Source organism: Oncorhynchus kisutch, linkage group LG19 (genome assembly GCF_002021735.2).
Source record: "Oncorhynchus kisutch isolate 150728-3 linkage group LG19, Okis_V2, whole genome shotgun sequence".
In the NCBI taxonomy this organism is placed as follows: domain Eukaryota; kingdom Metazoa; phylum Chordata; class Actinopteri; order Salmoniformes; family Salmonidae; genus Oncorhynchus; species Oncorhynchus kisutch.
Genome location: NC_034192.2, coordinates 3,726,852 through 3,841,490, shown reverse-complemented (window position 1 = coordinate 3,841,490; position 114,639 = coordinate 3,726,852). Strand labels below are relative to the sequence as shown.

General features: G+C 44.1%; 3 protein-coding genes across 5 annotated transcripts; 1 reads left to right on the top strand and 2 right to left on the bottom strand.

Annotated features, from left to right (window-relative positions):
• The first annotated feature begins 3,118 nt into the window (after positions 1-3,118).
• Positions 3,119-13,364, top strand: LOC109879467 (platelet glycoprotein 4). The gene is made up of 12 exons (XM_020471635.2): positions 3,119-3,360; positions 3,653-3,813; positions 4,151-4,298; positions 6,539-6,685; positions 8,322-8,413; positions 9,188-9,237; positions 9,425-9,494; positions 10,022-10,206; positions 10,848-10,966; positions 11,232-11,305; positions 11,404-11,458; positions 12,090-13,364. The coding sequence occupies exons 1-12, from the start codon at positions 3,238-3,240 to the stop codon at positions 12,255-12,257; spliced, it is 1,392 nt and encodes a 463-aa protein (XP_020327224.2). The 5' UTR covers positions 3,119-3,237; the 3' UTR covers positions 12,258-13,364.
• A 696-nt stretch (positions 13,365-14,060) lies between these two features.
• Positions 14,061-70,297, bottom strand: LOC109879462 (semaphorin-3C-like). Its single transcript, XM_020471632.2, has 18 exons — positions 70,092-70,297; positions 65,398-65,570; positions 46,232-46,392; positions 44,106-44,168; positions 40,338-40,457; positions 39,125-39,215; positions 37,771-37,890; positions 37,396-37,538; positions 37,180-37,294; positions 36,589-36,658; positions 23,291-23,435; positions 22,790-23,012; positions 21,626-21,714; positions 20,928-20,969; positions 20,540-20,697; positions 18,807-18,874; positions 17,736-17,866; positions 14,061-16,567 (listed from the first exon to the last, which is right to left on the bottom strand). Exons 2-18 carry the CDS (start codon positions 65,531-65,533, stop codon positions 16,133-16,135), a joined length of 2,310 nt encoding a protein of 769 aa, XP_020327221.1. The 5' UTR covers positions 65,534-65,570; positions 70,092-70,297; the 3' UTR covers positions 14,061-16,132.
• A 26,912-nt stretch (positions 70,298-97,209) lies between these two features.
• LOC109879465 (protein FAM180A-like) lies at positions 97,210-109,882 on the bottom strand. Of its 3 annotated transcripts, XM_031798637.1 has the most exons (9): positions 109,533-109,882; positions 104,899-104,996; positions 100,054-101,845; positions 99,779-99,837; positions 99,475-99,665; positions 98,548-99,323; positions 98,367-98,447; positions 98,030-98,145; positions 97,210-97,865 (listed from the first exon to the last, which is right to left on the bottom strand). In XM_031798637.1, the coding sequence occupies exons 1-3, from the start codon at positions 109,609-109,611 to the stop codon at positions 101,495-101,497; spliced, it is 528 nt and encodes a 175-aa protein (XP_031654497.1). In that variant the 5' UTR covers positions 109,612-109,882; the 3' UTR covers positions 97,210-97,865; positions 98,030-98,145; positions 98,367-98,447; positions 98,548-99,323; positions 99,475-99,665; positions 99,779-99,837; positions 100,054-101,494. The 3 variants fall into 3 exon arrangements, with proteins under 3 accessions (XP_031654497.1, XP_031654495.1, XP_031654496.1); XM_031798635.1 differs by having other exon boundaries at positions 98,367-99,323; XM_031798636.1 differs by lacking the exon at positions 99,779-99,837 and having other exon boundaries at positions 98,367-99,323.
• Between the last annotated feature and the right edge of the window lie 4,757 nt (positions 109,883-114,639).

Sequence of the window (114,639 nt, the reverse complement as noted above, 5' to 3'; positions counted from 1 at the left end):
CATTGAGGACCCAGATGTGGGCATGGACATTGAGAGGATGGTGAAACAGGAGCTGAGACCTGATGGACAGTGACTCTATAGGCTGCTCCTGTAACCTCTAACCTGGGCAACAGTCTATTTAGCTATAGTGTCCTTCACCTGAGTTGTGATTCTGTGAATGAACATTTTAACCTACTTCCTACAGTAGGGGGCCATCTTCACAAACCAACACTCGACCCCAAGCAGTAAGCTAACCAACAGAATATGCTTAAATCCTCAGCAAGATCCAAAGTAAAAAATCTTGTGATTGTAATGAACACAAGGGGAGACAGAGAGCTGGTTTCAAGCGCAGCAGATTGTAACGGCATTCTTCCTCCTCTTCTGAGGAGGGAGTAGCGAGAAGGATCGGAGGACCAAAGCGCAGCGTGGTAAGTGTTCATGATGATTTATTCAAAACGACCTGTGCACTGAAATACAAAACAATAAACGATGTGAACAAAACGAAAACCGAAACAGTACCGTGTGGTCCATACTAAATAAAGACAAAACAATGGAAATAAAGGTCAGAACGTGACACAGGTGTTTATTGCAAAGAACAACAGGAGGAGAAAAAAAAACTGCACTCTGAAAGACGTGTCACAAATCAAACAATACCTCACAGTGATGGGTTGCAAAGAACTGAACTAAATAGTGTGTGATAATGCCATACAGGTGATTAGAATTCAGGTGATTGGGATCTGGAGAGTGAGCTGTGTTCAGGGGATCTAGATGTTTGAGGGTGTGAGCTGGAAAGTGAGCTGTGTTCAGGGGATCTAGGTGTTTGAGAGTGTGAGCTGGAAAGTGAGCTGTGTTCAGGGGGATCTACGTGTTTGAGGGTGTGAGTTGGAAAGTGAGCTGTGTTCAGGGGATCTAGATGTTTGAGAGTGTGAGCTGGAAAGTGAGCTGTGTTCAGGGGATCTAGGTGTTTGAGAGTGTGAGCTGGAAAGTGAGCTGCGTTCAGGGGATCTAGATGTTTGAGAGTGTGAGCTGGAAAGTGAGCTGCGTTCAGGGGATCTAGATGTTTGAGAGTGTGAGCTGGAAAGTGAGCTGCGTTCAGGGGATCTAGATGTTTGAGAGTGTGAGCTGGAAAGTGAGCTGCGTTCAGGGGATCTAGATGTTTGAGAGTGTGAGCTGGAAAGTGAGCTGCGTTCAGGGGATCTAGATGTTTGAGAGTGTGAGCTGGAAAGTGAGCTACGTTCAGGGGATCTGCGTGTTTGAGAGTGTGAGGTGGAAAGTGAGCTACGTTCAGGGGATCTACGTGTTTGAGGGTGTGAGTTGGAAGCATATGTTACAGTGATATCAATTTAAAAAATGAAACTTGGCCATGAACAGGATCCATTTCACTTACTAATACACTGGAGCCTTCAGTGGCCTCTCATTTAAACTGCACAGGATCATGCTGGTGGCCATCTGGTGGAGAATACAAGTGAAGAGAACATAGTGATGAATACTCATTTGAAGCTCTGAACCCCTGAGTTCTTAGATAGCTCAACAGGTTAGTGCTGGAGATCAAGCCAACTCCAACACAGGTTTGAATGCTGTTAGATCACCGCCAAGTCAAAAAAACACTCAGACATTTTTCCAGCCAAAGATAGGAGTCACAAAAAGGAAGCCAAGCTCTGTAGACGAAGGATCCAACAGGTGGACTGTAGTGTAATAACACACAATTACACATAGCTGTGGTAGGCTGTTGTGGTGATGGTGTCATTCTGAAGTATCTCAATGTGTGAAAGACAGTCATTTCAACCAACATTTTACTGACAGTAGTTTTGTTGTTGTTGACAATTTACATTTGCTTGACCAGCCTCTTTCAGATAGCAGTTTATTATGTAGAATGCACATGCTGCTTTGGTCTTTGAACAAGGAATCACACATAAGCTTTATTTATGTTTGGCCCTGGTTTGTGCACCTGTTTTAGGGATTCTTCAGGTGGAGTTTGATGCCCCCCTGTGAATTAAATGCATTTAAATAAAAATGTACAATTTAGCAGACGCTCTTATACAGAGTGACTTACAGGAGCGATTAGGGTTTAGTGCCTTGCTCAAGGGTACATCAACAGATTTTGAATTTAGTCAGCTCAGGGATTCAAACCAGAAACCTTTTGGTTACTGGCCCAACTCACTTAACCACTAGGCTACCTGGTGCCTGTAAAGGGGAAGAGCAGGGTGTGGCAGGTCAGGAGGGCAGAGGAGGCTGGTGGGAGGCGTCATAGGAGGATGGACTAATTGTAATGGCTGGAATGGAATATATGGAACAGTATCAAACATATGGAAACCACACTTTTGAATGCGTTCCATTAATTCCAATCCAGCCATTACAATGAGCCCATCCTCCTATATGTCCTCCCACCAGCTTCCTCTGGGTCAGGGTGGTTAGTAAAGTAGAGATATGGATGTGGGACTGAGGGTCACCTGGAGGGAAGAGGAGGAACCTATTAACTATAAGATAACAACACCTGAATAACGCATGTCAGTACGGTACTGCAATAATAAATACACCTGTTCAACAAAAGATGTAGGTCTGTATTTGTAACACCAGGGGGCATATTTGTGACACAGAATCTCCCACATACTGAATGACATGACATTTGACCAGAACCGAGGGAGAAGATAACTCCAATATCACTCAAATTTATGGCTGTCATAAACATGGTTTGCCATAATCATATAATCAAGATTAAGCTTCTCCTTCTTCGTTATCAGCATGGGATTAATAAAGCTCTGCAAATTCCATTGAAAACATAGAGTTGTGGATATATTCTCTGAAAAGTACCCAATTTGTCTCCTCCGACCCACCTCCAACAGTGACCATCTCAACTCTTCCTCTAAGCAGGGAGAGGGTATAAAGCAACCCACATCCCACCAGGAAATAACATTAGAATAGAATATCCAGTTAACATGATATATAGAGACCTGCTCTGTATTTAAAGGTACAGAAATCACAGTTCCTCTCAGAGCATCTCCTTCCTTCTTGACTCCTCCTCAGTTAAGCAGAGCTCTAATCAGCTGCCATATAGTGTAGTGATATCTGTAGGTCAGGAGTCATCATCACCCAACCTTCAACCCCCAACATTATTATATACCTCTTATCAGTAGGTGGCCTGGTTTAGGACCAGCTACATCTGTCTGTACTTGTCCTTCAGTCTCAGTCTCTCGGTCTCTCCACTGGCACGGCTGCTGCTGGGACCTACATACACCACAGACAGAAACACACACCACCATGGGTTGCTGGAACAAGCTGTGTGGGCTAAAGGCTGGAATTGGGGCTGGAATTGCGGTGGCCATACTAGGTATAATCCTTATCCCCGTGGGGAACAATATCATCCGTGAGACTGTTACAAAGGTGAGTGTCAGCTGGCTTGAGCTGTAACCATTGTGAATTTCTAAAAGGTCCATTTCGGGAAAAGGGGTTTGCTGCTAGTGAGAAAGGGACATGAGAGTAGATTTCTAAATAGTAAGTGAAAGAAACATCTTCATTTGTTCAATCTCTTACATTGCTATGTCCCAGGTCATATTTTCCAAATGCATCTAAAATGTTGACAGCCACTTTGGTCATAACTTAAATAAATGAGTGCTGCTTTACTTAAAACCAGGGCACTGTGTAGAAAGTGTTTCTGTCTGTCTGGTGAATGCAGGAATCGGTCATCGAGCCTGGAACCACAGCCTGGGACAACTGGGTGTCTGCAGACGCACCTGTGTACAGACAGTTCTGGCTCTTTGACGTGCAGAACCCACAGGACGTGGTGGAGAATGGGTCAAAGCCCAAATTGGTGGAGAAAGGGCCCTACACATACAAGTAGGTCCCTACTCACTCAGATGCCTCTAAAAGATCAACAAAATTATGTATATAAGATAGGGGATTTCAATGCTGTATAGAGGAAGAAAACCTATGGTGTTCATCACTTGGTGTTCATCACGTATTCTAAATAGAATTGGATGACTTTGAATGATAAATTGCTCTTTAATATCTACAATTAATATAGATGAAGAGAAAACACCTATAGTTTAATAAATCTAATCTAGAATCCAATTTAATATGATATAATGTACGAGAGATGAAAAGTCACTGGGTGAGAAAGCAAGAGACGAAAGGGTGGGTGACACTCTTTCGTGTGTCTCGCTCTACCCATCAGGACGCGGTACCTGCCCAAAGAGAACATCACGGCCAACCCAGAGGACTACACCATCTCCTTCCTGCTCCCTGCGGGGGCCATATTTGAGCCCTCCATGTCTGTGGGGTCTGAGGAGGACAGTGTCACCTCCCTCAACCTAGCTGTGGCTGTAAGTGGGTGACAGCTCATACCTTGTGAAGGCTCTCTACCTGTCTGTGGATGTTGTGTATTCCACCTCTGGCAGAGGTTACTTTGTCTGGAGTAGAGAAAAAGGACAATAAGGAGAGCTGGGGTTGAAGGGAACCAAGTGTCTGGATTATATGAGCACAACATAAGTTATGGGGCCCTAGCTTTCACTGTTTTTACAAACCACAATTTATTTAGTTGTGAGACTGGCTGTGGTGGTCTCACAACACTCCAGTGTTATTGTGAATGTTTGGTTTGAAGTGCACATGTACAGTGCCTTCACAAATTATTCAGACCCCTTGACTTTTTCCACATTTTGTTACTTTTGTTACTTTACTTTGTTACATATTATTCTAATATGGATTCAATCATTTTCCCCTCATCAATCTACACACAATACCCCATAATGACAAAGCAAAAAAAAAGTTTGGGGTCACTTTGATATGTCTTTGTTTTTGAAATGTTTTTTTTTTTTGTCCATTAAAATAACATCAAATTGATCAGAAATTTGATGGATAATGTTGTAAATGACTATTGTAGCTGGAAACAGCAGATTTTTTAAATGAAATTTCTACACAGGCATACAGAGGCCCATTATCAGCAACCATCACTTCTGTTCCAATGGCACGTTGTGTTAGCTAATCCAAGTTGATCATTTTTTAAAACATGTATCCAATTGGTAGTTACAGTCTTGTCTCATTGCTGCAACTCCCGTACGGACTCAGGACAGGCGAAGGTCAAAAGCCATGCATCCTCCGAAACACAACCCAACAAAGCTGCACTGCTTCTTGACACAATGCACATCCAACCCGGAAGCCAGCCGCACCAATGTGTAGGAGGAAACACCTGGTCAGCATGCACTGCGCCCGGCCCGCCACAGGAGTCGCTAGTGCGCGATGAGACAAGGATATCCCTGCCAGCTAAACCCTCCCTAACCCGGACAACGCTGGGCTGATTGTGTGCCACCCCATGGGCCTCCCGGTCACGGCCGGCTGCGACAGAGCCTGGGCTCTAACCCAGAATCTCTGGTGGCACAGCTAGCACTGCAATGCCGTGCCTTAGACCACTGCGCCACCCGGGAGGCCCAAGTTTATAATTTTCAAAGGCTAATTGATCATTAGAAAACCCTTTTGCAAATATGTTACCACAGCAGAAAACTGTTGTCCTGATTAAAGAAGCAATACAACTGGCCTTCTTTAGACTAGTTGAGTATCTGGAGCATCAACACTTGCGGGTTCGATTATAGGCTCAAAATGGCCAGAAATAAAAATCTTTCTTCTGAAACTCGTCAGTTTATTCTTGTTCTGAGAAATGAAATCTATGCCATGCGATAAATTGCCAAGAAACTGAAGATCTCGTACAACGCTGTGTACTGCTCCCTTCACAGAACAGCGCAAACTGGCTCTAACCAGAATAGAAAGAGGAGTGGGAGGCCCCAGTGCACAACTGAGCAAGAGGGACAAGTACATTAGAGTGTCTAGTTTGAGGAACAGACGCCTCACAAGTCCTCAACTGGCAGCTTCCTTAAATAGTACCCACAAAACACCAGTCTCTACGTCAACAGTGAAGAGGCCACTCCGGGATGCTGGACTTGATTGGGGGAGTGTGGCAGAGATGGTTGTTTTTCTACAAAGTCTCATCCCCACAGAGGAACTCTAGAGCTCTGTCAGAGTGACCATCGAAAATCTCTGTCAGAGTGACCATCGGAGAAAAAAAGGATGATCAATGGAAACATGATGCACCTGATCTCAGTTTTGAGTCTCAGCAAAGGGTCTGAATACTTATGTAAATAATGTATTTCTGTTTTTTTATATGCAATACATTTGCAAATTAAAACCTGTTTTTGCTTTGTCATTATGAGGTATCGTGTGTAGATTGCTGAGGATTTTCTTTATTTAATCCATTTTAGAATAAGGCTGTAACCTAACAAAATGTGAAAAAAGTCAAGTGGTCTGACTCCTTTCCCGGAGGCACTGTAGATAACAAATTGGGACTTTTGTATCCTATATGTTCAAGGATCTATAAGGTTAGAGGCAATGAATCCAACCGTTTGTAGGACACAGCCCTCTCTCGCACGTCACCTTATCAGTCATACAACGTTGCTGTTGTAATCTTCTAGCTATGAGCCAGGGAAGCAGTAATATGCAGGTGTGCTGACATTATGTACTGTACTCGTTTTGAATAATGGAAATGCAACTTCCTTTTTCTTCTCCTTCCTTTCAGGGTGGGTACAAGTTGTTTCCCCCATGGGTACTGGAAGCTGCAATCAAGTTAAACAATGTCTCCCTCTTCCAGCGAAGGACAGTGAGGGAAATACTCTGGGGTTACAAAGACCCCATTCTGAAAGGGACACTGGGCCTCTTTTTTCCTGTAAGCTCACCAGCATATCAGTTTCAACTCCTTCCCTATATAGAATAATACAAATCCTTTATTTTCACACACCTTCCCTATATAGAATAATACAAATCCTTTATTTTCACACACCTTCCCTATATAGAATAATACAAATCCTGTATTTTCACACACCTTCCCTATATAGAATAATACAAATCCTTTATTTTCACACACCTTCCCTATATAGAATAATACAAATCCTGTATTTTCACACACCTTCCCTATATAGAATAATACAAATCCTTTATTTTCATACACCTTCCCTATACAGAATAATACAAATCCTTTATTTTCACACACCTTCCCTATATAGAATAATACAAATCCTTTATTTTCATACACCTTCCCTATATAGAATAATACAAATCCTGTATTTTCATACACCTTCCCTATATAGAATAATACAAATCCTTTATTTTCATACACCTTCCCTATATAGAATAATACAAATCCTGTATTTTCATACACCTTCCCTATATAGAATAATACAAATCCTGTATTTTCATACACCTTCCCTATATAGAATAATACATATCCTGTATTTTCATACACCTTCCCTATATAGAATAATACAAATCCTGTATTTTCATACACCTTCCCTATATAGAATAATACAAATCCTGTATTTTCATACACCTTCCCTATATAGAATAATACAAATCCTTTATTTTCACACACCTTCCCTATATAGAATAATACAAATCCTTTATTTTCATACACCTTCCCTATATAGAATAATACAAATCCTGTATTTTCATACACCTTCCCTATATAGAATAATACAAATCCTTTATTTTCATACACCTTCCCTATATAGAATAATACAAATCCTTTATTTTCATACACCTTCCCTATATAGAATAATACAAATCCTTTATTTTCATACACCTTCCCTATATAGAATAATACAAATCCTTTATTTTCATACACCTTCCCTATATAGAATAATACAAATCCTGTATTTTCATACACCTTCCCTATATAGAATAATACAAATCCTGTATTTTCATACACCTTCCCTATATAGAATAATACAAATCCTGTATTTTCATACACCTTCCCTATATAGAATAATACAAATCCTGTATTTTCATACACCTTCCCTATATAGAATAATACAAATCCTGTATTTTCATACACCTTCCCTATATAGAATAATACAAATCCTGTATTTTCATACACCTTCCCTATATAGAATAATACAAATCCTGTATTTTCATACACCTTCCCTATATAGAATAATACAAATCCTGTATTTTCATACACCTTCCCTATATAGAATAATACAAATCCTGTATTTTCATACACCTTCCCTATATAGAATAATACAAATCCTGTATTTTCATACACCTTCCCTATATAGAATAATACAAATCCTGTATTTTCATACACCTTCCCTATATAGAATAATACAAATCCTGTATTTTCATACACCTTCCCTATATAGAATAATACAAATCCTTTATTTCATTTTATATGTACATTATTTAAAAAAAAATACCAATTTAGATCATTTATGTAGACATTCACTGAAAATGTAAGAATAACTTAATGAAATGTAATGTTGTGTAGCTACCTAACTGTACTATGGTGTGATGTGCTCTCTCCTCAGTACAACGGCACCTATGATGGGCCATACAGTGTCTTCACAGGCAAGGATGACATCTCTAAAGTGTCTATCATTGACAGCTGGCAGGGGGAAAAGTGAGTCTATCCTGAGCCTCCACACACTGAAGTTGATGGAGAGTTGTTGTGAGGGTTGAATCCAAATAGTGCAATGAGTACACACTAACCTTCCCCCCCATATCATAACAGGGACCCAGGATGTAATTCTCTTACCGTTTTTCCGTTACCAGATGTAAATCCACTTCACCTACTGTAATATCAATAAACAAAATAAAAAATAAATATACCGTAATTCTGTTAGAAAAATTTGCATCTGCACAGTTCTAGTAAATTGTTCAAAGTAGTCCTTGTGCATTGAGTTTGTTATTAAACTTTGAAATCAATGCTTTTTTTTGGCGTACATTTTAAAGTGAAACATCTGAGTCTGTTACCGTTACTGTAGGGTCCATATTGTCAATTCAATCTAATGACATCATGGATTTACAGCATCATCTGTAGAATTCTCCTTGCAAACCACGTAAAACCACAGGTCTTTGGTGATTGTAGGCAAGCGCGGACTGGCTATCTGGTATTTTGGGCAAATGCCAGATGGGCTGGTCCATTTGTAGCCCAGTGGGCTTGTCTAACTAGTTTTTTTGTTGCCCCAAATAATTATCTGGCTAATAATGGGGGCCTCAAAGAAACAAAATAGGCCTGTGTGGGGGCCTCAAGGGGAAAAAAATAGGCTGGTGTGTTTGAAATGCCAGGGCCAATTTATTGTCGCAGTCCGCCCCTGAATGTAGGTCGTTTTTGTCTGGGTCCTATTACCCAATAACTGATGGTTTTACTGATGAGTCCATTTCTCTCTAATAGGAAGGTGTCTTTCTGGAACAACACATACTGCGACATGATCAACGGCACAGGTACAGTCACCCAAACACCCAGGCAGCAGACAACTTGCATTGCATCCCTGTCTTGTTGAATGACATTTTACTCATCACACAACCAAAACATTTCAAATGTGTAAAAAATGAATTAAGAACACTGGAGAATCATTACTAAGTCATCTTATACTCCCATGGTTAATATATTCAATTCTATTTTCATCAGATGGCTCGTCATTCTCTCCCTTCCTGGACAAGAAGAAGCCTCTGTACTTCTTCTCCCCTGACATCAGCAGGTGGAGTGATCTGTTCTTCATTTACCTATTGGGGTGGATAGTAATGTGCAGATCTCATGTAGACTGTGGTGTTATGGTAAACAAAGACAAGGAGATGATAAATGATTAAGGTTTTGCAGTGGCCCCAATCAGATTTAATCCTGTTCACTGCCGTCATACAGCCAATAGAAATGTACTACTTGTTTATCATACCCCTTAAAGTCTGGAAGGAACTCTTCACTATGTCCATTGGCCTAATATTCACAGACACTGTAGTCAGATCTGGGGCCATATGCAATGAGCATCTCAGAGTACTGCTGATCTAGGATCCCCCCTCCATGCAATCTTATTCATTCATCTAAAAGGCTGAACTGATCCTCAATCAGCACTCCTACTCTGAGGAGCTTTATACATACATTAGGGCCCCTGATCTTTTATTCCCATCCTCACTTTTGAGGATGCCTTTCTAATCATGACCACAAGAGGTCAGGCCCCAGCAAAAACAAAGAGCCTTGTCTCCTAAAAGCACTGTTCTTCAATGTCTTCAGGTCTGTGTCAGCTGAGTATGAGAGGAGCCTGGACCTGAAGGGGATCGAGGTGTACCGGTTCAAACTGCCCACGCTCACCCTAGCCTCCCCTGCAGTCAACCCAGACAACCAGTGCTTCTGCACGGACTACGTGGTCACTAAGAACTGCACATTGGCCGGAGTCCTGGACATCAGCTCATCTCGTGGTGAGGGACACGGGCAACAGTCACTAACTGGTTCCTGCACTGCTGGACATCAGCAGATAAAAATCATATTATGATCTAATGATCTATTAGCACAGTATGAATGGCACAGAAGTCTAATAAATTCATATTTTTGTCATGTTAGCAGACGCTCTTATCCAGAGAGACTTACAGGAGCAATAAAGGGTTAATAGCAACTAGCATTTACTGCAGTTCCGTTGGACTACAAGCAGGTCCCAGAGTTTTTCCTGGTCAGGGAAAACTGTGGGTTCTACACAGACTTGTTGCACCCTCGACAACTACTGTGATTATTATTATTTGACCATGCTGGTCATTTATGAACATTTGAACATCTTGGCCATGTTCTGTTATAATCTCCACCCGGCACAGCCAGAAGAGGACTGGCCACCCCTCATAGCCTGGTTCCTCTCTAGGTTTCTTCCTAGGTTTTGGTCTTTCTAGGGAGTTTTTCCTAGCCACCGTGCTTCTACACCTGCATTTCTTGCTGTTTGGGGTTTTAGGCTGGGTTTCTGTACAGCACTTTGAGATATCAGCTATATAAATACATTTGATTTGATACTGTATGCATGTCCTGTGTACAGTAACAGGTGATCAACGTGTTCATCTTTGATATTCTCAACCAGGACAACCAGTCTACATCTCCCTGCCTCACTTCCTGCATGGTAGTCCATACCTGGTTGAAGATGTGGAGGGCCTTGGTCCTAGTGAGGAGCATCACGTCACATTCCTGGATGTGGAACCGGTGAGAGCCCTGCGTCCATTTACCTTTCACCTCTGACCTCTAGGATATGTCAAAGGACCTTCCCAACTATGCAGTCATCTGTGAATACGCTCCCCAAAAAGTCTTAGCACACATCTTGTGCTGTTCTCTCAATAAGCGACATCCTTTTGCTCTCGCATCTATTTAGATTTTGACAGCTCCTGATTGTCTGTTGCCGGCGTGTACAGTACAGTAGGCCTAACTGCTGTGGGAATACATGTGTTTGGTGTTTGTTTGTTTCTGTCAGACAACAGGGTTCAGTCTGAGGTTCGCTAAGAGACTGCAGGTGAACATGATGTACGGCCCGTCCAAGATCATCACGTAGGTTTAATATCTTGGTCTATTATTTTCCCGTACTTTACTATTGTATGTACAGCCACTCATCCAAGGACATCTCTCTCTCATTACATATTCTCCAGGGTGTTAAAGAAAGTGAAGGACTACACCATACTCCCTATAGTTTGGCTAAACGAGGTAAGTCATTTGAGCTGTACTTTAAAAAAAAAAATATATATATTTCATCTTTATTTAACCAGTAGGCTAGTTGAGAACAAGTTCTCATTTGCAACTGCGACCTGGCCAAGATAAAGCAAAGCAGTTCGACACATACAACAACACAGAGTTACACATGGGATAAACAAAACATAGTCAATAATACAGTAGAACAAAAGAAAACAACAAGTCTATATACACTGAGTGCAAATGAGGTAAGATAAGGGAGTTAAGGCAATGAATAGGCAATGGTGGCGAAGTAATTACAGTATAGCAATTAAACACTGGAATGGTAGATGTGCAGAAGATGAATGTGCAAGTAGAGATACTGGGGTGCAAAGGAACAAGATAAATAAATAAATACAGTATGGGGATGAGGTAGGTAGATAGATGGGCTGTTTACAGATGGGCTATGTACAGGTGCAGTGATCTGTGAGCTGCTCTGACAGCTGGTGCTTAACGCTGGTGAGGGAGATGTGAGTCTTACTGCTGCCAGGTCTTACTTCTAAAGCTTTAACTTGCCTTTGTTATTGCATATTTCCAAAGTATTTCCTGAGTATATAACCTTTCGTTTCTGTACGTGCTACACCTCAATGACTGTCTGTTTCTACAGACGGCATCCCTGGATGACGAGACAGCGGACAGGTTTAAGAAGGAGCTGTTATCTCGTGTTGACATGCTGGAGACGGTGCAGTTCACGCTGATAGGCTTAGGGTCAGCAGCCTTGGTACTCTGCACAGTGGCACATTGTTTGGTAAGCAGAAACAACAAGCTTGTGTGAGACGGACAATGCTGCTGTGCAACAGAGGAACAGCGGGGGTACAAGGACATCAGTGTGCTGTAACTTGTCACTTTTAATATCACGCACGTTCTTAATTTCAGTGTTATTTACGATGTGAACATTCTTGCTCTTTTACATAGCGAGGATATATTGTAGACATTGTGTGAGTTAGAAAGTACTTTTTTTTGTACAAATTCTTATAAAATGGTTCTTTCATGTTGTTGTAATTTGATTCGCACACACCTCCCTGCTAGATTTTGGTCAGGGATCTTGAAAGCTAGAATATAAAGCAGGTTGAAATTGCTATGACATTAATGTAGCGAACATTCATGACTCCAATAAAAAGAAATCAAGCTGATTCAAATGTATTCAACTTAATCTCGGCTCCCACTGAAGTTGAGCCATGAATATCAATGGAGGCAGGAATGGGGAGGAAGTGAAGTTATTTTATGATACCCTGCTTCTCAAGGGGTCTTAAGTAGGGTTATGACACGGCATGAGTCTAGCAAAACTGTCCCACATCCCCATGGGAAGTAACCAGCTTAGGTTCTCTCATTGCTGGAACAAACCGCTCTATTGTACAATTGAAGCCAATTTATTTAGTTTCCCTTTCACCTCATGTGGCCCGTAAATCAAAGTGAGAGTGAAAACACCCCCATATAGATTTTTATTCTGTGGTTTCTGCATGGCACTCGGGTTTGTTTGGTGAGAAAGCACTGTTTTTGCCCTGCAGGTAACCTCTCTTACTTTTAGGGGGTTTTAAATGACCATTTGCCAATTCCCGGGGCTCTTTGATACTTCTGTCTACTCTAGAGAGTACAGTAACAGTGGAAAGTGACATTGAAGGAGACATGTCTCGCCTTCTCTGCACCAGTTCACTCTGTAAGGAAGCCATTTTCTATCTAAGCCATATTTTCTAAGATGTGTGACTGTTTGTAAATGAATATTAAATATTGAGTATGAATCTACAAATGGACACTAACCAATATTCCATGCTAGTTCTAACAACAGCTACTGATATCTTCATTGAAATATTCTGAAGGAAAGTAGGCCAATTTGTAAAATGTTTAAACTTGTGGGTACCTAATAAATAACATTGTAAGTCTAGTCAGCTATCACTTGGAGTCATTACATTGTTTCCCAGAATTCTTACCCATTTTCCATATCCACCCCATTTGCATGGGCAGCTTCTTCCTACCCATAATTCCTCAGAAGTGACCCCTGACCTTTTTCTCAGTATTAATGCCGTGTTCACGTGCTAGTCGGAACTAGGAAACTTACATTTTCGACTTGCTAAATGGTTGTAGTTATTATACACGTGCCGCGTTCAACCAGTTAGCAAGATGGACATTTCAGAGTTCCGACTAGCACATGAACATGGCAAATATCTAGCCAATAGAACAGTAATGTGATTGTTTTCAGTCATCATACAATTTCATATGTGGAGGCTGCTGTGGGAAGGACGGCTTATAATAATGGCTGGAATGGAGTCAATGAAATGGCATCAGACACATGGAAACCATGTGTTTTCTGTATTTGATACCATTCCACCTATTCTGCTCCAGCCGTTACCACGAGACTGTTCTCCCCAATTAAAGTGCCACCAACCTCATATGAATTTCATACATTCAATAAATCAATGTAATTCCTAAGCATGACTGTAAACAGTGAAAGTGTATCATATCTGAAGAGATAAGTGAAATATGGGGACTTCCTGCTCCTTCCTGTCAGATTGATCCTGTTGTTCCTCTCCTGTCAGATTCATCTCTGACTACTTACAACCTAAATGTAGGACAGTCAAAGTAGTTTCTAAATGCATTTATTCAGGCTGTCATTACATTAATAAATAGAAATACACCACTTTTATGATAACATGGAAATGACATTGAACATTCACCATGGCGACACTTCTTTGTTAAAAGTTTGAATCGATCTCAAAACTTAAACGAGTCGTCAGTCTAGAGATTTATGTTATTTTGTCAAAATGAAAATAGTATCTCTACGATTTGCAGATACGGTCGAGAATATCTGATGAAATATGTTAAATAATATACACTAGGGTCACATTCAAAAGCGCAGATCCACAAAAACTGGACACAATGACATAAGTTATAATTATGAAAATATAGAATGAAAAACACTCTGTACACATAACAACCATGAATACATCTACACAGACTATACTTCTGAGACAAACAGGAAAGAGCTATTCACACTATATAAACAGAGTGTACCAATCTGACCATCTCACAAACTGTGAATTAAATGCATTGTTCAAAAATGATTAGAATGATATTCAAGTTAAATGGTCATCATGGTTATTTTTGATCGTTCATGTCTGTCTTGCTGTACGTGACATTAAAACTCGGTAAGGAGATGAAATATATCTCATCAAATCATGGATCAAAATGCAAACCCCAAAATCAGGAGTGTACATGTACCTGAATACAAAAGCTAGGATGTGCATCACTGCTATACTCCATCAGTATAAAACCAATCCAGCGATGTATTGCAAATAGCCACAAAGTTTAGATGGATTTGATATACATGAACATGCTTATGTGCTGACAACACAGCATCATACACTATCAAAGAGATCATGGAGAGATGCTTGTGCAGTATGGCACAATGTCCCGTACCATTTAAGAACATAAATGTTCCAAGTAACGTGAATAAATACAGGAAAGAAGACAGAATGTAAGGATGCTGTGACCTAACATTTTACATGACCTTTGACCTATTCAACGTGATGTTTAGAAAATGACTGAGTAAAGGATTGTGAACATTTCGGGTTCACTGTTATAAATTGTGCAGAATTCCTCCCAACAAAGGTTCTTTGCTCACACAGCGCTACGTGTTCTAGTGTAACAGTACTGTCCATATGGGTGGCAGCTGAGCTGGAGGTGTACTTTGGCCTAGCCACTATGTTTTCATTTCCAAGGCTGGGATATTTTTATTGGGACCACTTACTATGGACAATATGCCCTTTGTATAGACAGTGCTGCCATTTTATCTGGTGTTAGGAGGGATAGAGTTCCTCCATAGAGACAAAGCTACAATGATGGATTTGTTTTGATCTCGATGATAACCCTGTCGTTTTGTCAAATGTGAAACTGTAATAGGTGGTAGTTGTAAACAGTGTTCATGTGGAGGAATATGATATGAATATGAGTCAAGGTTCAGTTGCAGAGCAGAGTGTAAACAGCTAGGGTGCTCCCTATAAAACATCCCTCTTGGATATGCAATGATAATACGCCAATGATTTCCCTACTCAAATCACAATCTTCACCATCTGTAACCCCAGGTTTGTTCTCCTTGGACCAGACATCCATTCATATTAAGCCATTACATGCTGCCTGATAAAGTTCCCCATTCTGTAAATGTCTATACTGCAATATACTACATTACTGCTATCAGACCATTGCCTACTGTATAGCGTGACTACAGTATACATGTGTGTCAAGTATTATCATACAACTACGTGAGCAACAGTGAATGCAGTAAGTCATCCTGTGTATGTAGCCTATGACACCTGAACCCAATGCCTAAATCCACACATCTCTATGTGTCCTGATCCAGGGTCAGGATTTACACCTCTGTCTAAATGGCGAGTGTGACAGGGTGTGAGGTGTGTATGTATATCACAGTAATCTGGTCAGCGTACCTCATGCATATAAGACTACAGACAGCCCCAGGCAGGGTGAGTCCCACTTCCTCCTTGTAAACCTATAGTAGCTAGAGCTGGGGAAGTGTTCAGTTCAGGTCCATTGCCTCTGGGCAGGGCGGGAGCTCGGGGGTTGTGTGTGTGTGGCCAGGTGTGTGTGTTCATGTATACCCCCCTCTCCACAGCCCTGTTAACCCCTTGTCTCCCCCAGTCAGACATCATCAGGCAGTTCCAGGTGGTTTCTGCGGTTGCGGCTCTTCCTGAGGTCTAGCAGGGGCTTGAGCTTGGCCATGTCTCCCCGGAGAGGAGGCCCTCCCCTCGGCCCCTTCTGCTGCCTGGCCCCTTGCAAGCTCTGAAGCTGCTTCCTCTCCTTACAGTACTGCTGTACGGCCAGGCTCTCTGCAGGGCTGAAGGCTGAGAGCAGGGCCTTGGGGTGCAGGGTGCTGGCCCAGGCCCAGGGAGACTGCTGCTTGTCCGTCAGCACTGACACCATGGCCTCACTCAGGACACGCAGGCGGAGCTTGGCTACGGTGCGCTTGAAGGTGTTCTCCGTGGCCAGGCAATAGTACAGGCCCTGGTCTGACAGCTGGACGGAGCGGATGAGCAGGCCGTGGTCAGTGGCGACCACACGGTCACCCAGCTTCACCTGGAAGGGATGAAAGAGAGGTGTTAATAGAATGGTCTTAATTGTCCTATAGCATAACACATTATCCCACAGCATGATCTGTAGTCAAGTAAATCAAGCAAAGACAAGTCAACTTCAAGTGGCACTCCAGTCTCCTTTTCACTTCATTTAACACTGGATTTACTTAACGTAAGGCACATCTCAATAGGTGGTCCTGGTATGTCATGACATAGCACAAGGAAAGGGGAGGACTTTCCTCTTTTATTCTCTATTGTTCCTCAAGCAAGGGGGGAGACCCATGACATCGCGACTTCCCATCAGCCATTAATGTCCTGCTCCTTGAAATTTGCAGTTGTGTCTAAAAAACACAATTTTGCTGAAAACAAACATTTTTTTACCCTCTAGTGTGTCCTTTACTGTATGAATACTGGGGATATCGCTTTTCAACTGTAAAAATCACTGGAGGACGTCTTTAAACAGTTCACCTGGAATACTCATTCTCATAGAATCTCTGATATAAGTATTATTCATGAGCTACAAACAATGAAATCTGTAAAAGATGTGAATCCTTATAAGAGCAGGTTCTCTTTGCACAGCCCCGTATCATTTCTCATGGCCTGATGGGCAGCAGGAAGTCTTAGAGGGTGTCAGTAATGTGAAATGTTTCCCCCGTTGAGAATAGACTCATTAGTTAGGTCCCATATCACATGTGATCTACAGAATATCACTACTCATTATCTTGTTACACAGCCAATAAATACTTTACAACGTCATCCCCGAGGCATGACATGATAGTGGTCTGATATTACTTCAAACACGTCATCACAATCAAAGGATTGTGTTCAAATGCTTTGTTCTAGTTCCAACTAGATCAAGGCATTCGACACAATTATTCGACACAATCATTCGATTGTAACGACGTGTTTGATAATGTAATCGACCACCAACAGCCTTTGTACTCAGTCTGTCCCGTGTGTTACTGACTGAGGAAAAAACGATACCCCCTCAAGCCTCCTTCACGTCATGGGATTCCATATTTGCTTAAAAAGTCATTGATTTGCAAGAAACTGGAGTCGGAATTGAGCCAATTGAGCCAGCTCTGACGTTGAACCCATAGAATGAATCATTCCATTCCTGTGGTTCAACCCAGCTTCTCAATGAACTTTGACTCGGGAAGTTGTTGTCTGACCTCTTTCCTCCTGTCATTGTCTCTGTGGATGAGCCAGCGGACGGAGGCCTGAGGGGACTTAGGAAGACACTCTAGGAAGGTGGTGTTGTTCTTCACTCCATACTGGGTCATCTCCACCGCGTTCCTGTACGCTGAAAGAAGAGCGTTTCACACACATCAACTCAATGAGACATAAACCATACAGTTGTATGAAGTAGGGTTAGTGACACCTGCAGTACAACCAAACCCTCCCTCCTCTCAATCCTAACTTCCACTGAAGTCTAATTTTCACGTAGTCTCCCATTGGCTTCAATGTACTAAAGAAATTTGAAGTTAAGATTATCCCCCAAGTATGCTTGTTTGTCAGATTGCATCCAACACTGAGAGGCACTTCATATCTGTATAGTAGAACAAGCTTGGTTGACCTGGTCTTTAACTGACAGCATTGTCATCTGATGTGTCCCAGCCAACTAGCTCATCCCCATGCTGGATGGATGACAGGGTATAGACTAATTAGCACCAGTGACCATATGGTTTAGTCCCATGACATATGTTCATTTACACAGACTTATACTGGAATGTATCACTATGGGGACTGTAGCGCCTCCCCTTGTTAGACAGCTTGCCGACAGCTGATTGACTGAATCATCTCTGTATAGTCTGTTTGCTTACTCACACACGCACACACACACACACACACACACACACACACACACACACACACACACACACACACACACACACACACACACACACACACACACACACACACACACACACACACACACACACACACACACACACACACACACACACACACACACACAGTCTCAAGGGGACAATACAGTATAACACTATGCACCTGCTGCTGAACCACGAAAGGGCCTGAACTCAAATGACCCAGATACCAACAGAATCTATGTTAGACCCTTTTAGAGTAAAATGAGTACAGCTGGGATAGACCAGCCACAGAGCAAATGAGTCGAAGAAATCAGATAAATTTATTAGCATACCAATGCCCTCTGTTGGCCAATTCAACAGAGCTGTGGGTTTCTCAGGCATTGGGCACACGTTGGCTGGATGTTGTCATACCTTTCAGGTTGAATCCTCTGCACTGAGTCAGTGGGTTGCCATGGATGATGTCCTGTCTTCTGCTCCTTCTGTGTAGAAACCATAACCATCCAGAAATATTTCCAATGCCACAATACAGTCCTGTATATATGTTACGTACTGTGAAATGGCATAAACGTTGAATCCTGTCAAATATATTGTATATCTAGTTTAATTGCCTACACAAACTAGCTGGAGAATACATACATTTCACAAAGCCCAGTAGCTTAGAAACACGGTTATACCAACCCTCCAGCCCATTATGAAAATCTCTAAAATCCCATAATATCAACAGTGAGGAAGGACCACTGAGCCAGACACAGCGGTGTGAGGAACATTTGACAATGTTATTCCACTGTATGGTTCAGTCGCTTCCCATCCAACAGCTACAGGGAGAGAGAGCTTAAACAGCAGGCACATTTCCAGCAGGTTTTCTGAGGAGTAAAGTGGCAGAGCTTCTGTTCCCTAACCAAGCTAAACTTGAACTGCGGGTGACTGCAATGGCAGCTGAACAGCCGGTGAGGAGGGAAACCAGAGGGGGGACTGTTCAAAGTAGAACAGTATCACTCACTCCTACAGCTGTGTTATGGCTATGGTTGGATCAATTCAATAATACATGGTGTATACCAAACATTATGAACACCTTCCTAATATTGAGCTGGATGAGCTGGATGTCCTTTGGGTGGTGGACCATTCTTGTAAGAACCAACGCTGATGATGAGAAGCAGGTACGGAGAGTGAACGTTTAATCAAGCACAGACGAGGAGCAGGACAGGAACAGCGTCAGAACAGGGGGAACAAAACGACATGACGACAATAATGCTGAAGCAGGGAACAACCTGGGAACAGACAGATATAGGGGATGAAATGAAAGCAGATGATTGAGTCCAGGTGAGTCCAATGAATCACTGATGCACGCGATGAGGGAAAGGAGTGTGTAGTGCTGGGCAGCCTGGCGCCCTCGAGCGCCAGAGAGGGAGAGCGGGAGCAGGCTTGACAATTATTTTCACACAGGAAACTGTTGAGCGTGAAAACCCCATTTGTGTTGACGCTTTTGATACAAACCGGTGCTCCTGACACCTACTACCATACCCCGTTCAAAGGCACTTAATTATGTTGTCTTGCACATTCACCCTCTGAATAGCACACATACACAATCCACGTCTCAATTGCCTCAAGGCTTAAATATCCTTCTTGAACCTGTCTCCTCCCCTTCATCTACACTGATTGAAGTGGATTTAACAAGTGACATCAATAATGGATCATAGCTTTCACCTGGATTCACCATGTCAGTCGGTCATGTATGTTTTCTATAGTGTATGTTATCATTATGACCTGCAGATATATTGTATAACCAGCCTAATACATTGCCTTATACCAGTGGAATAACCTAGCTATGTAATTACAGTAACATCAGTGTATCGTTAGCTCAAACCTTTTGGTATTTTGGGGAAAACCAAACAAACAACTAAGAGCTGTATAATGACTCATTCCCCATGAATAACACCTAAGCTATGTGAAGTGTTGCCCTATACTGTAACCCTTAACAACCTGGGTCCTCAGCACCAATGTTTTACGGGTAAAAGCAGACTGCACCATAGAGTGGAATAACACTGTAAAATGTTAATTGTGCCGCTCGGTTTGCTTCAGAGCGCTCCTTTCTCACAGCTGGTATTGTACTGTCTGATGTTGACCCAGAGTCTGTAGTACCGTACCTCTTGCCAGTGGGGTAGAAGCGGGAGCAGCTCAGGCCGTCCCAGGCACAGTAGGGGTCTCTGGCCAGGCAGCAGTCGGCGCAGGCTGAGCCGTAGGCATGGCAACGGTGCAGAGACACTTGGGACACGCCGTGCTCTGAACTTACGTACAGCTGTTGCTGCAAGGCAAAACAGTTCAAATGTCAACCACACTGTTTGTTTTAATAAGTGGAAGCGTGACTTAACTAAGTTAAGATCACAGACAATTATGGCTTATTATTTGGCTTTCCGGCTGAGTCACAATTTTAATGCAGAAAATAAACTATTGCACTAGGCGATAGCAATGAGCTAATCAGAAGCATTTTGAAACAATATTGAGATACATTAAGCACTTCTTGCAAATACTTACTTTTTTGGAAGATATTCTCAAGTTTGTCACTGGAGCTTGGTTCTGGGAAGAGAGAAACATGCCACAATGTCAATAATATTATGTAACAAATGTTGTGACCCTATGTCATAAAAGTAATGGACCACAATAACTTTCTTATCTTATCATATTACATAAGACTGTAGGTGTGTTTGAGCTAGTCCTTGTTGCACACCGTGAATCTTAGGAAATTCATTTGGTCCTTTACATTCTGTGGAGGGATCTTTTAATCAACGCTCTCACTCGTTCATCACACACTCAGGTTATCTTGCATCCTATTGAATACCATGTAACCTTCCACCGCGAGGCACTAGTAGGAACACAATGTGAGATCTCCATGACACAACGAACCACACTAGTGGGAGACTGGGAGACCGGTGTAGTCCAGGTGCAGAGAGAGATTAGCTTGGTTGGGCCTTGATCACATGGATGACTTGCTTTGTTTATCAGGCTGAGATAAAACAGAGCGTGTGAGGGTTGGTATGGGTGACTGGCATCGCCCTCTAATGTCAGTATGCTTCCCATCAGTCTTGTGTGGTGGTCTAGAGGCCGGGTTATCACTCTCCTGAATGCCCCTCCCTTAGGAGTACAGTCTGCAACCCCTTGTGAAGAAGCCAAGAGCTCCTATTCTGTCTGCCTTTGATGTCTGTCTGTCTGTGTTTGAGAGAGAGAATTCAAACCTTAAACACTTCCAGCTCTTCCAGTATCAAATCCTGGTCCAGGGAGCGGTTTGTGGGGAGAGCGATGACCTTTTGCACTGTCCCTTTGTCTGAGGACACACACACACACACACATTTTGATTAGATTTTTTAGACAAAAGACTTTACAATTGAAATACATTTAAAAACATGAACATATAGTGTGTGTGTGCATCTATCGGTTCCATATACATGTCAGAGAATGGAGACAGTTTGCGAGCAGAGGGAGGAGAGAGGAGAGTTACAGCAAGATCTCCTGGAAATCCCTGAAAAAAACTCTCCACATCCCTGAAACAAAGCCTCCACCTCTCCGCCCTGCAGTCTGACATTACTGGCATGTGTTCAGGAATCTTGGAGGATTGGAAGACTGATAAACATAAACAGCTGTGAGTGAGAGAAAGGAGAGAGGCTCCCTGGGATGCAAGACGTACAGCCAGCTCCACACTCCCCTCTGTGTTGCTCAGACCTTTCCTCTTCCTTTTCCTCCTCTTCCTCCACCCAGTGGGCTGCATCGCCCTCCTAAACTTCTGTTTGTCTCTGTTGCAGCTCATTATAGTGCAGTTATTGTTCTATTCACTGAAGAGTGAGACAGACTACTTATCTTGAGTTCATATCCCCTCTGTAATCATTTGCCTATGAAATGCCTGTGTTATGGCATTAGAGAGCAGAGATAGATTATTACAATATAGAATATAATGGAATTAAGTGGGTTATGTATAATGAGGGCATTGTGGTGGCGCCACCCCCTGGTGACAGAGAGAACAGGTCATTTAGGCTGTCATGCTGGGGCCTGGAGATCTGTTAGCATCCGTAGCCAACATGGATGCTCCATCATGGACGATGTCACACTCTTTACGAAGCATCCCACTCATGTAACCCACCGCGTTAGTCAGAGCTCTTTAAAGTGTAACTCTGATGGTTATTGAACACAAGTGGCGAGACGAGGAATATGAGAATGTTAGTCTGAAGGAGAGATCCTGAACAGGCATCCTGAACAGGCATCCTGAACAGGCATCCTGAACAGCTACTTAGGTGCTGATGTAGGCGATGTACAGGCCCTGTGCTGCTCCCAGCCTGTGGTGTGTGTATGTTGTGGGTGCTAGTTGTCTCTAACAGATCAATAAGGATGTACCGTTCAGTACAAACCTGTGCCCAGGAAGAGGACCTGGTAGTGCCCGTCTGCGGCGGTCACCTGGTCCACAGCGATGGAGGTGTACTTGTAGTCAGCTTGCGTTCTGACCACCAGGGGCCTCCTGCCCACGGGGTAGATAGAATTGAACATGACCGGGTGGTTCCTGACAAACGTCACCACGTCGTCAGGGAACTCCTTGGTGCTCTGAATGTGAGGGGTGAAGGCTCCGCCTGGACACTGGAGGGAGGGAGAAAGAGGAGAGATGCTATAGAGGTGAATAAATCCCTACCACTCAGCTCTGTGACAAAGGTACATTAAGGAAAAGCCTACCCCTGAACTCGGCTGTCCTCATGCACATTGCATAGTGTTTCTCTGACATGGTTTCCTCAACCACATTGATAGACACAGTAGATACAAAGTAGATACTGAGTAGGAGAACAACAAGGAACTGTACATTTGCATTGGAGCTCTTGTCTTATTTTGAGTTCAATACAGATATAAGATCCTAAACTCACTGTTCCAGGCCGGGGGTAGGGGATCCGTCCCTGGTACGCCACCCACTGAAAGTTCGGCCCATCCCTATGCGCGAACGGCCCGTTGAAGACTGTCAAGATGTCTGCCATGTTGTAGACACACACGGCCGAGCCCTTAAACACTGAGCTGTGGGAAACGACACAGTGTGATGTGAACTGACATCCCAGAAGCTCCCAGATCCACCCAGTTAAAACATCACAGTCCTTTAAACCCTGCTGTTCATAGGATATCCAAGCCATCAAATCCAGGTGAAGCTTACTGCCACACCACTCCGCTCTACCCAACTTGCCCCTCTTCCCCCATTCTTGCGCCATTCCCAGAAGGTTATGAGGATATGATGTGGTTTGGACCGGAACCTAAAAACCACATGACCATCAGTAATACAGAGAGAGCCTTTGTTCAGCGAGCGAAACAGAGGAGAAAGTCTGAAGGAGCAAGAGGAAGAAACACATTGTGCTGATAGGAATGACAAAGTTGCCTGCAGACCTGGAGACTACAGACTGTGTTGACTATAGAGAGAGAGAGAGAGAGAGAGAGAGAGAGAGAGAGAGAGAGAGAGAGAGAGAGAGATATGACAACATTGCATAGAGACTACAGACTGTGTTGGCTAGAGAGAGAGAGAGAGAGAGATATGAATGACAACATTGCATAGAGACTACAGACTGTGTTGGCTAGAGAGAGAGATATGAATAACAATATTGCATAGAGACTACAGACTGTGTTACTAAAGAGAGAGAGAGATATGAATGACAACATTGCATAGAGACTACAGACTGTGTTGGCTAGAGAGAGCGATTTGAATGACAACATTGCATAGAGACTACCGACTGTGTTGGCTAGAGAGAGATATGAATGACAACATTGCATAGAGACTACAGACTGTGTTGGCTATAGAGAGTGAGAGAGATATGAATGACAACATTGCATAGAGACTACAGACTGTGTTGGCTAGAGAGAGAGAGAGAGATATGAATGACAACATTGCATAGAGACTACAGACAGTGTTGGCTAGATATAGAAGAAAAAATACTTTTTCCCAAACACAATGTGTCTAAACTCTGGTGTCCAAACACCCAGCGTGCCCTAGACCTTCTGTCTGAGGCCAAACTAGGCTCACCCAGCCACATAATAATACACACAGGCACAAACGACCTGAGAGCACAGCAGGAAAGAGTGGCCACAGCACTGAAGGGAGTGATTGAAAAGGCTTCTTCTACTTTCCCCAACGCACAAGTGGTTATCTCCACCCTGCTACCACAAAAAGACTTCCACCCCGCCACAATACAGCGGGTAAATGCAAGTATTTCCCGTGACTGTGCCTCAAAACCAAACGTTTTCCTGGCCCACCACTCCACCCTGGACATGAACAGCCTCTATGACCAGGTCCACCTCTACAAGGCAGCAGTGCCCACCTTTGCCCGGACTTTAAAGGACATCGCTCTCAAACGTATCCCCAACACTCCACACAGGAGCAACAGATCAATAGACACCCCACCCAGACCAGCGAGACACCCTCCCAGATCTGCAGGACCTCCCCCTGGACCTACACATAGAGGACCCACGCCAAGAGGAATTACATCCAGACCACAGTACGCCCAGACACATCCACACCCCCACCCCAAACAATCAACACCCCCCCACGTCAACCATGCCCACACTCCATTTAGGCCCCCTCAGATCAGACCTATGCCACTCCTGCCCACCCCATGCACCCCACCCCCGCAAAGAGGGCCTCAACATGGAAGCCACACATTTGCCCAGGTAGTGAGCGGGCAAACAGTCCCAACCCCCACTCTCACACTCGCCCAAGCCAATGGCATTGTCACGAACCCCGCTTCCTGAGTCTGTGTTTGCCTGTGTTTCTGTCCTGGAGTGTGTTTCCGGTGTCCTGGAACGCACCCTGTCTGGTTGCCGGGCAGATTAGCTTGTTGGGAGATCGATGTTCACCCGCACCTGTATCCCATCAGTAATCTGCACACCTGTCCTGATCATCACCTCTCCCCTTCAAAAGCTCTGACCTGACATCCTTTCCCTGCCGGATCGTTAGCCATGAACAGTATGTTGTGCCATAGTATCAGCCTCAAGTTGGATAGAATTTGTTTTGTTGTTTTGTACGTCTTGCTTGCCTTCAACTTACCTCCGTTTGTTCTGTCTTCAGTTACTCACCCGGATCATTTACCCCATTCCCGTCTGTTCATCGGAGGATTCCGCTTCCCCATTGGATCCACCTATTTACTCCCATCAACTCACCACCGCTGCCCGCTACGCCACCTGGATGTATCTACCCACTCACATTCACTTGTAAATAAATACTCACCTTCTTCCTACTCTCCTTGTCCTGGTCTGCTTCTGGGTTCGATTTTGAAGAAACGTGACAGAACGATCCGGCCAAGGATGAACCCAGCGGACCTGGATTCCGTTTGCCATGCCATTACCCAGCAGGGGAAGACACTGGGACAACACAAGACGACGCTACAGGAGATAGCGGGTGCAATCCAGAATTTATCTGCTAGCTTGACACAAATCCAGGATCAGCTCAGTTTGCCGGCGATTCATTCACCACCTGTTTCACCCATCTCACCTGCCGTGTCTGATGCGGTTTCCTTCCGTGAACCCAAGGTACCGACGCCTGATAAATATGAAGGGGATTTGGGAAGATGCCGTTCGTTTCTTATGCAGTGTGGGTTAGTGTTTGATCTGCAGCCCCATTCTTACGCCACTGACAAGGCTAGGATAGCCTTTGTTATTGAACTGCTGCGTGGAAGAGCTCTGGAATGGGCTTCAGCCGTTTGGGAACGACAGGAGACCTGCATGGCTTCATACCAGGAATTCACGGGAGAGATGAGAAGGCTTTTTGACCATCCAGTCCGAGGTAAGGACGCAGCTAAACGTTTGTTCACTCTTCGCCAAGGAGCTTGCAGTGTGGCAGACTTTGTGATAGAATTCAGGACATTGGCTGTGGAGAGTGGTTGGAATGAGGAATCACTACAAGCGTTTTTTTACCAGGGGTTGTCGGAGCAACTCAAGGACGAGCTGATCTCCTATCCAGAGCCTAGTGACCTAGATAGTTTGGTTACCTTAGCTATTCGGGTAGATAATAGAGTCCGAGAGAGAAGGAGGGAGAAGCAGTGGTGTCCATCTAATCAATCTGAGACTCGGTTACCATTCGGGTCAGGAAGTGGTAGCTCGGGACATTACATCTCCGTTTGTCCTCAGCGCCCGTTAAACTGCTCGGCTCGTTAAGTTTGGGAGGTTTGTTAGCGAGCCAGTTTCAACCTCTCAAGAGCCCTGTCAGACCTCGTTTTCCTGCTACCCTCATAAATAAGAATCAGAGTTTAGCGATTAACGCTTTCATCGATTCAGGTGCCGATGACAGCTTCATTGATGCCGACTTAGTGGAACAGCTGGGGCTTTCCAAGGAGCAACTACCGGAAGCCATTGAAGCAACCACTCTGAACGGCAGTAGTCTGGCACGGATCACTATGAGGACCGAACCGGTTAAGATGTTGTTGTCGGGGAATCATTTAGAGGTTATTTCTTTTTTCATTTTGCCTTCCCCCCATGTTCCTCTGGTTCTTGGATACCCCTGGCTAAGAGAACACAATCCTTCGTTCGATTGGGTGACTGGTAAGGTGACTAGTTGGAGCATTGAGTGCCATGCTAACTGCCTCAGGACTGCCTGTGCTCATGCTGTCCCCAGTCGGGTCAGTGAGTCTGCTCCTCCTGATTTGTCCCTGGTTCCTGAAACATATCATGAGTTGGGTGAGGTGTTCAGTAAGCAGAAAGCTCAGTCACTTCCTCCCCACCAACCTTATGAATGTACAATTAAGCTGTTCCCTGGAGCTGCCTTTCCCAAGGGACGGTTATACAGTATTTCTCGACCTGAGCGGGAAGCCCTGGAGACCTACATAAAGGAGTCTCTTGCTGCAGGTCTCATTCGTCCCTCATCATCACCCCTGGGAGCCGGATTTTTTTTTGTGAGTAAGAAGGATGGCTCTCTTCGACCGTGTATTGATTATCGGGGGTTGAATGATATTACGGTCAAAAACAAGTACCCCTTGCCCTTGATGAGCTCCGCTTTCGATTCTTTACAGGGTGCTACTGTGTTTACGAAGCTTGATCTACGCAATGCGTATCATCTGGTTCGGATCAAAGAGGGGGACGAGTGGTTGACTGGATTCAATACACCTATGGGACATTTCGAGTACCAGGTGATGCCGTTTGGACTTTCCAACGCTCCAGCAGTGTTCCAAGGTTTGGTGAATGACGTGCTGAGGGATATGATCGGTCTGTTTGTGTTCGTTTACCTGGATGACATCCTGATTTTCTCCAAGGAGCTTTCCAGCCACATCCAGCATGTTAAACAGGTTCTGCAGCGGTTATTGGAGAACCGTCTGTTTGTGAAGGCAGAGAAGTGTGATTTTCACGCCCACACTACATCCTTCCTCGGGTACATCGTCTCCAGGGGTGAGATCAAGATGGACCAAGAGAAGGTTCGGGCGGTTCGGGATTGGGCCCGGCCCGGTACGAGATTGCAGCTCCAGAGATTCCTGGGATTTGCGAACTTCTATCGGAGGTTTATCCGTGATTACAGCCGGGTGGCCGCCCCTTTAACTGCTCTGACGTCGTGCACCAGAATATTCTGTTGGACTCCTGAGGCAGACCGAGCATTTCTGAACTTGAAGAGACGATTCACCAACGCGCCGATTCTATCTCAACCTGACACTTCCCGTCAGTTTGTTGTTGAGGTGGACGCGTCTGATGTGGGGGTGGGCGCCATCCTGTCCCAGCGTAGCTCCACTGACGGTAAACTCCATCCCTGCGCCTTCTACTCTTGTCGTCTTTCACCAGCTGAGAGAAACTACGATGTGGGTCCGGGAGCTTCTCGCTGTGAAGCTTGCCTTGGAGGAGTGGCGTCACTGGTTGGAGGGAGCGGAGCAACCGTTTGTGGTCTGGACTGACCACAAGAATCTGGCTTACGTGCAATCGGCTAAACGTCTCAACTCCCGTCAGGCCAGGTGGGCTTTGTTTTTTGGACGCTTCAATTTTTCCCTGACGTTCCGACCTGGGTCGAAGAACGGCAAAGCGGACGCCTTGTCCCGGATGTTCTCCAAGACGGATGAGAGTGGGGCCAAGACTGAGACGATTCTTCCCCAGAACCTTGTCGTGGGAGCCGTTACATGGAAGATTGAGGAGGATGTGATGGCGGCCCTTCGGACGCAGCCCGGCCCCGGTAACGGTCCACCCGGTCGGTTGTTCGTGCCTGAGTCGGTCCGTTCTGCTGTTCTTCAGTGGTCCCACGCCAGCAAGATAGCTTGTCACCCTGGCGTTGCTCGGACTATGGCGCTACTGCGCAGACGATTTTGGTGGCCTGCCATGGGAGAAGATACCCGGAGGTTTGTTGCCGCATGTCCTGTTTGTGCTCAGAACAAAAGTACCAATCGGCCCAGCTCTGGGCTTCTTCACCCCCTACCTATTCCTCGGCGACCTTGGTCGCATCTGGCCCTGGATTTTGTCACGGGATTGCCCCCTTCTGTTGGGAACACGGTCATTCTGACCATTGTGGACAGATTCAGCAAGTTTGCTCATTTTGTCCCTCTCTCCAAGCTTCCATCTGCCACGGAGACGTCCGAGATCCTTGTTAGGGAGGTTTTCAGGGTCCACGGATTGCCCAGTGACATTGTTTCTGACCGTGGTCCTCAATTTACCTCTGCTGTCTGGAAATCCTTCTGTTTGGCCATTGGAGCCACAGTCAGTCTCACTTCTGGATTTCACCCACAATCTAATGGTCAGGCGGAGAGAGCCAACCAGAAGATGGAGTCCACGCTGCGTTGTCTTGTCTCCTCTGATCCCACCTCTTGGTCATCTCAATTACCCTGGGTCGAGTATGCCCATAATACCCTTCCTTCATCTGCCACTGGGATGTCCCCCTTCCAATGCCTGTACGGATACCAACCTCCCTTGTTTCCTTCTCAGGAGAGGGATCTTTCGGTTCCTTCTGTCCAGGCCCACATTCGTCGTTGCCACCGGACCTGGCATCGGGCCAGGAAGGTTCTCCTTAGAGTTTCTGACCGGTATCAGATCCAGGCGAATCGTCGCCGTATTCCTGCTCCCGCTTACACCATCGGAGATAAGGTTTGGTTGGCTACACGGGATCTTCCTCTACGGACTGAGTCGAGGAAACTGTCACCGAAGTTCATTGGTCCGTTTGTGGTGGAGAGAATCATTAACCCTGTTGTGGTCCGACTCAAATTGCCGGCAACGCTTCGAGTACACCCCACTTTTCATGTCTCCTGCCTCAAGCCGGTTCTCATCAGTCCTCTGTTGCCCCCTCCTCCTCGTCCTCCTCCTCCTCCTCGGATGATCGGAGGTGGTCCTGCCTACACGGTGCGCCGCATAATGGATTCCAGACGGCGGGGTCGAGGTTTCCAATATCTCGTGGATTGGGAAGGATATGGTCCAGAGGAGAGGAGTTGGATCCCTCGGCGTCAGATCCTTGATGACGACCTGCTTCGTGACTTCTACCGCCTCCACCCTGGTGCTCTAGGTAGTCCGCCCGGTGGCATTCGTCGGAGGGGGGGTACTGTCACGAACCCCACTTCCTGAGTCTGTGTTTGCCTGTGTTTCTGTCCTGGAGTGTGTTTCCGGTGTCCTGGAACGCACCCTGTCTGGTTGCCGGGCAGATTAGCTTGTTGGGAGATCGATGTTCACCCGCACCTGTATCCCATCAGTAATCTGCACACCTGTCCTGATCATCACCTCTCCCCTTCAAAAGCTCTGACCTGACATCCTTTCCCTGCCGGATCGTTAGCCATGAACAGTATGTTGTGCCATAGTATCAGCCTCAAGTTGGATAGAATTTGTTTTGTACGTCTTGCTTGCCTTCAACTTACCTCCGTTTGTTCTGTCTTCAGTTACTCACCCGGATCATTTACCCCATTCCCGTCTGGTCATCGGAGGATTCCGCTTCCCCATTGGATCCACCTATTTACTCCCATCAACTCACCACCGCTGCCTGCTACGCCACCTGGATGTATCTACCCACTCACATTCACTTGTAAATAAATACTCACCTTCTTCCTACTCTCCTTGTCCTGGTCTGCTTCTGGGTTCGATTTTGAAGAAACGTGACAGGCATGTACCAGATGCTCAGCAGGCTCTGCTCACACTTACTGGCCTGAGGCTAAACCACGACCAACAACATTGGACACTCTATGGAACAAAAAGCCTTCACTATATTATCCTGGAATATCCAAGGCATGAGGTCATCTGCCTTTGGCCTAAAGAGCAGAAACCCGGACTTCACCAAAGAAATTGGTAATACAGACATTGTCATCCTGCAAGAAACCTGGTATAGAGGAGAAGGACCCACTGGTTGCCCTCTAGGTTACAGAGAGCTGGTAGTCCCATCCACCAAACTACCAGGTGTGAAACAGGGAAGGGACTCAGGGGATATGCTAATTTGGTATAGAGCAGACCTAACTCACTCCATTAAATTAATCAAAACAGGAACATTCTACATTTGGCTAGAAATTCAAAAATAAATTATCCTAACAGAGAAAAATGTCCTCCTGTGTGCTACCTATATCCCCCCACTAGAATCCCCATATTTGAATGAAGACAGCTTCTCCATCCTGGAGGGGGAAATCAATCATTTCCAGGCCCAGGGACATGTACATGTCTGTGGCGACCTAAATGCCAGAACCGGACAAGAACCTGACACCCTCAGCACACAGGGGGACAAACACCTGCCTGGAGGTGACAGCATTCCCTCCCCCATATGCCCCCCTAGGCACAACTATGACAACATAACCAACAAAAACGGGTCACAACTCCTGCAGCTCTGTCGCACGCTGGGTATGTACATAGTCAACGGTAGGCTTCGAGGGGACTCCTATGGTAGGTACACCTATAGCTCATCTCTTGGCAGTAGTACTGTAGACTACTTTATCACTGACCTCAACCCAGAGTCTCTCAGAGTGTTCACAGTCAGCCCACTGACACCCCTATCAGACCACAGCAAAATCACAGTCTACTTAAACAGAGCAATACTCAATCATGAGGCATCAAAGCCAAAGGAACTGAGTAACATTAAGAAATGCTATAGATGGAAGGAATGCAGTTTGGAAACCAACCAAAAAACAATTAGGCAACAACAAATTCAATCCCTCTTAGACAATTTCCTGGGTAAAACGTTCCACTGTAATAGTGAAGGTGTAAACTTGGCAGTAGAAAATCTTAACAGTATATTTGACCTCTCAGCTTCCCTATCAAATCTAAAAATCTCAAATAGAAAACCGAAGAAAATTAACAATAATGACAAATGGTTTGATGAAGAATGCAAAAATCTAAGAAAGAAATTGAGAAACCTGTCCAACCAAAAACATAGAGACCCGGAAAACCTGAGTCTACGCCTTCACTATGGTGAATCACTAAAACAATACAGAAATACACTACGGAAAAAGAAGGAACAGCACGTCAGAAATCAGCTCAATGCAATTGAAGAATCCATAGACTCTAACCACTTCTGGGAAAATTGGAAAACACTAAACAAACAACAACACGAAGAATTATCTATCCAAAATGGAGATGTATGGGTAAACCACTTCTCCAATCTTTTTGGCTCTATAACAAAGAATAAAGAGCAAAAACATATACATGATCAAACACAGATCTTAGAATCAACTATTAAAGACTACCAGAACCCACTGGATTCTCCAATTACATTGAAAGAGTTACAGGACAAAATAGGCCTGTGGTGTTGATGGTATCCTCAATGAAATGATCAAATATACAGACAACAAATTCCAATTGGCTATACTAAAACTCTTTAACATCATACTTAGCTCTGGCATCTTCCCCAATATTTGGAACCAAGGACTGATCACCCCAATCCACAAAAGTGGAGACAAATTTGACCCCAATAACTACCGTGGAATATGTATCAACAGTAACCTTGGGAAAATCCTCTGCATTATTATTAACAGCAGACTCGTACATTTCCTCAATGAAAACAATGTACTGAGCAAATGTCAAATTGGCTTTTTACCAAATTACCGTACAACAGACCATGTATTCACCCTGCACACCCTAATTGACAATCAAACAAACCAAAACAAAGGCAAAGTCTTCTCATGCTTTGTTGATTTCAAAAAAGCCTTCGACTCAATCTGGCATGAGGGTCTGCTATACAAACTGATGGAAAGTGGTGTTGGGGGTAAAACATACGACATTATAAAATCCATGTACACAAACAACAAGTGTGCGGTTAAAATTGGCAAAAAACACACACATTTCTTCACACAGGGTCGTGGGGTTAGACAGGGATGCAGCTTAAGCCCCACCCTCTTCAACATATATATCAACGAATTGGCGAGGGCACTAGAAAAGTCTGCAGCACCCGGCCTCCCCCTGCTAGAATCCGAAGTCAAATGTCTGCTGTTTGCTGATGATCTGGTGCTTCTGTCACCAACCAAGGAGGGCCTACAGCAGCACCTAGATCTTATGCACAGATTCTGTCAGACCTGGGCCCTGACAGTAAATCTCAGTAAGACCAAAATAATGGTGTTCCAAAAAAGGTCCAGTCACCAGGACCACAAATACAAATTCCATCTAGACACTGTTGCCCTAGAGCACACAAAAAAATATACATACCTTGGCCTAAACATCAGCACCACAGGTAACTTCCACAAAGCTGTGAACGATCTGAGAGACAAGGCAAGAAGGGCATTCTATGCCATCAAAAGAAACATAAATTTCAACATACCAATTAGGATTTGGCTAAAAATACTTGAATCAGTCATAGAGCCCATTGCCCTTTATGGTTGTGAGGTCTGGGGTCCGCTCACCAACCAAGACTTCACAAAATGGGACAAACACCAAATTGAGACTCTGCATGCAGAATTCTGCAAAAATATCCTCCGTGTACAACGTAGAACACCAAATAATGCATGCAGAGCAGAATTAGGCCGATACCCACTAATTATCAAAATCCAGAAAAGAGCTGTTCAATTCTACAACCACCTAAAAGGAAGCGATTCACAAACCTTCCATAACAAAGCCATCACCTACGGAGAGATGAACCTGGAGAAGAGTCTCCTAAGCAAGCTGGTCCTGGGGCTCTGTTCACAAACACAAACACACACTACAGAGCCCCAGGACAGCAGCACAATTAGACCCAACCAAATCATGAGAAAACAAAAAGATAACTACTTAACACATTGGAAAGAATTAACAAAAAAACAGAGCAAACTAGAATGCTATTTGGCCCTACACAGAGAGTACACAGCGGCAGAATACCTGACCACTGTGACTGACCCAAAATTAAGGAAAGCCTTGACTATGTACAGACTCAGTGAGCATAGCCTTGCTATTGAGAAAGGCCGCCGTAGGCAGACATGGCTCTCAAGAGAAGACAGGCTATGTGCTCACTGCCCACAAAATGAGGTGGAAACTGAGCTGCACTTCCTAACCTCCTGCCCAATGTATGACCATATTAGAGAGACATATTTCCCTCAGATTACACAGATCCACAAAGAATTCGAAAACAAATCCAATTTTGAAAAACTCCCATATCTACTGGGTGAAATTCCACAGTGTGCCATCACAGCAGCAAGATTTGTGACCTGTTGCCACGAGAAAAGGGCAACCAGTGAAGAACAAACACCATTGTAAATACAACCCATATTTATGCTTATTTATTTTATCTTGTGTCCTTTAGCCATTTGTACATTGTTAGAACACTGTATATATATATAATATGACATTTGTAATGTCTTTACTGTTTTGAAACTTCTGTATGTGTAATGTTTACTGTTAATTTTTGTTGTTTTTCACTTTATATATTCACTTTGTATGTTGTCTACCTCACTTGCTTTGGCAATGTTAACACATGTTTCCCATGCCAATAAAGCCCTTGAATTGAATTGAATTGAGAGAGATATGAATGACAATGTTGAATAGAGTCTACAGACTGTGTTGCTAGAGAGAGAGAGAGATATGAATGAAACATTGCATAGAGACTACAGACTGTGTTGGCTAGAGAGATGGCTAGAGAGAGAGAGATATGAATGACAACATTGCATAGATACTACAGACTGTGTTGGCTATATATAGAGAGAGAGAGATATGAATGACACCGTTGCATAGAGACTACAGACTGTGTTGGCTAGAGAGCGAGAGAGAGATATGAATGACAACATTGCATAGAGACTACAGACAGTGTTGGCTAGAGAGAGAGAGAGAGAGAGAGAGAGAGAGAGAGAGAGAGAGAGATATGAATGACAACGTTGAATAGAGTCTACAGACTGTGTTGCTAGAGAGAGAGAGAGATATGAATGAAACATTGCATAGAGACTACAGACTGTGTTGGCTGTTGAGAGAGAGATATGAATGACAACATTGCATAGATACTACAGACTGTGTTGGCTATAGAGAGAGAGAGATATGAATGACACCATTGCATAGAGACTACAGACTGTGCTGGCTAGAGAGAAAGATATGAATGACAACATTGCATAGAGACTACAGACTGTTTGTGTTGGTGTTACGTTCCCCAGTTTATGTGTTCTGGTTTTGTTTGTATGTGTGTGTTTCAGGATGGCTTCCGGAAATTCCCCCAAGCAGCTGATTGGTCGGCCCCCATTGCTAATTGGAGCTGACCCCGCCCTCTCGCCAGAGGATACAGTTGTATGCCATTAGACTCCTTCTCCAGCTATATAAGCCAGTGTTCTGTTGCTCAGAAGAGAGATGATTAGTGTGTCCTGTGTTGGTTGTTGTTAAGAGCGACGATGGTGATGTCCTGTGTTGGTTGTTCCTCAGAGACAGGTTTTTGTTAGGTATTTTTGTAACCGCTGATCTGAGGTATGTGTGTGTAGAGGGGGGCTTTGACATTTTACTTTCTTTGCTCTGGTTCCGTTCAGCCCCTTTTCCCCCAAATTTACCGTGTGAAGGAATAAATTCCCAGTAAACAGTAAATTCTCTGCCTTTGTCATCCTTACTTGCACTTACAGTCCCATACCTCTTTCACTCCACGGGGAATTGAGTTGTAACAGGGTGTTGCGTTCCCTCTCTAAGAGGCATACGCAACAGTTGGCTAGAGAGCAGGAGTGAGAGATGGGTATGACAATGCTGCCTGGAGACTACAGACTGTTTGTGTTGGCTAGAGAGATAGGAATGACAATGTTGCCTGGAGACTACAGACTGTTTGTGTTGGCTAGAGAGATAGGAATGACAATGCTGCCTGGAGACTACAGACTGTTTGTGTTGGCTAGAGAGATAGGAATGACAATGTTGCCTGGAGACTGGACTGTGTTGGCTAGAGAGAGAGATATAGGAATGACAACATTGCCTGGAGACTAGACTGTAGAGAGAGAGATAAGAATGACAATGTTGCATATAGACTACAGACTGTGGTCTATGGAGAGCGAGAGATACGAATGGCAACTTTGCCTGGAGACGACAGACTGTTTGTGTTGGCTATAGAGAGAGGATGAGTCTCAAATGGCACACTCCTGCCTATATAGTGCACTACAGAGCCCTATGGGCAGGGTCAAAAGATACAAGCGTTGCCTTAGGATTTATGGAAGGGTCACGGATCTAGATACTGCCCAATTACCCTTGATGATTAAAGAAACCAGGGTTGTATTCATTAGTGCACACCAAAGCAAAATGTTTTGCAATGTAAAAAATAAAATGTGTTTCTTATTGATAGTTCCCTTCCCGTTTCTGCGCATTTGCTTCTGTTCAGTTCCTAGTAAATACAACCCAGTGAGTACACGTAACAGGCATGCATGGCCATCCTGCAAAAGACCTTGAGAATAAATAAAGTAATTGAACACATATAGTGTCTGAGTTACCACATACACTAACAGTAGATCTCAGGAAACACCAGGAGTACTACATGGTGATACTCATGCATAATGAACTTGCTGTCAACAGTGCAAGAGGTCTCACTGCAGTACCTGGTTTGAATCCAGGCTGCACCACATCTGGCCATGATTGGGAGTCCCATAGGGCGGCGCACAATGAGCCCATCCACCTGGTGTAGGCCGTCATTGTAAATAAGAATTTGTTTTTAACTGACTTGCCTAGTTAAATAAAGGTTACATTAAAAAAAAAGTTTAAATGCTATGCTGACTGGCATGTCCAGTGAAAGGTGATACTGGGGGTCTCTATCCAGGAGCTCCTGTCATGTCTTCTTCATTCCTGGTGATATCCGGTGCTGCCATGCCAGTCAGCACAGCCACTAAGGCTCGAGCAATATTACCGTTGGCCTCACCTTGTGGATGTGAAGACGCCGAACACCAGGAGGCTCTTGGGGTGATCGGTTTCCAGAGAAAACACACTCTCTGGAAGGGAAAACACAACGTTGTGTTATGGAGTCAGCGTTCATCATGCACCTTATCGTTTAATACTCCTGGAACGGAAGAGTCTGAAGTGGAGATGAATTGAATTGCATCTGTTTAGGCTCACAGAGGACTAAAAGAATACTAAGGGATGAATTGGGTCACTGTTTGGATAGTCCGGATTGTCATAATATCAACACACGATCTGTTAGATTTAGGTTTAGAATAAAGGTTAGGGTAAGGGTTAGGTTGGGGTTAGAGCTAGGGTTAGTAGATAGTCTACATGTTACTAATAGTCTGTAGATAGTCTGTAGAGCATCGACAGGTGGACTAGCCAACTAAAGTGCAACAGATGTAAAAACCCTTATAATCCAAAACACCTGAGAATCTGAGATCCATTGGTATTTGTTAAGACTGGCCAGGGAGATGTTGAGTTGTAGGTAAACAGGAGAAGTGGTTTGGGTTGGAACAGAATGTTCCAGGCCTTGGTAAACACAGTAGGTAGGTGTTGGCGTATTCCTCACCGAGCTCATCAAAGTGTGTCTCGGTGCCGTCCTCCTCCAGAACTGAACACACCATCCGGGCCTTCAGGAACGTGGTCCACTTGTTCACCAGGCTACGCTGGCCACCTATGTCATTCTGTAGACGTTGAAAGAGATGCATGTTAATGTCTCAAGCATGCAAACATATGCAATGCACACACACGCACACGCACGCACACTTCCTGAACACACACTTACAGGACACACTCTAGCGACCATGGTGTGGATGTTCTTGGTATTCCCACTGTTGTCCGTCAGTCTCTCCCGGAGGAAGAAATACAGTTTAGCATCGTTGGGATCCGATCCGTCTGGGATTAACTGGGCATCTATGAAGATGGGTTCTATGGAGAAAAAAATAAACAGTGTCAAAGGTTATAGTATAACGTTCTGTCCACTGTCTCCAGTGTCACAGTCTAGTTGAAGTACTTTTGATGTACTAAATGTGGATCTCCAACTCCAGATGTGTTAGTGCAGGGATGGAACAAACGCCTGCCCAACCTCTAGCATTTCAGGGTCACAGTTGGAGACTTCTGGTGCACATGTGCTTCATATGTTTCTGCTGTACGTGCTCACCACTCAGCCACTTGGAGTTGTGCTGGTCTGTCCTCACTGCGTTCCTCCTGGTGAGGCTCCTGAAGATGGCAGCGTCCGTCCCCATGAAGTCTATGTACATGCCTGAGAACAGCTCCTGGTCTGGAACACAGAGACACATACAGGGCTGTGTTCATTAAGGCACAACATGGAAGAAAACAGAGTGTAACAGGGAGGTACTACCGGAACTTGTACTACCTGAACTTGTCCACTAAGAAAAGCTTGTTTTAATTTTCCTTTGCAAAAAGTGTTGCCATATAGTGTGCCCTAATGAACACACCCCTGTCTCATAGCTGAACCATCTTACTCCCATCTGACCAAACAGAACACCCCCTCCCTCCCAAGCCCCTGACCCTGGAGACTTGGCAACACAAGATCAATCACTGACTATTAACGGTCAACGGAACAAAGATGTGCCTGTGTCGACGGACATTCTGGGTTCATATTCAATGGTGAATTCAATGGTGATGGAGTAAACACAACTATCTAATAATATTTAATCTTTATTTAACTAGGCAAGTCAGTTAAGAACAAATTCTTATTTACAATGACAGCCTTTATTTACAGAGACAGTACATCACTGTGGACAGGGAATGGTGACAGTAAACAGTACTGGAGCCAACAGCCATAGTGTTTGATCTCCCTGTACTCTGCTAATGACCCTGGCTGTGAGCCCGCACTCTCTCTCTTTCTTTCCTCTCCCCACACCCGCTGTGCATTTCATCATTCCATTACTCTGCCACTTCATCATTCCATCAGCCCCAGCCCAGCATGCAGCAGCCTGTACTCTGGCGGTATGGCTCAGGTCCAAGTGTGAGTGTTTGTATGTGGTTGGCTGCTCTGAGGGGAGCAGTGGTGTCAACATCCCCCAGACAGCAAAGGCTCATGTGAGGGGTTCAGTATGGAGATAGAGCCTTTTTATCTAGCCCAGACACAGGCCAGATTGTCCACTAGTCTGACTCAGAGGCCTTCTGTCTGCCACCACTACCCCTCCGCTCTGCCAACCCTCGCCTTGTGACCGGACGGCCCGGGCTTGAGGGGCTGATGATGGGTAGGGCTGCTGACCCCACGGGGCTCGGGTGTCAGAAAGGCGAGCTGTGCGTGCGACAGGGTGACTCTGGCTATTTCGTCAGCAACTTGACACCCGGCAACCAATCAGAGACCATAGGACGACACAGAGTGACGAGGGTGTGCGGCCCGACCTACGGCAGGGTCACCGATAAGGGGGATGGGGAGTGGGGTTAACCATAGGGTGTTGAAGTATAGCGGTTTGTGTTTTTGGATGACACGTGCTACAGAGACATAAATATAGCCAATAGAGGGACAGAGAACTTACTAAGCATGACGGAGACAGTGTTGACTCTAGGACTGAAGGAGCACCTTCCCTTCCCAGATTCCGACCTGGAGTCAATGTGGAACACTTGCTCCTACAGGAAAAGAAAATGTAAATAACAGATTTTAGAATGGGAATTGGGCAGAATTCTACGTTGTACGGGACATTAAAAGAACATGTCCTCTGATGGGCTGAGATGCTGTGGTTCCATCTCAGACCTGGCCCTCTGCCACCCCTCACAGTGAAATGGATCATCTGAATTTACAATCTTGGCGGTCAGCGTAAAATCCCCCTGTCCCATCCCCCCGATTTGGTCCTACCCAAACTTCAACAGTTCTGACTGGGGGAATGAAGGGGAAGGTGGTGTCGTCAGCTCAGGGACGTTCTCCAGAAAAGCGCGACTGCTCTCCACTGCGTGAAGATTCCCCATGGCTCTGGCGGTGAACCGTGGTCATTCATCACAGGGTCTGTACGGCGACACCCTCAAACAAAAGGTGACTTGTCTGTGACACTGAAATCCTCCTCACTAGGCACCCATACAACAATGTGACACAAGTTTAGGGGTCAAAGAGCCCAGGGAGTTATGCGTCAAAGTCCCACACTAGCAGCTTGTTACTGTTAGCAAACCCAGTCTGAGACATGATACTGACCCATCCAAGCATTGGCTGATGGGAAAAACAGAGCAAAGCAGCTTTTCAAACTAAATCCTAAATGACAGAAGACGCCATACTGCAGAAAGAGCCTGGTTTCGAACTCTGTGCCGATTAGCATTTGGCAGGCGCTGCAGACTGCTGTAACAATGAGTGAGTTCAGTGAGTGCTTTTCTCCTGGAGGGGTTTCTCAGTCTCGTTTCCAGGGCCGGGTGACCAGAGACCGGGTCGCAGAGACCGGGTCAGACAGCTCCTCCATCCTTCTCTTCTTGGTCTCAGAGAGACTGACACACATGACTAAACTCAAATGGCTGCTTTCCTGAGGATGTCTCGGATTAAGACAGACTTCCTCCTGCCACAGATGAAACATAAAAAATCCCATAGTTTGGTTTCAGAAGCAGACGCCCAGCTGTAAACCTACGAAGCTTTCGTTTCAGCAAAATCCACATCACATAGCCACAGGAATTTCCTTCTATTTGTATGATAATATGGTGGTGGAGACTGTAATGTAGGTCAAGTATAGCATAGCTGTCATGGTCTGACTATAGGTCAAGGAGCATACTAACCTCTGGTCTCCTGCCCCTGTTGATGAAGGCACAGACAGGACTGTAGGCACCACTCCCACAGATGAACAGATGGGTTCTGTTGAACGGCTGGACCACCCGGATGAAGTTCCCACATCCATGCTGCAGAGAGATGGGGAGGAAATTTGTCAGTACATGTATGAAATAACCAAAGTATCCACACATCAATCAATCAATCAATCTATCAACAGCAAAATCCTTCCAGACTGCAATTGTTGAGAAGGTCATAAAAGCTAACAGTGGCCAAGTTGTGATTGGTCAGGGACTATGAAAAACAATTACACAGTTCCAAATGGTTAGCTACCAATGTTACTCCAACTTTCCTCACTTGCTACTTACAGCTGAAGTCGGACGTTTACATACCCCTTAGCCAAATACATTTAAACTCAGTTTACACAATTCCTGACATATAATCCGAGTAAAAATTCCCTGTCTTAAGTCAGTTAGGATCACCACTTTATTTTAAGAATGTGTAATGTCAGAATAATAGAAGGGAGAATGATTTATTTGAGCTTTTATTTCTTTCATCACATTCCCAGTGGGTCAGAAGTTTACATACACTCAGTTAATATTTGGCAGCATTGCCTTTAAATTGTTTAACTTGGGTCAAACGTTTCAGGTAGTCTTCCACAAGCTTCCCACAATAAGTTGGGTGAATTTTGGCCCATTCCTCCTTACAGACCTGGTGTAACTGAGTCAGGTGTGGAGGCCTCCTCGCACATGCTTTTTCAGTTCGGCCCACAAATTTTCACTAGGATTGAGGTCAGGGCTTTGTGATACCTTGACTTTGTTGTCCTTGAGCCAATTTGCCACAACTTTGGAAGTATACTTGGGGGGTCATTGTCCATTTGGAAGACCCATTTGCGACCAAGCTTTAACTTCCTGACTGATGTATTGAGATGTTGCTTCAAAATATCCACATAATTTTCCTCCCTCATGATGCCATCTATTTTGTGCACCGGTCCCTCCTGCAGCAAAGCACCCCCACAACATGATGCTGCCACCCCCGTGTTTCACGGTTGGGATGGTGTTCATCAGCTTGCAAGCCTCTCCCTTTTTCCTGCAAACATAACAATGGTCATTGTGGCCAAACAGTTCTATTTTTGTTTCATCCGACCAGAGGACATTTCTCCAAAAAGTACGATCTTTGTCCCCATGTGCAGTTGCAAACCGTAGTCTGGCTTTTTTATGGCAGTTTTGGAGCAGTGGCTTCTTCCTTGCTGAGCGGTCTTTCAGTTTATGTCGATATAGGACTCTTTTTACTGTGGATATAGATACTTCTGTACCCGTTTCCTCCAGCATCTTCACAAGGTCCTTTGCTGTTGTTCTGGGATTGATTTGCACTTTTCGCACCAAAGTAGCTTCATCTCTAGGAGACAGAATGCTTCTCCTTCCTGAGCGGTATGACAGCTGCGTGGTCCCATGGTGTTTATACTTGCGTACTATTGTTTGTACAGATGAATGTGGTTCCTTCTGGCATTTTGAAATTGCTCCCAAGGATGAACCAGACCAGAGGTCTACAATTCGATTATATATTTCTTTTAGGTCTTGTCTGATTTATTTAGTTTTTTCCCATGATGTCAAGCATAGAGGCACTGAGTTTGAAGGTAGGCCTTGAAATACATCCACAGGTACACCTCCAATTGACTCTAATTATGTCAATGAACCTATCAGAAGCTTCTAAAGCCTCTATTTTCCAGAATTTTCCAAGCTATTTAAAGGCAGTCAACTTACTGTATGCAAACTTCTGACCCACTGGAATTGTGATACAGTGAATTATAAGTGAAATAATTTGTCTATAAACAATTATTGGAAAAATTACTTGTGTCATGCACAAAGTAGATGTCCTAACCGACTTGCAAAAACTATAGTTTGTTAACAAGAAATTTGTGGAGTGGTTAGAAAACAAGTTTTAATGACTCCAACCTTAGTGTATGTAAACATCTGATCAACTGTATATACTGTCATGAAGTACAATCATCATAGCTATTTCCAGTTTTCTCCCTGGCACTGGTAGAGTGGAAAAAAGCGTGTCAACAGTGAAATTGATATTTTGTCAAAGCTCCGTCTCCAGTGCTGAGTAAATACAGCCCTGTGATCTGATTACAGATCCAATTGAGATCTTCCCCTCTTCAGCACAAGGTGGGAGTGGCCGGAGCACTGGGCTTTGTGCATAATAAAAATTCAGACCGCGGAGCGAGCCAGCGGAGGAGAGGAGCACCCAGGGAGCCATTAGGAACTTGGCCATCGCCACGGAAACGGAGCAGCTGCGTCCGCTCACACTCCGCACACCAACTCTACCGAGAAAAACAATGATATGTCCAACATCACACACCCTTCATTCCCTCTCTCGCTTTTTCACTTTCTCTTTCATTCCCTCTCCTCCTAGCAGATAAACACCCTTCAGACAACACCCTCTATCAACTCTACGCCCCCCCACTGTCTGCTCAAATCCAAAAGCAAATTTACATATTAACTAATATAATGTCCCAGAGCTTGCTTGTGTTAACTATCCAGTCACAGGTCCCCTTCAGAGACAAGCCAGAGCAACTGTAGTAGGGGATTTAAAACCAGGCTGATGGCCTTTACAGTGAGGGAACTTTTAAACATGGATTTAATCAATCTCATCCTTTTATACATACAATAAAGGAATATTTCTCCCCAAATGCCATGTGTGGTCGTAGTCTGGAGGCCCGGTGACCCCAGATTCTATCGTAAAGGAAGAATTGAATATATACACATCAGGAGGGTAACCATAACAAACTGACAAGGGCTGCGATTCAGGAAGACAAATAAAATGTCCGGGAGAAACTGCATTATAAAAACAGAGTTTAAACAGAGCGAGAGAAAGAAAGAGTGAGTGAGGGGTAGAGCGAGACAGTAAGAGTAAAGCGAGAGAGAGAGGGGAGAGGCCGAGAATGCAAGAGAGAGAGACCAGGCAGGACTGTGAAAGAGAGGGATGGCAGAGTAGAGGCGGAGGAGGGAGGTAAGCCGACCACGAGTCTTCTCCACACAAATATTTGTGCGAGGCTGTCCACAGAGCTGGAGCCGTGACTATAGGCAGCACTAATCACCCTCCACTGACTGGAAACAGCTTCTTCTCTACTCCTACAGTACAAGTCTATGGTCCTACACTGTAGTACTGTACAAGACCACAGCTCTCTGCCATGGTGGCTGTTGTTACTAACTACGACTACTAGCTTCGAAACAGTACACCACATGCATGCCTTTGAAGTCACAGTCCAAATAAAAACAGGCCAACACAGTCCAATAAAAACAATGGAACAAAAACAGAACTTTTGTCCTAACATGCAAAACAGCCTAATTAGTTTCAGAAAACTGAATCACCAGCTGCTGTTTTGAGATTGCCAATGTTGTATATGCTAATACAGAGAAGCAGTGCAGTAAGGGTTCAGGCCAGGTTATGAGATCTGCTGTCAGTCACAGTGGTTAACGTACTGCTTTTATGCTCGTTTGTTTTCTCTGGGTGGATTTGAGCACTCCTACGCCTCATTCTTCTATCGACTAACATAAGGAATGCCAGGAGGAGTCAATGACTCTCCTCAGCATCTGCAGCCCCACGTGTTTGGAACCCAGAATGCTAACATGCTAATACATGCTAATGGAAAAGGACCAGAGACATCCTCAGTATAGTGTGTTCATTCATCTAGTTAGCGGTTAGCATCACACATGACTTTCAGTGGATTTAGTTAGCGGTTAGTGCTACATATTGAGTGTTGGTGTTCTTACCGTGGGGTCCTTGCCAGCCATTTGGCATTCCTCAATCTTGCTAACAGATGCAGGCCAAAACACCTGGTGAGAAACACAGAAAACAGCTTCATTAGGGACCATTGCACATCCTGGTCTTCTTGGAAACCTGGGAATTTTTTAAAAACTAGAAACAATGGACAGTTTGTGAGAGCGGAAGGAAGGAAGAGAAGAGAACATATTGAACAGAAATAAACAGATTCTGAGGCAAACGGACAAACTTCACTTACTGGGATGCTCTACACTGTAGTGACTTCCTAATAGGGATGCTCTACACTGTAGTGACTTCCTAATAGGGATGCTCTACACTGTAGTGACTTCCTAATAGGGATGCTCTACACTGTAGTGACTTCCTAATAGGGATGCTCTACACTGTAGTGACTTCCTAATAGGGATGCTCTACACTGTAGTGACTTCCTAATAGGGATGCCCTACACTGTAGTGACTTCTTAATAGGGATGCCCTACAGTGTAGTGACTTCCTAATAGGGATGCTCTACACTGTAGTGACTTCCTAATAGGGATGCTCTACACTGTAGTGACTTCCTAATAGGGATGCTCTACACTGTAGTGACTTCCTAATAGGGATGCTCTACACTGTAGTGACTTCCTAATAGGGATGCTCTACACTGTAGTGACTTCCTAATAGGGATGCCCTACACTGTAGTGACTTCTTAATAGGGATGCCCTACAGTGTAGTGACTTCCTAATAGGGATGCTCTACACTGTAGTGACTTCCTAATCGGGATGCTCTACACTGTAGTGACTTCCTAATAGGGATGCTCTACACTGTAGTGACTTCCTAATAGGGATGCTCTACACTGTAGTGACTTCCTAATAGGGATGTTCTACACTGTAGTGACTTCCTAATAGGGATGCTCTACACTGTAGTGACTTCCTAATAGGGATGCTCTACACTGTAGTGACTTCCTAATAGGGATGCTCTACACCGTAGTGACTTCCTAATAGGGATGCTCTACACCGTAGTGACTTCCTAATAGGGATGCTCTATACTGTAGTTACTTCCTAATAGGGATGCTCTACACTCTAGTGACTTCCTAATAGGGATGCTCTACACTGTAGTGACTTCCTAATAGGGATGCTCTACACCGTAGTGACTTCCTAATAGGGATGCTCCACACCGTAGTGACTTCCTAATAGAGATGCTCTACACTGTAGTGACTTCCTAATAGAGATGCTCTACACTGTAGTGACTTCCTAATAGGGATGCTCTACACCATAGTGACTTCCTAATAGAGATGCTCTACACTGTAGTGACTTCCTAATAGGGATGCTCTACACTGTAGTGACTTCCTAATAGAGATGCTCTACACTGTAGTGACTTCCTAATAGAGATGCTCTACACTGTAGTGACTTCCTAATAGAGATGCTCTACACTGTAGTGACTTCCTAATAGGGATGCACTACACTTTAGTGAACTTCCCAATCATGATGATAACTTGTCTACAGTAAATGCTATATTTCCAATCCCGTGAGGAGCTTGAAGGATCTAATGCTGGGAACGTATCAGGCAATTACTTTGCAAATGGATGTGCTACAGCTCTCTCTGGGGTAAACTATATGCATTCCCATCTGTTCTGCTCTTCACGCCTGTCAATTATAGATAGGGCGGCTCCCTCACTGCACACAGAGATACAATTAGCAGGGAACTTCTGTTACAGAATCACAGAACTGCATCAAGCACCACTAATATATGTCATATATTTTGCTCCATGAAATGGGTGTGATCTAGCATATAAAATGTACTATATTATAATTTAATTACCACCATTACTGTTCTTGTATAACTAGCATCATGTATTCAGCCATGATCTGCCGCATGCAAGGAAAGCTAAATGAGATCAACATAATTTTGTCTCCTTGATAAATAGGATGGAAAGTAATGGAAGTAATGTAGGCAACGGACAGGGAGTTATGAGTCAACACACCATCATACTATAATTTTGTAAGGCAGATGAAGTCAGTATCCTGCTATATCCATTCTCTACTTACAATACTATCACAACGAACAATGATCAACTAAACATTTCCCTGATCCTGCAAGGAAAATCCTCTTAGCACTTTAAAGGACTGCTCAGAGGAACTCACCTTGAGTGTCCCATGGGTGATGTTGTTGATGTCCATAGACAGGACATGGTCCTTACAGCCTACATACATCCTGTCCTGGTCCTCATCCATCAACAGGATCCTGTAGTCCATGGCTTTGTCTGACAGACTGTAGTACTCCACCGTCTGGGAGGCCTGCAGGTCTGTGGGATACAAACAGACAATGTTATGGTGGGAAATAATGAGGGATCTGTTGCGTTTACAGCAGGACTGTACCAAGTCAGCCAACACTGACTAAACTAGTGCATAAGAAGTGATTGCATCTGTTTTGCAACACATGCAGTAGATTCCACACAACAACTTTCCATCCACTTAATGAACACTGGACAGTCATGGTGAGCAAAAGAGATCTGTGGAAAAACCATTGACTTGGTTGTCTCTCTGACCGACCAGCTACTGTAAAAGCCCTTATTGTCCTAAAGCTAGAAGGAAGAAGTAAACATCCTCTGTCTCTAAGCGTCCAGAGACGGAGAGCTCTCCATCCAAACCATCAAAGGCCTTCACTGTCTATGCCAAACTCATGCATATTCATCACTATTGACAGGGGGCAGGAGTGGAGGAGTTGAGAGCAAGTTGATCCTTCTTCCTTTGTCTTCTCTCTCTAATCAACAAACAGGCTGGCTGTGCTCTCCTTCAGGCCTCCAGGCTAAAGTCACTTTTCATTATTCTATTCAATAGTATTGCACATTGCTTTTGAGGTCGAGGCCCTTTTATCCTGAATGAAAGCCGTTTTCCAGTGCCTCCCCTCCCCCTCTCTTTTTGATCATGGATGTGTGTTTAGTGCTGTTGCCATATGGAATAAAGCTAGAGTTGTTTACATGAATAAGTACCGTTTCCCACGCCTCTTCACTCTATTGATCTTGACATACCTCTATAAGCATCCTCACATCCTACGCCCCAATCACATGTAGAGAAATCAACTTAAGCCATATTGTTTAAAAAGCATACATTTGTCGGTTGGTGTATCATGTATAATTTTAGGCATGAGCAGTCTCACAGTGTGGAAGGAAGAACACACACCACACACACACAAAATATGTTTTGTTTCCACCAGACTCAAATCTAATACGAAGGCCCGTGTCAAACTCCAACAAGCCAATGTGTATTTAATAAAGGGAACCTCTGGAAAAAGGAGAAGATCCACATCTCAAAAGCTTTACAGCTTAGGAGATAGTGTTGCATTGGGCTCAGGGAGATATTGGGTTAGCTCAAGCCTTCGGCTCATCAGGCTAAAGATGTTCAACAGCAGCTCTGCCAGAGATCAGGGAAGCCAGGCGTGCCACCAGGGGTGAAGAGGTAACTATAAGAACTAATTAAAACCATGCTTCACTCCAAACCACTCTTACCTACATCCCTCCAGAATAACAGGCAGGGGAGAGATTTAAAGACCTTCTTGGAAAGGGTTTGATTTTATATTTTTCTTATGCTTGGAGTGTTCAGTTTACGAGCCTGCGGCCTCCTGCTTCTGTTTTTCCTGGAGCAAAAGGTGTTGACTCTCACTTAATGATTCCTGTTTACAGAATGTTTTATTGTAGCCCTGTCAATGTGGATCTGGAATCCCCCCTAAAGTCAATGCTCTTGGTACAGTCTGATTCTATCCATATTCTCCCTCTGGAACATTCCACAAGGGGAACAAAGTGTTCAGAGGGGTGTGGGGTGAGGTGGCCCGGGTGAAATAACTGTTATTATTATCATTAACTCTGTATTGTTTTCTCAGTGGAGGAATTGGACACTTTCATGTTTCCTCCCGTGGGTGGAAGCCCTAACTAAGTCCAGTGTTTTGGGGGGAAACGCGGCAGGCGTGCGTCACATGACCCCGCCACCCAACTGATCCACAGTGAGGCGAGCATTGCCTCTGGTGCATACCATGGGATCCAGTGTCTGTCTGCTCATCATGACCCCAGCAGGAAACACATGATTCATGCCTGGGCAAGCATTACAGCCTTCTATCAAAATGTCACAATAGCCGTTAGTATAGTGCACCTGCACTCTCTAAAGAAAACAACAAGACTCACTTCAAGTGCTTTCTCCATCATTTTCTGCCTAAGATACATGGGATTGCACAATTTAACATGGGTCTAATTTATAATGAGATAGGCTTACAAAGAGAGATGGTGGCAGGCAGGTTTGTGGATGTTTATTCTACTACCTATTAACCTTTGACCTGATGGGATCGGAGGTCATCCTTGTGGGTCGAGTTAAGATTTTGACGCCATAACATTAATACGTGGCTGTGGAAATGTAATCTAAACTTAAACTATATAATGGCTGTCATAGATCAGTAATAATGAGTCCCAGAAGTATCACTTAAAGCATTTGAGGACAGTGGCTGATACATGTACAGTACTGTCTGTTGCCATATAAATCATTGGGTTGACAATCAAACCCATGCTCTTACGATGAGCTCGGGCCTGTTTATTGAAAACCAAATGATCAAATGGGAGCTCCCATATGCTCTCATCACAATGAATTATAAATCCATCAGGTTGTAGTAATATTTATTAGTCATGGGCTTAGCCTGCATTCCACTATGATGACATCACCAGCAGAGACCCTGAGTATGTCATAAGTGTTTGTGGATATAATTGGCTATATTATCCTCGTCTGTCCAGTCTGCTATGGCTGGTGCTGTTTATGTAGACTGGATTCACTCAGATGTGGCTTGAGGATAAACTGGCTCTAAATGTTAAGCATAATGAATAAGAATGTTGGTCATTGTTATTGGCTCGGTTGAAGTATTCAGGGGGTCGTAAAATGGGAAGACATCACCCTTGACAGAAAGACGTTGGGGAGGTCTGGTATGTACTGTAGGTTGAGCTGCTGTGGTGTTGACTGTGAGGATGAAATGGCGTGTCCCTTGTTGTTTAGGCATAATGGACAGGATACAAAAACATTTCTGGCCTCGTTATAGAACACGCCCGCAGTAGGAGAACACAGAGCAGTGTTGAGGACTGAGTAGAGGATTGTGGGTAGTCTATTATTTATGTGGGCAGGTGGGCCGCACCTTCCCCCGTGTGCCTCCTGGTAGGACTCCAGAGTTCACTTTGACTGTGAGCGTTCACCCATGGGGGCTCCCGCTGTGCAGGAATAGCGTTCTGACCAGGCGCGGTCATCCATGTAGTGGACTGCGGGTTGCAGAGCAGCCGACCGCTGCAGGTGACCGCACAGTAATACCTCTAGTCCCTTTGAAGAGTGGTTCATTTGTGAGAGCTTGGTCAAGCGGAAGCGGCACAAAAACCTTCTGTAGGGGCCAAGAGACCACAATGGTCATTCAATATTTAAGAGTGGTGGTGGGTTGCGGGCTTCGCATCGTCGTACACTGCCGCAGAGCAACTGCAGATGTTATCTAGTCTGAGTGAAGTAGTCTACACATTTCGCATGCAAGACTAAAACCCAGATATAAATCCATACTAGCGGTCACCCAAGACATCAGGTCAGAGATCCTCGATGGTGATAATGTAACTAATGAGCCTAATGGATACACATTCACCTTGACATTACAGGAGGATCTCAGATGATCTATATTTCATCAGCTTATTAACACACTTTTGATTCACATTTGCATTGATCCCCAGTCCAGTGAACCTTATGCACGGAGGGCAAATCTGTTTTAGACAGCAGGCTTTTAATCCAGTCTAAAACCCACCAGGAACGTCTAGTGACATGACAAGACTACAAGCTTTGATCATCATTCCCTAGAAACGAGTCCTCTGTAAACTAAGGGAGGATAGCAGAGAAAGGCAACAACCGTCCTGCATGCCACAAGGAACAAAACAGTTGTGATGTCAGTCTGTAGAATCTAAGTGAAAGGATTTTGGGCAGCAGCAGGGACTTGTCCTTCCGCCCATAATGGTTTTACTGTAATTACAATCGGAAGAGATTGCAGTGCTCAAGAGATTGCAGTGCTCATAGATGGGACAGGCCTTTTCTTGTTTCACAGTGCTGTGATTACATTGAGAGGGGGGGGGGGGTGGTGCCACCACAGAGAATAAGGAGTTTCTCTCCGGCGAAGTGAAAACCCATTACACGGAATGACAGACTAACTCTCCCATTTGTTAGGCTGATCAAAGTAGCGGGCCTCCACCATGATTCCCACCAGTAAACAAGCCAGTGGTGTTTTAGGTTTGGCTCGCCATACAAGGAACAGTTTATCACATTGCAGAATCGTAAAAATAGATATTCAGCGCCGCTGGAAAGTACGCCGTCTGGCTTTTACAAGAGCGATGACTTTGTGGGTCCCCCCAAGACCGGGTTTAAGGACATGGAGCCAGCAGTCTGTGCTGGTCGGCCCACTGAGCCACCCTGACAGACTCATTCTACTCTCCCTTTCTCTATGTGGGGGGCACCAGCTGGGGACTGACACTCTCAGGCTGTACTGAACCATGACACCTGTAGTCCAGCTGTGTCCAGGCAGGGTCAGGTGCACAAGGAGGCAGGAGAGGTATCAAATGTTCAGGATTACGGCATCGTGTGAACTGACAACTTCCTAATATGGATGCCGTACACGGTGCAGCATGGTTCGAGCCAAGGCTTTATCTGGGGATGAAGTTTAGGAGAACCAAGTCTACACAACCAAGATTTAATCCACTCTACTCATAGGAGTACTGGAAAGCTAGACTAGGTTAAATGGTTAACTAGGCCTGTGGAGTGTGAGTTATTGCTGGATGTTGGCTACCTTGGTGTCTGAGAGCCAAAGGCCCAGAGGTCTTCAGACCCCATTAACACCACAGAGCTGGGCAGGCGGCCAATCACAAAACTCCCTTTGTGTCTCAGATTCAATGCAGTCCTTTTCAAATGGACCGCACCCTTGAAGGCCATCATGAATTCATTAACCACATGCAAATGAGGCATCATCTATTTTCAACGAATAGGACCTGTGTTCCACTGTTTTCAGGGGGAGGAGTAGGCGGATCCCAATCACTCGCCTTGATAAATATTGAAGCATGGGCTTAGTACACCCCCGCCCCCTGATTCATGTACCCACTGAAGATGGAGTGGGTTTCTTTATAAACGTCTGACTTTAGACCTCTTGCCAAGTGTCGGTGCTCTTTGTGAGGACAATGCCACATCTCCTTGGGTTCAGTTCTGCATGGCTACACTCCTCTAATACAATGTTGGTACATTCACACATACTGCGCCACTCACAACCTTTATCCTAGCAACTCAAAGCTTCGGTCTGGCTTTGGAGACACTGACCCGCACGATGACATTTCTTCCATCACCATGGGGATATAGGCCTAGCCTACAGTAACTCTACAGTATACAGTGTTTTGGCAGGTGGTATATAGGCAGGTAAAGCAGAGGGGGTGGTTTGGGTATCGTGCCAGAGTATGGTCTCCTCCTTGTCCCTCCTCGTAAAGAGGGACCACCCAGAGTGGCCAGTGCAGGGCGACAGAGTCGTCTGACATTCTCCACATTCTCGGCCAGGCAAGAGGAGCAGGAGCACACAAACTCACCGCTCAAGCATCAACACACTCATCTCCATAGACATACAGGGAGAGGGACAACCGCTTGGCTGACTAACTCTCATCCCATCCAATATCATCATCCTCTTCCCACCATTTTCTGCAAGTTACTGCATTATCTAGCAGTTTCCAGACATAATGTCAGGGGAATCTCATGGTCATATGTAGGATGACTATTCTCCTTTTACCCTTTGGTATAACCTCCCTATCATTGATGTCTCACTCCATCTTCACTACGTAGGACACAAGGGTAGGACAAGATGGAACGAGAGTCTCAGAGTGTGGCTCTCTGAGACTCTGCAGGGTGAGGTTACTCAGCACCAGTATCAGAGCAGTCTTCGTTACACGGATGACCTGAGATGCGGCGGCGTTGGATAATATTCCCTTCAGGAGTCTGAAACCGGAGACGCAAATCAACCTGTCCATCACGCTAGCTAGCGTTAGCCTTAATTAGCACCTGGCCTCTTCACCTGCCACAGAATCCCACCAACCCCATATAGGGCCTCTCACAACCTTTCACCTAACCAGTCCTCCGGTTACACCTTCACCCCGCCCGCAGATACCAAATCAAATGTATTTTTACTGTCAGTTAAGCTACAGACTATGGGCCCCATGAGACCAGAGGGAGAGTCAATATTGGACTATAAAATGTTCCTTCCTGTATTATACTTATGCTAAAATGTTTTCTTCTATTCTACTACCATTTACTTTATGTACGTATTCTTAACTTCTATATCTGTTGAGAAGGAACCTGCAAGTAAGCATTTGATTGGACGGTGTACACATGACTAATAAAACTTGAAACTGTCAGGTTCAGAGGAGGTTTAATAGACAGTATTGGGCCATGAGATTCTCTGATTTAGTAGTGATGGAGGTGGAAGTGAAGCAAAGGCTGAGTAAAGTTTAGGCGAATGGGGCAGAGAATACATGTTGAGATCGTGGTTTTGATGGATTACAACGTTAATATTTCCTGGCTGACATCATGCAGGTCAAATGGTCATCTCAGTGCTGTTGAATGATGGTGAGGGTCAATGGTGTAAAGTACTTGACTATTTTTGACGACTTTTACTTCGCTACAATGATTTCCACTGCTATAATGCTATAATGCTATAATGAGTGTAGATCTATGAGATAAAAAAATAAAATCCTTGTTACAATAAGGCTGTAACATAACAAAATGTGGTTAAAGGGAAGGGGTCTGAATACTTTCCCAATGCACTGTATGTAATAGTCTAGCTGTGTTAGTTGAACCTTTTCCCTTTTATTATGTAGATAACCTTCGCCTTTTTCTATGGAAACTCACTTAAGCTCATAGCCAGTATGAGAATAGTTTTGTGTGCAAAATAAAATATTTAATGATACATCTGTAAAAAAGACAGAAAAACAACATTGAGAATACATTTCACAGAATCAATAGCCTAAATTCTCAAAGACCAACCGTCACCATTTTCATTTAACCTTGTGTATCTTCCAGAAAGATACTGTCTCTTCCATATTGATGGCCATTGATTACCTTTCAACATGGTGCACGGGATGAACACTAAAACATTCATCTGGGGCGGCAAGGTCAAAGACAGGAATGTCAAAACAGCGAGACAGGAAGAGAAAGGAGGAGAAAGGAGAGAAAAAATATGACTGACAGAAGGCTTGTCAAACCCTGCCTGCAAACACAGCAGCCGTAGGCTTTGCTGCAGCCTGTACCCGCTAACCTTCACTGGAGAATGTCCTGTTTCTAACTCAATCAATTAGCTCGGCTAGCAACGGGACACATGTCTGGAGACACAAACAACAACCACACAAAAAAAGGACCCATGTCAGCCTGGTTATTTGTATGTCTAAACATCTCTCTGTCGACAGTATTGACAGGTCACCGGTTTGTATAGCCTTGAACTCCTTGGAGCATACCATCACGGATTTGGGACTTCACTTCAAAGGCAAATTATGTTGCAAATTAAGTTTAGATGCAAGCTGGGAAAAATAGTGTAAAGCAGATATGGGATGCTGTGTGAAATTATAAGCATTTTACTTTACTTCCATGCCCCTGAGCACTAATGCAGACACACTGGTCCACTTTTGCCCCTCGTCAGCCCTGCCTATAACCTTTGACGACCTTCGACTTCCTATTGGCCCTGCTGACGACCATGCAGGCAGCAGTCTGTTTGACCTATCCAGGCCCCATAATTGCGGAGGGGTCAGGGATAGAAGACAAAAGGGCAAACCCACAGAGAACACATTATCATGAGATCTGGGGCAAGTTAGGCGATTTATGGTCAGGTTTAAAGGTTTAGGTTCGGCAAGGATAAAACCCTGAACATCAAACCACTGGCTCAGACCTTCCCATTAGATTTAAAGTTTGAGACATTATCTTACAGGAGGTGAATGTTACATTGGCAAGGTTCTGCTGTTTATCTTCCAAATGATTCCTTCACGTAGGAATTCAGAAAATGTTTTTACTTTGGCTGTGTTTCAGTTTCACTGAATGCACCTCTTGATTTCCCTCAGTAAAACGCAAACGTTTTTCAGGATAGGTATTGAGGTATTCCAAATATTCACTTAACAGCTCACAGCCTCAATTTGTTTTATAAAGAGGGAAGAAAAAAACCCTGGTCAGTTTCCATGGTGATTCAGCGGAAAGGTATACCATCAGAAAGTAATCAAATGTGAAGAATTTGCATGCGCACACACCATCCCACAATTAAATAAACATACTTCACAGTTGGACGAGCACCCGATTGTCATCCTTTATAAGTAATGAGGGCTAGGAGGAGATTCTAATGACGCATGATAAAAGAAGGAACTGATCTGAGGAAGCTGGGGAAACAGAGCATCCGTTCTATGGTGAGAGGCTGTGAGACAGACGGCTGTGTGTGTGAGACGTCTGGTTCCGCTCAGGGTTTGGCTGAGAACATGAGTAGCTCCCAGAGAGAGGGAACATTCATTACAAGAACACCATCTTAATCAATCTCCCACACATCTCTAACTGTAGCTAAGCGACCAAGGCTCTCTACCAAGGACTAGACAGGAGGATTCAAATCGACACCTGCTAAACACACACACATACACTTAACTTTTTTTCCCCCAACGTAATTTCCATAGTGACACCCTGACCACCAGCAGTGTTTTCCCAGGATAGAAGGACATTAATGACATCTTAAACAAAGACCACCACCCACTCTGAGCCACACGCACCCTGTCAGCGGTGACAGTGACCATGACTCTCAACACCCACTGTGTTAGTGTACAATCCTCTTCACAATCACCCAGAGAGAAACAAAACCAAAATCATCCTACCAGACCATATACAGAAAGCCTTAGATGTGCAATAAATCTTCTTAGGGTTAGGCCCCTTTTTTTCTAAATTTCCACCTGAATGACGTGCCCAAAGTAAACTGCCTGTTGCTCAGGCCCTGAAGCCAGGATATGCATATAATTGGTACCACTGGAAAGACAACACTTTGAATTTTGTAGAAATGTTAAAATAATGTAGGAGAATATAACACAATAGGTATGGTAGGAGAAAATCCAAAGAAAAACCAACCGGAATATTTTTATTTGAGAGAGACCATGCTCTTACAGTGGAAAGTATGAGAGCATACTGGAAATTAGCTTCCTGGATGCAATTCCTATGGCTTCCACTGGGTGTCAGCAGTCTATGTTCAAGGTTTCAGGCTTGTAACTTCAAAAACGAAGAAGAAATATCAGTTTTAGTACAGGGACCCAGTCTTGGAAATTCGTGTTTGCTCTCGCCATGACAGAACACACCGGCTAAAATTGGTTTCCTATTGAACATACTTCTTTCCGTAAGAAATAATAGAGTATCTGAGGAGTAAGTAGAAACATATTTTGACTTGTTGAAACAAAGTTTAGGGGTAGATTTTCAGATTCTCTGTATGTTGAACGAGTGGATTACTCAAATCGATGGTGCCAATTAAATGGACTTTTTGGGATATAAAGAAGGATTTTATCTAACAAAACAACACTATGTTATAGCTGGGACCCTTTTATTGACAAATCAGAGTAAGATTTTCAAAAGGCAAGTGAATATTTAATCGCTATTAGTGAATTTATGAAACCTGTGCTGGTGGAAAAATATTTTGATATGGGGCGCCGTCCTCAAACAATCACATGGCATGTTTTCACTGTAATAGTTACTGTAAATTGGACAGTGCAGTAAGAATTTAAGCTTTCAACCGATATAAGACACTTTTATATGTACCTAAATGTTTAATATTCATACCTTTTATGATTATTTATTTGAATAGCGCACCCTCCAGTTTCCCCGGAAGTTGCCCCGCTAGCGGGATGCCTAGGCTTAAGAAGAAGTTGTCCCGCTAGCAGGATGCCTAGGCTTAAGAAGAAGTTGCCATAGCCCTGGGCTCGCAACTCGTTAATATGGACTCCTAACTTTTTATTTATTTATTTTATTTATTTCACCTTTATTTAACCAGGTAGGCAAGTTGAGAACAAGTTCTCATTTACAATTGCGACCTGGCCAAGATAAAGCAAAGCAGTTCGACACATACAACGACACAGAGTTACACATGGAGTAAAACAAACATACAGTCAATAATACAGTATAAACAAGTCTATATACGATGTGAGCAAATGAGGTGAGAAGGGAGGTAAAAGGCAAAAAAAAGGCCATGGTGGCAAAGTAAATACAATATAGCAAGTAAAACACTGGAATGGTAGATTTGCAATGGAAGAATGTGCAAAGTAGAAATAAAAATAATGGGGTGCAAATGGGGTGCAAATAAATAAATTAAATACAGTAGGGAAAGAGGTAGTTGTTTGGGCTAAATTATAGGTGGGCTATGTACAGGTGCAGTAATCTGTGAGCTGCTCTGACAGTTGGTGCTTAACTTCTTGGATATAGGGGGCGCTCTTTTAATTTATGGATAAAAAAATGCCCGTTTTAAGTGCAATATTTTGTCACGAAAAGATGCTCGACTATGCATATAATTGACAGCTTTGGAAAGAAACCACTCTGATGTTTCCAAAACTGCAAAGATATTATCTGTGAGTGCCACAGAACTCATGCTACAGGCGAAACCAAGATGAAACTTCAAACAGGAAATTAGCAGAATTTTTGACGTTCTGTTTTCCATTGTCTCCTTATATGGCTGTGAATGTGCCATGAACGAGCCTAAGCTTTCTGCCGTTTGCCCAAGGTGTCTGCAGCATTGTGACGTATTTGTAGGCATATCATTGGAAGATTAGCCATAAGAGACTACATTTACCAGGGGTCCGCCCGGTGTCCTTTGTCTAAATTGGTGCGTAATCTTCAGCTGCAGGCATTTTCCCATGGGATTCAGAGGAGAAAGCACACTTCCACGAACGATATATCATCGAAGAGATATGTGAAAAACACCTTGAGGATTGATTCTAAACAACGTTTACCATATTTCAGTCGATATTATGGAGTTAATTTGGAAAAAAGTTCGGCGTTTTGATGACTGAATTTTCGGGTTTTTTTGGTAGCCAAACGTGATGTACAAAATGGAGCGATTTCTCCTACACAAAGAATATTTTTGGACAAACTGAACATTTGCTATCTAACTGAGAGTCTCCTCATTGAAAACATCCGAAGTTCTTCAAATGTAAATGATTTTATTTGAATGCTTTTCTTGTTTTTGTGAAAATGTTGCCCGCTCAATGCTAACGCTAAACGCTACGCTAGCTATCAATACTGTTACACAAATGCTTGTTTTGCTATGGTTGAAAAGCATATTTTGAAAATCTGAGATGACAGTGTTGTTAACAAAAGTCTAAGCTTGAGAGCTAGCATATTTATTTCATTTCATTTGCGATTTTCATGAATAGTTAACGTTGTGTTATGCTAATGAGCTGCGGGGATAATTACACTCCTGGATACAGGTTTTTTTCGTAGCTAAACGTGATGAACAAAACGGAGCGATTTGTCCTAAACAAATAATCTTTTTGGAAAAACTGAACATTTGCTATCTAACTGAGAGTCTCCTCATTGAAAACATCTGAAGTTCTTCAAAGGTAAATGATTTTATTTGAATGCTTTTCTTGTTTTTGTGAAAATGTTGCATGCTGAATGCTATGCTAAATGCTACGCTAGCTATCAATAATCTTACACAAATGCTTGTTTTGCTATGGTTGAAAAGCATATTTTGAAAATCTGAGATGACAGTGTTGTTAACAAAAGGCTAAGCTTGAGAGCTAGCATATTTATTTCATTTCATTTGCGATTTTCATGAATAGTTAACGTTGCGTTATGGTAATGAGCTTGAGGCTGTATTCACGATCCCGGATGGCTAGAATCAAGAGGTTAAAGCTAGTGAGGGAGATAAGTGTTTCCAGTTTCAGAGATTTTTGTAGTTCGTTCCAGTCATTGGCAGCAGAGAACTGGAAGGAGAGGCGGCCAAAGAAAGAATTGGTTTTGGGGGTGACTAGAGAGATATACCTGCTGGAGCGTGTGCTACAGGTGGGAGATGCTATGGTGACCAGCGAGCTGAGATAAGGGGGGACTTTACCTAGCAGGGTCTTGTAGATGACATGGAGCCAGTGGGTTTGGCGACGAGTATGAAGCGAGGGCCAGCCAACGAGAGCGTACAGGTCGCAATGGTGGGTAGTATATGGGGCTTTGGTGACAAAACGGATTGCACTGTGATAGACTGCATCCAATTTGTTGAGTGGGGTATTGGAGGCTATTTTGTAAATGACATCGCCAAAGTCGAGGATTGGTAGGATGGTCAGTTTTACAAGGGTATGTTTGGGAGTATGAGTGAAGGATGCTTTGTTGCGAAATAGGAAGCCAATTCTAGATTTAACTTTGGATTGGAGATGTTTGATATGGGTCTGGAAGGAGAGTTTACAGTCTAACCAGACACCTAAGTATTTGTAGTTGTCCACGTATTCTAAGTCAGAGCCGTCCAGAGTAGTGATGTTGGACAGGTGTGTAGGTGCAGGTAGCGATCGGTTGAAGAGCATGCATTTAGTTTTACTTGTATTTAAGAGCAATTGGAGGCCACGGAAGGAGAGTTGTATGGCATTGAAGCTTGCCTGGAGGGTTGTTAACACAGTGTCCAAAGAAGGGCCAGAAGTATACAGAATGGTGTCGTCTGCGTAGAGGTGGATCAGAGACTCACCAGCAGCAAGAGCGACCTCATTGATGTATACAGAGAAGAGAGTCGGTCCAAGAATTGAACCCTGTGGCACCCCCATAGAGACTGCCAGATGTCCGGAGAGCAGACCCTCCGATTTGACACACTGAACTCTATCAGAGAAGTAGTTGGTGAACCAGGCGAGGCAATCATTTGAGAAACCAAGGCTGTCGAGTCTGCCGATGAGGATGTGGTGATTGACAGAGTCGAAAGCCTTGGCCAGATCAATGAATACAGCTGCACAGTAATGTTTCTTATCGATGGCGGTTAAGATATATCGTTTAGGACCTTGAGCGTGGCTGAGGTGCACCCATGACCAGCTCTGAAACCAGATTGCATAGCAGAGAAGGTATGGTGAGATTCGAAATGGTCGGTAACAATTACAATTAGATGAGGGCTAAAACATTGTCTTCCTGGCATGTAAACTCACTGGCAGGTGCAGAATGCAGCCTAACAAAGGTTGTGAAATGTTTCACCTGGGTCAAACAACAGAAAGTATCAACATGACATGAGCCAGGGCCTTTCTGACCAAGAAACTGATGATCAAACCTTTTCTTCTATGCTCAGCAATTTGGCTAAATAAACTGAGATGACTTCCAGGTACTGCATGTTTGAAAGTCTTTTTTTTTGCGGGGTAAAAAGCCAAGAGAGAGAAGTTCATTCGGTTTCTGATTAAAAGCGTATCACCTATGTCACGGAATCCATTTGAGAAAGGACAATGCTATATGACCAATGGACTAGATCCAGATACATTTTCCACCTTAGTTGAAATGGAAACAAATCTCCATATAATCTATAGCAGGGATTTAAATAAACACAGATTATCAACATCGCAGTGCACTTGACTTGTGGACCATGACAGAGGTGGTAGTAGTAGCCATCAAATCACCACGCCAAGGGCTCCAAATCACAAAGCTTTCTCTGAGCAGGTGAAGTGTGAATCTGAATGGACTAGGTAATCCTAGCCCAGGATTCAGCCAAATATTTTATTACATTTTCTCTGCTTTTGTTTGGATCCTGGCCTAGGATTAGACCTAGCCCAGTCTAATCTACACCTCACCTGCTCAGAGAAAGCTATAGGAAACCTCACTGTTAGTGGTTTATTATTCAGTCCTTAGTCCTGGGCTTTGTACCATTCTCACATTTTAATGATTCATGGGAAAATATGGCCCTTATCTTCTTTTATTCATGGTTGACAAAACACAGATTTCGGAACACTTTGTTATTCATTATTTTAACTTTCACTGAGACAACAGATGGAGTCTGTGTTTTGGAATATATGAAATGAAAGGAGACGTGAGACTAAATATTGGAGAAAATAAAAGTGATTGAAAACAAAAGTTTAAAAACAAATCCCTTATCATGCTAGTAAATCCATAATGATTTTTGCAAAGAATTGAAGCCCCTCGTTTATTTTCCAGCTTTACTAAAACGTATGGCTGTATTTGACTGTTTATTATATAGGACTGCGTTCTGGGGCCTGCGTTTCTCACTGTTTATTATATAGGACTGCGTTCTGGGGCCTGCGTTTCTCACTGTTTATTATATAGGACTGCGTTCTGGGGCCTGCGTTTCTCACTGTTTATTATATAGGACTGCGTTCTGGGGCCTGCGTTTCTCACTGTTTATTATATAGGACTGCGTTCTGGGGCCTGCGTTTCTCACTGTTTATTATATAGGACTGCGTTCTGGGGCCTGCGTTTCTCACTGTTTATTATATAGGACTGCGTTCTGGGGCCTGCGTTTCTCACTGTTTATTATATAGGACTGCGTTCTGGGGCCTGCGTTTCTCACTGTTTATTATATAGGACTGCGTTCTGGGGCCTGCGTTTCTCACTGTTTATTATATAGGACTGCGTTCTGGGGCCTGCATTTCTCACTGTTTATTATATAGGACTGCGTTCTGGGGCCTGCGTTTCTCACTGTTTATTATATAGGACTGCGTTCTGGGGCCTGCGTTTCTCACTGTTTATTATATAGGACTGCGTTCTGGGGCCTGCGTTTCTCACTGTTTATTATATAGGACTGCGTTCTGGGGCCTGCGTTTCTCACTGTTTATTATATAGGACTGTGTTCTGGGGCCTGCGTTTCTCACTGTTTATTATATAGGACTGCGTTCTGGGGCCTGCGTTTCTCACTGTTTATTATATAGGACTGCGTTCTGGGGCCTGCGTTTCTCACTGTTTATTATATAGGACTGCGTTCTGGGGCCTGCGTTTCTCACTGTTTATTATATAGGACTGCGTTCTGGGGCCTGCGTTTCTCACTGTTTATTATATAGGACTGCGTTCTGGGGCCTGCGTTTCTCACTGTTTATTATATAGGACTGCGTTCTGGGGCCTGCGTTTCTCACTGTTTATTATATAGGACTGCGTTCTGGGGCCTGCGTTTCTCACTGTTTATTATATAGGACTGCGTTCTGGGGCCTGCGTTTCTCACTGTTTATTATATAGGACTGCGTTCTGGGGCCTGCGTTTCTCACTGTTTATTATATAGGACTGCGTTCTGGGGCCTGCGTTTCTCACTGTTTATTATATAGGACTGCGTTCTGGGGCCTGCGTTTCTCACTGTTTATTATATAGGACTGCGTTCTGGGGCCTGCGTTTCTCACTGTTTATTATATAGGACTGCGTTCTGGGGCCTGCGTTTCTCACTGTTTATTATATAGGACTGCGTTCTGGGGCCTGCGTTTCTCACTGTTTATTATTGTGTTTTGGCTGTTGTCCCGTTGCGTTGCGTTTGCCTCTCCGAGACAAGATTAAGCAGTGTGAGGGAGCAGGAATGTCAGTGACGGCAACCTCTCCTGGAGACGCAAGCTGACTCACTCAGCCACGTGAACCTGCCTTACCCTCGGCTAGAGTTTCAGGAGAGAGGGAAGAAAAGATGGGTAGCTAGAGGGAGAGAGAGAGAGAGAGAGAGAGAGAGAGAGAGAGAGAGAGAGAGAGAGTGAGATACTGTGTACTGACACAAGTCTCCTCCCAGAGTTTGTTTTCTCTTATTTTGGTTTAGTCAGTTTAGGCTGTAGTAATAAAGAGTGTTTACTCCAGGGAACTACAGTATACCTCACCTCCAGTGCAGAACCTTTAACACACACCCTTACACTTGCTGCTGACTGGACCCCCCACCTGTTACCCTCTCTGGGCCCTGCACCTCTCTTCTCCCCACCCTGGTACTGGAGAGAGCCCATGTACCCCAAATACTTCCCTCAGTGGGGAAATCCACACTGGAGTTTATTGGAGAGAAGAGCCCTCTCCCTGGGTCAGAGGAGTATAAACTCCCTACATCTGGATCTCTCCCAGGCAGAAGCTCCACTGAAGGCAGGATGAAATATGGAGCCTGTCCGCCCCAACGGCAAATAATTTCCATCTCCACCAACAAAGATCAGTTCAGCTCAACTCCCCTGTGCTTAACATCTCGGATAGAATAGCTCTAAAATCACAGCATGGAAGCTAACCAACACCTGAAATCTTTGCTCCCAATCACATCTCCATTCCTTTCTTTAAAACGTCCTTCTAGTCACTGCCAAATCCCCTCCCCTTCTGTTTTCACACTAATTCAATCCAATGAGTCCCATGAGAACGAAACACAGCGAAGCACCTACATAGATCATCCTAAGTGACAGACACACATCTGACTTTAAAAAAAGAAAAGCTTCTACCGGTCCACCACAAAACCAGAGCTAACCAACCAAGAACCACTTTAGAACATATTTGACTGATAATAGCTCCCTTTGACGTTTCACTAAGATACAGTAGAACTGCACTAAAGCAAGGAATGGGGACAAATCAAATCCACACATGGAAAAGGGATTGACCAATCCCATGATCAGCAGCAGGGATAGATTCATTCCCAGTATGTTGATGGTGAAACCTGGAGGATAGACATTTTAACAGGGCAGGAGTGAATAGGCCTACTGTGGTTGTATGTAAAAGCCACAGAGGTATTTGAGTGGTTTGGTCTGTTTGCAGTGAGTTAGCAGGCTTTTTCCAAGCCACCAGTAATGCTCCACACATCCCCTAGACAAGAGTATACAGCCTGGGTCCTGTCTGTGAGCAGCTCTGCTGAGTTGGGCGTTTCACTGCCTGTCTCTGGGCTACAGCACTGGGCTACAGCACTCAAGACAATCACAGAGAAACACAGAGAGAAGAAGAGAGGGAGAGGAGAGAGAAAGTCAATGAAAGGAGAAAGGAGAGACAGTAGGAGAAAAGGGGCAGAGAGAGGATGAGAGCCAGTGAGAGGAAGAGAAAGGTGCCTGGAGTCAAGGAAAAAGATGACCACAGTACATCACAGCCTTTCCAAAAACAATACACAACACCTCTTAACACTGTCTGAGCACTCAGACGCCGCACAGACACATGTGCAACACAGACATAAACTCAGCAAAAAAGGAAACACCCCTTTTTCAGGACCCTGTCTTTCAAAGGTAATTCGTAAAAATCCAAATAATGTCACAGATCTTCATTGTAAAGGGTTTAAACACTGTTTCTTATGCTTGTTCAATGAACCATAAACAATTCATGAACATGCACCTGTGGAACAGTCGTTAAGACACTAACAGCTTACAGACAGTAGGCAATTAAGGTCACAGTTATGAAAACTTAGGACACTAAAGAGGCCTTTCTAGTGACTCTGAAGAACACCAAAAGAAAGATTCCTAGGGTCCCTGCTCATCTGCGTGAACATGCCTTTGGCATGCTGCAAGGAGGCATGAGGACTGCAGATGTGGCCAGGGCAAGAAATTGCAATGTCCGTACTGTGAGATGCCCAAGACAGCGCTACAGGGAGACAGGGCGTACAGCTGATCGTCCTCGCAGTGGCAGACCACGTGTAACAACACCTGCACAGGATCGGTACATCCGAAAATCACACCTGCGGGCCAGGTACAGGATGGCAACAACTACTGCCCGAGTTACACCAGGAACGCACAACCCCTCTGTCAGTGCTCAGACTGAAGCGGGATCGATTTGGAAGTGGAGGGTCCGTCACGGTCTGGGCCGGTGTGTCACAGCATCATCGGACTGAGCTTGTTGTCATTGCAGGCAATCTCAATGCTGTGCGTTACAGGGAAGACATCCTCCTCCCTAATGTGGTACCCTTCCTGCAGGCTCATCCTGACATGACCCTCCAGCATGACAATGCCACCAGCCATACTGCTCGTTCTGTGCGTGGTTTCCTGCAAGACAGGAATGTCAGTGTTCTGCCATGGCCAGCAAAGAGCCTGGATCTCAATCCCATTGAGCACGTCTGGGACCTGTTCGATCGGAGGGTGAGTGCTAGGGCCATTCACACGAGAAATGTCCGGGAACTTGCAGGTGCTTTGGTGGAAGAGTGGGGTAACATCTCACAGCAAGAACTGGCAAATCTGGTGCAGTCCACGAGGAGGAGATGCACTGCAGTACTTAATGCAGCTGGTGGCCACACAAGATATTGACTATTTCTTTTGATTTTGACCCCCCCTTTGTTCAGAGACACATTATTCCATTTCTGTTAGTCACATGTCTGCGGAACTCGTTCAGTTTATGTCTCAGTTGTTGAATCTTGTTGTGTAAATATTTGTATGAACATATGTTAAGTTTGCTGAAAATAAAAGCTGTTGACAGTGAGAGGACATTTCTTTTTTTGCTGAGTTTAGCACAGCCACACAGTCTCTCCTGCACTGGGCCTGAAGGTACTGAAAGATGATCAAACATACCCATCAGTTTCTGTACAACATCAACACCAGTGTACAGTTACACCACTTATGAGGAGGGATAGCTGGTTCCTGAAAGCATGAGAAACAAGAAACAACCCCTCCTCCCCCGCAAACTCCTTCCTAGTTCAGAGGGTTAATAATTCATCCAATTATCTGTGTCATGGAAATTAAATAGAAGAGGAACCAAGAGTCAGACCAAGAGTCTGTAACAACACTCACAGGGATGGGAAACTGTGCCTCCACCAACTGTGTGTGTTTAACGTTAACCAGGACCAGGCTGAGCCAGGGCAGTCAGTCATTCATGACACAGTACAGTACAATCTCACAGAGGTACGGCTCTGGCTCGCCTCAATGACATGGAACAGAACAAAGAAATGGAACCATGATTTCAGGGTCTCACAGGCCGAAACCAAGAACATGTCGATGTTAAGGCCCACAGGGACTAAGCAGCATGGGTACTTTAAAGGTTAGAGCCGGCCTCCCACTATCTGGTGGAGAACACTGATTAAATGTCAATCAAACGCAAACATCTAAGGGAACATTCAACGATCTCATCTCAGACATTGCAGAGAAGGTAATTACAGAGTATTTTCTCATTAGTTCAAAATGACAAAGATGATTGTACATCCTCTGGTTGGGCATCAATCTGTTATTGACCATATGTGACCCATTAACACTATAAACTAATAGCTTCATTGTGTTTTGTAAGCTCATCACAGCTGTGGTAAAACACAGCAGACCAGGATGAGACTAAGCCTGAGGTAATGCTTTACGGATGTTCTGTGGAAGGTTAGATGGAGGGCATGTCTGTCCGATGCTTAGGAATTCACTGTTGGAGTAAACAGGACATTTCTTTACCTTCGAAGGAGAGGAAGACTCTTGGCAGTGGCTGGAGGAAGCTGGATACACAAGTGAGGAGGAGAGAGAGAGCCAGGAGGGTGGATCTGGCTCCTATCCAGGGCGGGGTCTTCACGACCCCCTCCGGCCACCTCATGACAGCAGGGCCTCACACCACACCTAGTCCAAATAACCTGAGGGAGGAAGAGAGAGGGACATCACTGGTCAGACTACAGTACCACAGATACGGCAGGGATGTTCAAATCCAGTCCACGAGGGCTACAGCACTGCTGATTTTATTCTCTTCCTGGTAGTTAATAGATCCCAGTAATTGATTGATTCACTCATCTCGTTTCCCAGGTCTGAAACAATTCCTGATTAGAATGGTAGAATGAAAACTAGCAGTGATGCGGCCCTCCATGATCTATTCCAGTCCTATGGTGTCTACTTCCTGTTCTATGGAAACTACTTCCTGTTCTAATAATAACACTAAATAAGGAGGATCCGTTTTAAAGGAGAGAGATCAGAGCGTCACATGACAGTTAAATCCATCAGTTACCACATCATTTAACATGGCTCACTGTTAAATATGGATGAGATTCCTCTACACAAAAGAGCTGGGGGAGAATCTCCTGTCCTGCCTTCACTCTGCTTCCATTATTGGAAAAGAGGAGCTCCATTATTGATGAAGACAGGTATTACCAGGGGATCTTCTCCTGTAGAGAGATTCTCTTACTGCTAACCAAAAAATGTGCAGGCTCTTCTGCCCAAGGCCATGGCACTCAATGTGTTGTACGCAAAGTATCCATATTGGTTTAATAAAAAAATGTGGGAGACAATAAAATGCACCCAAACAACGGCAGATAGATATATAGATGAGGGTGGGATATCTATGAAACTTTCAATTTGGGATGCAGCTGATGGAAAAGTTGAGGCACTGGGATCAGATGAACCATATATCACCCAGCTGAAATGTAACCTGCATGACGGGCTCGGGTCGTCGTTTGAGGGGCCGCGTGTGAAGAATTAGAACGCATATGGAAAAGTGCAGAAGGGTTAAGATCTCTTTGGCAGCATGGCTTCCTAAACCGGCCCTAGCCCTCCCTATCCCAGCCCACCCTAGCTGGAGTGAATTCACGGAGAGAGAAGCCCTTGCGCTGGACTGGAGATGTCAGCCTCACAGCTGCTTAAGCCATCGCTGGAGACCGGAGCCTCTACTGCTGCTGAGTGCCAGGAGTCATTACAGTGAGAGAAGACACAGGCCTGCCATGACACACCACCTCAGCAGGATTAGACACATACAACTGAAACTTCTCTCCTGCTTTAAATCTACCACGGTCATACTGTATAACCTGTCAGGTGATATCATGGAGATCCCTACATATATGACTGGCACCTAGCTAGTACAACTGACCTGCCGAACCTCCTAAAGTATGTCTGGCAGCCCGGTAGTGCTCTATGTACACAACCAAACTCCACATTGATGTACATAACAGCCTTATAAGGAGCAATGCTCCACATTCTGGTGTACAAAGCCATGTGGATAGCCATAAACATTCATTTGTCTGGCGAGACTGTAGTCAGTCCAGAAATACTGCTGCTTGCTGAAGCCTTGCCAGGAATCCTGGCGATGACAATTAAATCGGTCTCCACAAAGGAGGTGGACTTGAATAAATACAGCAATACATTACCGAAGGGGTATAAGAATAATTGGGTTTATTGTGTGTTGTTTGGCCCTTTGCCTAAGGAATGTTCCATCTGACCACTTCAGAGGGAGTCTCTCTTTTCAAAAACGACCAGTCGATGAATGTATGATGACATTTTGTTTTTCCTAGATGCTGAACAGGAGATCTGATCATCTGGCTCTGCCTTAATGTCCTTATTGAATGAGAGAAATTCCTCTGTCTGTCTTTTGTAATGGACTATTCATATTTCACACAATTGAGCACGTTTACAGTGCATTCGGAAGGAATTCAGACCTCTTGACACATTTAGTTTTGTTGCAGACTTATTCTAAAATGTATTAAATTAATGTTTTTTTTCTCAATCTACACACAGTAACAAAGCGAAGCGAAAACAGGTTTTTACATTATTTACATTCAGTATTCAGACCCTTTGCTATGAGACTCGGCATTGAGCTCAGGTGCATCCTGTTTCCATTGATCATCCTTGAGATGTTTCTACAAATTGGTTGGAGTCCACCTGTGGTAAATTCAATTGATTGGACATGATTTGGAAAGGCACACAGCTGTCAGAGCAAAAACCAAGCCATGAGGTTGAAGGAATTGTCCGTAGAGCTCATGTCTTGGTTTTTGCTCTGACACAGGATTGTGTTGAGGCACAGATCTGGGAAGGGTACCAAAAAATGTCTGCAGCACTGAAGGTCCCCAAGAACACTCCATTATTCTTTAATGGAACAAATTTGGAACCCCTAAGACTCTTCCTAGAGCTGGCCGCTCGGCCAAACTGAGCAATCGGGGGAGAAGGGCCTTGGTCAGGGAGGTGACCAAGAACCAGATGGTCACTTCTACAGATCTCCAGAGCTACTCTGGGGAGATGGGAGAACCATCCAGAAGGACAACCATCTCTGCAACACTCCACCAATCAGGCCTTTATGGTAGAGTGGCCAGACGGAAGCCACTCTTCAGTAAAACACACATGGCAGCCCAAAAGGCACCTAAAGACTCTCAGACCACGGGAAACAAGATTGTCTTGTCTGATGAAACCAAGATTGATCTCTTTGGCCTGAAGGCCAAGTGTCACATCTGGAGGAAACCTGGCACAATCCCTACGGTGAAGCATGGTGGTGGCAGCATCATGCTGTGGGGATGTTTTTCAGTGGCAGGGACTGGGAGACTAGTCAGGATCGAGGGAAAGATGAACAGAGCAAAGTATAGAGAGATCCTTGATGAAAACCTGCTCCGAAGCACTCAGGACCTCAGACTGGGGCAAAGGTTCACCTTCCAACAGGACAACGACCCTAAGCACACAGCCAAGACAACGCAGGAGTGGCTTTGGGACAAGTCTCTGAATGCCCTCAAGTGGCCCAACCAGAGCCCGGACTTGAACCCGAACGAACATCTCTGGAGAGACCAGAAAATAGCTGTGCAGCGACACTCCCCATCCAACCTGAGAGAGCTTGAGAGGATCTTCAGAGAAGAATGGGAGAATCTCCCCAAATGCAGGTGAGTCAAGCTTGTAGAGTCATACACAAGAAGTCTCAAGGCTGTAATCGCTGCCAAAGGTGCTTCAACAAAGTACTGAGTAAAGGGTCTGAATATAAAAAAAAATATTTCCGTTTTTTTAATACATTTGCAAGCTGCAGTATTTCTGGACAGAGTACAGTCTTGCCAGACAAATTAACGTGAATATTTATGGCTCTCCATATGGCTTTGTACACTAGAACGTGATCGTTATGCGGTATTGTGTGTAGACTGATGAGGGGGAAAAAACAATTTTATACATTTTAGAATAAGGCTGTACCGTAACAAAATGTGGAAAAAGTCAAGGGGTCTGAATACTTTCCAAATGCACTGTACATGGAACGTAATGAGGAAAAAGCAGTCTCATCTGGGTTACGACTTGATAAATGGCTTGTTTTGGTCTAGACTCGCTCTTCTTCCTGGTCCTATTTGTACAAAGATTCCTACTTTAGATAGAAATAACCACACTGTAATTACAACACATAAATTAGACAAGAGACTGTGTCTCTCTCTCTAGTCATGACAGAGATGCTATTTAGACCTTGAGCATGTAAATAATAGCAGATGGTAAATTATAATAATAGTAATAATAATATATTGAGAGTATAGAGTTAATCTGTGTGAATTGTCTGTATCGGAGTGATCCCTCTGCCTACAGGATCTACCAGAGGGCCTCCGAGTGTTCACACCACGCCTTGTCACTCACAAGTTAATGGCTCGGGTACATGGACATGTTGCCAAGCACACGTTTGACTAGGGAGAGCGAAGGAAAACGGAGTGATTGTGTTCCCGAAAACAGAGGATTCAGGGCTCTATAGTAACCAGTTGAATAGAATTGAATAATACTTTTTTAACAATATCTTTGGTTCATCGTCAATCATCTCAGACTCAGAATCTTCTATTTTTACTCATATAGTTAATGTCAGACAACGTGACAATCTCAGTCCCAGAGCAAAGGCACACTTGTGATCACGCTGATATATTTGTAATAGTACGTCCTATAACAATTATACTTCTTTCTACTCAATGTAAATGTTAATATAACATGTATCCCATCATAAATACAGTATGGTGTGCAAACATCAGTGATGAAGAACAATCAAAAACACGTTCAATGATCAGCATTACTTTTCAGACGCCTCACAGCACCTCATTTCAGACATATTGTGACAAAACTCAACACAGAAAACTCCTTATCCATCATTATAGAAAGAAGAAAATAAACCACCAAACTGCAAACGGGTATCTAAATTAACAAGACACAAATGCTACATTTGGATGAAGTATTTTGGAGATTTTCTTAATACTTGTCTAAATGTGTTCCCTTTCAGCCGTTCTTATTCCCTTTCCGTCTGTCTACCAGTGGGACCCTGCACCTGTTAGCCCGAGTCCACGCAGCCCTCTCCCACTACCGCCTCTCTTTCACGGCCCCGGTGAGTGATCTCTCTGTCACAAAGATTGACTGTCCATACACCCCTGTCCCAGCCTAGGACAGCCCAGCCTAGGACCCACCTTATAAGGCTTCCTCTCCTGCTCTGTCTCTGTCCCGATCCCAAAGCCCTGGTTCCCTGTTTGTTCTTGTGTTGACCCAGTCCTTATCCTCTTCAATCACTTTAGACGGTTCCCTGGTGACTCTCCCAGAAAGAAGGCAGAGAAGAGAGCGCTGCTGCTATTCCATCCAACCGCCTGCAGGACTGACTTGATGAGTGAAAGAGAAAGAGATGATAGAGGGAAGGGGAGAGAGAGGAGGAGAGAGAGAAAGGGCTGGCTTCCTATTACATACTCTACTGAAGTCCCCCCCCCCCCGTTTCTCTTTCTCTCTCCCCCTCCGTCAGCTAACGAGACAGCGAACTGATCACCCAATCCCTCCCAGTATTAACATTTATCTGGTGTCACACAGACAGACACAGGACTCCTACCTCACACAGGGAGACAGAGGACTCCTACCTCATACAGACTCAGACAGACAGAGGACTCCTACCTAATACAGACTCAGACAGACAGAGGACTCCTACCTCATACAGACTCAGACAGACAGAGGACTCCTACCTCATACAGACTCAGACAGACAGAGGACTCCTACCTCACACAGACACAGATAGACAGAGGACTCCTACCTCATTCAAACACAGACAGACAGAGGACTCCTACCTCACACAAACACAGACAGACAGAGGACTCCTACCTCACACAAACACAGACAGACAGAGGACTCCTACCTCACACAAACACACAGACAGACAAAGGACTCCTGCATCACACAAACACAGGCAAACAGAGGACTCCTACCTCACACAAACACAGGCAAACAGAGGACTCCTACATCACACAAACAGGAAAACAGGGGACTCCTACATCACACAAACACAGGCAAACAGAGGACTCCTACCTCACACAAACAGGAAAACAGAGGACTCCTACCTCACGCAGACAGACAGAGGCAACCAGGGAGAAAGCAGGAGAATATGAGAGCGACTGAGCCAGTACCAATTAGTTATGTCCAGCAGAGCCCTGGACAGTTTATCTATGGACACTACCCAAACACATTCAGTCATATTGCCCTTCAGCAGTAGATGAAATTAAAACACAGACTCTTCCTTCTTCACTATCTACACTACACACCAACACAATATGAAATATTATTCCTGTTGAATGTATCCAAATAATACAAATCACAACTAACATGGGCTGGAGACAGTTTCAAAAACAACACATTCATTATTTCATAGTAGTGTTGTAAAATGTTACAGCCCAGATTTTGAGTTAGTCGGGGGACATATTTTCTTTATGCTGAGACGTTATATGAATTCTGATGATAATTTGATATCCTTAGGAAGTTACTATGGCATTCACACAAATATTCCTAAACTATTCATTTCCTCCACTTTTGTTCTTATGTAGCCTGGCTCTCCATTCTAATATACAGTATATATATACACAGCTGAAGTCGGAAGTTTACATACACCTTAGCCAAGTACAATTAAACTCAGTTTTCACAATTCCTGACATTTAGTCCTAGTAAAAATTCCCTATCATAGGTCAGTTAGGATCACCACTTTATTTTAAGAATGTGACATTTTTGAATAATAGTAGAGTGATTTATTTCAGCTTTAATTTCTTTCATCACATTCCCAGTGGGTCAGAAGTTAACATACACTCAATTAGTACTTGGTAGCATTGCCTTTAAATTGTTTAACTTGGGTCAAACGTTTTGGCAGCCTTCCACAAGTTTCCCACAATAAGTTGGGTGAATTTTGGCCCATTCCTCCTGACAGAGCTGGTGTAACTGAGTCAGGTTTGTAGGCCTCCTTGCTCGCACACACTTTTTCAGTTCTGCCCACAAATTGTGTATAGGATTGAGGTCAAGGCTTTGTGGTGGCCACTCCAATACCTTCACTTTGTTGTCCTTAAGCCATTTTGCCACAACTTTGGAAGTATGCTTTGGGTCATTATCAATTTGGAAAACACAAATGCGACCAAGCTTTAACTGATGTCTTGAGATGTTGCTTCAACATATTCACATAATTTTTCTCCCTTATGATGCAATCTATTTTGTGAAGTGCACCAGTCTCTCTTGCAGCAAAGCACCCCCACAACATGATGCTGCCACCCCCATGCTTCACGGTTGGGATGGTGGTCTTCGGCTTGCAAGACTCCCCCTTTTTCCTCCAAACATAAATATATTTATATTTTTGTTTCATCAGACCGGAGGACATTTCTCCAAAAAGTATGATCTTTGTGCAGTTGCAAACCATAATCTGACTTTTTTATGGCGGTTTTGGAGCAGTGGCTTCTTCCTTGCTGAGCGGCCTTTCAGGTTATGTCGATATAGGACTTGTTTTTACTGTGGATATAGATACTTTTGTACCTGTTTCCTCCAGCATCTTCACAAGGTCCTTGCTGTTATTCTGGGATTGATTTGCACTTTTCGCACCAAAGTACGTTCATCTCTAGGAGACAGAACACGTCTCCTTCCTGAGCGGTATGACGGCTGCGTGGTCCCATGGTGTTTATACTTGCGTACTATTGTTTGTACAGATGAACGTGGTACCTTCAGGTGTTCGGAAATTGCTCCCAAGGATAAACCAGACTTGTGGAGGTCTTTTTTCTGAGGTCTTGGCTGATTTCTTTTGATTTTCCCATGATGTCAAGCAAAGAGGCACTGAGTTTGAAGGTAGGCCTTGAAATACATCCACAGGTACTCCTCCAATTGACTCAAATGATGTCAATTAACCTATCAGAAGCTTCTAAAGCCATATCATCATTTTCTGGAATTTTCCAAGTTGTTTAAAGCCACAGTCAACTTAGTGTATGTAAACTTCTGACCCATTGGAATTGTGATGAACAGGTAATTATAACTGAAATAATCTGTCTGTAAACAATTGTTGGAAAAATGACTTGTGTCATGCACAAAGTAGATGTCCTAACCGACTTGCCAAAACTATAGTTTGTTAATAAGAAATGTGTGGAGTGGTTGAAAAACAAGTTTTAATGACTCCAACCTAGTGTATGTAAACTTCCGATTTCAACTGTATATACACACTTTATTATTCCATTGCCTTTACTAAGGTATAGCCTAAAGCCTACATTCTAAGTCACAGGGTAGGTTAGTGCATCCCTGAGAGATCCACTATAGTTGGGTTGCCTCTGGGAGCATATGGCTTATCATCTGAGTGGTATGCCCTCTCTCAGACCAGACGCATGCAACAATACCATGCAGAGACCATATCACTTTCAGAGTCACCTCAAAACACACCCACCAAACACACTTTAAAGGGGTCATTGGAGTCCTGGGTCATGTTCCTGGGTCATGTTTAAACGTTTTGCAACAGTTACATTTCTCATTAAACAAGTTTAGGTAATCTCTCCTTGTTTCAGTACATTTTATTCAATTTGGTGCCTAATGAACACAACCCTGTTGTGCTGAGTCAGCTTTGGGGGGTTACAATTAAGGGGGTCCTGAAAAGAGGGAGCATTTACTTGTATTTTCCACCAGTGAGTTGAGTAGGAACCTCAGGATGAGATATGTAATGGTATCTCCTCGTTTGTACCTCTACTGCCCAGCAAATTGTGCCAAAACAAAACCACATTGTTCAAAGGCCTGACATACCTAAATACATGAATGAGATGTGTTACCACACATAGTAGCCACATGCCAATGTGTGCTATATTTCCAGAGTGTACTCCAGAGAGCTGTGAGGTATTGTACATTCTACCCAGGTTGTGTTTCCATGAATGCGTACATTTGTGTTGCTCTTGGAATGACTTGAAAGACTCCTGTCAGTTTATGGGTAAAGGCAAGCAGGATTTACACTTTTCCATTTTCCACTTTGAGGTTGAGTTTTCACAGAGTTTGAGAGCTTGGTGCAAACCAATGTATTATGGTTTCAATACATTTTCAATATACAATCAACTCGAAAAATGCATTCCTAATGTGTTTTATGAAACTAAGTCAGAGAACATTTGTTAAAAATACATTGCAACACAATATTAAGACAAATTCATTAATTTAGTGTGTGTGAGCGAGTGTGTGTGTATTTACTACTACTATGTGTGGGTGTGCTCCTACATGTCTATTTAAGGGAGGAAGAGAGGGCAGTTAAGCTAGAAGCAGAGACAGGGAAATAATTACCCCTCTCTCTGACAGATGGGCTGATTTATGCCTCTCCAATTAAACTGTCAGGATATGGAGCAGCAGAGCGGGAGAGACCATTTCATAGGGCCGTAAAGCCTCTTCTCTTCACCCAGAGAGAATTGAGGCAGAAGGGGTCTCCTCTTTATCCAGCCCCTCTACAGATGAGAGGAGGGAGGAGCAGTACATTACTAATGGCTGTGATGAAGCTGAGAGCACGTCAGCCTCAGACAGAAAGGATGGGCTGCAACTATCTTCATGACATTACATACAAAAATGAGAGACATTATTATAGAGGACGAGAGGAGGGAAACCTTTCTGAATAACAGCCCTCTCTGACACTGTAAACGATGTAGGTAGCTGCAACTCTCTCACACTGAGAACAGGATGCATTCTCTGTGGTGTCATGTAAAACATGTCCGCTCTGTGTAGAGAGGCCAGAGATGATAAAACATTGGTATGCTTCATTTGGAGTTTTCCAAAAACGTCTTGTTGGGAGGATAAATACATTTTCAGTTTAGAGAATTTATCAGGCAATCTGAACTGTCCACCTGTACTTATGACTGTGTCTTTGTTTCACAAGCAGACCGCGCACACACACGCGCATGTGTTTTTTGTTTGCCACACCTAAGTTAAATACATTGAGCGATGGCTAGGGTTACGGGTGATTCCACTAAGCCAAAATGTTCCGTCACACACATCTGCTTTCATGGTATGTGATTCTATACCAGAGAGTTCATAGTGTAATACAACAAAAACTCAGAGACTACATGGACAACCTATCAGGCTGAGCATGGAATATTCCTCCCGTCAAGTTAGGTCTTATTCTTAACACAAATCAAGATTTCTCTGCACTCATTTTTCTTTGGACATTTGCCTTCAGCTTCGCATCATTTAACAGATGTTTCTGGCAAAAGTGACTAAGAGAGCTGTATTCGGTGGCCTGTGCGGGAATTGAACCCACAACCCTGGTGTTGCCAGCATCATGCTCTAACCCACTGAGCTAATGAAACCTCCAATTGGTTCCTACTGTGTGAGTACTGCCTGGTGAAACAGTACAGTTGGGAAGTCATTATCATAGCTACAGGCTCTAACTAATTAGCTCCAATAAACAACTAATTGGAGATGATAAAAGATGTGAGGCAGAGAGCTGACCTTGTCTTGCTCCCTCAGTGTGCATCCAACATTGATATGGTATTGAACCCCCACCAGCTTGAGTACAAGCACTCCATAGCGCTCTGGTCAAAAGTAGTGCAAGTATACACTGAGGATACAAAACATTAGGAACACATGATCTTTCCATGATACAGACCGACCAGGTGAAAGCTACGATCCCTTATTGTGGTCGTTTGTTAAATCCACTTCAAATCAGTGTAGATGAAGGGGAGGAGACAGGTTAAAGAAGGATTGTTAAGTCTTGAGATGTTGAAACATAGATGGTGTATGTGTGCCGTTCAGAGAGTGAATGGGCAAGACAAAGGACATCCAAGCCAACTTGATACAACTGTGGAAAGCTTTGGAGTCAACATGGGCCAGCATCCCTGTGGAACGCTTTCGACACCTTGTAGAGCCCATGCCCCGACAACTTGAAGCTGTTCCGAGGGCAAAAGGGGGGGGAAACTCAATATTAGGAAGGTGTTCTTAATGTTTCGTACACTCAGTGTATAGAGAATAGCATGCCATTTCGGACAGCATATGTACCTCTGACATATACTACCCAAATTGCACACGACATTCCAATCAACGGACTAAAGCTTATTGCAAACCCTCTCCTCAATTACCAAGGGAATGACGGGCATGATAACGAGGCAGGAGTGTATGAGTAGTGGACGCCTGAACGAGCTAATGATGGATTGATTTGCGTGTTGTGCGTGTTATGAGAGGTATAATCAGGACATATTGTTTTCTCTGTTGGTGCAGCTGCTCTGGTTTTGCATATCTCTCCCTCCATCTGTGCACACAGCACATAGTTGAGGCCGCCGCTGCCACTTAGCCATGAAAGACTGCAATAACAACAGCAGAAAACGTGAATAGTGGGATCAGTAATAACCTACCAGGCAGCGAGAGGGGGGACTCTGATCTGAAAATCACCGTGTGTTAGATTAATAGACTGGCCGTTGCCACCCTGGACGGGGAGGAGAGAGAGAGAGAGAGAGAGAGAGAGAGAGAGAGAGAGAGCAGAGTGAGAGAGAGAGAGAGAGAGAGAGAGAGCAGAGTGAAGAGAGAGAGCAGAGAGTGAGAGAGAGAGAGCAGAGAGAGAGAGAGAAGAGAGAGAGAGAGCAGAGAGAGCAGAGAGAGAGAGAGGAGAGAGAGGAGAGAGAGAGAGCAGAGAGAGGAGAGAGAGAGAGGAGAGAGAGAGAGGAATTCCGCCGGAGTCACAGTCGGTGTTGAAACAGTTTGAGGGAGAACTCCTCAGACACTCGTCTTTGAAAGCGTTCCCCTCAGACCGTGTTGCAGAATTCCATTACTGTAGTACAGTTGTAGTTCTGGCGGAATCAGCGCAGCCGAGACTACTTGTTCAGTCTAATGTAGAATGACTTGGCATTTGAGGGAAACAGAGGGAGACTTTCTATAAACGGGGGCATTTCCATATCTAAAGGACATCCTGTGGTCTCACAGTGGAGGCTGGACGGAAGGTCCAGAAATAACAGCCTATAGAGAAATGAGAGGAGGAACTCAATTAACTAAGTGACTCATAATACCCAGACAGACTCATAAGAGTGAGTCTGTGTCAAAAGGAACGATTACTTCTAAACTAGCTTCTGGCTGACGTCTGTTTGACCCCAGACTACATGAATCCTACAAAGTAAATTCAACCCAGAACACTGTTCATAATATCTCCACACCTGATCCTATTATGAATCGAATACCTTCGAGGTCGCCCAATGAAGACTAAGGCAGCCAGGGCGCGAGGAAAGGCAGACATCATCAGGTGTCTAATAATAGCGCTGCTTCTCACCATTAGTTCTGCCAACACAGTCTCATACATACCAGCTCCCAGAAAGTCCCACAGGAAGGGCCAGAGTTAGATTATGGGATCAATCAACTGTTATACTACCTCCACCTTCCTACTACTCTCCTCTTCCTTCCCTGAGGTGCACTGTACAAGTCAATTTTAATCTCAACTGGTCTAGACTGGCTCTGTATGAGGCCTTCCTGTTGTTTATGACATGTATACACCACACCTGGGTTCAAAGACTACTTGAAATACTTTGTAAATACTTCCGCTAGGATTGAATGAGCTTTCCTGGCCAATAGAGTAGTCACAATAGTGCAAACCCTGACCATCTGGCACTCCTGGCAGGCTAGAACAAACACTAAAAGAATTTGAAAGATTTCAAATAGTATCTGAACCCAGGTCTGGTATACAGCAGCGTGAACTGTTTGGAGAACCCCACCCCATTATTATGCTGCACCCCAACCCCTGTCACTGAATAATATTGTCTGTCACAGTGCCAGACACCTCAGCAAGGGGTACAGCATAATAATATCATATGTTCCCTCGCAGGTTTAATCTTCTCAATTACATCTCTCTAGCTCAGGCCTTAACTTCAATAGGAAAAGCATATTGGAGTTGAGTTATAAGATTTATACCACTTCCTGTAGTTTTGTCTAGCCATGGTCTGTGATAAAGGGTACAGTTACAGTTACTAGCAGAGATAATTCTGACCTTCCTATCCAGGGATCTATGGCATATCATTTCAATTTCATGGATTTCGGAGGGTGACAGTGGTACCTTAAGTCATGATGAGAACAGTTATCAGGAAAAGGTCAAATTTAAAGGACCATTGTCCCATGTACACTGTAATAATAGTCTCCTCCAATGATTCATAATAGCGAATGGAAGAGTCTATTTCTTTCTGTCCATGTTTCAGCTGCTCAAAGTGCTCCATTCACATTGAGAAGCCACAGACATCTGTGTAGCATTACTCAGTGGATGTTACCAGCTACTAAATAAGTTATTCAAATGATAAGAGAGCGAGAGAGAGAGAGACACAGAGAGAGACACAGAGAGGGAACGAGAGAAAGAGACATGGGGCTGAGGGACAAAAAGACTGACCGATAGGCAGATCCCACAGTAGGTTTCACCTCATGACCAGAGCTATAGTACAGTGCTTCTCATTCTCTTCCTTTATCATAGCTTCCTCTATGCTTGTCAAGTACATGGTTATGGGTCATTACCCTCCCATAAAGCACCATTCAATTTCATTACAATGCCTCTGCCTTCTACTGGATTTGATTACATTTCATCCCTCATTTTACATTACTGATATTGTGTTCATTTCATTCTCCTCATCTCCCATCAGCCAACAAGCACTACTGATGAAGAGTTTTAGTACTGATGGAGAGTTCTACTGCCTTTGTGGTGGAAAATTGAAACAATATCAAAGCAAGTGGCCAAAGGAGGTAAAATACCACAGTATGAACAGATCAGAACAGCCAGCTGAGCTCATACTCATGGAATAGTAAAAACACCTGAAAACACTCTCCTTCAATCCAGAGTGTATCAGTTCCCAGGATCTAACATGGAGCACAAAACGCGACTCCTGTCTGGAACTCATGTGTCCCTGCCGACAGTTTCTACTGGGACAGAAAACAAGTGAACACACAGGACGTAGTTTGACCTTCCTTTAGACAGGCGGAGGACTTATTAACTCTTCCTACTCAGAGAGGTTATAGATGGATACTAGTTTAAAAACACACAACCGAAGCCTCGGAAAGAATGCAGCCGTATTCGTGCCGACCCACCCGGTAAGTCGGAAGCTGAAAATCTGGTATGAAAAGCAGCTGTCCATCTTTCCGGGGATTGTTGCTTTAACCACAATGTAGACTAAATTCTCCTATCAGCAATGTGCTAATGATTTGGGTGGTGGGTCAAAAGCTTTTGATAATACCTCTGATTACTTTGACACCCCTAAAGACGGACGCTGATGAGTTACTAGAGAACCAATCAGAGCCTAGAGAACCTTTAGTAAACAACATTCCACACAGACCGATCCATCATAATCTACTTGGCTGTAGCTGACAGTTTAACATGGGGGTGAAAGGCAGAAGGTTCCTTTAGGGCACTTTTAGTTCTGCTTTATCTTCTGCATCTAGACTCCTGTAATTTGACTGTCATCTTGGATCATGTGGATCATCAGCTGTTCATTGGGATCCTCTGCCGGAATTTTAATCAGCTCGTGTCAATGTAGAAAAATTCTCAACGGGACATTCCTTCTTCAATCGGGTCAAGGCGGGGGCGAATCGCTCAAGAGTTCTGCTCAAAGCAGCAGATGCCAATCAGTATTCTATGGCCATTCTTCCCTGAGCAGATCATGTCAATGTCAACTGGGAATGGTCATGCTTCTCCGATTGAGTCTCCGTCACAATCCAAGTGTCAATCAGAGGAATGACCTTTCTGACCGCTGAGGAAATAGAGAGAATGCCTGATTCACTACGTATGCCTCCACGTTCATCTCTACCCATTCAACACAGAATAGCTGTCAATGGTCTGTCTGGCAGCCCAAAGTCTAAGCCCAGTTTGTGTATGTGGAAGTCCAAGCCTCTCGCTACGTCAATGGTAACTATAAGGTATAATGTACACAAAGTCTCAGAGCAAGGGAAAGTAAGTGCCATCCATCTTGGAACATGTAAACGCCTAACGTTCCCCAAAGACTCAAATTCACAATAGCTTTCAACACGGATGGAGACCTGAATGGCCCACAGATGAACAACCTCAACGTTGTTTGAAATGTCTATCTAGATAGCAAATGAATCTAAATATATAAATAAATGTTGAGTTCAACCTGACTTTCAACTCAACCAAAGCTGTTTGAGTTTCATAGAAAGTTCAAAGTTCAAGAAAAACCGCTGCATTAGATAAGGTAAACCTCTTAGGATAGGCAACATAAATCAACGAGGGTCAGGCTATCCCAGAGCTTACAACTCCAACTGCCATCCATTTCCATACACCAACAGACTGCTATGGATGCACAGAAGCCTCGGCCCAGTGGCCCCACATGCTGCCTGCCTCTGAACAGATGTGCTGGGAGCTGCCACCCCCTGATCCAACGATGCGTGACGAATGGCTGGATTTCTCTAGAGGTCAGGGTTCAAGCCATATCCCTTACCGGTCTGGGCATTAAACACAGATGCATAACGTTAGTTTCCATGCCGATGCTGCCTTGGGAGACCCACGGTGGAGCCTGTGACCGCTGCCCTCCCCACGGACCGGCAACCCCAACAACCACTCACAATGAACTCAAACTAACTAGCCCCATGTACCCAGCCCTATTTCATCCATCCCTATGGAGCTATGTAGACCTACAACCCTACATCCACTCAAGGTTACCCCAGACTGCCCCCCAGATACCCACTAAAGCCACTCACCTGTGGATGTAGAAAGCCTGAACACAGAGTGTAGGGGAAGGTCAGCATGTTCCCTAGGCCTAGGTCAGGGATTCAATTTTCAATCTGCCGTGGCCTTAAGTCTTTCCCAACCCAGATGTCTCTCTTCCTGAGAGATAAACATAATTCAGCAAAGGCCCGACCAATGTCTCCACGGCTAAATCATCTGCACAATATTATCAGGCATTGTTACGGTCCGCTATCTGGAGCAGTATTGGATAATCATTGGTTTTATGGAGCTGGTGTAGAATTTGAAAGCAAACAAGACCCAATTCGGAACAAAAGTGTGTTGCCAAATGCTTCACTATTTCCAGAAATCTGATGTTTTAGATCTGATTTTCCTCTTCAGAGTGACGTTTTGTTTACTAGCAGATACCATTCCTGGAACCCCAGTCACCAGGAATAATGTTTTTAACCTCTAACATCCAGCAAAACATGACAAAATGTAACCCACTCCCTAATTAAAAAAACAAATGGAATTGCATTGTGACCATGCTTTCCCTTTACCAACGAGTGCCTTATCTAGAAATCATATGATCAATAAAGCTATACATTTTCATTTAACCTAGTGACTTCATTCTCCATGAGTAACTGCAGGCAGGGGGCCCTGTGTATTGTGGTCCCTCCCTCCACATGCTGTATAAATTAGGTGGAAACAAAGACAAATTTATATGATTAGAGTGGACTGGCAGGCTAGCACAGAGAAGGGAGGGGAGGGGATATTGGCCACTGTGTCTCGCAGCACTTATTAATTGGCCTTGTGCAAACATCCTGCTGTTTTATATGCTTCCTGGGGCCAGGGGTCAACAGGCGTGCATGACCAATCACAACCACAAATCAGGATCTGAACGCATTCTGTCATCAGTACAGTGGAATTCAATTAGGTTTAATTCATTTTAAAGGCCTGATATCAGCCTCATTGTTACTTTGTTGATGAATGGGTTTTTTAACAGGCGAAGGCTATGCTAGGATTACACGCCTCCTCGTGTCAAAAGGAACTGCAGTGAGTGCATTAATCCAAAGAGGAGAAAAGTGACACTTGATTTCCGCTTACCAGTTTCATTCCAGAAGCTCTTTTGGTCTATGCCAGCAGACCATTATTTATGTTGGGTCCACAATTCAATCAGGAGGTCCCTTAAGACCAAACCAATCAGCAGCAAAGAGACTGATTTGAGCCTCAGACATGTTAATCAATAACTGCATTATTGGTGGGTGGACAGGTTTCTCTGCAGAAGTACTACTTCTGATTAGTGTCTGCATTTTGAACAGGAAGTGAGTTCTCTTGTCTATCCATTGTTTAGTCTTTTCAGATTAGGTTTAACATATTCCAGTCTTAACTTTTTGAATTAGAAAGGCATTGCCTTAGCCTAAACTCATATTTCAGATAACTGAAAGAAAAACGGCCCTAAAGCTATTTTATTCTGGGCATTTAAAAATAGCTTAGTAACAAAAAAACTGCACCGAAAGCCACTGATCAAGCAGATACAGCTAAATGAAGAGATAAGTGACCAATTAAACCGACCCATTCCTTTCATTCCAGGCTTTTTGAAATGACATCCGTAAAGTATGACAATAACAAGTAGAAGGAGTACATAGGTATTTACTGCATATAACAATGTCCTACAATTTCTGGTATTCAATAAGTGTTACCATCAATCAAATACACATGAATTTATTGATACAGTATGTGGATATACTGTAAATCGCTAGACAACTTGCAACTTTTTACAATTTCCACAAGCGTTTTTACCAGTACATCTTGACGATCTTAGACTTTCCGCATAGCCCGCTGATTGCAATATCTTCCTGACCATATCCTGGAATCACTTACAGATTGCTTGTTTTCTTCTTCATGTTGGAAGCTCAGATATGAACTCATTCTCTGAGGGAGGGTTGCTGCAGTGTTAAGGCCAGCTCTGCATCATAAGAAACACGCTCATTACACCAAACCATCAGGCAGTCAGCAGGCTGGATTAGTAACACATGTGGACAACATGAGGCAAGGCTGGGAGCAAGGTGACGATAAGACATACATATTGGGTAAATAGAAAACAAACAAGAAACACCCTCACACTCACAGACCGTTCTCCCACCACAAGCTACGGGTGTGAAGGTGAAACGTTGGCACAAAATAAACAAGTGACACTATGAAAGTGCTGTGTGCTGGGAGCTTTCTTTCTTTTAATCAAGCCATCCTTACCCCCTAGTCTTCCCATTCACTTTCACTCAATTGAAGAGGCCTATTTTGAGTATGCTGCTCGTTCTTTTACTACCACGTCCAACAATTGAATTGCACCCAGGTATCTGAACTAACAGTACCAGTCGGTTATATTACTCTAACAGTGTGACCGCCTATTGAGTCCCTCATGTTTTAAAGGGGATGACTTCAGGCCAGATCAATATCGCCCAATCCACAGGGACGGATGGGATGCCCACCCCTGTATTCTAATCCCAGAGGTGTGTGTGTATGTGTGTGTGTGTGTGTGTCTGTGTGTGTGTGTACGCATGGCTGTATTAATACCAGCTATTTAATTGGCCCAGCCTCAGAGCGCTGAGGGAGCTGTATCCAAGCCCCTCTCCCTCTGTAGATGAATAGTACTTTGCTAATTACGTGAATGGATGACCTGGGGACCCGGGCGGGACAGGCTTAGGTAATTCTACTTAGGCTCTGATTGATTCTGTCAACATTAACCTGTGGTTCATATTCCTCCAGCACGCTATGGGCCCTCTTCCTCATTATAGCCCCAGAGAGGACCAAGGTTCATCTGCCATGTGTCCAGCGCTGCGCCAGAGGTCACTTCTTCCATTGCTGCATCTGCAAATGTATGAGAGGTTCCCTGCATGGCATGTGTTGAGTCATGGACACTAGAACCTGTTATTAGTGTTTTAAAGAGTTAGGGTTTAGTAAGAAGTAACAGTGAGATTTGATTCTCTGTATTTCTAGATGAATGGCTCCATGTCAGGCAGTACCGACTGCATTAATGCACTCATGGACTCCATGCTTCAAGCCATATACTGGTCCGGATTAATTAACACATTTACTGTTCTGTATAATCAGCATATATGTCCTTGAGAGACACCGCAAAGCTGTAAAGCAATGACTTGAATGTGATAAAGAGAAAGCCTCTTATCTAATCATGATGTGTTTAGGGTTCCATGCTGATTCCATGTCTGGACTATGAGACTGAACACGCTGCAGGAGAATCAAAGCCAATGCTCAGGACAAAGAGCAGATGTTCGCTAGATAACCTCTCTCTGGGCAATCTTGGCACCCTAACCAGACAAGGATTTCCTGGGTAAACTTCAAGTCGGCTGTGTTGGGAGGGAATCACAAAGGCCGGGCTGAAGTTGAGCTTTGTGCATATGGACATACACTATGTCTCCCACATATATATCGGTGGGATCAGGAACAGTAAAAGCTCATTCCTAGAGCTATATGCATACCTTAGTTGACTGCACATCAATCATAGGCCTATTTAACAGATAGGAGAAAACATGATCATAACTGTGAAGTCTGTCAGTGATGCCAAGATATACAGTGTCTTCGGAAAGTATTCAGACCCCTTAACTTTTTGTTAAGTTACAGCCTTATTCTAAAATGGATTAAATTGTGTTTTTTCTCATCAATCTACACACAGTACCACATAATGACAAAGCAAAAATGTTTTTTTCTAAAATTTTGTGAAGTTACAATAATTAATCATTTAAAAAAATCACATTAACATAAGTGTTCAAACCCTTTACTTAGTACTTTGTTGAAGCACCTATGGCAGTGACTACAGCCTCGAGTCTTCTTGGGTATGACGCTACAAGCTTGGCACATATATTTGGGGAGTTTCTCCCATTCTTCTCTGCAGATCCTATCAAGCTCTGTCAGGTTGGGTGGGCAGCGTCACTACACAGCTATTTTCAGGTCTCTAGAGATGTTGGATCGGGTTCAAGTCAGGGCTCTGGCTGGGCCACTCAATGACATTCAGAGAATTGTCCCGATGCCACTCCTGCATGGTCTTGGCTGTGTGCTTAAGATCGTTGTTCTGTTAGAAGGTGAACCTTCACCCCAGTCTGAGGTCCTGAGCACTCTGGAGCAGGTTTTCATCAAGGATCTCTCTGTACGTTACTCCGTTCATCTTTCCCTCGATCCTGACTAGTCTCCCAGTCCCTGCCGCTGAAAAACATCCCCAAAGCATGATGCTGCCACCACCATGCTTCACCGCAGGGATGGTGCAAGGTTTCCTCCAGGTGTGACACTTGGCATTCAGGCCAAAGAGTTCAGTCTTGGTTTCATCAGACCAGAGAATCATTTTTCTCATGGTCTGAGAGACTTTAGGTGACTTTTGGCAAACTCCAAGCAGGCTTTCATATGCGTTTTACTGAGGAGTTGCTTCCGTCTGGCCACTCTATCATAAATGCCTGAGATGCTGCAGAGATGGTTATCCTTCTGGATGGTTCTCCGATCTCCACAGAGGAACTCTAGAGCTCTGCCAGAGTGACCATCGAGTTCTTGGTCACCTCCCTGACCAAGGCCCTTCTTCCCCGATTGCTCAGTTTGGCCGGGTGGTCAGTTCGAGGAAGAGTCTTGGTGGTTCCAAACTACTTCAATTTAAGAATGATGGAGGCCACTGTCTTCTTGGCGGCCTTCAATGCTGCAGAAATGTTTTTGTACCCTTCCCCCGATCTGTGCCTCGACACAATCCTGTCTCGGAGCTCTAGCGACAATTCCTTCGACCTCATGGCTTGGTTTTTGCTGTCCACTGTGAGACCTTATATAGACAGTTGTCAGCCTTTCCAAATCATGTCCAATCAATTAAATTTACCACAGGTGGTTTCCAATCAAGTTGTAGAAGCATCTCAAGGATGATCAATGGAAACAGTACGCACCTGAGCTCAATTTCAAGTCTCATAGCAAAGGGTCTGAATACTTATGGAAATAAGGTATTTCTGTTTTTTATTATGGGGCATTGTGTGTAAATTTTTATTTAATCCATTTTAGAATAAGGCGTAACAAACGTAACGTAACAAAACGTAACGTAACAAAATGTGGACAAAGTCAAGGGGTCTGAATACTTTCCAAATGCACTGTATCTCTCTCTCTCTCTCTGATTCAGAGGGGTTGGGTTAAATGCGGAAGACACATTTCAGTTAACACATGGACACATTCAGTTGAAGGCATTCAGTTGTACAACTGACTAGGTATCCACCTCTCCCTTTACCTTCTCTCTCTCTACACGAATCCTCATGTGGACACATTGATCACCACATCATTTCCCTCCTACTGTGTGTTATGTATTCTCCAGGACACGAATGCTTCAACTCCTCAACCCAGAGCATCTGCAGAGTCCTTATGTGACTCAGTCAACACATCTGTTCCCCTGAAAAACACCATTAAGAAGAAAGGAGGGGAAAGAGGGATTCACCAAGCCAACAGCTTTTTACTTTCGACTATCTGATCCAAGTAAACATACTTTCCCCATTGTGGAATAAAGCCTGGGGTGTGTTAGGCCAAGCAATGTCTGTCATATGGACACCACTTAAAACTCCCATAAGGCACCACTCCCATAAGGCACCACCACCCAGCAGTGACGACTAAAGGATGATCTAAGGAGGTTATGCTACATGTGTCTCTTACTGATGAGGTCATCAATTGGAGACTGTCATACCCCTAAGGTCAGATGGCGTGTTGAAATGGAAGGATGAGCAGTTTCACTAAATGGCTCACAGGGTCAGGTTGGCTCCCCGAGGGCCACACACGTCTTCACAGCTAGTTTCACACTGAACACACACACACATAATGGCCCTGCTGCCTCTGGTGACTGGCAGCTCAGGGGTGGGTTGGAGCGCATCTGAGGGGAACACACACAAAGACGAATGCACGTACGTGCACACGCACGCAAGCACACAGGTACTGTAGGTGCACACTGACGCACATGCACCTAATTTCACGGTTTACTCTGTGAGAAATAAACACTTTAATTCCCCGTACGTCGAGGACTAACACTGGGTTTCCTGTATGTGTTGACACAACAGCACGATGCACATTAAAACCATACGAAGATGGCTACAGAGAAAACAGAGCCTGCTGACCACAGATACTACAGTCACTTATAGGAGCAATCTGCAGCTGATACATTCATTTTTGGACGTATACATTAATGATGAATTCATTGATTCTTGAAGAATATAACTTATAAATGCCTCCTGAGCTTAGTTACTCCAATGTTTGTAAACAAAGTAAATATAAACAAACACTATACAGCCTCAAAACTAGCTTTAAACTGTCATTTTTATGTCATGAACGGTCAGTCCTTGCATCCATAGCTCTGTCTATGAATTTGAGAGTGGTTACATTTCTCCACCCAATCTCACAGCTAAATGTATTACTGAAACATGGTGCTGGGATTATACTTTGTTATTGTTTCAACTTCGGATTACCCTTTTAATGATTATTTTTTAAATAAGCAGAGAAAATGATAGGATGGAAATCTGCCAAGGACCTAAACAGTTTGGAGTTCATTTACAGTCAAGTGTTTGACTGTTTCAGTCCCACCTTCTGTTTCTGGGTCAGTAAACATTGGCCTTAAACCTCAGCGCAGGAAAATGCAGTGTTTATTCTAAAGGTGTTTTCCAGCAGTCAGCACACCTCATGCAGCCAGTTGTTTACTCATTACTCACAGTTGTCTTCGTATGTTCTCCAAGAAAATCACACAAGAGTTTCTCCTTGGACGACAACAAATAGAAAACCAGTTGTGTGATAACTGCCTCCACAAAGTTGCCAAGCAACAACAGGAGAGAAACCCAAGCCTGTGATGGCAGATACATTTGCACCTTGTCCAAAGTGAGAGAGTCTATTAAAAACAGACTGATGTAACCACATAGCTAATACACTGAGTCTATTGTGGGGACTGGGCAGTACGGGGCAGTGTGGGCGCGTGATAAGGCTGTTGCTCCTCTGGCATTAACTGCTGGGTGGTGTTCAGTAGAGAGAACATGTTGGTGTAGAGAGAAACGTGGAGGTATACTACCAAACTTGTCCAGTAAGAACACAGATTTGATCTTTTTCAGTAGCAAAATGTCCCTGGCGGGCTGAATGGTTGTAGGTCTCAGTCAGCCTCATGCCAAAGTGATCAGGGGTCTCTGGGTCCCCCCTGACCCCCTCTTCTCCTTCCTTCTTTTCTTCCACTGTTTAATCAGTGGGCCATGACAACAGCTATTTGACAGAGTCAACAGACCCTCACCAGAGAGTGCAGCTAAAAACTCCCTGAGGGATACAGCCACCGGCACTCACCCCCTGACCCCCCAACACACCCCCTAACCCCCAACACACCCCCTGACCCCCCCAATACACTCCCCAACTCAGCCCCTGACCCCACCAACACACCCCCTGACCCCCAACACACGCCTTGACCCCCCCTACACAGCCAACACGCCTTAACCCCCCAGTACACCTCCTGATCCCCCAACACCCCCCCGGCCCCCCCAACACACCCAACCCCCCCAACACGCCTTGACCCCTCCAACACACCCCCTGACCCCCCCCAACACACGTCTTGACACGCACAATGTGATTGAGAACTCTGACTCATCTGGAACACATTTCAATTAGAACGAGCCCTGCTTGAAACATTCCTTTTTCTGTTTATATTGCCTGCATCAATCCCATGTGTCATCAAATAAATGACGACGATGCAAAAAAAACAAATGCTGGATATGAGATGGAAAATGCTGTTTGTCACAGCCTACATTACAGTGACAGTGATGAGTTCAGATGTGATTTAACTGCAGCGTGCGCCGGTCTCATTTGGGTCCCTGCCAGGGCTTGTGTGAGCTGAAATAGCTCTTAAGGAGGATCCGTTTGGTTAAAGATTATCTTTACCTGATGGAAGAAATGGAGTGATTCACATGTAAGCAACTATACCTGAAGCAACCACATCTGAGCTGTTCATGATCTCCTCTCCAGCCTTTTGGAAGTCAATCAGTACCTGTAAAACACCTGTGATCCCATGTTTATTGGACCAATCAAATGCTGAGGTGTAACAAAAACAGACCCAGCAGGCATCCAGTATCCGCAAATTCCAACGGTTACCACAAGGGAATCTTTTCTAGATATGACCTAGATTTAGTGTTGCCTGAATTCTTAGTTGGGGGTACCCAAGTAGTTAAATCACATGATCAAAAGAAAAAAGTACACTGAACAAAAATATAAACACAACATGTAAAGTGTTGGTCCCATGTTCAATGAGCTGAAATAAAAGATCCCAGACATGTACTCACATACTCACAAAAAGCTTATTTCTCTCAAATGTTTTGCGCAAATTTGTTTACATCCCTGTTAGTGAGCATTTCTCCTTTTCCAAGGTAATCCATCCACCTGACAGGTGTGGTATATCAAGAAGCTGATTAAACAGCATGATCATCATTACACATGTACACCTTGTACTGGGGGCAATAAAAGGCCACTCTAAAATGTGCAGTTTTGTCATACAGCACAATGCCACAGATGTCTCAAGTTTTGAGGGAGCTGTTGCCAGAGAATTTCATGTTCATTTCTCTACCATAAGCCACCTCCGATGTTGTTTTAGAGAATTTGGCAGTAAGTATTTTTTATTTTTATTTTTTTATTTTACCTTTATTTAACCAGGTAGGCAAGTTGAGAACAAGTTCTCATTTACAATTGCGACCTGGCCAAGATAAAGCAAAGCAGTTCGACAGATAAAACGACACAGAGTTACACATGGAGTAAAAACAAACATACAGTCAATAATGCAGTATAAACAAGTCTATATACAATGTGAGCAAATGAGGTGAGAAGGGAGGTAAAGGCAAAAAAGGCCAAGATGGCAAAGTAAATACAATATAGCAAGTAAAATACTGGAATGGTAGTTTTGCAATGGAAGAATGTGCAAAGTAGAAATAAAAAAATAATGGGGTGCAAAGGAGCAAAATAAATAAATAAATAAAAATTAAATACAGTTGGGAAAGAGGTAGTTGTTTGGGCTAAATTATAGGTGGGCTATGTACAGGTGCAGTAATCTGTGAGCTGCTCTGACAGTTGGTGCTTAAAGCTAGTGAGGGAGATAAGTGTTTCCAGTTTCAGAGATTTTTGTAGTTCGTTCCAGTCATTGGCAGCAGAGAACTGGAAGGAGAGGCGGCCAAAGAAAGAATTGGTTTTGGGGGTGACTAGAGAGATATACCTGCTGGAGCGTGTGCTACAGGTGGGAGATGCTATGGTGACCAGCGAGCTGAGATAAGGGGGGACTTTACCTAGCAGGGTCTTGTAGATGACATGGAGCCAGTGGGTTTGGCGACGAGTATGAAGCGAGGGCCAGCCAACGAGAGCGTACAGGTCGCAATGGTGGGTAGTATATGGGGCTTTGGTGATAAAACGGATTGCACTGTGATAGACTGCATCCAATTTGTTGAGTAGGGTATTGGAGGCTATTTTGTAAATGACATCGCCAAAGTCGAGGATTGGTAGGATGGTCAGTTTTACAAGGGTATGTTTGGCAGCATGAGTGAAGGATGCTTTGTTGCGAAATAGGAAGCCAATTCTAGATTTAACTTTGGATTGGAGATGTTTGATATGGGTCTGGAAGGAGAGTTTACAATCTAACCAGACACCTAAGTATTTGTAGTTGTCCACGCATTCTAAGTCAGAGCCGTCCAGAGTAGTGATGTTGGACAGGCGGGTAGGTGCAGGCAGCGATCGGTTGAAGAGCATGCATTTAGTTTTACTTGCATTCAAGAGCAATTGGAGGCCACGGAAGGAGAGTTGTATGGCATTGAAGCTTGCCTGGAGGGTTGTTAACACAGTGTCCAGAGAAGGGCCGGAAGTATACAGAATGGTGTCGTCTGCGTAGAGGTGGATCAGGGACTCACCAGCAGCAAGAGCGACCTCATTGATGTATACAGAGAAGAGAGTCGGTCCAAGAATTGAACCCTGTGGCACCCCCATAGAGACTGCCAGAGGTCCGGACAGCAGACCCTCCGATTTGACACACTGAACTCTATCAGAGAAGTAGTTGGTGAACCAGGCGAGGCAATCATTTGAGAAACCAAGGCTGTCGAGTCTGCCGATGAGGATATGGTGATTGACAGAGTCGAAAGCCTTGGCCAGATCAATGAATACGGCTGCACAGTAATGTTTCTTATCGATGGCGGTTAAGATATCGTTTAGGACCTTGAGCGTGGCTGAGGTGCACCCATGACCAGCTCTGAAACCAGATTGCATAGCAGAGAAGGTATGGTGAGATTCGAAATGGTCGGTAATCTGTTTGTTGACTTGGCTTTCGAAGACCTTAGAAAGGCACGGTAGGATAGATATAGGTCTGTAGCAGTTTGGGTCAAGAGTGTCCCCCCCTTTGAAGAGGGGGATGACCGCAGCTGCTTTCCAATCTTTGGGAATCTCAGACGACACGAAAGAGAGGTTGAACAGGCTAGTAATAGGGGTGGCAACAATTTCGGCAGATAATTTTAGAAAGAAAGGGTCCAGATTGTCTAGCCCGGCTGATTTGTAGGGGTCCAGATTTTGCAGCTCTTTCAGAACATCAGCTGAATGGATTTGGGAGAAGGAGAAATGGGGAAGGCTTGGGCGAGTTGCTGTTGGGGGTGCAGTGCTGTTGTCCGGGGTAGGAGTAGCCAGGTGGAAAGCATGGCCAGCCGTAGAAAAATGCTTATTGAAATTCTCAATTATGGTGGATTTATCAGTGGTGACAGTGTTTCCTATCTTCAGTGCAGTGGGCAGCTGGGAGGAGGTGTTCTTATTCTCCATGGACTTTACAGTGTCCCAGAACTTTTTTGAGTTAGTGTTGCAGGAAGCAAATTTCTGCTTGAAAAAGCTAGCCTTGGCTTTTCTAACTGCCTGTGTATAATGATTTCTAGCTTCCCTGAACAGCTGCATATCACGGGGGCTGTTCGATGCTAATGCAGAACGCCATAGGATGTTTTTGTGTTGGTTAAGGGCAGTCAGGTCTGGGGAGAACCAAGGGCTATATCTGTTCCTGGTTCTAAATTTCTTGAATGGGGCATGTTTATTTAGGATGGTTAGGAAGGCATTTAAAAAAATATATATATATATATATATTTAAAAAAAATAATAATAAAAATAAAATAAAAAAATATCCAGGCATCCTCTACTGACGGGATGAGATCAATATCCTTCCAGGATACCCCGGCCAGGTCGATTAGAAAGGCCTGCTCGCAGAAGTGTTTCAGGGAGCGTTTTACAGTGATGAGTTTGACCGCTGACACATTACGGATGCAGGCAATGAGGCAGTGATCGCTGAGATCTTGGTTGAAGACAGCAGAGGTGTATTTAGAGGGGAAGTTGGTTAGGATGATATCTATGAGGGTGCCCGTGTTTAAGGTTTTGGGGAGGTACCTGGTAGGTTCATTGATAATTTGTGTGAGATTGAGGGCATCAAGTTTAGATTGTAGGATGGCTGGGGTGTTAAGCATGTTCCAGTTTAGGTCGCCTAGCAGCACGAACTCTGAAGATAGATGGGGGGCAATCAGTTCACATATGGTGTCCAGAGCACAGCTGGGGGCAGAGGGTGGTCTATAGCAGGCAGCAACGGTGAGAGACTTGTTTTTAGAGAGGTGTATTTTTAAAAGTAGAAGTTCAAATTGTTTGGGTACAGACCTGGATAGTAGGACAGAACTCTGCAGGCTATCTTTGCAGTAGATTGCAACACCGCCCCCTTTGGCAGTTCTATCTTGTCTGAAAATGTTGTAGTTTGGAATTAAAATGTCTGAGTTTTTGGTGGTCTTCCTAAGCCAGGATTCAGACACAGCTAGAACATCCGGGTTGGCAGAGTGTGCTAAAGCAGTGAATAGAACAAACTTAGGGAGGAGGCTTCTAATGTTAACATGCATGAAACCAAGGCTATTACGGTTACAGAAGTCGTCAAAAGAGAGCGCCTGGGGAATAGGAGTGGAGCTAGGCACTGCAGGGCCTGGATTCACCTCTACATCGCCAGAGGAACATAGGAGGAGTAGAATAAGGGTACGGCTAAAAGCTATGAGAATTGGTCGTCTAGAACGTCTGGAACATAGAGTAAAAGGAGGTTTCTGGGGGCGATAAAATAGCATCAAGGTATAATGTACAGACAAATGTATGGTAGGATGTGAATACAGTGGAGGTAAACCTAGGTATTGAGTGATGAAGAGAGAGATATTGTCTCTAGAAACATCGTTGAAACCAGGAGATGTCATTGCATGTGTGGGTGGTGGAACTAATAGGTTGGATAAGGTATAGTGAGCAGGACTAGAGGCTCTACAGTGAAATAAGCCAATAAACACTAACCAGAACAGAAATGGACAAGACATATTGACATTAAGGAGAGGCATGCTTAGTCGAGTGATCAAAAGGGTCCGGTGAGTGGAGAGGTTGGTTGGTGATTTAGACAGCTAGCCAGGGCATCGGTAGCAAGCTAGCATAGGATGGAGGTCTGTTGTTAGCTACCTCTTGCGTTCCGTCAGTAGATTAGTGGGGTTCCGTGTGGTAGAGGGGATTAATCCAAATCACACAACAACAACAAAAATAAAAACAATAGATATAGTTATAGAGGCCCAAGAAGAAAACATAATAATAATAATAAAAAAAAAATATATATATATATAAAATAAAAAAAATTGTCCGATTGTCTATTCAGATAGCAGCCGGTAAGACAGCTAACGGTTAGCAGGCCGCAGATGGGCGTTCAGGTAACGTCGCGACGGAGGAGCCAGCCGAATAACTCCTTCGGGTAGATAACGTCGGCAGTCCAGTTGTGAAGGCCCGGTGGGGCTCCGCGAAAGCAGTAAAACGGGTCCGGATAGGTGACTGCAGCCCAGGTGTGATTGATGGAACTCAGGAGTGATTGACGGAGCTTGCTAGCTCCGGAATAATTGATGTTTGCTCCGGAATCGACGAAGGCCGATAGTCACACGGATAGCAGCTAGCTAGCTGTGAGATCCGGGTATGAATGTCCAGAGAGCAGTCGAAATCCAGGGACATGGAGAGAAAAAATGGTCCGGTATGTTCCGTTCCGAGCCGCGCTGCGCCGTACAGAACTGGCGATAGATTTTCGAGCTAAAGGATAGCTGATGACCACAAACCGTGGTTAGCTGAATACTAACGATTTGCCAGTAAAGGAGCTAACTAGCTTCTGAACTAGCTTCTGGATTAGCTTCTGGCTAGTTTCAGGCTAGCTTCTTGGAGTTTCTGGCTAGCTTCTTGGAGGATTACAGATCTGAGGTAAATAATACTTTTTTATAAATATACATTGGTGAGGCGGGTTGCAGGAGAGTGTTTTGAAGATGAGTTGATGGAAAATAAAAATAAAATGTATGTGAAAAAGTTGTAAATATATATATATACAGGACACGACAAGACGAGGACAAAAGACGTCTGAACTGCTATGCCACCTTGGTTTATGAACGACCACACAACAGCAGACCACCTATATGGCATTATGTGGGTGAGCTATGCTGATGTCAACGTTGTGAACAGAGTGCCCCACGGTGGCGGTGGGGTTATGGTGTGGGCAGGCATGAGCTTCGGACAACAAACACAATTGCATTTTATTGATGACAATTTGAATGCTACTGTGATGAGATCCGGAGTCCCGTTATCATGCCATTCATCCTAAACCGTCACCTCATGTTTCAGCATGATACTGCACGGGCCCCATGTCGCAAGGATCTGTACACAATTCCTGGAAGCTGAAAATGTCCCAATTCTTCCATGGCCTGCCTACTCACCAGACATGTCACCAATTGAGCATGTTTGGGATGCTCTGGGTTGACGTGTATGACAGCGTGTTCAAGTTCCCGCCAATATCCAGCAACTTTGCCAGGCCATTGAAGAGGAGAAGGACAACATTCCACAAGCCACAATCAACAGCTTGGTGACCTCTATGCAAAAGAGATGTGTCGTGCTGCATGAAACAAATGGTGGTCAAACTAGATCGTTTTTTTAAAGGTACCAACAGATGCATATCTGTATTCCCAGTCATGTGAAATCCATAGATTAGGCCCTAATGCATTTATTTAAATTGACTGATTTCCTCATATGAACTGTAACTCAGTAAAATCCCTGAAATTGTTGCATGCTGCAATTATACTTCTGTTCAGTATAAATATGTAAATGCTCATATATCAAATTTCAGATGGATCGACAGAAATGGTCTGAAACAAATTGATCTCATCTGTATCATATTGGCATTATAACTGTCATGGATCTATTGCGACCTCTGTATCTACCATTGCTTTTCTAACTAAACTGAGAAACATAAAATGGTGAGGAAAAATTATTAAATGACACACACACACACACAATGAACATTTCCCCTTGGGAAGCAAGCACCTGTGGTAGGATTACACCGGGACAAATTCAGTTAAAGGCCCTTGCAGTGGGTTGTGTTGAAACAGCATACCAAAAGTCCCATGAGAACCCAGCACCTCTACACAACAACACCAAAAGTCCCATGAGAACCCAGCACCTCTACACAACAACACCAAAAGTCCCATGAGAACCCAGCACCTCTACACAACAACACCATAAGTCCCATGAGAACCCAGCACCTCGACACAACAACACCAAAAGTCCCATGAGAACCCAGCACCTCTACACAACAACACCAAAAGTCCCATGAGAACCCAGCACCTCTACACAACAACACCAGAACTCTCATGAGAACCCAGCATCTCTACACAACAATACCAGAACTCTCATGAGAACCCAGCACACCTACATAACAATACCAGAACTCTCATGAGAACCCAGCACCTCTACATAACAATACCAGAACTCTCATGAGAACCCAGCACCCCTACATAACAATACCAGAACTCTCATGAGAACCCAGCACCCCTACATAACAATACCAGAACTCTCATGAGAACCCAGCACCCCTACATAACAATACCATAACTCTCATGAGAACCCAGCACCCCTACATAACAATACCATAACTCTCATGAGAACCCAGCACCCCTACATAACCATACCAGAACTCTCATGAGAACCCAGCACCCCTACATAACAATACCAGAACTCTCATGAGAACTAAGCACCTCTACATAACAATACTAGATAAGAGTTGTAGGGGGGAGTAGGAGAGAACCACCTCATGCCTAAGCCTCATCACTCCCTCCTTGACAACTATCTCCCATCGCTTATCAACTGTGTCAGGGGCGCTATGCACAACAAATTCATTTTGTGGGAACATGGAGCAGAATGCCAGAATTCCAAGAGCTGTGATAAATGTGGCCGCTTCGGATACTGAGCATTATGGGGTTTTGGAGGAGAAGCCTTCCCCAAGAAACCACATCAAAGCGGGCAAGTGCTTGGCAAGAAGTAGATTGACAGTCTATGCTGTGAAACTCACCTTTGAGGGCAAAAACAGCGACAGAAGGATATATTAACCCAATCAAATGAACGCATGGCATGTGTAAATGTACTAAACAGCTTATATTTATTTGATCTGTTTTGAGACGTAGTTTTAACTATTCTTGGTGACATGATTCAAAGTATTGGTAGTGTGTTTATTTAATTTCAGGCTGATCTCATGAGCTCATGCAGGCTGTTAATGTAGGTTGTTATGGGTTGGACTCTACCCTCCTCATACTGTGTAATTGGCTGTTGGATACACTGAGGTATCCCAATCCTTGACTAACACATAGGAAACTAACACACACACAAGCGGAGACGCACACGCTGTTGGCACCATCCCCCCTCTCCCCTCTCACTGTCAAAGCCAGGCTCCCTATCCATTATACATGCTATATCAGTCTGTCAAAACTCTGGATGGACAGGGACATATTTCAACCCTCCCTTCCACCTCTGTACTAAAAGTGGGTGGGGTCACATTTCTAAAATCCTACCTCACTATCAGCCCCTTTGGGAGTAGGGATTCTAGATCTAGTGTTCTGTGGGCTGCCCACGTAACATGGCATGGACCCTAACCAGAGTTACAGGGTTTGTACATTGCCATGGTCACTAGGTGGCATCATTATCTGGGTAATAGCATCACACTGTGCTTGGCTCTATAGCTCATAAATCAGAACATCTGAACCAAACCAGAACCATCTAAACCCCTCCACCCCGTCCTCTTCTCTACCGCCACCATGTGTGACAATGATTAATGCAAATGTTTTCTTTTAAAATCGCTTTAATCTATTATTCTTCTTTTTTTCGGCTCACAACATGAACATATTCTTTCAATGGAGTTTCAAAAGTAGGAATTTGGCCCATTTTGGCCGTGCTGAGGGGCTGCCAGTGGAATGTTTTTCATGGCGGGGCCGGAGAGTGTGTCTGATGCATGGGATACAGGCGCTGGATTACTTCCTCCTCAAAATAATAGGGGGGAAGGGGGGGGGGGATGCCAAGTCACACCACAAGGCTGCTGAGTCTGTAAAGGTTTAACAGCACGGCGGATTGCCAGATTGGGTATTTTTCCTTCATCACTAGACAAGGCCTTAGTTTAATGGCATGGCAGGTTGCCAGATTGGGAACTTATCCTTCATCACTAGACAAGGCATTGGTTTAGTAGCCTACGTAGTCCCAGATCTGTTTGAGCATGACGATGTTTGGGATGATAATGACCATAGGAGCAACACAGCACAAGCAGATCCAGACCAGGCTATTGGTTTAATATATGTGCAACACATGGAGATGTTTAGGCCATCGGTCCCCTTTGCCAGAATGGAATCTGGAGTGAGAATATATGGGTGACATGTAAAAAAGAAAAAAGTATGCAGTTGATGAGAGTTAAAGGCAGCGGTGTTCATTCTCTTCAACTCTGAGATCAATAACACTTCATGTCACCTCACAGGAGTTTGGAATCCAAACCAGGTTGGCTAGAAGACCGCAACTCAACCGTGACCGAGCAGCCAAGGTCTGATCCATGGTCTTTAAACAGAAAGGCTTCCCTATAAGGACTTTGATGAAAGGCCGATGTCGACCATCTCCTCTTCTTCCTCCTTGTAATTGTCAGGACATTGACTACTATGACAACTACAAGCAGCAGACCAGTCATTTAAGAGACTGTGCAATGCTGCCACCTGGTGAGTAAAAAAAAATCCAACCAATATTGTCTCTACTTAATTTCAAGAATAGGGCCCTGACAGATAATGAAGCTGGAGAAGCGATGACTATAATAATGGAGATAGTCCAGGAGGATCTGACAGCTCTGAGGGGACAGAGGGGTCCTGTCTTTGGTACAGGTTCTTCTGAAGGAACTCCAGGATCCTCCTCCATTTGGACTCCCCTCCCCACAACATGATCACTGCAACAGCACATTACAGTTTTACAGTAGGGTAAAAATACTCATGAAAAACAATCCCTTTCAGAGACTTGTAACGTAATGTCTAGTGATACTATCGACTGGGTCCTTGATCTAGCCTTAAAGTAAGTCAGAGCAGATGAGAGATGCTCTGTAAAATCCCTCACCTTTGCCCCTGGAGGTGCTGGAGCGGAAGTGAGGAGTGTAGAAAGGTTTGATTAGGTGACCAGCCCCAGGGTAAGACACAGGTTCCCTGCCCTCTCCAACATACTGTACTGCGCATCTGTGCATAGAGGTCAGAGGTCAGGTGATATCTGGGATAGGCCTTTTAGTGTGCCAACTTGTATGCATTATCAGGTAGTGGCAGGTAGCCTAGGGGTTAAAAGTGTGGGGCCATTAACTGAAAGGTTGCTGGTTTGAATCCCCGAACTGACTAACACTAATTGCTCATGTATGTTGCTCTGGACAAGTGTCTACTAAATAACTTAAATATACAGTACTTACATCCTGGACAGATTCTGTAGTGGCACAGTTCTGGTAAGCTTCTCCAATGACCATCAGTAATGGACACTTTAACCTCCTGACCTATGGTGCCAAAAAATAGGTTCACACACATGTCAGTTCCTCACTGTACAAATACATACAGTATAGTGTGCATACAATGCAGTCTGAAAGATACCATCACCTCTACTTTAGGGCCACTCTCAGTGATGGGCTGGATTGTGTCTCTCCAGATCAAATGATTGTTCTCATCAAAGTGCATATTTCTAGAAATTTGAGCAAAATACAACTATAATTTCAGTGCATTCCAAATGAGGTCATTTCCCATTGCTTTAGAATAGGTTAAAACACACTCACGTGTTGTACCTGTCAGCTATTGACACAAGCGACAATCTGAAAGGGAAAACATGGCTGCCACGTATACTCACCATACATCTGGGCTGGAAGAGAGGGGGATTATCAACAAATATGTTGGGAAATAGGAGAGAGGTGTGCCTACAGAGCACCTGTAAAATAATTGTTTACAGTATTTGCGTTCACTAATTAACTGGTTATCAATCAAACAAGTCAATTTCAAAGAGGAAGGTGTGGAATAATCATGTTAATGACATCAGTGTAAACGGTCAGGGATAAGGAATCCCAGTGAGAAGCCAAACATAGCCTCTATCACTGGCCACCTGAGGATGGTCTCAGCATAGTGAAGGCTGTCTGAAGTAGGGGCGGCAGGTTCACAACAAACTCCAGAGCACACACACTTCAGGCCTCTTGCATCTGTTTCCACAATGAACTGTGCAAATTCCTCAAAGTACTTGCATCCTATGGCAACCATTGTAGAGACGTCCGTGGGGTACTGCAGCACTAAGGAGACGTAGCTTTGGGATGCTAACAGGTAGGAGCGATGCTCAAACAGACCCCCTCCTCCCCCAGATAGCTCCAGCTCAGCAGGGAAAGGTCCAGGACCTTATAGAGGAAAACATATACAGTAATATAGTTACACTTGCATCCAATATTTAACAGTCCGTCACACTTCAAGGTCAACATTCTGGTCTAATGATATACCGTAATGCGTTTTAGGATATTTAATCGCGTACAAAATATCTTGTTTAGTCACCTGCTGGTATAAAAAGGGTTCCCTGGATTCCGTTCTTGTAGATGTCTATCTTTTGGACTACGGGGGCCAAACACCAGCGCTCTACGACTGTACAGGCTACAGCAGCCTGCTCACTGTAGTCCTGGCTGATGTGGCCACTGTACACAGAGATCTGAACCAGCAGTGGAGTACGGATATCCTTCTTCCTCAACCTGACACGGAGAAAAGAAACAGTCAACTATGTAGGGAGAGCTAACTGAAAATAATTCAGAATTCATACTGGAGCAGAGGCATATCTTATGTAATTTGGTGTGTGTGTGTGTACCTGGGTCATGTTTCACTGCCATACACAGGCCTCATGATCCACAGTAAGCCCATTGGACTCTAAGCACACATAAAAACTACCTAAACGGATGTCCTCGGCAACTTCACACACGGTACGTGACAATAACACAACTCAGTTGCTTTACTATAGCAATTTGTACAGTTGATAAACGAGTCAAAATATTGTAATTTTTCATTTTGCATGAAGTATCACAAACATAGATAGTAACACCTGGCAAAGTAGGAACACAAGCCCAAAACCATACCTCTTCTTACCTTTGACCATCCCCGTTTTATCACTGGCATAATGGCCGAACGCCTCCCAGGAACGAAGGGTGAACGAAGGGTGATCTTCTTTTTTGGGGAAAAACGTTCTTCACCACAATCTGCAGTTCCTCATCAATGAGGGCTCTAGTGGGCTCTACCGGGAGCATGGGGCATGGACTCACCCGTGCCTTGATGTGTGACCACCAGGAGAGCTAGACCAGTTCTATCACCATCCGGAAACAATAGCAACTGGACACAGAGAAGGAGAGGAGTTTTCCATGCAAAATGGCCGCCACCCTGAACCTGTCATCTGTAGATGAGGGAGAAACATTGTAGGCAACAGTATGTCAATGGAAAGTCTGTTCTAGCAGCGGTGGACTATGTCGCCAACAGGACACACATTAGGCACTCGTCTTTCTTTGTAGCCATTGAAGAGCTGGGGAATGTGTAGACCTGGGGGATGTGTAGAAAGCCTGAGGCCCCATGTCTCACATCTAGTCTGACATCCTCCCTGCAGGCTAGAGCAGCTAAAATCCTCTAATTCCAAAATGAAAACAGTTTGGGACTGAGGCAAAACCCTACCCACGTTTTTGCAAATGTGAATGAACATCCTCAAGTCATATCAATCATTTGCACATAATCATAACAAGGCCATATCAAAAGAGGACCATAGTGCTCTCCAAAAAGTATTGTTGGTGCGTAAAACCTGTGAATCCAGATAAGCCCTCAAAAAATTGTAATGGGTCTGCAGTCTAAAAGATGCTGCATAAAGCTTACTTCATTATATATAAATCATGTTTTTACTGCATCAGGATAGCATACACATACTTTTCAGCTGAACCATCTTCTTCAGTGTTTAGCTTGGTTCATAACATGGCCATAACCTATATATATATATATATATATATTGATCATTATTTTATTATAATATCAATTGCAGAGAAATAAGCTGAGCAAATTGATACCCCTGTCTTCAATGTTACAGTTCAATACAATATTTCTGCACCTCATGGGACTCTTTTTTTCATGAAGCACCTTTTCGCAACAGGACTGTGCTGGGAAAAGATTATGTAATTGTGATAAACAGCTGAGAAGATTATGACAGAAGATTTGATAAAGACCTGTAATGAATCATGACAGAGTGACTGATAAAATATTTGTTTGTTTACATCTGAAGTCTTGGAACAAGGCGGAATCCGATAGATAGAACATGAACAGGATATTGTTCACATCCCTCCTTTTCCCACATCCTCCTTTCAATATGATTAGATCATATCATCATTTGATCATAACCAAACACATTACATTATTAGAACAGTCATTTTGATTATACAATACAACTCAATAGAAAACATCCTTTAAATTTTCTGCCAAAAAGTGACTTGTGTTACAGTATAAAATGTTCAGTATATTACAGTATCTAAAAAAATGTGTCCACGTGTCCATAACACTAGTTGTGCTGAGGTGTTCTGGGTAGGGGCGTCAGATCTTCTTGAATGGCCCTGAACAGCTGCAGTAGGGCGTCTCCCCACAGCGCCTTCTGGTGTTGGGAGGTGGTATGAGCCAGAGTCTGGGCAGTGTACACCATAGTGAGCACTGTGCGCTCAAATTCCTCCCTGCTTAGGGCACCTCTGCGCTGGGACAGGTGGGAGGTCAGACGTCTGATCTCGGATAGTCTCTTGGGCAGGACGTCCTCACAGATAACCTCCAGCTTTTGGACCCTCCTCAGAGACGCCAGCTCCTTGTCTGGGATCACGAAGGGCTTGTCCTCACCCTCGATCTGCAGGCCTGCCAGCAGGATCTAGAAGACAGACACAGTTGTATCAGATTCTTTACAGGTTCTGTCAGATCCACTTTTCATATGTCCATCTGTCATCTCAATACCTTCATGTTCTGAGATTGTTTGATTGATTTAATCAATTGACTGATTGAATCAACAGAGCAATTTCCCACACATAGTCAGGGTGAATCTCATCTCATGCGCCAAAAATGGTATAACTGGAACACAAGTCAAGCTCTTACCAATAGGGGTCATACAATACATTACAAAATATGTTTGCTGCCTTATTCCTCTGTTGAATCGGACTAAACACTCAATAATTAAGACCTTAAAAATAAGTTTCCGTTCCTTCCATGGATAGAGGGAAGGTTTACCTTGAGTAACCTGACTCCCATTGGCATGCATTCAAGTCAGGCTTCCCCCAAAAGAATTGTCCAAGAAAAAAAGTTTTATATCAATGTATCTTTCGTGTCAGTTTTTCAGAGGCGGAATGCTTTGGCATTTGGCATTTGTCCTCCCTTGATTGAAAAAAAAGGATAAAATAATAGCCAATCAGTGTTGAGCTAAAATGTTAATGGTCCTGGCTCACCAAAACAAGTGTCAAGGGAAGCCAGTTTGGAATTGGCTTCACTCCTATCACATCACATCGAGACCCAAACTTCATTGACAAAAACAACTTGAATTGTTGCATTTTGTTGTATTGTTGTCCTTCGGTGGCTAGCTAGCTAAAATTGTCCCTTTCCTAAATTAGCCATCGATGGAGATAGGGATTTGGACTTGCGGTTTTACTTAATTCACCATACTGGCAAATTATTATAACTGTGACTCTGATCCAGGGATAAATTCATACATTGGCCTGAGAGGATGGAAGTTCAATATGTAGCTAGGTGTAGAAGGCTAATGTTAACTAGCTAAGGTAGCGAGCAAGCATTTTAGCCAGGTAGCCTAGGACAACAACAAATAAAAGCATGTACTGTATAACAGAGTCATAGACCGTTTCGTCAACATGAAAGAGAGGAGGACGGCATTGGCATTTTTCTACAAGTAGGGTGAGTGAACGTGTTTTTTCTACTTGTACACACACACCCACACACACACACAGAGAGAGAGAAATCAGAACCATGGAAAGCCACATCATATTTAGCTCACGTTGATTGGACTAAATCGTTTTTGGTGTCTTTTAGTTGTCACTGTGTTAGACTAAGCAGAGGTGATTTGATTATGTTGAAATGTTGAAGATGAAATAGTGCTGGAATTGTGGAGGCTGCTCCTGTTTCTTTGGGACTCGCGGTAACTCTCCATGGTTCTAAATCTATTTTTATTTTATTTGACCTTTATTTAACTCGGCAAGTCAGTTAAGAACAAATTCTTATTTTCAATGACGGCCTAGGAACAGTGGGTTAACTGCCTGTTCAGGGGCAGAACGACCACTAGGCTACCCTGCCGCCCCAATAGCTGTTAAGTAGTCCAAAAATGTCAGAAATATTCTTTTGCTTGACCATGCTGTAGTTCATGTAACTGTTGGTTACATTCAATATGCTTTGTGGACTTCACTGGACAGAGGTTGCTCTCTGGTTTTGTAATGATAAAACAAAGGCCTGGTTGAGTTTATTCTGCCAGTGTTTTCTTATTGTCTCGGCTGTAGGCCTATATATCATGGTGTCAAGACGTATGAACTAACAGGTTATAGAGCAAACAACGCAATTATCACAACACACAGGTTGTAATATGTTTTTTTAAATACTGGCTTGGTTTCCCCAGTGATTTTACCCACACACTGCTACTGATGACGACTGCTGCCTGAGGCTTCAGCTTCCCTTTCCTAGTGGGTCAAAACTACGTTCCTGCTCCAACCATGACTCTCGTTGTCCAAGTTCAACTGTATGAAATTCAGAAAGTTTGAACCCATGAGCACTGTTTGCCTACAGCTTCTCTGTCTCTGCCCTTCCCACCTTCGACCTCCATTTCCCTGCTGCACGACGAGCGGTGGTACCCACAGGATTCACATCAAACAGGAAATGTTTCAGCTCTTCAATTAGTAAGAGAAGAGGAGTCAAACATTCAATACGTCTTTAACTTTCACTTCTCTCTCTGAATGTAACTCTGAAGAGAGGAGGAGATGAGGAGATACACACACCTACACACATAGGCCCACTGCTGAAGACAAGAGCTCTCCATCTTTGCTTACTGCACACGTACCTCTTGGTTTCCGTTGTTTGCTCAGCGATGTTCAGAGCTCTGTCATAACAAACTGTAGAAATGTAGCCTCTTCCCATACTGTATTTCCCAATTCCAAATCAGCCCTTAGACTCTATGCGCTCTCAGATCTCCATAAGGGTCTATGGGCCAATTTGATATTTGGCACTGAAGGACTGATAGAAGAGTTTACTACAGCATGGAGAAAGGGGCCCCTACGGGACCTACAACTCACATAGGTAACTAACAGTCTCTGAAAGTCAAGAATTCTTCCCAAAAGCACAAGAGATGAGCTATCAGGTATTTTTGACTTGTTATGCCTAAGATATTTTATTTAGAAGCAATGGCGAATATAAAAGCTTGAGTGGCATTGATTCTGATGCAACATGTTTTGCTGCTACCCCACAAGATTCACAAACCTTGAATAACCTATAACCTCTGTGTCCATGTTTTCCACTCAAACATCAGAGCGGTGGATGGTTGAGCAGTATATGTCCAGACATAATGTTTGCTTCTTGGGCTCCAACATACCAACTGTAGTATGTGTGAATGAATCTGGGTTGTGCCCACAGTGGATATGGTCTGGCTCAACAACGAGAAGAAGCAGGGACCTCTGGGATATGGAGTTCAATGTCAGAACATTATTTAGTAATAAAGTCAAAACTATCTGAGAGGAGGGTCTCTAGATGATCCATTGTGGGTCGGAGAGAAGAGCCAGACTGTTACAGACTGAGAGCATGCAATACAACTTTACATTTGTGGAAGATTTAACGTTATTTGACAACAATCTTCTTGTTTCCATGTAACATTCACAATGAGTTAAAGCCCCTTTAAGCCCATTAATGTAATTTCAGCAGAGATGGCTGTTTTCGACTCACCTCAAACAGCAGGTTAACATCTTCCACAGAGTTCTGGAAGGTGGGGTTGACCAATGAGTGTGTGCCACGCTTCACTCTAAAGGCTGATGGGTAAAGGGCTGAAGAGAAAGGGGAGAGAATGTGAAAAGAGGAGAGATAGCATTTTGAGTAGTTGAATGACTCATTAAACCAATGGCAACCAAAATAAGTCCTGAAGTACAATAGATCCAGAATTTCCCGTTGAGCGGGTGAATATGGTTGCTGTTGTTGTGACCAGGAGGTCAGTCAAACTCAGCACACGTTGCAGTATTTACGCAGTGGCATACAGTATACAATATAGTAAAATACATTGACACAGTGGCTCTTGGTCATGTAAAATCCTACACTTACTACATACTGTAAACATGTCTACGTAGGTTAAACTATCGAGTCCCAGGTTTGTGGGAGACAACTAGGGTGTAAACTGCAGCAGATGTCCCTATGTGAAACTGGGTGAAAACCTTTTAACCTCTGACACCGGTAATCGCTGGTATGTCCCACGTTATAGATGCCCCCTCTTTTCAAAGAGCCAGGTGTGTCTACAGGGCATAGGCTATAGGGTAGGGCGGTCAGATTTCAAAGTGTCAGGGCATATGTGCCGCAGCAGGCCTGAGAGTTCAGGAGCTGTGGTCTGCTCCTTATAAAATCCCTCTCTCTCAGCCTTCAGAACTGCAGACTAAGGCAGCTCTGTCATTTATAAGGGGAGCTAACCAGGAGCAGAAGCAGACAAACACCTGGACACAAGCTTACCAACTGGGTTCCAACCTTGGTCCCTTGCATACCACAAGACTGCTGAGCTAATGGCAGCTCCTGAGCTAAATGCAGCTTCTGATCTCAGATGAGACCATTCACTGAACCACCTCCTTCACACCTATTCTTTGACCTGTACGGGAGATGTAGTAGTTATTATATCTACAAATGACTCGCCTGTTTTCTCAAAAATGACCTAGGCCTGATTAACATTAAGTGAGATAATGAGACTTTGAGCAGCTTCATTCAACAGTGTTTCCTCTGTATTACTCTGAGCTGCTTCTTAACAGTGAGGGGATGATTTGAGGCAGGAGTCACAGTAGTGACATGATAATACCCTTCACCAGTTTGAGAGGCAGCTACAGTACATAGGGACATTCTTGTGGTCAAGTATTTGACCTCAACAGAAAAATATGACACGTTGAGAAATGTTGTTAACATGACCCAGAGATGACCCAGACCAACCCAAAGAAAGTATGGTGCAACAGCATCTCTCCCTCAATACCTTATTTGCGTTCTTTTCCATTACAGCCCTGAATACCTGGCAGGGACTGTTTTGAAAGTACAAGGCCATGTGCTTTTGGGTTGAAGGGTCAGGTACAGACAGACAAGGTCCAAATAAGAAGCTTGATTGGAAGTCGGAGCATGTATGAAGTGGACACAAACAGACCATCGATCATGCAGTGCTTCAGTCTGTCTGAGGAATGCCTGGGCCCTGGACAGAACAGAAAGGTCATGGTAGGAACACAGCGTGACTAGGGGTAAATTACGTTTTCCTCTCAACAGTTAAGAGTTCAACGCGGTTGTGACTGAGCTTTATAAAACATAACATGCAGGGCACTGTTTGTCCATACTTTACTCTCATTCTCTCATAGAATGTCACTCTCTGGTAGGTGTTGTGTCTATCTGAGCTTGGATAGATTCCCTACTACTGTAGAACGTGCTCTTGTTACTCATCTAAGCCAGATATCCAATCACTGTACAGTAATCTGCTGTTTGAGCCAAGAGAAATATAGGCTCACTGAGCTTAATGAGGGTCATAGTTTAAACATTGTCCCTCTCAATGGAAACTGATCAGGAATAAGCTCCTGGTCAACTGACACCCAGGACAATTCCACTCACTGTTCTCCGACTGTACTCCTTATGGAATCTGATCCAAGACCAGCTCTTGCTACTCCCAGTCCACTGACCTTCTAACTGTTCCGCCACCAAGGCCTCACATTCTCGACAGGACAACACTTGCCCTATTCTCCCCATTCAGAAACAGGGTTAAAGAAGCAGCGTTGGAATGTATAAGCATACAGAACACACCCATAGGGACAACAACTTTTATTGGCACAGAGCCGGTGTGAACAGTGAGGTTATGAGGTCTATGAGGTTCATTTCCATGCTTCGTTTTCCATTAATCGTTTGATGTTAAGGTGATGCTGTACCTCTGTGGAGATATTAGCTCCAAAATGGCTGCTCCAACCAGCCAGCAATTTGTGTGGCTTTCACCACTAGTTGCACAGGCGCCATACATACAGCAGCTGCGAGGAATGACAGACATTGCTGTCATCATTTTCACCAAGATTTGGGCTGATATGTGCTACTGTGCATCCAAGTGTGATAATGACTCAGTATGCATTGGAAAGCCTAAGCCCAATGTTGACTTTTATCCAGTAGCACATCCTTTCCTGATGCCTTCCAGTGTGTATCTATAAGTGGAGGTAGGTGGAGCTGGAATTCCACACACAGAGATGATACGTTGAGTCCATTGTGTTGAGCTCGAGTCAGAAGTGAAGAACAGGAGGGAACCTTCTTTTCACCTCAGCAGAACAACAGCAACACAAAGAAACATCTATGTTCAATGCCCATGTGATGTGTAACCTTGCCTGAGACCTGAAGACTTGTGTAATGCCTAGGCTTTAGCTCAGCGGGCTAACACAGTCGTCTGATACACAGTTCGGTTTCCAAATCTAGCCAGTCACATATGGAATAAGTGGTTGCTGGTTTAAAGTGGATGATCCACCTCTGCAAGTAGATCTCAGTTTTCAAAGCTCTGAGCTAGACGAAACCAATCATCGCTCGTGCTTCTCGGCCCACTGTAGCGCTAGACTAAATAATCAGTGTTTGCTAGACTAAATCATCAGTATTTGCTAGACTAAATCATCAGTGTTTGCTAGACTAAATCATCAGTGTTTGCTAGACTAAATAATCAGTGTTTGCTAGACTAAATAATCAGTGTTTGCTAGACTAAATAATCAGTGTTTGCTAGACTAAATAATCAGTGTTTGCTAGGACACTGTCCCCTGTGTCCTCACAAACAAGCAGGGAACTTGTAATCTCCCTCTAAGCACATGCAATGAGCCAGGGGAAAACACAAAGCCATTCATTACAATCAGTGCTAAATGGTTCTGGCTGGAATTGTGTCTTGATTTGAGAAAAGCAGCAAAAACAGAGGTCACTGTCCTCCAGGTTTACAGTAATGGTTATTTGGATTAAAGTCAGAGCCAAAACCAAAGTCAGGAACATTTCCCATACTACAACTGATGAATGATGTTTTCTTAACCAGTTTACACATTTGCATTGGGATGTCTAAACTGATATTTTCCACAGAATAGACACACTCCGGAGTAAGCTAAGTATATGCCCTAATTAGAACTTTCCCAGTGGACTGAAGACCTGAGAGCTCCAAATATGGGACAAGATATGTCACAATATTGAAGGGATAACAATACATCAAGTCAGATATGCAGATGTTTTTCCAAGCTGCTGCAGTCGAAACAGCTGGGGAAGAATTGGGGAGCAGTCAGAGGGACACAGTGGGCCAGAGACAGTCACATGGGCTACACTTACAGTTTGTCCCCTATTCTAAATCACTGTCTGCATGTCCCCTCTATCAAATTATAAATATTCAGATGTGGTCTTTAGGGGCGATCTGACATTCAATAGCCATATAGTAGATAAGCTTAGTACTAGTATGACATGGATGTAATAATTTAATAATATATTCAGAATGGATATTGAGACACATGACTGATTGACAGACCAGTTGCCCCTCTGGGACTAATAAAGTTTGTATTATTTTATCTGATCATGTCAGGCTCGTATCCACACAGACACATCATGCATATGACTGGATCTCATCTGCCAGCAAAGACCTGAGCTAAGTCGCATTTCCTGAAGCAGGTTCAACATCATGTGACTGATTCAGTGATTGAAATCCACCCTCCTACATTCCTTAATTTGGAGGGATCTATTTTTGGCCGTCGACATTTCTAAGGAAGCAAACATTGATGTGTGTGGGAGGGAGGGAGGGAGGGAGGGAGGGAGGGAGGGAGGGAGGGGAGGGAGGGAGGGAGGGGAGGGAGGGAAAATGTATGAATGTGGATCCAAATGTTTGGACCCAATTACAAGAAGGCATGTGAAGTTGTTTTTCGCTGGGAACTTTGTTGAAAGATATTCAGAAAATATAATCTCTCTCCTTCTCGTCAACACAATCATATACATACAGGAGACTAACACCCACAGCCTTGCCAAAGCAAACAAAACATTTATCTTTTCTTCAAAAAACATCAAATCTCATAAAAGTCTGCAAACACATCAGAACAAAAGTCTGCATACATTTGTTTTTGCTTAACTCCACCTAAATAATCGGTTTGGCAGCTAAATGTTCAGTTATAATAACACACAACGGTACTTAATACATAACCCTATTGTATATGTTTTCCTTTGATTCCAAAATGCAGTTCATTACATCTTATTGCTCTTAGTTCTGAAAAGGTCTACACAACAACCATTAACTTTCTATGAACGTGTCTGTGTTGACCCCTCGAACTGACCTGAAGTCAGCCTAAACTCTGTGAGGTGCTCAGGTGTCCTACCTTTCCTCCAGTGTTGAGCAGCAGCCAGGAACAGCTGGCAGTAGAACACAGTGATGAGTAGACCCCACCGATGCATCATGCTGACTCTCGGCCCAGCGCACACACACTGACACTGCCCTGTCGTCTGTCTGTCTCAATGGGATCTGAATGTGGATCAGTCACCGGCCAGGCCCCAGCTGGAGAGAGCTGTGTACAAACAACCCTCAGGAGAATGAGGTAAGAACGCTGACTGGAGCACTGCTAAACCACTTCACATGCAACTGCTTCATCCTTTCCTCTCCACCACTCTGTCTGTCTGTTTCTCTCTCCTCCCCTTCCCTATCTCTGCCTCCCCCCTCTCTCTCTGTCTGTGACTGAGTGCTGAGTTCCCTCTGGCCAGGCTGTCTGGGCTGTCATCTGGAAGTCATCAAGACCCAGGGAATGGCTGCTCTGTTAGTGGCTGGCCTGCCGCTCACCGTGCTACTGGCGGAGGCAGAGCTGACACCAGACTGGCTGTAGCTGGTCTACAACCTGTAAAACCTGTCCAGTATCATCATCATCATCATCATCATCATCATCGTGGTCACCGTCTTTTCCAATATGGTTACCATCAGCATTAGCATAATGGTCATCATAGTCATATCGTAACCTCGTCCCCAGGCTTATTGCTACCTCACACAGAGACAACGATGGTGGCTGAGACTATCCCTACTGTGAGGAATACCACGTCTCCATCATCATCTTCAGCTTCATTATCATCATACTCTGTCTTAGAATCCACCTGCATTCCACATATTGTATACACAGTAAGTGTCTGACAGCTTCATCCCAGACAAGAGTAAAACACCAATATCTGCCCACTTCAAATACATCCACTCCACATACAATAGACTACAGTGCAGTATAGCATTTCAGGGTTCTCTTCGTCTCTCCATTGTCCTCTCAACAGTTTCTGTTCTCTTTGTAGTCACATGATGTCAGTTACAATAACATTCAGAACTCTCGCTACCAGGGCCAAGGCGCATAGTGGTTTGCTCAGGAATCCAGGGGCTTTGCTTTGGTTGGCCTGTCCTCTGAGATGAAGGCAGGGAATAAAGGAAAACAACTGGAAAAACCAAGGGATTTCAGAAACGAGTCTGCTATTATTAAATAGAATTAAACCATTCTACCTCAGCTTACTGACTGCGGATGACAAATGTTTTTGCAGTATGTATTTCAGAGCTCAACCAATATCGGCTATATCAGTACTCTACTGCTGAGAACTAATGGTCTATGCATAAATTATCATTTGGGTTAAATGTTTTGTTTTACAATTACTGCTTCTATATTATCAGCTCATGATCATAAAAAATATGACTGATGACTGATATGAAATCTAAATGAAAATCTAAAATTGCCAGCGGTTTTAATTACCCACTTCACATCACTATTGCCACCACCTTGATTAGGTAACTTCAAACATTTCACTGATATATCAGGCAATGCTGGAGGGCATGATTAATTGAGCGCCCTCTGACTTTCATGTTATTTACTTTACGAACACAAGATGTTGAATTGAAACGTTCTCCTCTAAAACCAGATGGACACCTGAGGTATTCTGCCCTTCCATGTCTCACTGAAGGAACAGTATGCTCAAATAAAGGATGATGAGAAGGTGATGATATTCCCAGTGAACAAGTTAACACCTGTCTCTCAGTACATTACACAATCAACTCATAAGGTAATAACAGATGGTGTTCCTGAGTCGGAGAGAACAATGTCCAGCAGGTAAAGAAAACCTCACCACAGCCTGTCTCTCGTCTCCTTACTGGAAGGGTCATGGTAGAGAGGAACTCCAGTCTTTTTGTTGACCTACCCAGCACCTTTACTCTTAGAAGACAGACCGTAGTAAATCAGCCTGTTGAAATGGATGAGGAGGTGACACTGTGACACAGGACCATGTCCACAGCCAGGATTTACTCCTAGTAAGATCAAATGGTCGAATTAAACATATCCTAGAGGTCACATGGTCAAGTCAAGCATATCCCTAACTGTAGGCTAAAAAATAAAATGAGGTCTACAGGAGCTCCTGGATACATGAGAAGGAAAAAGTCCCGTCCCTAATAATTTCTACTGGCGTGTAGTTCTCCATTTACCAGCAGGGGGAAGGCTAAGAACATTCTGTATGTTTCTTGTTTTTCCCATCACTTCAGCACCCATCAGACTGATGCCGTTTTCAAACTATTTTGGTGATGCTGCGTGAATTTGAGAATGAATTCTATTAAGATAAATGCTCACGATATGAATGCACTTGAGAGAGATGTAAGGGTTGTTTGGGTTCAGGTCCAGGTGGGGACCCTTGAGAAATCGCTCAAGTGCTTAATTGCCCAAGTCGTGCTGTAAAGCTCGGTAATGCATAAAATATGAGGGCATTATAAGTCTGTAAAAGCTTCAATAGTCAAATTACCTTTAGACAAGACAAGTGCAGCTGCAGTCCCCACAGGAGAACTACAAAAGAAAAGCATATTCATGTATACACTTCAGACTCTAAATGTCACATGACTGTAAATACCAGCAATCAGGATGGGGCAGAATATACAGAATCGTTTTTTGAGCTGTAGCAAAAGGTTTAATGGACAATATCAATTATTGGCAGGGTCAGCACCAGTGCCTATCTGATATGTCTTCCACCACACAATTCCGAGTCATCCGATATCAAGATTGAACTGAATTTCCCTAAAAACATCCAACATAAGAGACGCATTATGAATAGACAAAACATTACTGTAGAAACATATCCTAAACCCTGTCAGGAGGATATTAGTTCAGAGCTAAAATGTCTGGACACAGACAGGGGCTCAGTTGCGTGATCCATCTCCACTGTGTCTTAACTGCAAATGGAGCTGATGTCTCCTGGCCCTCTCCCATGACAGCTCCTCTTATTATGGTTGGCCAGAGGGCACACACACCATCCAGGCTCTCAGAACTAGCCTGCAGAACTAACCAGCCAAATCACAACACCCAACACCAGCCTTAATACTTAGACATAGAAACAATTACAATGCAATAACGACTCACTAAGGACATCATGCTTCGTAATTGCTCTGAAATTAATGACCACCGGTGACGAAGTTCCCTTAAATGATCTTTGGGTTTTTCTGTTGCATCACCACTTTTTGACCAGTCCAGCACTTCAGTAATGAGAAGGAAAAACTTGATTGGTGTCTAAAACTTCAACAGAAGGTGATATTTGCTCCTTCACTTTGCGACAGCAGTGTTTCAGTCATTAGTCTTAGTCATTGCAGTTCCAGTTGCAGGTATTCTGAAGCTTGTCAGTGTCTCTGTGCTGAGGCAGTATCGCATGTCTTTGCTGAATTCCTCAGAGCTGCAGGTTGTTGTTGGTGTGTCGTGGGCAGTGACACATTCGCCCTGGATAACAGATGTTCCTGTGACTTTCCTGTGGTGAGTGAGAGGTGTTGATGATGGTGAGACGTTGAGAGCTTCCTGCCTTGTTACATGTGGGCAGAGGGATTATTTCTGACACAGTGATTAGGAAGGTACACAGGCGTCTCGGGTCATGCTGTAGCAATTAATCATTATAGCACAGTATTAGTAATGTATTAAATGAAGGCATATTTGCTGACCAGAGAGCCATCACACCTCTATCTCCTGCCCTCCTCTCCCTCCCCCTGTCCCCCTCGTCTCCTTCCCCCCGTCCCCCTCCTCTCCCTCCCCCCGTCCCCCTCCTCCTGTACCCCCCCCTGTCCCCCTCCTCTCCATCCCCCCTTTCCCCCTCCTCTCCATCCCCCCGCCCCCCTCCTCCTGTCCCCCTTCTCTCCCTCCCCCCCCCTTCCTCTCCCCCCCCGCCCCCCCCCCCCATCCCCCTCATCTCCATCTCCAGGGACAACTCGGTCACCTGCAGAATGGTAGAGGGGAGTGTCACCGGACCAGTCTGGGAGTGACGGGTGCATGGTGATGGCAACATTGCCTGGTGACACGACTTTGGTTGACGGAAGGTTTGGGAAGGGAAATTCTGGTTGCTACGCCCACGGGCTGCACACACAGGCAGGCTAATGTTGAGAGAAATGCATCTGCTGTTGAAATAGTTGGGGATGACTCAACATGCGGACAATAGCTGGTAGAAATCGCACCATCTTGAAAGGACATTGTATTTATCTACACAACCTGTTGTTGTTTCTTGACAGTGCTTGATGTCATATCAAGTAAAGACGAGATAACATAATTGAGGTCCTATTGTCCAGTCCATGCCACAACCCATCAAGCCATAACTACCAACCGCTTCCACCTGATCTATGTCGGTCTCTCCAACCCCTCTAATAATAATAATAGATGTATTTTATCAGTAGAGGCTGCTGAGGGGAGGACGGCTCATAATAATGTCTGGAATGGCACACTGGAATGGCATCAAACCCATGGAAACCATGTATTTGATGTATTTGATACCATTCCACTGATTCTGCTCCAGCCATTACCACAAGCCCGTCCTCCCCAATTAAGGAGCCATCAACCTCCTGTGTATTAAATAGACAGGGTAGCCTAGTGGTTAGAGTGTTGGACTAGTAACCGGAAGGTTGCAAGTTCAAACCCCTGAGCTGACAAGGTACAGATCTGTCGTTCTGCTCCTGAACAGGCAGTTAACCCACTGTTCCTAGGCCGTCATTGAAAATAAGAATTTGTTCTTAACTGACTTGCCTAGTTAAATAAAGGTTTAAAAAAAAGCCTGGACCAGAGGTGGCTGATGGTAGGATGAGTCCAGACCTCCTGCTAGATGCACAACACAGGAAACATGCACTGCCAGCAGAAACAGAGATAACTTGTTTCCCCTCATCAAACAGAGAGAGGAAAAGTAACTGCACAAAGAAGGGGAAAGGATGGGAAGAGTCTGAACAAAGTGGGGTTAGGATCGACCAAGATGTAGATGTATGTCAAAATGCATCCAAGTCAACAGTATTGGTTGAAGAGGACAGACAGTGCATTCGGAAAGTATTCAGTCCCCTTCCCTTTTTCCATATTTTGATACAGCCTTATTCTAAAATGGATTACATATTTTTTCCCCCTCATCAATCTACACACAATACCGTATAATGTACAAGAAAAAACAGATCAAATACCATATTTACATAAGTAT

What these genes read in the sequence shown, in the direction of transcription:
- LOC109879467 (XM_020471635.2), top strand. Translation starts at nt 3,238, where the DNA reads ATGGGTTGCTGGAACAAGCTGTGTGGGCTAAAGGCTGGAATTGGGGCT. An exon ending in GACAGCTGGCAGGGGGAAAA is followed by an intron (nt 8,414 to 9,187) that starts GTGAGTCTATCC and finishes TCTCTCTAATAG; the next exon opens with GAAGGTGTCTTTCTGGAACA. An exon ending in CATTCCTGGATGTGGAACCG is followed by an intron (nt 10,967 to 11,231) that starts GTGAGAGCCCTG and finishes TGTTTCTGTCAG; the next exon opens with ACAACAGGGTTCAGTCTGAG.
- LOC109879462 (XM_020471632.2), bottom strand. Translation starts at nt 65,533, where the DNA reads ATGAGGTGGCCGGAGGGGGTCGTGAAGACCCCGCCCTGGATAGGAGCC. An exon ending in CCTACCCCCGGCCTGGAACA is followed by an intron (nt 23,013 to 23,290) that starts GTGAGTTTAGGA and finishes CCCTCCCTCCAG; the next exon opens with TGTCCAGGCGGAGCCTTCAC. An exon ending in ACAATGACAGGAGGAAAGAG is followed by an intron (nt 16,568 to 17,735) that starts GTCAGACAACAA and finishes CATCCCTTCCAG; the next exon opens with GTGAAGCTGGGTGACCGTGT.
- LOC109879465 (XM_031798635.1), bottom strand. Translation starts at nt 109,611, where the DNA reads ATGATGCATCGGTGGGGTCTACTCATCACTGTGTTCTACTGCCAGCTG. An exon ending in TGCTCAACACTGGAGGAAAG is followed by an intron (nt 104,997 to 109,532) that starts GTAGGACACCTG and finishes CTTTCTCTTCAG; the next exon opens with CCCTTTACCCATCAGCCTTT. An exon ending in ATGTTAACCTGCTGTTTGAG is followed by an intron (nt 101,846 to 104,898) that starts GTGAGTCGAAAA and finishes TCTGTCTTCTAG; the next exon opens with ATCCTGCTGGCAGGCCTGCA.